Source organism: Lagenorhynchus albirostris, chromosome 1, assembly GCF_949774975.1.
Source record: "Lagenorhynchus albirostris chromosome 1, mLagAlb1.1, whole genome shotgun sequence".
Taxonomy (NCBI): Eukaryota; Metazoa; Chordata; class Mammalia; order Artiodactyla; family Delphinidae; genus Lagenorhynchus; species Lagenorhynchus albirostris.
In genome coordinates, this window is record NC_083095.1 from 180230148 (window position 1) to 180374326 (window position 144179).

The window sequence follows — 144179 nt, forward strand, 5'->3', positions numbered from 1 at the left end:
TTGGACTTGAAGCTGGGGTGCAGCAAACAAACAGGCCCAAATCTTGTTTTGTCTCCCTTGCTAAGCCTACTGGCAATTAAACCCAAGACCACTGCTTCCCCCCCTCCTGATCAGCCAATTAAATTTTATGTCTCCTAATTTTTCACATAGAAAAAAGTCTCCGTGCTGGCCCCTAAAGACATTGATTTTCTTGCTATCACCTGGCGCTCAGGCCTTAGTTCCATTTATCAAGAAGGGAAACGTCAGGCGTTACATAAAGTGACTCTGTTACCATAAGGCTCTCACCATCCTAGCCTATTGTTTTCCCTTGTTAATAACTCATTACCAGGATTTAACAAATCAACCATTACATATGTTTTGTGTCTCCATATTTTGATCCGTACGATTAAGCAGATGTTACGATTGAAAATTGAAAAGTCCAAGGCTACTCTAGTCTGAAAGAAAGAGGGCAGCCTCAAACAACGAGCTAACAATGAGATTCAGAAGATCTTCAGAAAAACATTTACCACCAATAAACAGACTCCAACCTGCTCCATTTCAACCATTGTGTGCTTTGGGGGAATAATTAAGTTTAATAGGAATAGGTCTGGAGGGTTTTCAATGCCAAGACCACAGGTGCGGGGTGGCATGATGAATGATTTGCCTGATTTTTGCCAAGCTCAAGGGCTCTTCTCTTGGACTTTCAAGCAGATAGAAAATATTGTCATTTCTTTTAATTCACAGCATTACTTTCAAGCCGAACAAAGGCCGGGGCCGTGGGGAGGCGGGGGAAGGGCTCGGCTGTAAGGAAGCGCCTCGGAGGCGGAGGTGCAGCCGAGGAGGCTGAAGCGGCGGCGGAGCGCGCTGCAGCGTTTGTGCGCAAGTGACTGTCCTGTGCCACACACAAAAGGCCTCCTTTTCCCCACCTTCTGCCGCCTTTCAGCCCTCGGGCCCAGGCCGAGACGGCTGCCGGGACTCCGGGGGCCTCCTGGCCGCATCCCCAGGGCAGCTCGGCCTTTGGGAGTTACGCCGCTGCCAAGGCAAACCTCGCCAAACTTTCCCCAAACTCGGCGGGCTGGGGAGGGACCCTGGCTGGAGGCGCGCATGCGCCCCGCCCGCTGCTCGGCGTTCCCAGGGTTCGGGAGAGCCGGGGTGGAGTCGGACCAGCATCCCCAGAGGCTCGCCTAACCCCTGCTCCCGGGGCAGTCGGGGTTCGGGGGCTGTCTGTCTTCCCTCGAGGCTGGAAGTGGCTGCCCGGCGCCGGGCTCTCCGCAGTCCTGCTATCTTTGCGCATGGAAGTCTCCAAGAGGGGCTTCAGTAAGCGGCGAGCAGAGAGGGGGCTGAACGGCCTGAAGGAGGGCAGGAGATGGGACCCAAAGCTTCCTTTGGGGAAACAGGGGGTAACAACGCCCCCTGGCCGGGCGGGGATCCCTCGGGCGGCCGCCTGCAGAGGGCTCCGTGGCCCGGGGCGCAGGCTGCGGCGAGCTGGTTTTGCCTCTGGGCAGAGGCGTCAGCGCCAGCGGCGGCAGTGGCGAGGGCGCAGGTTTCTAACCCGCTCCTGCTTTCTGAACCCTGGGCATCTACCCTTGCTCCGCCGGAGGGTGGTCTTGGCCCTTGGGAGATCCCCGCAGCTTCACGCCAACGCTTTCCCTGGGGGGTCGGCACCAGTTCCAAACAAGCTGTGGCGCTGACATCGCTTTGGAGAGGCGCCGGCGCTTTGCTTGATGGTGGCGGGCTGTGTGGAGGCCCCGAGGCCCCAGGGAAGAATTTAGGGTTCCCGGCTAGTGAGAGGCACCCCTTCCCTGCCTCTTGTGGCACGCAGTGTGCTTCACGCCTGCCTTTGTCCCGGGAAACCAAGGCATCCTGGGCACTCCTGCACTTGGCCACTCTGTGGACTTCTGTCTCTCTCTGCAGTTTGGGTGGAAGGACTAGACAAAGATCTGGATTAGGGACACACCACGGGCTCCTTAAATCCTCCCTTTCCACTCCTCGTTCCGCCCCCCCCCCACCGCAGCCAGATAGGAATCATTAGTCCTTAACCCCACCCCCAAGTGCTCCTAGAGAAAACTAGTTTCTTTTGCACTCGTCTTAGAGGAACTGGCACCTGGGACATTCTCACCCTTCAGGTGAAGTTTCCTCAATTATTTCTAGTTTTACGATTTATTTCCAGCGATTGCACGGGATCGCCTTTAGCTCCTTTCTTGTTTGGGCCACAGGTCCGTCCCCCAAACAGCTAGGTAATCACCTACCTTTAGAGTACAAGCCTTTGGAATGGGATTCCGGTGAGAAGGCTAGCTAGTGGATGTTTCTAGAAGGAGTTTTATTGTGAAATCCAGTTGGGCAAGTGTTTTGAAATGGATAGCAACAGTGTGTTGGCATTCGGATTTTCAAAAGAGACGTGGACTTGAATTGGGGCAATTCTGAAAAAAAAAATTATCTCCTGACCTTGGTCAGCGACGTGCGAACTACAAGTAAAAGTTGTAGAAGAACCACTTCTCAGTGAAGGACTGCGGGCTGCACACCCACCCACGTACACCTAACACTGGTGCAAAAATCTAAATATTGGGGTTCAACCGTTAGGACGTGTGGGAATAACAAATGTGAGACTCCTCTAAGCAACTATTGGGAAGTTTTTCTGTACCTTTGAAAACATCCTTGATGCCTCATTTCTTTGATGCCTGCTCAATAGACACCATGAGAGGCTGGCTGAGCCGTCCCTCCCCAGCCTTCCTCTTGCGTGCAGTGCTTTCATCCAGCGCTTGAATTGTGTTGTCAACGTTCAGTAGACGAAAGAGGAGGGGGCATGAGAACTGAGGGGGGGGGCGGGGTGTCCTTGAAAAGTCTTGGAAATCGGTATTTTTGCAGGTGTAGAATGTGCCTAATAACCATGGCTAGTGCGTGCTCCCCAATGGCGAGGGTATGACAGGGACAGCTGGCTCAGTTTTCAGCGTGAAAACACCCCCTCGGTGGACCAAACACAACGATACTGACCTTTCTGCGGGGGGAACGGAGATGTGCCTTTGACTGAACTAGACATAAAGACGTCTTGCTATGACTTTTGTTCCCCACGAAAGCGAAGAAATATTGCGTTTAATATGAGAAGTACTGTTCACAGCTTTTCTGTGCCCCCTTAAGAAATATTCCAGTGCGGATTTACTGGCCCTCTTCCACTGAGTTGGCCCCAAGGCCGGGGGTGGAGGGGGGGTACGGGGAGGCGAGGACAGAGGAGGGGGTGGCAGAGGGAGTGCGCTAAACCGCCTGTTGCCTGTTTCCAAAGTTCTCCCTCTGCAGCAGCAAATTTATCAATCTTTTCATCTGACAATACTTTGAAATATATCATTGGCATCCAGAGTTGTCTGATAGATTATCTGCAGGCACACAGCCTTTTTCAAGGTCAAGTTGAAGATTCTTGTTTGCTGTTTAACTGGGTTGTTTAAAAACTCAGAACAATGCCTGCCTGTTAAATTTTCACTTGTTCTCATGGGGCATTCCAAAGCAAGTTTTCCTATTGACCGGATGTCAGGTCATTTCATCCTCTTGAGCTTCTAAATTCAGCAACCAGGGCTTGGCAATGAAATCAACAGGAGAAGAAATGAGATTTAACCTTAGCATTTGCAGACACCGAGGAGACTGAGCCATCTTCCACATCTCCTCAAAGTGTGTACTAACGTTTCTCTGCATGTCACGGTGCTGGTTATAGCCACACACATCTCTTCAACTTTCTGCCTTTATTCTAGTGGGAAGCTAGAAATGCACTCTCCTAAAGTAGAAGTGCAAAGAAATTGTGGCCACTCTTGTCTCTGTCAGCGCATAACCTGTTGCTCTAAGGACATTTTATAATAAAGTCAGCCTCTAAGTCGTCATGCTTTATGGACATATTTATTTATGTTTTTAATGGAGATAGGCTTCACAGTTTCCACACTATCTGCGATGATTGATTTTTTTATTCAGCCAACTTTTATTTACCTTGCGAAAATGTTCTGGACCAATGTGATAAATTACAGATATGCAAATTTCTTTGAATGGTGTTGTAAGTGTGTCTAGCTCCAGCTGAATAACGCCTTGCAAGTCAGTCTGTGCGCGCTCAGGACCCCAGGGAGCTGATCAAAGCACCCATTCTCTTTCATCCCCGGTATTCTCCTCCAAACTATTTCGATACAATATGTTTCCATGATGCACTTAATGTGCTAGGGACATAGAACTCATTACAACCTAGCTAGTTCTGCCGACCTCTTTGTTCTGAGGCAGAAAGTCAAAGAAAAAAGGAAAAGCGCTGCCCGTTGCCAGCTTTCTGAAATGCTAAAGCATGCGTCATTTTTCACCAGGTCTCGTCGTGATATCCTCAAAAGACAAACTATGAAACCGGCCTCAGCCCTTTCTGGCATTAATTACACTGCTGTCCAGCCGATCTGTTTTTCCTATTATATGCATTTCTCAGCAGGGATTTTTTTTTTTTTTTGCAAGAGTAATGCAGCTGCAAGTTAAACTATGAATGCATTTTTTATCACTATGGAAAAAATAAGTGAAAAGGCTGCAAAACATACAGCTAAACTTTGTAAAGACTTCTGGTTGATGAGATCTAGGGTGGGACTTTGGAGGTTTGTGCAACATCTGTAAAACCTGAAATTGACTTAAAAGCCTCAGGCATTTCCAATGTGCCCTCAGTGTTCTGTGGAGACACTCATTGTGCCATGTGAAATTCCGCTTTGGTACCCAGATAAATCTTGAAGGTGAAACTTTTCAAGGTTTCTGTGAAAATTCTGAAATGAAACAGTCTATTCCACACCCAGGCAGAAGGCTGTCTCCAAGGGATTTCACTGTCCAGGATGATAGCACGGAGAATATAAGTTCTATTTCATTTCCTCCGTTTCTTGTAGGGTTGATTGGTTGGTGGAAATGGCTGGCAGCCAGTTCTGGGAAAGATTCCAGACCTGACTCCGATTAACCCTCTCTGGTGAAACTCTGCTGGAAACCAACTCACCAGCAATTGCCATTAATCTACTTACTAATTAAGCCAATTCATTTCTAAAGGAGAAAAATTCCTTTCTTTAGCCAAACTGATGGGAGGAAATTTGAAAGAAGCGCCAAACTGTGTAACTGTAATTCAGCCAAGGACTGCTAAAAAAAGGTGTTGATATATAGCCGCAGATTTAAAACAAGTTTCTAGGGCAACACTCCTCTGGGGACGGTGGCATACAGTGCATAGTAGATGAAGCTCGAATAATGCTCCACCGCGCTATGCCACCCCATGTCCTCGAGTTGAACACGTCTCTCTCCAATTAAATCCAGTGCCTTTTACGCACGAATAAATCGCCTCTGTAGCTTTCGTCTGCACCAGGGTACATCAGCTTTATGTGACAGCTACCACGAATATACTTCTTGAGATTTAATAAACAGCTTTAGAAATCTGCAATCCAGAGCCTACTATCTTGAAACTGGGCTGCAGACTGGGCCTGACTTGTAGTCAAGGGAACAGAAAGGACCGAATTGACCACTGCGCCGAGAAGAAAGCAAACCGGTCTTTCGGGAAATGGTACCTGACATTCCGGAAAGAATAGATATGTAAATCTTCATCTTGATCCTTACCTGGAAGCACTAGTCCAAAGAGTGTCCACACTTACTGAAGAATTGTTTACAGCGTTTAAGATACTCTGGGAGTCTCGTGCCCATGTCGGAGCGGACCTCCTTAGAGGAAATTTAAAATCCCCTTCGAGGTTTCCTGGTTCTCCTTTATGGGATCAGTTGGCAGCAAATCAGTTCGACTTCCTGTTACAGAGAGACGGAGTGGATTAGAGAGGGAATGACACTGGCTTAGTGCCTCAAACTTTTTAATTTTAATTGAAGTCCGTTCCTTCCCACCCTAAGGCGCTGGGGCACCCCGCTGAGCCCAGGAAGCGCCGGGATGGATTTGGCGGCGGCTCGGGGTCTGTGCGCCCCGCTCACCAAGCGCCAGCGAGCGGGGTTTCCTTCCGAGCTTGGAAAGGTGCGCACAGAGCGCGCACTTGGCCTTCTCTTCAAGCGCGGTGCTCCAGAGCGTGTGCGACATGTGGAGAGACGGAACAGTTATGTTAGAAACGCCTTGGAGATGCTGTCCCTTGTCAGGGAGGCAGTCCTTACGCCAGGATGGGGAGGGCCCTCTTCCTGGGGTCCCGCTCTGCGCAGCCCAGTGTCCGGTGCCTACTCAGGGGCATCCGTATTGTTGACTGGGGTGTTCTGGGGCATCGATGGCTTCTCCAAAGACTCTTCTTCCAGGGCTTCTGACAGCCTCACTAAACATAGGGAGAGACCAAGAGATGTGAAATTTGTTTTACTTCTGTACATAAACCACTCCTCACCCATAGCTCTTTCCCTCACTTTCAGTGGAGTCTCCCAGGCCTGGCTCCAGCTGGGGGGCCTCTTCAGTCACCTCGACGAGGGGGTGAGGGCAGGTCAGTCAGGCGGCCAGATCCTCCTTGGCCTTCAAAATAGCATGTGCCCGTCAAGTTTTCCCCTGAGGTAGTTTTCCTGCTGCCCCAGACTGGAGATATGGTCTGAGGTGCCTGTGACCAAGGCCGGTTCTGACTCAGGAGTTACGAGCCGTCGTAAGAGAATAAAACAAGGCAGGGGTTGTCTTGTGTTTGGGTCCTAGGATCTGACTAAGGTTTACATTTCCATATGCGTTTTCAATCTTTCCTCCTTATGAAATAGCAAATTATGAATGAGGAGGAAAGACAATCAACTTGGCGGGGTTCTGATGTTGGGGGGGTGGGGAGGTTTGCCCTCCCTGCTCCCCGCCCCTCCCGCCCCAGGCTGGGCTCTCTGCTCGGTAGGGAGGGACATTTACCTGGTGTGTAAATTGTGAGGAAAGCGTTGGGGGTCTGAGACAGCAAAGCCACAACATGGGATATGATGTTCCAGCTTTGAAGGGGAACAAAGGCCCTGAGCTAACCCCAGTGAAAGCCAGGAGCGTGGAGAAGGCAACAAAGACTTGCAGCCTGCGGTCACCGGTAGGTGTCAATGTGGACACTCACAGCCGGGGCAGTGGAAGAGGGGGACACAGAGCCAGGCTGTCATTCCAAGGCATAACATGAACAAAGATAAAAACGCGACAAGCTCAGCTTTCAATGGTTGGGAGGTTCAAAGTGGAGTGCTAGGGAGTGTATCTGGGTCAAGTATTCCCTGAAGCAGGGTCCCTCTTTCTCTCGTCCAGTATCAGCCAGGGAAGTTGTAAGGCCCCTTTCCCAAGGTAACTTTTCTTACTAAAAGAAGAATCTTCAAAATAATGTCCGGTTCTACCCACTGCCTAAGTTGAAGAAGATGGAACTTTCAGCACTTCCGGATCCCAGAGACCCAGGTGGCTGCATTAACTTATGAACTGGAACAGCCTACCTTAACTTTTGGGATAAAGTTCATGTACTCTTGAACGAATTTAATGAAAAGAAATAACATTCCTTTTATGAAACTGTGCATACATGTAGATGAATCAAAGGGTAACATACTTTAGAAAGTATTCATCCAACGAAGAAGTTTCAGTAGTAAACCACTGAAAGAATAACGGAGACCTAGTAGAATTAAATATACCTGTGGTTTCAGATTCCCTATTAGAAATCAGCAGACAAGGCATTTACCAGCAAAGGACTCCTCTAGAATCTGGGAAAGATAATTGGGAATCCTCCGCTAATGCAACGGATTAGCAAAGACCATCTTAGAGAACGAATAAGTGGAAATGATAACAAATTATGTTTAATCCTTAGAAGGCGGACACACTGTGTTCCTTAAATTCTGCTACTAGAACCAAAATACAAGTTTTAAAAATTATCATATAATAAAATTCTGATTTTCTTTAGCTGAAGTATGTCTCCTAAATAATAATTTAAAAAAAGGATGTAAATATCCTTAAAAGACTAATGACATTTCACAGGTAATGCAATTTGGAAAGAAACACTTCCATGTTTTCTTTTCCAACAATGTGCATTTTTGTAAACTGCTATAAATTGCAATTCAAAAGCACTGATCTCGCCATCCCCAATCATTTTTTATACTGATCAAATGAATGCAGATACTCCCATTTGGGAGGGGCGACATGACATTTCACTTGGCAGTTCTAAACAGGTCACAGACCTTTCACAGACCCTAAGGCAGTGGGAGGGAGCTCTTTACTAAACCGTGTAACCAAATCAAACCAATGGTTACCCCTTTTCAAAACCATTGGAATGGTTTGCACAATGCTATTCACATAGCAGCACAGAAACTGAAAGGATGGTCATCCAATGGAAATTTCTTTCCTTTTGTTTACACTTGCAGAGCTCAAAAAGTAATACTTGGAGGAAAATAATTACATTTGCTATGATAAAAGTCTTAAATACTTAACATGCATTTTGGTTGGCGTGACCCGGCATAGATATGGCCATCCATTGGTACATATATATATGCACATGTATGTATGTATATGCATGTATATTTATTGGAGATGTCTCTTTGTTTGAAACCTTAGGCACAAAGACACAACATGGCTGCCCTCAAGATGACCTATTGCTTTCAAGTTGCTTGAACACATCAGAATTTCCATTGTTAAGGTTGATTAATTGAAACTGATAAGTTACCATGAATAAAGATTGTTTTTCTGTTTAATGTGGTGGGCCTGATTTGGTAAATGCCTTATTCATGTAGCTTTGCAGTGCAGCATATGGGCAAGAGTCATTCAGTATCACAAACATATACAATTTATTATGCTTGTATGGGCACAACCAAAGGCCTTTCTATTTTAATGACAAAGTTTCAATGAAAAATTCCATTTAAAGAGTCACTAGGAACATGAGGTGTGATTTTGTAATTTATTCTTAAGAGTTTCCATCTCTGAGTTTCTGTGAGTAGTTTAAAAGATATCACATTTAAATACAGTTTAAAAAAAGATGCAAACATCCACATTACACCTTAGCGCTTGTCATTGGGAATACAGCAGAATTTATGTTAATGTTAGCAGACATAAGAAGAGAAAGCACCTTTTCATCTGATGCTACCTTGTGTGCTCTGCTAATGGTAAAGTTACCTTAAACGTTTCATTGAGATGCCAGCAATAAAAGCTCACACTGCCCAGTTTACAAGAAAATGCAAAGAATGCTGGTGAATAACAAGTTAACTTCCTGACATCTTTTTTCCTCCTTTACTTAAAAGCTGATGTCACTTTTCAGACTACATTAAAAAGTGTCATGAGTATTTACCGATAAAGGTAAGTTTTAAAATTTTTTTCTAATGAGGTACAGAAACGTTTTTCTCCCTTTTTCATTTTGGCTGCTCATGTAATCCCCAGAAGAAGAACAACAACAACAAAAATCTACGAGAGATTTGCTAATGAACTAAAGAAATGACTGTATCAAACCATCAAAGAGATAGCTACCATATTCAGCCCTTAATGTCTTATCAAATAAATTCTCTGGTCATTCATGTCCATGAAACAGTTCAAGTTCACCCAACATTTCTCAATTAAATTAGATGGGTAATCTCAGTTCAGCTCTTCGGGAGAGTAATAAACCACATTGGTCACAGTTGACCACAGCTAGTATGCGATTCATAAAGGACTGGGTGTCCATTGGAAAGCTAATCAGTGCACCGTCACTTGTAAAATCCCCTCCTGCATTTTGAAGCGATAATCTGTATCTAATTTTTAAAGAAAAATTTACTCTCCTTTCACTCTTCTGAGGCCAATTTCTTTTCTGGACCTGAATAGAGATCATTGGTGAAACAGTACCAAATAGCTCTGGTATGTGTATAACAAAAACCCACCTCTTTGTAGAACATAACAAATTATGCAATGTTCACAGATGCACTTCGCATTGTGCCTTTTGTGAGAAAATGAAGGCCCAAGTCAATTCCCCACCCCCCTCTTTATGAAAGCCTGGGCTCCCCATGCAATCTGTCCTAATCCTAGAGAAAAATCATTATACCTAATATGGAAGCTTCATAGTTCTTTGAAAAGGGATTTTTCATTTGCACTTCTGGTCTTTGTAATTTATTTGCACAAGTGTGAATCTGAAGTTGCAAGCAAATTTGTTCCTATAAACAAGCAAGGAGGATTAAAATGTTAACTGCTCCTCTAGCCCACATTTGATATTTAGAGGAAATGCTGTGTTCACACAATCCCGTGGCTTGAATTTATAGGCTACCAAAGAAATATAGTCATTTTTCAGTTACAATTTTAAAAAATTTACACACTGAAAATATTTTAAACATCGTTTCTGTATTTTGGCTTTTTATGATCTTTATGAGGGAAGGGGCTGCTAATAGCTAATCCTGATTTTCATGAGGTAGCAGTTTCTGCGGAAATGGTGACAAATGCAGAGAGGCATTTTCAGGTTCACCTTGCCTCGTGGGACCTCTGTAAATACTGGTATTACTTTTATTGAATGTGCTAACCTTTGAGTGTCAGTCTTAGAATAGAAATTTCAAGCACTGAGAAGACTCTCTGCATCCTCAGTGCCTCGCCTAAGTCTTTGTTTATAGGAGGTGCTCACAGTTACCATATGATGCAACAATCCCACTCCTGGGCATATATCCAGACAAAACGCTACTTCGAAAATATACATGCACCCCAGTGTTCATAGCAGCACTATTTCCAATAGCCAAGACATGGAAGCCACTTAACTGCCCATTGACAGATGAATGGATAAAGAAGCTGTGGTATATATACACAGTGGAATACTACTCAGCCATAAAAAAGAATGAAACACTGCCATTTGCAGCAACATGGATGGACCTAGAGATGATCACACTAAGTGAAGTAAGTCAGACAGAGAAAGACAAATACCATATGATATCACTTGTATGTGGAATCCAAAATATGATACAAGTGAACTTATTTACAAAACAGAAACAGACTCACAGACACAGAAAACAAATTTATGGTTACCAGAGGGGGATGGGGGTGGGGAAGGGATAAATCAGGAGTTTGGGATGAGCAGATACAAACTACTATATATAAAATAGATAAACAGCTAGGTCCTACTATAAAGCACAGGAGACTATATTCAATATCCTGTAATAAACCATAATGGAAAAGAATATGAAAAAGAATATACATATGTATAACTGAATCACTTTGCTGTACGCCAGAAACTAGCACAACGTTGTAAATTAACTGTACTTCAATTAAAAAAAGTAAAATCTAGTAGGTGCTCATAAAGTCTGTGGAATGAATGAATAAATAAATGAATGAATTCACAAAAAGAAGGTGAAACCTAGGAGGTTAAGAAGTGTGGGCCCCTCGGTATCCACAGCCTTTCCAGTTGCCTCCACGTTGACCGGTCTTGGTCATGAGACTCTCTGACTAATGGGACAGAAGCAAATGTGGTGTCAGCAAACTTCAACAGTCCCTGTGCACCGGCGCTTGCTCTTTTTTGCTGTTCTTGAGAACCCTGACACCACCATGAAAGCAAGATTGGGTTTGCGTGATCAATGATGAGAAATATAAGATGTGGTTGCGCCTGTCAGCCCAGCAGACGGCCAGCCTGAGGCCAGCGACAGCCAGCTAACTGTAGAATATGAGCGACCCCAGCAAGAGCAGGCACAAGACCTACCACCTAGGTGCAAGTGTGTATAAAGGCAGAGAAGCATGGAATAGCACGGAAGAGTGGGGAACAGCAAGTCATTTGTTATGACTAGATTAGAGAGCTCATGTAGGGGAGAGGCAGGGATTATGCATGCTCTTATATGCTAAACTGAAGAATTTGGTTTTATCCTGAAAGCCATAGACATCTATTGAAGGATACAGAGGAATAACAAAGTGTGTAAAAGTGAATCAAAGAATGAAATCCAGGGGCTTCCCTGGTGGCCCAGTGGTTGAGAGTCCGCCTGCCGATGCAAGGGACGCGGGTTCGTGCCCCAGTCCGGGAAGATCCCACATGCCGTGGGGCAGCTGGGCCCGTGAGCCATGGCCGCTGAGCCTGCGCGTCCGGAGCCTGTGCTCCGCAATGGGAGAGGCCACAACAGTGAGAGGCCCGTGTACCGCAAAAAAAAAAAAAAAAAAAAAAAAAAAAGAGAAGAGCATTTCAAGAGTTAAGGGACGCTCATTAGTAACAGAATGCAAGGGGTTTGGTCCAGTGCCAGGGGATACACTAACAACTGAAAACTATTTCACATTTGAAGGATTCCCTAGGGAGGGTGCCCTAGGGAAGAGCAGTGTCAGGGAGATGCAGAGCAGAAGGCAAGTGGAGTAATCTGGGGCTAGAGAAGGAGAGAGAGCAGGTTCCGATTTCTCTCTGGAGGGCTGACATTAAAGGTAAGGAGGACCAGAGGGCGCTTGCTTGAAGAGGAAGGGAGGGGATGAATAAGAAAAGAAGGCCTCGACAGCATTACAGGAGGAGAGCGCTGGGATGTGGTGGGACTCTTTAGCCAGAGGACAAATAGGGATGTTAGGCTGTTACCCAAGTTCATACAATTATGATGTGACGCAAACGTCAGACTCAATTTTATTAAACATTTATTGATCACTTACTGAATGCCTGGGAAGTGGCAGGCACATTTATACACAAGCCTTACCACATTTGATTCCTTAAAACGACAACATACCTTGAAGTTGGAGGAAGTAGCTTTCTAATCAATCCAAGGGAGATGTCTCCGTTACTTGAGAAGTCAATGGCAGAACTCCTTACCCTACGATGATGTAATGCCAACTGGAAACACAAGTCCCTGAACTCATTTGGGATGGTGGCTGTCTATCTATTGAATGTGGATGTCATGGAAATGATCAAATTGGCATCCTGCTTTTAGCTTCCTAGAGCTGCTGTAACAAAGTAATATAAACCATATAGCTTAGAACAACACATATTTATTCTCTCGCGGATCTGGAGGTTGGAAGTCTGAAATCCAGGTGTCGACAGGAACTTGCTCATGCTCAAACTCTGGGTGCAATCCTTCCTTGCCACTTCCTAGCTTCTGTAGTGGCTGTAGATCCTTGGGGTTCCTTGGTTTACAGCTGCACCTCTCCAATCTCTACCTCTTTCATCACGTGGCATTCTCCCTGTGTGTGTGTGTCCCAATTTCGCTCTTCTTTTTTTTTTGCGGTACACGGGCCTCTCACTGTTGTGGCCTCTCCCGTTGTGGAGCACAGGCTCCGGATGCGCAGACTCAGCGGCCATGGCTCACGGGCCCAGCCGCTCCGCGGCATGTGGGATCTTCCCGGACCGGGGCACGAACCCGTGTCCCCTGCATCGGCAGGTGGACTCTCAACCACTGCGCCACCAGGGAAGCCCCCAATTTCCCTCTTCTTATAAGGACACCAGTCATATTGGATTAGGGCCCACCCCAATCACCTCATCTTAACTTGATTAAATCTGCAAAGACCCTATTTTATAAATAAGGTTACATTCACAGGAACCGGGGTTAGGGTGTCAACATATCTTTTGGGAGAGGGGGGATATAATTCAACCCATAACACATCCTTTTCCAGAAAAGGTAACTTATTGCCTATTTCACAGACAGAACACCAGGGGAAAGGACTTTTACTAAGGTGCAACAGAGACTTTTAAAATGTTCTTTCAAGAAATGGTAGATATTTTTTTTTTTTTTTTTTTTTTTTTGTGGTACGCGGGCCTCTCACTGCTGCGGCCTCTCCCGTCGCGGAGCACAGGCTCCGGACGCGCAGGCCCAGCGGCCATGGCCCACGGGCCCAGCCGCTCCGCGGCATGCGGGATCCTCCCGGACCGGGGCACGAACCCGCGTCCCCCGCATCGGCAGGCGGACTCCCAACCACTGCGCCACCAGGGAAGCCCAAGAAATGGTAGATATTTAATACGTGCTTTTGATGTATAGGATAATAAGAAGTGGGGCCATTGTTTACAAAGGGGAAGTGTTCTTAGAACAGACTGTATACATAAGGTAGGCCTGAAATCAAATGAAGGGTCTTTGGTCTAGAAACGTGAAGAAAACTGGTTTGAACATATAGGAATTTTTTGGTGGGGGGAGAAGGAAGTACAATATAGCAAGTTCATGATTTATTATACTGTATGGACATGATAAATAACAATTTAAAAAGAAAATAATCCAAAGATATACTGCGGGTCTTCCCTAGAGGCGCAGTGGTTGAGAATCTGCCTGCCAACGCAAGGAACATGGGTTCGAGCCCTGGTCTGGGAAGATCCCACATGCCGCGGAGCAACTAAGCCTGTGAGCCACAACTACTGAGCCTGTGCTCTAGAGCCCACGTGCCACAACTACTGAAGCCCACGTGCCTAGAGCCCGTGCTCCACAACAAGAGAAGCCACAGCAATGAGAAGCCCACACACCACAACAAAGAGTAGACCCTGCTCCCTGCAACTAGAGAAAGCCTGTGCGTAGCAACGAAGACCCAACACAGCCAAAAATAAATAAATTAATAAAATAAATTTTAAAAAAACCCCAAAAAACAAAGACATACTGGGATAAAATAGATAAACATTTCTCAGGTAAAGAAATGTAAAACAATGAACAAGGCTGTTATGGACTGAATTGTGTCTCCCCCAAAAGACGCTGGAGTCCTAACTGCCAGGACCTGTGAATGTGACCTTACTTGGAAATAGGGTCTTTGCGGATGATTGAGTTAAGATGAGGTCATTAGGGTGGACCCTAATCCAGCATGTCTTCATCCTCATAAAAAGGTGAAATCTGGACACAGATACACACACACGGAGGGAAGACTGTGTGAAGACATGAGGAGACCACCATCTACAAGCAAAGGAACACGTGAGGTTCCTGAAGCTCTGAGAGCAGCATGGACAGGTTTCCCCCTCACAGACCTCAGAAGGAACCAACCCTGCTGGCATCTTGATTTCAAACTTCCAGCCTCCAGAGCTGTGAAACCACAAATTTCTGTGGTTTAGCCAACCAGCTGCTGTACTTGGTTACGGCGGCCCTAGCACTCATACACAGGCTGAAACCACAGACCTGTGTAATTCCAGCTGCAGAAATTCACAATGACAGCCAGGAATAAAGCTCCTTTTTGGTGACAGAGGCTGAATGTGCTCTGTGTTGGGTGAAAGAACAAACCACTCCTCAAAGACAGAAGCATGAATGAAAGGAAATTGGGAGAAAAAAGAAGTTTCTAACCTGGGGCTACTATGGCTTTTTAGAAAGCTCTGGGCTTAGGGAGGCTCAAAGGCAAAACTTACTTCACTCACAGGAACTGAGCCAAGCGACCTGATGGCTTAAAGGCTTCAAGACCCTATTGTCACAGCAGGACAGGCACCCCCAAACTTATAAGAACTGGCTGTAGACTGGGAGTGAGAGTGGCGGAAGTGGGTGCAGTTACCAAACCGTACTCAGGAAATACTGCATTCAGGTGGCAGGAGGGGAGAGAGGGAGAGAGGGAGAGAGGGAGAGAGGGAGAGAGGGAGAGAGGGAGAGAGGGAGAGAGGGAGAGAGGGAGAGAGGGAGAGAGAGAGAGAGAGAGAGAGAGAGAGAGAGAGAGAGAGAGAGAGACGGAATGAATATGAATGAGACAGAGAAACTGGACCCTGTAAACCAAAATTCCAAAATAAATAAAGGAAAGGAATGCTAGGAAAGACAACAGAAAGATAAGCTATCAGGATACGAATTCACTCCAGATAAATTTAAGTTGGTGAAATAGTTTGACAAAGATTTTAAAATGTGTGTTTAGTATGCTCACAGAAATAATTGATAGTGTCCACTAAACAAATAAATTATGATGCAAAACAGGCCAGGATAAAATAAGAACTGATGGCTCTGAAAATGAATCAATTTAAAGTCTTGGGAAATAAAAAAAGTCACTAAACTAAAACTAAAACATGGGATAAATTGGGCATAGATGAAGAGAGGATTGGAAAACTGGAAAAGGTGACATCAAGAAATCCATCCATATGCACAACAGAGAAATAAACACAAAAATTAGAAAATGTAGATTAGAGGCATGAGAAGAGACTGTGAGGTGCTTCAGAAGAAAATAATGTGTAGGATGTTACACAAGCAACATTTGAAAAGACAATGGCTGAGAAATTTCTAGAAGTAAAGAAAGATATGAATGATCCAAATTGTACTCTGAATATTAATCAAGATTAAATACATTTTATAGAATGAGTACATTACAGTAAAACTAAAGACCATCAAGAATAAAGACAAAACCTTAAAAGCTACATAAAGAAAACTCAAATGACCACAAATGGTTGACAAATCGACAACAAACTTCAAGAAGCCTGAGCAGAGGCTCAAAGGCAATGGTATAATAACAAAATGTGGAGGAAAAAATAACTGCCAACCCAGAATATCGTATCTTGCTAAACTACCCTCAAGAGGGAGATAAAATTAAGACAAACAGAATTTATCATCAATAGGTCATCACTAAACAAATTACTGAAGTAATGATACTTTTTAACATGCACATATACTAAAACATACACATATGCAATGGGTACTCAACATGTAATTCTGTGTTTTCTGAATATTTGAAATATTTCATAAAAAAACAAAAAAAGAGTTTCTAAATTAGTCAACAAGCCCTTCCTCAATTCATTCTCACTGATATGTAAACACAAATAATAAGATTATTTTATAGTTGTCACTCTAGCTTCCATTTGTGTAGCATGTAATAGTATACAACATACTTCTCCCTATGACCTACTTTTTTTCCATGTGATCATTTCATTCAAGATAAGGAACATGCATTAAAGAATCTGAACCAGCCGGGAACAGGAAAGGCTGAGGACTGAAGCCCAGTGACACTTCTCTACACTGACATAAATATCCGCTTTTCTGATCTCCATTTATTCCCTCAAATTCCAAACTCGGGGTTCCTCCCATTGAAAGGAATATTCACATGCAAAGATGTCACTCCCAGTTCACTTAAGGGTGCAACTTGATATGTCCATGAATTTGCATGAATCCATACCCAACATCTTGTAACATTTTGTCATTTCCCTAACAGAACCATTCCTAAATTTAAACATTAATACTCACTCAACACTAATTAAAACCTCTCTCAATATTCTGTTACCACCAAAAAAGGCTTATATGGTTTATAATGACTGGGCGGCAATGGGCAGCTGAGGTTTGGGATGAAATCAGTGGCCACAGGAGCCAGAGAGGCTGCTGGAATCCAACTCATGGCCCAATGACTGAATAATAACACACACCAGAAACCGTCTTTGCCGCATGCTACATGCTTTGGACACCTCTGAGTACCAATCTGGGGCATAATTAGGAATATGCTTAGTGGCATTTATTCAATGAAATGTTGTCTACAAATACTTAAAAAAAGCATCACTAGGCTGAATTAATACAAGATAGTCCATCAAATTAATAAAGTACACTTTTAATATGTATTAGTTGTGACCTTTTTTCCTACTAAGTTGTTATGATCTTACAAATACAGAGTACTTTGCCTGCCTACTTGTTTCAGCTATTAACATTATTTTCAAAGCATGTATTATCTGTTTTCATTTTTCACATTTTTCAATTCCCTATTTGACCAATGGACAAAGCTTCAGTTGGATAGAGAACTTCAGATTAATTCTCAAATCCAGTTGGTCATCCTGGCTCTTTACTATGCCATTGAGAACTCCCTGTATTTGGAAAGGTATGTTAAGAGACACACTGCTGATCTTCCAGGCTTTATTTGTCATTTAATAGCCTAAATCCCATGCCTTGAATAGAAAATATCTCTAGAACACAGGCATAAAGAGCAAGGCAAATTCTTAAGAAAAGGTAGTTGAGAATCAGCCCAAATCTCAAAGACAAGGATGACATATATAACTCAGCAATACGACATCTGAATTACAGGTAATTGGTGACAATAAGGGAAGTAGAAAAGTTGGTGGCAGTGACATCATGAACATTAACAGACCCCTTAATACATTATATTTAGTAAATCAGGTTAGTCCTATTTTAACATTTTTAATAGCCATCAATTACATGCTAAGTGATGTTATATATTATGTATGTATGTGGTATATGTGGTAATACTGTAAAATACGCATTTGAATATGAATACCTTAGTAAATTATATTAATTATAGCTGAAGTCTAGAAACAATATGTAAAACAATGCTAACACTTATGCCTAAAATGCTTTCCTTTTTATCTTTTAAATTCCAATTTCTTATGTGATTTTTAAAATTATTTTTGTGTTTAAAACAACAGCAGGGTCAACCGAACTCCACTTTCAATTAATATTTATTTTTATAAATTGGTGGATAATACACTTAGTGAAAAAAAAAACACTTTTCAGGTCCAAAGTTTCAAAGGGTGAAAAGAAAGGTTTTAAAATCCTATCCAGCGTATTGCGATTGTTTTACTATTCTTTAAAGCCTTTAAAATCACTTCTTCCATGTTTCTTCCCTAAAAGACTGAGAGAATTAACAATACAATGTAATCTAGGTTTAAATTTGGGTGTCTCCTGTGCTTCAGATATTTATGTTTGAGCTTTCTCTTACTGACAAGCCACTTAAAGGGTCACTGTTACTTTGAGGTTTTATCTATGAGATTTGTGTCTTTGGGGCTCATTAGGAACATTTTCAAAGATTACAATGTCAATAGCACCTAATTACTAGACTGTGAGAAAGGTCTTCTTAAGTACATAAAATCTGTGGCAGTGCACAGTGCACAATGGGCAGCTCAGATCCCAAATTTTATCACAGTTAAGCAGCAAACAAATTAATAATGTTACCTGGGATCTTTTGGGATAATTACTACTGTGTAAAAAAAACGGCTTTGAAATTCTGCAGATAGTACGGTACCTCATTTTTTTATTCCCTTATATTGATGAGGATTTATTTATCTCTTAAACTTCCTTTGTTGCAAGAATAACTCTGTTGTTCTTGCTAGAATTTTTTGGAGTAAAGCTTGCAACATAACAAGAAGTTAATTTCAATTTGCTTAGGAAAGATATATCACCTGATATAACATTGTTTTAAGTTATGTTTTGTTTTATTTTGCTCTTTTCAAAATATCTACCATATGATCTGATACCAGTGACAAATTTTATTCTTTCTTATGCTTGGTAGACAATTAGTTACTAAAGAATTAAAGGAGAGACCAGTTCTTTTAAATCACCAGCCTACTGCTGAGGACATCATAGCTCTCGTGTAGTAGATTAAAAAGCAGGTTTGCCTGACTTTATTTTGGGAACCCAGGGATTATATTATCCATAGCTCAGGAGGAAAGGCAGGGATGGGGTCAGCTAGGCACTTCATCTCATTTAATCCTCATAACAAAGCTAGGAGGTGGGGTCGCCATCTCCATTTTACACAGCAGAGGGAGCTGAATGAAGTTACCCAGGGAGTGACTGGAATGAGACAGGAATCGAAGTCTGTCCACCTCCAAAGCCTTTCTGCTACATCACGTTTTCCCATTGTGTGTTGTTGAAAATGGGACCACACATTGTCATGCGTGAGCCTTGGGGCAAGTCAATATAACTGAGTGGTGACAAGCCTGGGCTCTAGGGCCCCATTCTCTGGGTCTGAACCCAGCCTTATTTATAAATTAATAATCTATTTGTGGTCATAAACCTGGCAGCTTACTAAACCCCTCTGAATCCAACTGTCTCCTCTAAGGCTTGAGAAAGCAAGAGTGCTGACTTTATAGGGTTTTTGTAAGGATTAGAGTTAAAACTTAAAAGGCATTTGGAATAGTACCTACACCCACTAAATGGTAGTTATCCGTAATTTTCAAAAGTACCTTGTGGTATGAAAATACAACGTAAGAACCTCTATCTTTGATGCAACACCAAGGATGCTGTTAACAGGGAGGATAAATATTCGTAGGGTATTTAAAATATAATATTCTATTTACATAATTTAAAAAACAGAACTCAATACCACAGTGACTTTACAGGGTTGAATTTGGCTTCTGTCACCATATAGGTTACCCCTGTGTTATAGAAAGTAATTAAGATCTGTCTGTAAGTCAGGTACGTACAAACCATGTAGTTAAACACCTCTTTGAAAATGTATTTGTGAATTAGTGCTTGAAAACACTGATAACGTATTAAACTATTTCCTAGGGGCCTGAAGGGGGTTCTCCACCTTCTGAAGTACCTGAGAAGCTTGGAGTGATTTGTTTTGTGACGACAGTTTGGTCCTTTGACCGTCTAGTGTGAATACTGTTCAGTCTCCATAATTGTGAAAGGCTGATACTCATCTACTCCCCAATTAGTAAATTTGTAATTCAGTTTCCTTCTGGCATTTATGTATTGGTTTTCTTATCCATTAAAAATAGAAAATTTATTTCTAGTCAATTTTGGATGAACTGGAACCCAATTAACCAGAAACTTTTGTTAACTGGATGATTTCCCCACACTATCTTCAGAGGGGAAAACATGACATGTCAACGTTATATCAGAGGTTTTGTAGAAACATCAGGGTTATGCCCAGAGGCTTTCAGTATGACACTGTCGCCCAACGCCTCTTCTGCGGTGCAGTCATATTCAGAATGAGGCACTTTGTGGCATGCTGCAAAATTATGGATCATAAAATAGCATTTACTTTCAATTTTATTAGTAAGGCAAAAAAAGGGGGCTAATGAATTTTAGGAGGACTTTCCGTAGACAGGTTGGAAATAACTCTACACTTCACATTTTCAGGACAGAGGAAAGGGAGTGACAGTGTTTGTTTTGGCCAAAGCTGCCTTATGGCCCAGGTGGCCATCAAGGTCGGTTTGTATGACTACAAATGGACCTTTGAAAACTGTTTTGCTTGGCAGAGAAAAATCACTTTTGGATGTAAAATTCTCAACTGAATTTTTTGCTGTTAATTAAGCTCTCTAATTAAAATGTCAGGTGGAACACAGGTTCCAAATTTAACAATTTATATTTTTATGATAAATCATGAGTCTCTCTTCCCCTAATACATTGTGATATTTTAGAAATAACTTACTGTATGGGTTGGAATTTCCAACAATTCAACAGAGCTAGTCCCTTATTTAAATGCTGGTATCTTCGGGGACTTCCCTGGCACTCCAGTGGTTAGGACTCCGCACTTCCACTGCAGGGGGCCCCGGTTTGATCCCTGGTCAGGGAACTAAGATCCCCCAAGCCACGCAGTGTGGCCAAAAAAAAAAAAAAAGGTGATATCTTTAAATTGCATGCCCTAGGCTAGCAGCTGGTACAGAGTCCAGGCTGGGTGTTACTGTCACCTAAATGCCAGTCCAGGAGGCAGCCAGCACTGTGACTGCCGAAAGATTCCTCTGCACCCAGGCAGGCACCTCCGGCAAAGGTACTACCTATACCCGTAAGCACTACAGAAAAAGCCTCTCCACTGCATGGAGGCCCAGAAGAGAGGTTCCTTTCTCAATCTAGTTTTCAAAAAGTTGATTTTAAAATTAGGGTCCAACAGGAATAAAGATGCAGACATAGAAAATGGACTTGAGGACACGGGGAGGGGGAAGGGTAAGCTGGGACGAAGTGAGAGAGTAGCCCTGACATATATACACTACCAAATGTAAAATAGATAGCTAGTGGGAAGCAGCAGCATAGTACAGGGAGATCAGCTCGGTGCTTTGCAATGACCTAGAGACGTGGGATAGGGAGGGTGGGAGGGAGACGCAAGAGGGAGGAGATATGGGGATATATGTATACATATAGCTGATTCACTTTGTTATACAGCAGAAACTAACACACCATTGTAAAGCAATTATGCTCCAATAAAGATGTTAAAAAAAAAATTAGGGTCCAGGATTTAAACTCATATCACACACTTCCTCCTTGTATAAAGATTCATTATAAAAGTCTACTTTTAAAGATTCCCAGACATGAACAACAGAAATTACTGATACCCTTTGATTACCATCAATAATTCAAACAAATAACGTTGCATTTCATTAATCCAACTTGTTTATTAGAGAAAAGCAAGCATGGTTGTTTCCTAAAGACTTACAGAAACGTGTGGACAAAATATACTTCCACCTCCAAAAGAGTCCAATTTGAGGCCACACAAGGACTGATGGGAGATAAAGAATGCTATAAATAGTTGTCCTTTTCTTCTAAGCATTAAATTGGAAAAATAGGGATTTAACAGGAGCTTCGGGTTTGTTGGCAGTTTAATTAAAAAGAAACAGGGTTCCAACTGAGACAGTTCCTGGTTTTGAAATATGACTTAATTCATTTTTAGTTAGCAGAGATCAATATTCAGAAATACATATTAACATTCTTTTATTTATCATATCTATTAATTTAATAAATTGGCTGAAAAAAGTCATGCATTCATCCAGAAACCAAACATCTCAGGACAACAAAGAAAAGCATTATTAATCTTAATTACCCATCCTGCGTGAACCATTTCTCCAACAATAAAGATTCTTATCTCTTGGTGAAGGAGGGAGGGATATGTGATCCCTGTCTAGGTCGACATACCTGTTGTCTGTAGGTAAACCAAACCGTTTCGTTACTGAGGCTGAATAATACTGACTGATTAAATGTTAAATAGGGAAAAAATAATCTACCTACCGAAGATGCATGATAAACATTTGCAGAAGATGTCGACGCTGTTATCAATTTCACTTTGGATTGCACAAATAAAGGTTTAGCTTTCTGAAAGACACAAACAGTATGTACCGTGTTATCCAGGGGAAATAATGACCAGCCCAAATGGATGTAGAATGTTTTTCAGTCCTTAGTTAACTGAGATATGAAAATCATGCTCCTAACTTATTTGCTCAAATATCGCTGGGGAAATCCTTTCCTTTAAACCCAAGGAATAGACCCCTTCCTAATTCAGGCTACTTTGAGAGAACATTCAAGAAAAATGTTTTCCTTAATGTCTCTTCTGACTCTACTTCCTTTTGATTATCCCTATGCCATATGGGATTTACTGCTTGTAACTGGTCAGGTACTACGGGGTCATCCCCAGCACCACCCAGCTCCTGGAAGCTACACAGTGATGGTCGTGATTCCCAGGAACTGAAGAGTGAAAAAACAAAAGCATCTCTTCCAGGAGTTCAGAAGCAGTAGCACACAAGCAGAATTGCCACCAACATCATATACTGCAAAGTAAATCATGACATTAAAAATGCACAAGTGAAAAGGACCAGAAGTACACCAAGCATGATTATCAAAAAGAGGTCTGAGGTCCATGGATGCACCCTGGAAATTTATGTGACGTTCTCCCTACTCAAGGCTTCTCTCTTGCTGGTTTGTATGTGTGTATACACACATACATTAAGTGTGTTTGCACGCATTTTTCTATTTCCCCACAGCCTGCCCCCACTCTGTTTTTGTTCCTCTCACCAAATAAACAATTTAAATATTTATTTGTATTTTTTATTTGAACATGTTCTTGCAAAAATATGTAATTTTGTGCATGTATTTTAATTTGTGCTAGTATTATGTGATATCCTATTTTGTTGATTCTAAGGCATAGCCTTCTGATATTTTAACATCCCTAAAATCAGGATGCATCTGACAATAGATGGAGCGTCACAGTATGATTGGCAGCACTTTTTCTCTTTTAGAGTCTTATAAAATCTTGAACCGATGTTGAGCACATCTTAGATTCAGGGTGAAAAACAGCACATCTCGTGTGTTCCACTTCTTTCGCTGAGGACTATGTACAAAGTAATTTCACTAAGTACTATGCTTTTAAGGTCCATCCATTTTGCTACATATACATAAAATCCAGCACCGCATAGGACTACCTAGTACTCCAGGCATGTGTCGGCCCCGTTTTGCCCATCTGCTCTCCTAAGGTGGTCCAAGCCACACCATCTCTTACCAGCATCACTTCAATAGCTTCCTAATCTGTTTCTTTCCCTGCCCCCGGCCTCCATAGCTGCCAGAGTTGTCCCTTTAAAATGTTAAGTGAGACTGTCTTACTGCTCTGCTGAAAACTCTAAAAGGCTCCCAATTTTACTCAGAGTAATAGAAAAAAAATCAAAGTCCTAGTATCCCTTTAACCATATTTATTCCTGTTCTCTCTTGTTGCTCACTGCTCCAACCACACTGGATGTTTTGTTGTTTCTCAAACATGCCAGGTACACTTCTGTCTTAGAGTCTTCCGATGGTCCTTTCCCTGTCTAGAAAACTCTTTTAAATATACACATGGTTCTTTCCTCACTGCCTTCAAGTCTTTCATAAAGATGGTAAAAGAAGCCAGTGTTAAATGCCTGACTGCTGAGAATTTAAGTTCCAATGTACTCCATTGTTTCATACCGTGGGTGTAGAAGAAAATACAACCTCTCTGCCAGGGCTGAAAAAGGTAAAATCCTGCTGAAGTTGGGGTCAGAAATAGGGGCTGTGCCTATCAACCTGCCTTCCAGCTGAAATGTAAAAGGGAGATTTGAGCAACACACAAGAGAATGCAGTTGATAACACTGGGTTTCAACACACCTCACCCTGTCAAGGATGAGAGAGAAGAGTAAATAAAACAGGGACTATGAAAAAACTGTAGAGTCAGTTAAAGAAACAGTATCCTGAAATCAGAACTATACTCTTTAAAAAATGACCTATTATGAGATCTAGATGAAAACTTCATTAAACTTGCTGTCCCCAACAATAGAGTATAAGAATATACGACCTCTAGAAACTACTGACAAAAGTCTCTGGAAAAGAATCGGTGGAGATAAAATGCAAACTAACATAATATTGTCAAGAAAAGCTATGACTTGTTTATGGATTAGACGATTCAGCACCTAAAAGGTGCCAACTGTGCCCAAACTGATCTATAGACTTAATGCACTTCTAATCAAAATCCCAATAGAATTTTTAATTTGTTTCTTATGTTTTTTTTTATACTGTGAATACTGACAATCTGATTCTAAATTTTATATGGAAATGTAAAGATCCAATAAAGCCAAGGCATTCTTGAAGAACATCAGGGCAGGATTATTTGTTTTATCACAAAAAGATTTATAATAAAGGTATAGATACTAAATCAGTGTCACATTGATGCGAGAATAGACAAATAGAACAGTAGGACAGAATAGACAGAAACAGACTCATACATACATAAGCCCTTACTATAATATATAACGGGTGGAATTATGTACCAGGGGAGAAGATGGACTTTTTAATAAATGGTGCTAGATCTGCTGATTATATTAAAAGAAAATGAAATCAGATGTCTACCGTTCTGTACACTAATATCAATTCTAGGTGGATTAAACCTCTAAATACGAAAGGCAAAACAAGAAAAAAAATTTAAGTTTATAGAGAAGAAAATATTTTTTGTTTTTTAGGTTTTTTTAAATTATTGAAATATAGTTGACAAAATTATGTTAGTTTCAGGTGTACGACATAGTGATCTGACATTTGCATACATCAGAGAAGAATTTTTTTTTTTTTTGCGGTACGTGGGCCTCTCACTGTTGTGGCCTCTCCCGTTGCGGAGCACAGGCTCCGGATGTGCAGGCTCAGCGGCCATGGCTCACGGGCCCAGCCATTCCACGGCATGTGGGATCTTCCCGGACCGGGGCACGAACCCGTGTCCCCTGCATCGGCAGGCGGACTCTCAACCATTAAAGGTTAGGTAAGGTTTTCTTAAAGACAGAAAAAAATATAAAGGCAATAAGGAAAAGATTATTAAACTAACATTGAGATTAAGAACAATTTATTTATGAAAAGATACCAAAACCTTGTCCACAAACTGGGAGATGACATTTGCAACCCAAGCATGCTGCTTGGTACATATTTGTACTCAAATATCTGTGAATGGACAAGTGACTAGAGTATAGGAAACCAAGGGAAAATGTTAGTTTACCCAAAGTTCATTAACTCATTCACTCATCACTTTTTCCCCTTCCCTCTCTCTGTCTATTTTTCTTAAATATTCGCTGTCCACTTTGATGAGTGTCTTGAGTGCATATATACTGTGTAGCTATATAGATAAGGATTCATGAGCTTGAATCCCAAATAAGTAGTGGCACACAGATGTATTCTCAACTAGATAGAGTCCATCTCTCCTCCACAGGAAGACAGATTGCATGAACATCTGAGGCAGGGCCAAGATTTTTCTCAAGAAAATACTGGATCTATTACTATGCTTGGACTGGAATAATTTTGAGATTTTAGAAGTCTGTTTCATAAAGCCTGGACAATTCAAATTTGGACCAGAAAATTTTACCAGATAATCCTTAAAAAGCCTGCTTTTTGAGTAGCACAGCATTCTCCTGGGTCCTCCAATATTTTATTTTTCCAGCTGATTAAATATCTAAAATGAGGATTACTCCAATTAAAGTTGTAACCTTCAGTTGAGAAGAGAAAAAACCAAAAGGAGAAGAAAGAGACTTAATATATTCCCATCTACGTAGACCAGTTTTGGAACATTTCAGGGGAGTCAATTATTAAAATCCTCAGCAAGGTTCATATTACTATGTAAATTTAGTTAAAAATTAGAAATAATATTATCTTGCCAATGTTCTTAAGTTCTTTGATCTCTTGCAGCAACTTGGAGTTAGAAAACTGTCTTAAAGTGAAAATTGTGGAAAAAATTTTAGAAAGAAAGTGATTTTAGATTGTAAGCCTCTTGAAGCAGGAAACCAAAATTTATATTTCTTGTGACTTTTTCCACAAACCTGACTTGTCCTCAGAACACTTAGCTGTGTAGCAGTTTCTCAACAGCATTTACAGTATGTTAAGTTACTGATTGATTGCAATTTATTGATTATCTTTCTACACTGGTCATCATTTGCCTTTACAATTACAACTCCCAAGTGAAAACATTAAGTAAACAGTTTTAAAAATAGTCTATTTTATATCATATGATATCACTTATATGTGGAATCTAAAAAAATAATACAAATGAATGTATTTACAAAACAGAGATAGGCTCACAGACATAGAAAACAAATTTATGGTTACCAAAGGGGGAAAAGGAAAGGGATAAATTAGGAGTTTGGGACTAAACAGATACACACTAGTATATATAAAATAGATAAACAACAAGGACCTACTGTATAGCACAGGGAACTATATTCAATATCTTGTAAAAACCTATAATGGAAAAGAATCTGAAAAAGAACATATATATATTCAGTTATGTATATATATGTGTGTGTGTGTATATATATATATATATATATATATATATATATAAAAAACTGAATCACTTTGCTGTACACCAGAAACTAACACAACATTGTAAATCAACTATACTTCAGTTTCCAAAAAAAGTCTATTTTAGAATTGGGCTTTATCTACAGGTGACTTCTAGTGTGAAAACGAATGGCTTGGTACTAGGAATAGATTCTTTTACCTCCTTTCTCCATTTGGAAGTGACTGGATACTTGGATCTTGAGCTGTGATAGTTCCTACATTCCATCCACGCACACAAATGGTCAGGTTGATAAATGCCACCCGGGGGAATGAGTCCCCCTCCTCTGAAATTTTCACTTGCCTCCATTATAGCTCAACCATACTGCGTGGTAACAATTTGTTTACACATCTATGTCTCACACTGGATTGAGCTCTTTGGGTTCAGACACTCTGTCTTATGCCATCAGCATTCAGCAGAGTGACTCATGTACTATCTCCAGAGCCTCTAATGTCAGGGGTTCAAAAAATGTTAACTTCAGAAAGACACGTTACAGGTATCATCAAAGAGACAAAGAGTATCTAGCCAGTGTGTACTTACAACATAATTGAAGGATGTGTCAGTCAGCACTCCAAACTGACGGGACAATGTGTGTCTAGTAAACATCTCGTTCTTAAGGACGTGAAAGCTGAAACAAAAGAAGCAGTGGAATTAAAATGAACAGAAATTATAGGAAAGAGCAAATCGGTATTATGTTCTTGTGATTAGAAACTAGAATGTTCAGTGTAAGAGCAAGGAGATACAAGTAAAAATTTAAAAATATTAGTATGAACTTACCACTCTTTGATTTTTAAAATTATGTATTTTCCAGCCCTGAAAAGCAAATAGGAGGGAGTAGCCATACTAGATATTAACATATACCACAAAAATCATAGTATAAAAACAGTTTGGAAAGGAAAAATAAATGGAATAGAATAGGAACGCTGAAACAGATTCGGGAATGTACTAGAACATAGTATGTGACCAAAGTGGCACCACAACCCAATCCGGAAAGGACTGGAGTAAAGACCTAAATATGAGAGGTAAATCATATTTAGATTTAGGCTTAGATTTAGACAAGCCATAAAGAAGGCTTGTCTAAAACCGTGGGAGAATATTTTAGTGGAGATGGAGAAAGACTTTCTAAACACACCTAAGGCAAAAATATTGATGGATAAAAATTAAGAACTTTTGTACAATAAAAGTCAGCATACACAAAGTTCATAGACTAGGAAAAGGTATTTGTAACATCTAAAATTGATAAGGAATTAAAAATAAGAATACACAAATTTCACAAGCCAACAAGAAAGCAAAAGACGAAAAGAGTTCACAAGAGAGGGACGTCCTTTAGAGGGAAAACATCAGATCCAAAAAAAGCATCTGAAAGTCAGTTATTACCAAATATTAGAACTCAATCCTTGTATCTCTCTATTTTTCTCCAACACTCATTCTTAGCTGATCTCATTTAATCCCATGGCTTTAAATACCATCTATACTAATGCATCCCAAATGTATGCCCCCAGCCTAAACTTTCTTCTGAACTCCAGACTCATATACTCATCACTGCCACCAGACCTCTACCCTTAAGTGACTAAAGGCAACTTAAATCAAAATTGATTTCCCGCCAAAATGTGTTTGCTTGTTTCAGTTGAAGGTAACTCCATCCTTCCCGTTGTTTAGGTAAAATCCTTGACTTCTTTCTTTCCCACCTTATCTCCAATCTTTCAATACATCCTACTTTCAAAATATATCCCCAGGGCTTCCCTGGTGACGCAGTGGTTGAGAGTCCGCCTGCCGATGCAGGGGACACAGGTTCGCGTCCTGGTCTGGGAGGATCCCACATGCCGCGGAGCGGCTGGGCCCGTGGGCCATGGCCGCTGAGCCTGTGCATCCGGAGCCTGTGCTCCGCAACAGGAGAGGCCACAACAGTGAGAGGCCCGCGTACCGAAAAAAAAAAAAAAATCCCCAATGTAATCATTTCTCAACAGCTCCAGGTCTCCCATTCCAGTCAAATCACCATCATGTTTTGCCTAAGAGGGGTTTATTCTTTCTGGAGCTCTTAACTCTTCTCCCTGCTTTTCCTTTGGCTTCCCTATGGCTTTTTATCAACACAAGTCATAATTTTTTTAAGACATCAGATCATTGGGTCTTTCCTCAGTTCAAGACTCTCCAGTGAGGTTTTAGGGTACCAACTCATTATTCTGAATATTGATAAATAAAGGGGATCAAGCATTTATCTTGCCTTATCTTGTCTGAAACTATATTTCAGGGTAACCAGTGGGGAAAACTTTTTTTTTCTTTAATAGAATTTAGCTAAGAAATGCAGAAGGAAAGATAAAATTAAGGTATCACCAATTTGCAACCCTAATGAAATCTTGGATCATGGTTTGTGATCATTGATGGATGTTAAAATTATTTGGAGAAAGGTCAGTGATGAACCTTAAAATATATGAATTAGCCTGATAACACTTGATTAAAATAATATAGCCGGACACTATGTGCCCTATGATGTGATGCACAGGAATTACATAGTAGTTCGAGTGAAGTAGTCTTGCCTAAAATATTGAACCTGAGTCTAATCAACTCTCTGGATTTAAAGATCAGTTTGTAAGATATACAGATAGAAGAACATGTTAGATGACACCACACATACATACACACGTGCACATAAACAATTAGTCAAATCCAGAATGGGGGACATTCTACATAACAAATGAGCATATTTCTCTAGCAAATCAGGTCGCTGGAAAGAACGGGGACGTAAGTGGGACCATCATAGAAAGAAAAAAAAGATTTAAAGGATATAACACCCAAATGCAGTGGTCCACCTACCATGAATCCCGATTTAATCAAACAACTGTAAGAGATTCCCTTGAGATAATCAAGGAATTTGAATATGATTTGGTCAATACGTAGTACTAAAGGATTGATATTGCTAACTTTATTAGGTGTGGTAATGACCCAGTAGGCATGTAAAAGAGAAAATTTTCGTATCAATTGAAAACAAAGCTTCTAGTGATTTCCCATCTCAGAGTAAAACCCCAAATGTTCTACCTCACTGAGCTCTTATACCACTCCTCCCTGCTCATGTCTCTCCAGCCACCTGGCTTCCTCACTGTCCTTGAACACACAAGCAAACCCCCACCCCAGGACCTTTGCACGTGATGTTCCTTCACCTGGAAGTCTCTTCCAGGTAATCACATGGCGTGCTCCCTCACTCATTCAGGTCTCTGTATCTGGAGATAAATACTATCACGTGCAAATGAATGGAAATGTTTTAATAGCCCTACGGAGGAAGATGACTATGTAGGTCCAATTAAACCAGGTATCAAGAGAGTCTGTCCATCCTGTCTATGATTTAAATTTGAAACACTGAGATCAGGAATAAAACAGTTTTGAATTAGTTTTTCTTTGAAGTGACTTTGACTACTCTTCTTTTTTAGGTCAGTTATTTTGCATCTCTTGAAAGAGGTATTTGAGGGCATTTCATATTAGTTAATATATACAGAAAAATGCAAGGCTCCCAATTTCCTTAAAAGACGATTAGTCGCATTTTTATAAATAGAATTTGTATATATCACCACACTATACCTGTTCCTGAGAATGAAGAATTTCTTTTCCCAGTTTTTGTTGATCTGATCTGATTCCTTCTTAACCCTGTAATAAATTTATAGGTGGTTAAATACTGTATTAGCTGCAAATGAACAATTATGAATTACTATTACCAGTACCTCTCCGACTTCTTTTTCTCTTTCTCTAACTTAGCCTTTAACATTTGTATTTGCTCTTCCAAACCACGTTTCTCTTCTTCAATCTTTCAATAGAAAATACATCACAAAGTTAATTATACCCTATTTCCCCATAAATCTGAAAGGTTATTTCTATTAAATAGCATGCATATTCTAACTATCATCGAAAATTTGAGGGAACAATGAGTTACATTTACTTGCAAATTCCCATAAACTGGAAGAATTTAAGATCCCATGCCTCCATTTCCTGTAAATGATTCACTTCAAAGCAGCCAGTGTGAGACAATATTACCAAGTAGCCAAAATTTATCTTCATCACCCCTCCCCCCTACCAGGTATCACTTTTTCTAAATCTCTTCATCATAGCAGCAGCTGCCCCCAGTTACTCTATTTCCTCTTTCTATCAAAACCGTCCTCAGGAAAGGATCTGACCAACTCAATAACATTAGAACTGTATGCCATTTCTCAGTACTGTTTCTATTTTACAAGGGGACAAAGTTTTGGCAAAGGAATGAATCTGTAACAGTGGAACTGTAGGCATGTCATGAATGAGATTTCTTTGGGTGTGGCAGGGATGTAACCCAGAATCATACTATAGAGGCAACCAGGTCCTCTGTCTCTTCATTAGACTGATTCTTGGTGTAGCTTTCAAAGTCATTACTCCTCTCTAAGGATAGTCAGCATTGATATAAACAATATTTAAGTTAATAATAAGGGTCATATTAGTCATTATTATACCTTAGCCACTGGTAGTCTCGCTTTTTCTCTATGCATCGCAGCAGGTATTCCATGTCTAACCTGGAAAGAAAATAAACAAAAGCAAGTATAACATTTCAAGTCAATGCATAAAGATGTGGTTTTTCTGCAGCTTAGAGAAAGGCAAATGAGACTAAAAATATGCCAACCCTAGTCCCATAGGGGTCTTGACTGCCTCATTTAATTTACAAGACTCAGTGTTTATACATTGCATTTGCAATTGGACAATTATATCCCATTAAAACCAACGTTCCCACTACTGTTTGTTTTCTAAATGCATTACTTTGTAATTATATATGGGTCAAATTTTACCATTACACTTTTTTTTTTAATGAAGTGGGCAGTTATTACCCAGTGAAGTCACAAGCTTAAAAAAAACCTTTTATTTTATTTTTCTCAACTATCTTTTGGATTAAATCTAATGAATCCCAGTTATAGATATAAAAACACTGCGTTTCAAAATGGTTAAGTAAATTACATATTGCACTTTTTTGGTTTTTAGATTTTAATGCATTCGTTTGCTCATTTATTTAATAATAAATAAATAAACTTTTATTTTAAATGATAATTAAGACGGATTTTCACTACTATTCCTCTTGAATGATGCAGAGAGCAGATGGCAGTGAGAAAATATACTGAATATAAAAACCTGCTTGATTAGCTATTCTTTTGGTTGTTTTTTTTTTTTTTTTTTTTTTGCGGCACTCGGGCCTTTCACTGTTGTGGCCTCTCCCGTTGCAGAGCACAGGCTCCGGACGCGCAGGCTCAGTGGCCATGGCTCACGGGCCCAGCCGCTCCGCGGCATGTGGGATCTTCCCAGACTGGGGCATGAACCCGTGTCCCCTGCATCGACAGGCGGACTCTCAACCACTGCGCCACCAGGGAAGCCCTTTGATTAGCTATTCTTATATTCCTCCACAGAATGTAGACAGCAAAAGGTGCTTCTTATTACCACCACTACCTGCTCTAGTGGGTGACCCAAAAGCTTTTGATCTGTTGCCCATGTTGATGGGGTGGGGTCTGCCACGCAGGGCCTGGAGCCAGGTCTGCAGAATAAAGTAAAAGGAACCCAGAGCTCCCTGAAGCAATCAGAAGTGAGGGCTGAGAAGAGCTAGAAAAGAAGAGAATGGCCAGGCAGGACCCCAAGGCTGGAGCTGCTAGTGTGTGGTGAAGCCACAAGTGACCAGTGCCCAGGGGTGATGTCCAATATTCAATGTGAAACGGCATCTTGGTGATGCAGACTGTCCCTGTTACCTTCTTCAACCTCATTCAACTAAAGGTGTCCTGTGAGTGAGTGGTTTTAGTAGCAATCACAGAATTGGGTTGAATTCAGTGTATGATTCAACAAAGTGGGAGCTGGGATGACACAGAGTGCAATGGGACTCAGAAATTGACTCGTTTCAGTGGAAGAAGGAGCCCAGACATAACAACAACCACCAGAAGATGCCATGGGTGTCTGGAGAAACAAGTGGACACGTTTTCGGCTGCCACAAAGCACAGAATGTGGGTTTGAGCCAACTTTACTCGTATCTGAAGGGGCAGAGAGAACCCAGCTGACATTAGCTGCCACGTAACAAAATTTGTAATTAACAGCCATAAAAGTTACAAGTTTTTGAGTGCCTACTATGTGCCAGGCACATCACACATATTACCATTCACTTCTATACACTAACCTATTGATTTCATCATCCCTGTTACTTTAGATTTTTAGCGATAGAGAATGCACGCACATATTTTAAAAATAAACTGCAGATAGTATACGTGAACATAAAACTCTCACTTCCCAGAAGCCAAGGGTTTGGTTTTGTTTTAGTTTTTCTCGTCATTATCATTATAAATAAACAGTAGCCTTTATTTTTTGGGCTCCCCACAAATAAACATTAAGAATTTAGAGCATTCGAATTACCTTCCATCTTCTCTCTTCCCTCGCGTGCCTGATTTTTTATTTGCAAATGTTCAGCTCTTACTGTGGTTGCCTTTATTATGATGTCAATATATGTAAACTTCTATATGGTGATCTACGAACTCCCTGCTGATAATTCCTGATTATCCCCTGGCTGATAGGAGAATTTTCAGCATGGACTTAATCCTGAACTCGGACCCTAACCCATTGCTCTTACCTTAGTTCACTAAACTCTAACTCCTACTCCATCAGTCCCCTCAGTCCTGAGGAGCTTTCTGGTGGTCCTAGAACTACTAAGATTATAGTTCCCTTGGTTGTCTGCACACCTTCCTAGAGAAACCTACCACCTACAACCACCAGCATAGTGACTCAGTCTCCCCAAGGCCCATGTGGCAGGAAGTTAGCCAAAAACAAAGCCTGAGGCCTAGCAACACCTATTTAACAAAACAGTGAGAATCGTGGTTCTCATTAGCCTTCCTTGGCTTCGAATACGTTGGGGTCACCCAAGTCATGGGAGGCATGCACTTTTGGGGCTCCCTCTACCTGTTTGTTCTCAAAGAACACAATCCGCTTGAACTGCCTCTCTGACCAGGACATGAGGAGTACACAGTGAATTCACTGCCATTTGGTTAACAGTAGACCAAGGAAATCATGGGAGTAAGAGCCCCAAACTTGGGAGGGCACTTGCCCGTATGTTAATGGGAATAAACCAACCCAAATTTTAAAAACGAATCCACAGGAAGTTAGGAAAACAAACTGGCAAAACGAAATAAGTTTCCACTTAGAAAGGCATTTATATTTATTTCACTCTATCTGAAGTCATATCAGTAATTGAAAGTTTATTTAAAAAAAAAAGATTCTGGGACTTCCCTGGTGGCGCAGTGGTTAAGAATCCACCTGTCAATGCAGGGGACACGGGTTCGATCGCTGGTCTGGGAAGATCCTGCATGTCACGGAGCAACTAAGTCCATGTATCAAAACTACTGAGCCTGTGCTCTAGAGCCTGCGAGCCACAACTAGTGAACCCACGAGCCACAACTACTGAGCCTGTGTGCCACAACTACTGAAGCCTAGAGCCCGTGCTCCGCAACAAGAGAAGCCACCACAATGAGAAGCCCACGCACTGCAACGAAGAGTAGCCCCCACTCGCCATAACTAGAGAAAGCCCGCACACAGCAACGAAGACCCAACGCAGCCAAAAATAATAAATAAATTAAATTAAATTAAAAATTTTAGAAAGGAAAAAAAAGATTCTGTATTTAAATTTGCATACAGTAAAAATTAGTTCCAATTTTCAAGGCTCCTTTTTCCCAACTCTCATATAATGATCAACTCTGTAATAACTACAGATAAAACTGTGCTAAACCATATCTTCTGTAAAGCAAATAAATATTCAATCTCTCCCAAAGACAATACTCTGACAATGACAAAGATAGCTTCTCTTTTCATTAAAAAAAAAGCACCACATGTAGACTAGAGTGTTTGCTCTCCAGTTTGAGTTGAACTTTCAACTCCCGCTATAGCACGCTATATTCAATCCTGGCTCTGTCCACATTAAACTGTCATTTTGTTTTGCCAGCTGCTGGCGTTCCATTTTCTCTGGAATACATGTGCTGGTCTTTATGTGGCTACTTCATTGACAGGTGCAAACACTGGACTGCTAAACAGTAGATAGAGGTGAAAATGAGTGGTAATAGAAAAGGAGATAACTTCCTAAGTAGGAAAATGTAAATTAAATAATTACAAAGATAATCGAACATTGTGACTAGACATAATTCATTATAAATATTTCTCTTTTTTTGAATTTGTATATATATTTATAGCTAAAAGTCTATAAAATTAAGAAGTAAGTTTTATTTACAACAGAAATTTAAGAATTATGATTCTTAAATTTGTTTCCCAGTTTAAGCACTTAAAACATGTTAAAAAACACCCAACATTTAATAAATATAATCTAAATTTGGAATCAACAGCCAAGGTTTGTAATAACAGGAGTGCAATTATGTTTATTAACTGTCATATGATCAACCAGATTCCTTATCATATCCTCTTTCTCCTTTTCTTGTCAATCAAAGACTCATCACATTCTTTCATTTCTCCCAATTTCCACAAACATCCCTCTTCTGAAACTTGGGCCGTTCCTTCTGGGTTTAATGCCTCCTTGAGTCTCTCCTTTAAACCATCAAATATATTTCTATCAAAACAATGTTTCTAACTCATGAAGAAAGATGATATTCTGTCCCTAAAATTTCATTAATCTTGACTTCCATATTATCACTTTTTTTTCTGATTACCTTCTAAGCAAAGAACTAATTCTGAACACCAGTAATGTGCCAGCAGGTGCTAGCTACGGGGGTGGGTGGGGAGGGGAGAGTGATGCAACCACAGGAAGAGAGGAGAAGCAGCCTGTGTGCTTACAGTCTGGAAAGAAGAGACTTAAGAATTGAGAGCACTGAGGATAGACTAGGAGGCTGTGTGCAGGCAGGCACTGATCACTGCGTAAGCCAGAAGGCAAAACAGAACATTTACCTCCATATATCACTGGTGAATTTTCTTCTAACAAAATTACTAGAATTCAATTTCAAAATTCTTTCAAAAATAGACAAGAGCCACAGGCACACAGCACTTCCCAAAGAGTAAGTTTGCTTTAGAACAACAGAGAACTCTTTCTGCCCTCACCTGTGAAGTACCAAGCAATAGCAGTCTATTACCAAGGAAGGCATAAGAGCATAGAGAGAGACTTACTCGGTGGCACAGGTGGATAGTTCTGCTGAAAGCTAAAGGTGGAGCAGCACACAGAGAAAAGCACTCTGTTACCCTCATTCCCATTCTAAGCACACACCCACTGCAAGAACATCAAGGTTGTGGCCCACTAAAAGGAACCATAGCTACAACCAAACTCAATTCAACTTTTGGCTAGATTGGCTCTACCGCTTACAATAACCGTCTGTTACAGGAAGAGGCATGCCATTTCCACGTGTGAACACTGTTTATTTCAGTCTCTACTATTCTACACATGATGACTGATATTCAATCGAAAATTATGAGACAGACAAAAAGGAAAAGAACCTATTGTCAGGAGACAAAGCAATCAACAGAATCAGATTCAAAGATAACCCATGGATCATGGAACTATCAGATGAGGACTTTAACTATAATTAAAATGTTAAAGAACCTAGGAGAAAAAGTGAACAATATAGATGGTAAACAATAGATAATTTCAGCAGAGATTTGGAAAATGTAAAAAAAAAGTCAAATGTAAATATTAGAAATTTTTTAAAAAGATGAAGAAATTAATTTCTTTGATTAATCAATACAGCTGAGGAAAACAATTAGTAAATTTGAAGGTAGGTCAAAAAAATACCCCAAACTGAAACACAAAGAGGAAAAAGTCGTTTAAAATCAATGATCGGAATATCCAAGAATTTGGGGACAATATCAGATGGTCTAACATATGTGTAATCAGAATCTCAGAAGGAGAAGGGAGAGAGAATAGGGCAAGAGACATAATTAAAGATAATGGTAAGGAGTTAATGAAAGACACCAAACCCCAAATTCAAGAAAGTCCATTAGGACAGAGAGAAAGAAAGAGAGAGGAACAACAAACACTCCAAAACACATTATAGTCTAACTGTTGAAAAGCAAAGAGAAAGAAAAAGTTCTAAAGGCATTCCAAAGTAAAAGACACATTACAGACAGAGAAACAAAGTTAAAATATACAGTAGACTTTTTGTCTGAAACTATGCAAGACAAAAGATAAGGGAGTGACATCTTCAAAGTATTAAAGAAAAGAAACTGTCAACTCAGGCTTCCATACTCAGAAAAAAATCTGTCAAAAATACAGGCAAGGGCTTCCCTGGTGGCACAGTGGTTGAGGGTCCGCCTGCCGATGCAGGGGACACGAGTTCGTGCCCCGGTCCGGGAAGATCCCACATGCCGCGGAGTGGCTGGGCCCGTGAGCCATGGCCGCTGGGCCTGCGTGTCCGCCGCAATGGGAGAGGCCACAACAGTGAGAGGCTCGCGTACCACAAAAAATAAATAAATAAAATAAACAGGCAAAATAAAGTTTTTTTCAAACAAGCAAAAGCTGAGAGAATTTGTTGCCAGCAGACCTGCACTATAATCACTGCAAAAGGAAGTTCTTCAGGAAGAAAGAAGAGGATACCGGGCAGAAACTTAGATATATAAAAAAAATAAAAGCTCCAGAAATGGTATAAATGAAGGTGTCAAATGCAAACTTTGCCATGGCAAATCATATCCATTTTTGTTACATGAAAATATCTATATTAAATTATAATCTTCTGAAGAATATAACATGTTAGAAACTCCAAAGAACTGTACTTTTGAGGGACACATTGGAAAAGATCATCCAAAGGCATTTTGAGCAAGACGAATGGACAAATATGAGTTGCACAGTGACTTTCTGGAGAACTCTTAAACACTATCTTTACTGCTGAAGACTAAGCTATTTGGTGGGAGATTTCCAGGGGTTCCTACAAATTGCAATGACTTCCCACTGATCTCTTATCAACCAGCTGCTTGGGTGCTTCAGTCTGAAATCGTTTTTTTGTTGCTTTCCTAATAGATGTTCTCCTAGCTATTCCAGTGGTTGTATAAGAATCCCAAACGATTGAAATCTTTCTAATTTAAGTATAAAATTTACCTTTAAAATACACTTATGCCTTATTTAATGTAAACCAGACAGAAATGTTACGAATCTTAATCAGAATCCACTTGCATATATTCAACTAGAGAGAAAGACCACCAGAATTACTCTCTAGGACGTTCAGGCTCATGTCTATCAGTTCTGGTGGCATGAAACACAGTATGGGTCCACCATGTGCTTTCAGCCATTGGATTAACTGGACTCCATAACACTTCATGGCACTGGTTATAAGTAACTCCTTATTCTATTCTGGAGATATATATATATATTCATATAGTCGACAGAAGAATGTTTCCCACATAGAAATTAGTGAAGGAGATCCTCAGGCTATATTCAAGATTTTTTAAAAGCCTAAAAATCAGTATACCTGATTCCCTAATAAGGCTGCATAGGCTAACAAAACATAAGAACTCTTTGGATTTGGCTGGCATAAAATCAATTCAGTGAGCTATCCTTGGTTATCTAAAGTTGATCAGAAATGCAAGTTAGCAGTAATATGCAGTAGGTGAATAAGGGGAAACAAATAGCTTTCCTTTACTTAGTTTAGTTTTTTGATGAACGAATGGAGACTACAACTGAGGCATTACATGAAGAAAAGTCTAAGTACCACCCTCCACGAAAATACATTCCTAAAGAAAGGGGAATTGAAATATGTTGTAATTTATACAAACTAATCCCTAGGGTTTGAGGAGAAACCTGAAGAGGTCAGGGCTGGAGAAACTGACAAGTTGGAAGAGCTGGACCCGGAGAGGGTGGCTGATAGTCCAATGCCAGCATCCAGTGGGGTGTAGCTACCTCAGGTTGACGGTGGTGAACGTCCGTATTAAAGCTGTTCTATGACAGTGTTTGTAATAGAATTCACAGCAGAACTAGTACATGCAATGATGGCAGTTAGGATGGGTGGCAGCATGTCAAATGTTCAGGGGGTGAGACCCAAGTCCCGGCAGTGTCAGGACTCTGGCAAATGACCTGGTGTTCAAGACTGGCCCCAATTCCCAGGGAGAACTAGAAAGAAACCCACAGCTGAAACCCAGGTAAATGGAATAAAGCACACCATGCAGTGAGGGGTCAGGTGGCTGCCCTGTGGGCTCCTGAATGACATTTCCTCTGTTACCACCAAGGTGGTATACATGTGGTCAGGACCTAGCATCTGCCCTATGGCTCAGAGCGTCCAGGGAAGAATAGCAATTGATACTAATCTCTTCTTTTCCTGATTTCCACAACAATCTTAAGCCCTTAAAAGAAATTATACTTAAATATCGCAAACTCTACAAGTAAAATGTTATTATTCTTCCCCAGCAAAAATAAACAAGAAGAAGACAAAACATAAAACCTTTCAAGTGATTTTTTTTTTTTTTTTTGGTGCAGTATGCGGGCCTCTCACTGCTGTGGCCTCTCCTGTTGCAGAGCACAGGCTCCAGACGTGCAGGCTCAGCGGCCATGGCTCATGGGCCCAGCCGCTCCGTGGCATGTGGGATCCTCCCAGACCAGGGCATCATTTACTGGGTGCAGCCTTAAAACTCAAGTGATTTTTAACAAAAACCATTTTTCATTTGTGGAACAAATGTTGGATATTATTTTCACCAAAATATTTTCAGTCCCAAATATACTGAAAGTACTTATTTATCATCAAACTACTTAGAGTAGAATAATACAGAAAGTCAATGCCACCTTTCACTTGAAGTTTAAATATGGTATTACTCAGATTTTTCAATTTTGGTCTCTGACAACAGAATCTAAAGATGCATTCACTTTAGCGGCAAATGACAAATTTGATTTTAAAATAAAAAACAAGTAATTGTTGTGTATGATTTCAATTATCTCTACATTTTAAAGTTATTCCTATTCAGGAATTCCCTGGCGGTCCAGTGGTTAGGACTCAGTGCTTTCACCGCTGTGACCCCGGCAAGTCGCACGGCACAGCCAAAAAAAAAAAAAGCTACTCCCATTAGAAAACAAAGATCCAGTGCGATAAGGAAAATTCTTTTGTGTCAACATAATCTATCAAAATACAGTAAATATCCTTTGACAGTCCCTGAAGACCATACAACCGTACACGTGTCCGGGACTGTCCTAGCTCTGTATGACTCTACCACCCTGGGCTGCCAGGTCAACAATGAGCAAAATGCTGGCTTTTTCACACAGCTCTGCAGAACTATGAACTACCTTCTTTATGAAGGCAAGCCCAGGGGAAAAATAACGAAATAATGAAACAATGAACAGGTTATATGATTTTCTTCTCTGATGGAGTGTATTTTCAACTTCAGCAGCTCAATCAAATAAAAGGGATGTACAGGAGAGGAATGGGAAAGATCTTCCTTTCACCCACCTTGCCTATAATACTCTACACCCATAATGATTCCATATCCCATAGTAATAATAATTTTTTAAAAATTACTAGCTTGCAGGGTGACTATGGTCATACTTGCAAAACTATTGCAAAAGTACTTCACCTTGCAATTCTTGAATGTTTAAAGAACAACATTCTAGAGCTTTTATTAAAGTTTTTCCTTATGTCCAAATTGCTTTGTATTGAATGAACTTTAAGAATGGGAATACGACTGACTTTGTCCCCTGTCCCATTTCCCACATGGAAGGGTCCTGATGCTTTCTGCAGATCTAAGCGTGCACCATATGTTCCATCAGCGCAGACAGGTGACCCCATGGAAGCTCAGAAGTCTTCCAGGGAAGCATTTACTGGGTGCAGCCTTAATTAACTAATTACCCTGGAGCGGGGGCTGTGGGAGGGAAACCTGGGAATGTAAGTTAACCTTGCTTTGTGAAACCTCAGTATTTGAAATGTTTTACAGCTATCAAAAAATAAACTTTACACAAAAACGCTGTCCAAATACAAATTTCATGTTGTGAAATATTTCATAAATAGAAATCACACAGCAATGTTCCTATTGTGCTTTTCAGACTGGTTGAACACTCAGTTTATCACTGTGTGCGCCGCTGGGTGAAGCACGTGTGCTGTTCCCACCGAATGACACAGATTTCAAAAAATAAGTATGATTAATTAGATAAGGTAAATGACTGATGTAAAAACTTCCTGCAGCAAGCTCTCTGTTTGGTCATTTACACGTGGTCAAGATGACAAAACCCTTTAAAGACAATTTTTAAGAAGTCCAACTACCTCAATATAATAAAATATTTAAAGGAGAGAAACAGGAAAATGATAACCAGAGTGCATACAGAGAGAGCTAATCTACAATGAAGAATACACCACATGGGAGGTGATGGAAGGGAACACTCTTTATAATAGGATCATTTTAACAAAAGTGTATATGAGAGTAATAACGGTGAGCTAGAAAAATATATTTCCCTTTAAAATTGAGTCAATTCCTATGAAAATGTAAACTCCAGCTTATGTCATCTCTCCCCTCCCCCAGTCCAATTTTTACAATAAGTAAAAGTTACACATTAACTTCCGAGTCTCCCAGCTGACAAAATGTACTCTTAAGCTTCGGAAACATCTAGATAACAGTCATTACGGTCAGAAGGAGAGACTGTGACACTAGGAGAAAACCCTACTGAAATGACACCTTCTCAGAGACGCTGTCTGCCTTTGTCTCCCCTTCATGGTGTCTTTCCTGTAGGGGAGAACAGTGGTATTTCTGCCCCTTGTCGTTGGGACTTTGGAAGCTCAATTTTGATGGGTAAATTTGGGACTTTGGAGTTTCTAGTCTGCAATTCTAGGATTTAGTTAGGGCCCTGGGTTTGCTGTACGGAAGGGGTTGCCCTGTCCCCGTCTCCAACCCCACTCTGCAATGCTCCTGCCATCATTTCAGAGCCTCAGACCACAGACCCCTGGCACACACCCTGATCTCAAGGCAGCTGACAGAGGTTTATGGAACAGGACACTGCCTCGGCCACAGACTCCCTAAGTCCCAGGCTTGGACTACAGCCCCTCGCCCAGTAAGGCTGGGCCCCCCGCCCCAGGTCAGCAGGCAGCCCTGCATGCTCAGCCCCGGGGGCGGGGGGTTGCTTTTTGTTTTCTTGCTTTGTTGTGGGCCTCCTCCCCCCACCCACCCCCGCCAAATACTTCCCAGATCTGGATTCTAAAAATCTTACTTCTAGAACCCAGTCATTGGTCAGTCATGTGCCACATTCCCCAAATGTCCTTCTCCCCCTCAGGAAATTCCAGTTGTTGATACTTCCTAACTCTCTGCAAAGTGGAAGCGCTCTTAGAGGAGAATGCTTTTTCTCAAGTCCTGGGGTTTCCTTCCAAGTGGAGTGACTGCCACCAGTATTAACACCCCGGCCTCCCTCTACCTGCTGCTCTACTTCCCTCTTTCTCCTCCGAAAGGAGAGAAAGTGGTGGGTTCGAGTGGTGACCCATCTGCCTGGTGAGTGAGCGAGAGAGGGCTATACCTTTTCCTGCCTCCGTTTGGAGCAAGGATGCCACAGCGAGCATGATTCTGCTCTGTTCTCCTGCCCTGAGTGTTGGAGAGGTAGATTCCGCCCCCTGGGGGAGAAGGAGGGAGAACACGGGGACACGTAGAAAGAAGACAAAAGAGTCTGGGAAACCAAAAGATTCTAGTGGACAGACTCTTTCCAGGAAGTGCTGTACCTTGGCCATATGTGTCACCCATCAGCCTCTAAGCTTTCTAAACGTCAACATGGAAAAGGAGCTTTGACCGGTTGCACGATTCACAGGGCCCACAAGATAGATCGATTGTTCAGAGAAATGCAACTATTCCCATAACTAAGCTCAGAAGAAAGTTCGCCACAGGATCATTTTAAAGGGAGGTATTGGGTAATGCAGTGAGCAGTGTCTCTGCACAGTCCACACAATAAGCCAACACTGAGACGAACATCACAGACCTACTACTTCTTGATATGCCCTTTAATATAGACCAATGGCACCGCCGTAGGCCAGGTAGAAGCAACTCTGATTATCTGGGGGTAAGGAGGTTACTAGCATATAATTCATGGATGTATGTCTCTGATAGCATGAGCTAGTCCACGGTTGATTTAGAATAGTCCATGAGCAGGGCTTCCCTGGTGGCGCAGTGGTTAAGAATCTGCCTACCAATGCACGGGACATGGGTTCGAGCCCTGGGTTTGCTGTAGGGAAGGGGTTGCCCTGTCCCTGTCTCCAACCCCACTCTGCAATGCTTCCACATGCCGCGGAGCAACTAAGCCCGTGCGCCACAACTACTCAGCCTGCACTCTAGAGCCCATGTGCTACAACTACTGAAGCCCGTGTGCCACAACTACTGAAGCCCGTGCACCACAACTACTGAAGCCCATGCACCACAACTACTGAAGCCCATGCGCCTAGAGCCTGTGCTCCACAACAAGAGAACCCACCACAATGAGAAGCCCGCACACCGCAACAAAGAGTAGCCCCTGCTCGCCACAACTAGAGAAAGTCGGTGTGCAGCAATGAAGACCCAACACGGCCAAAAATTAATTAATTAATTAATTAAAAAAAAAAGAATAGTCCATGAGCAAATGGACTTTCCAACTGCACATCTTTCAGGGAGTCTCCAGGAAGCCTCTGATAGATACTGGGCAGTCATGAGTTAGAGATTATACACACTAGAAAGCACTTGGAATGTGGCTTCTCTGTGTTGCTAATTTAATAGAGATCCACGAAGCCATGGTGACTAAGCCAAATAAACCACCACGCTCAGGACAACGGTGGCATCCTCCTGGATAAGGTAAGGGGCCTGATGAGGACGCATCGGTGAGGGGAAGAGAAGCCAGAGCCCCCTGCCCAGATGCACGCAGAGGGAGTAGGGGGAATCGGGTGTCTGAGACTGTTTGCAGGTGAAGGTGTCCCGGGGTGTGGTCCTGTGGGTGGGTCTTACCGTAGGATGCTCTTCCTTTGAAGCCTTCTTTGGACTCTTGACTCTTTTGGCCTTAGAAGGCAATGAAACGGGGAAGGAAGAACGTGGCCTCGGAGCGCCTGCACTCCCGGGCTGTGAGGGCCACGGAGACAAGGTGGTTTCCTTCTCCTTGATGGCTCTGGGGCTCTGGCACAGAAAAAGAGCCAGCTCTGTGATTCCCACTATACATGCCTCCGATTCGCCTCCCTCTCTTTTCCTCCCTTGTCCTCCTCTCCTGAGCTAGAATCGCAGTCCCGAAGGGCCTGGATCTACTCTTGCTCCCTGTCCCACCATCCCCGGTCCCCCAGCGCCCCCGCTCCTGCCTGATTTCATTTGCAGGTGAGGCCCAATTTCCATTCCTCCCACAGATGCTCGTGTGCTAAGAAAAACATACCAAGAGATCAGTGTTTTCTGGAAGCACCTGGAAAGGTGGGGTCTTGGTGGAGTGGGGTGAGGTCGTAGCTTGAGGTGGGTGTCGTATTTGTACGGAGGTGGAGGTGGGCGTCGGGGGCCGCAGGCAGGAGCGACGGGACAGGAGTCTGAAGGGCCAGGGCATTGAGCCCGGGGGTTGGGACGCCAGTGACACCTTCCATTCTCACTCCCTCCTCACTGCTCTCACCCACCAGTCCCTCATCTCCCATGCACACGACTTGCCTCACTTTTAAGTGTTTTCTCCTTCAAACTTGGATGTGGGAAAGTGAAAAGCCTCGGGATGGTGTGTATAGGTTCTTCAAGCCAGATGCCCAAATAAGAAATTAACACAGTAAAAGAAAAAAAAAAAAAAAGAATTTAAATGCAAACCTTGGCGACTATGGCATCCAACTTTCTTGTCATTTCAAGGTCCGCTTTCTGTTTATTAACCTGTGAAATTAAAGACCCATGTCATTTGTTATCATTTGCAAAGATTAAGAAAGAGAATTTTTGGTAAACTTCTTAAGCAATGGAAGAGTGGCATTTTAAACCATTTCACTGTCCAAACTATTATAGGAATATAAATTATAATACTGAATGTAAATTAGAAGAGAAAATAAATTTGCACCCAGAAAAAAAAGTACTTTATAATAGAGATTATAGGAAAACATGCAATTGTTTGCTTATGTGTATTTATTTTATTAACATTATTGGGTACCAGGCACTGCACTAGACTCTTAGAATAAATAATACATAAACCTTGCCATCAAGCATTTAGGTTCTAGCAGAAAATGGGTTTCTAAAATGCTCCAATTAGGGAATTCCCTGGGCGTCTAGTGGTTAGGACTCTGAGCTTCCACTGTTGGGGGCAGGGGGTGGGTTCAATCCCTGGTGGGGGAACTAAGATTCCCACAAGCCATGAGGTTGGGAAAAAAATTAATTAAATGCTTCAATTAAAAAAAAATTTTTATATATACCAAAAAAGGAAGCAGTGCAAATGTTAGTTAGAAATAATAAAAATATGACCATCCGACTTGAGGAAGAGAACAATAGCTACAGTGTTGAATCTCCCTGTGTAATTGTAAGTGTCCCATGACCACCACCCTCCCAACCAGGTAATCACTATTCTGAATTTTGTGCTCGGGATTCCCTTTTATTTTTTTGATAATTTTTTGTCGCTTTTATAGGCTTATCTTTTTACCCCATTGGTATCCTTAAACAATATACAAATTTAGTTTTGCTTATTTTTAAACCTTGTTTAAAAATCATAATGTATGTGTTCTTCCTCCACTTGTTTGTTCCATAGTTTCTGAAATTAACCCATGTTGATACTGGAAACGGTTCATTCATATTGGCTGCTGTATTCAAGTGTATGAGTGGAGCATAATTTATTAATCCATTCGCTGTCAATGAACATTTGGGAAATTCTAATTTCTTTTATACATAATATGGCTTTGAATGTTCCTGTACCTGTTCCCCCAGGCACATGTGCTAGGGATCTTCTGTGTGACATTATATGCCTAGGAGCGGAAATCTGGGGCATATGTTAAGAGAATGATCAGCTTCAGAAGATAACCCAAATTTGTTTTCCAAAGTTTTGGTAACAATATACATAGTCCCCAGCAGTTTATGAGAATTCTCTACTCCACATTCTCACCAACACTTGGTACTTTTATATTATTAATGAAATCAAGCACATTTTCAATCAATGTTCATTGGCCATTGAGTTTCCTCTTTTGTGAAGGGCCTGTTAAAAACTTTTGCCCATTTTTCTATTGGGTGGTTTTTTTCTTATTGATTTGAAGGAGTTATTCACGGATTCCTGAAAACAGCTTTGTGAATACATAAATGGTGCGAATATCTTTGCCAAATTGGTGGCTAGATTTTAAACTTTCTTTGAGGGGGTCTTCTGATGAAAAGGGGCCCTTAATTTTTGTGGGGTTGAAATTTTTAACTTTCCTTTTATGCTTTATTTTGTGTCTTGTTTAGGCAATAATTTCTACTTGGAGTTCATATGATTTGTTCCCTAGAATTTTAAAAGACTGTTTTCCCTTTATATTTGAATGCTTAATCCATACAAAATGGGTATGCATCATGTGAGGTAGGGAGCCAGTTTCATTTTATGCAATTGTTGAATCAATTGTTAAGCATCTTTAGTGAAAATTCCACCCTATTTACATTGATCTGTGATACTGATATATATTATTTACGTATGTCTGGTTCTGCTCTGGGTTCTCTATTTTCTCCCAATGGTCTATCCCTGGCCCAGTATCATGATGTCCTAATTACCCTAAATTTATATTAATAGCTTACAGGAGAAATCGCTCCCTACTCCATCATGTCATTGTTTCACTTTGTTTCCTAGCTATTCTTGACCCTTGTTCTTCCATATTAATTTTAAAATAAGCTTGTCAATTCCATGAAAAACCTTGTAGTAATTCTGGTTGGAATTTTATTGAATATAGAGATCAGTTTGGTGAGAACTATTATCTCTAAGATAATCTAGTTTGCCTATGGCGACTAAGTTATAGCTCTCCATTTATTTAGTTTTTGTAATCCCCTTAAGTTTTTTTTAAAGTCTTTATTAATCCCAGTCAATAATTTTTTTTAAGTCTTTATTGAATTTGGTAATATTGCTTCTGTTTTATGTTTTGGTTTTTTGGCCGCGAGGCATGTGGGATCTTAGCTCCCCAGCCAGGGATCAATCCCGCACCCCTTGCATTGGAAGGCGAAGTCTTAACCACTGGACCGCCAGGGAAGTCCCAATAGGTTTTATAATTATTTTCCATGGAGATTTTTACAAATTTTTATGAGATTTATTTATGAGCCCTTTATAAACTTTGCTATTTAATTATAAATTTTTATAAATTATAATTTCTCCCAATTTTTGATTGAGAAATCCAATTGATTTTAGAATGCTGATCTTCTATCCAGCGATCTTGTTAATTTAAATAATTTGTCTTTAAGTGTTTTGCGAGGTTGGCTAAGTGGACAATTGCATCCTCTTTGAATAATAACAGTCTTGTTGTTTTCCATTCTACTCCTCACACCTCTTGCTGTCTTTTTTTCTTATTCTACTACACTGGCCAGAATTTCCAAAATAACTAAAAAAATGGTATTAGGCAACCTTACCTTGTACTGATTTTAAAGAGAATGCTTCCTGTGTTTCACCAAGAAGTCTGTTTGCTGTAGGTTTTACTCTTTAGCAAGGTAAAGAACTTCCTCCTACTTCTCATGGGACAGCGGTGTGTATGTGCACACCTGTGTGTGCATAAGATTGGATGTTATTTTTTCTCAAAGAATTTGCATCAACTCAGAATATCATATAATTTTTCTCCTGTAATCTGATTGTGTGGGGAATTACATTAATAGCTTTTGCCCAAATCCTTTTAAAACTTGTTGCATTATTTTGAATGTTATTTTTTCTCAAAGAATTTGCATCAACTCAGAATATCATATAATTTTTCTCCTGTAATCTGATTGTGTGGGGAATTACATCAATAGCTTTTGCCCAAATCCTTTTAAAACTTGTTGCATTCTTCTGAATGTTGCAGCTTGAGCCTAATATTGTTTGTGAGATTCATCCATATTGTTACCTGTCACTCTAAGTTATTCCACAACTAATTTAATTTACTCTAGTTTAGATGGACATTTGAATTGTTTCCAATTTGGGGCTATTACCGACAATGCTGCCCTGAACATTCTTGAAAATGTCTCTCTTTTGTGAGTCATTCTAAGGTATCCTCATCTTAAACAATAGTAGAAGATTTGCCAAACAATTGTCAAAATTAGTTCTACTACCTTTTGAGAGTTATGAAAGTTCCCCTTGCTTCACAACTTTGCCAACACTTAGTACTGTAAGCCTTTTATTTTTGTTCTTAAACAATCAATCTGGTGTGAGCAATACTGTTTCTTCATGGTTTTACTCTGTTTCACTTATTGTTGAGGAGACTGGATATATTTTTGTAGGTTCCTCATCTGAATTCCCACTTTTCAACTCTTTGCCTATGTTTCTAGTGGATAGTATGTCTTTTATTAAATTGATTTTAGGGCATATTTATATTTTGGGGGTACTCATACTTTGTCAACTCTATGACGTGTGAAATCATCACTACAGTCAAGATAATGAACATACCCACCACTCCCAAAAGTTTCCTTATGCCTCTTTGTCAGTCAGTCCTGCCTCATCACCAGGCAACCACTGATCTGCTTTCTGTCACTATACATTAGTTTGCATTTACGAGAATTTAAAGTAAGTTGAACCGTACAAAGGTATTCTTTATTTTGTCTGGCTTCTTTCACTCAACATAATATTTCTGAGATTCATCCTTGTTGCTGTGTATAAGAACGATCCATTTCTTTTTATCTCTGAGTAGTATTCCACTGGGTAGATAAGGTACAACTTATTTACCCATTCACCTATTAATAGACATCAGGGTTATTTCTCCTACGAACATTTACATACAAGTCTTTGTGTGAATATACATTTTTACTTACCTCAGATAAATACTTAGGAGTGGAATAGCCAGATCACATGATAAGTATAGATATAAATTTTTAAAAGTATTTAAATATTTTCTAAAGTGGTTGGATATTTTACATTCTCACCAGCAGTAAATGAGAGTTCTAGGTGTTCCTCGCTTTTGACAACACTTGATGCGGTCAGATTTTGACATTTTAGTCAGTGTAGTGAGTATATAGTGAGTGATAATATCTCCCTGAGATTTTAATTTGTATTTCCCTAAAGATTAATGATGCTGAGCATCTGTTCATGTCATAGTTCGCCACCCATACGTCTTCTTTGGTGAAGTGTCTGTTCAGATTGTTTGCCCATTTAAAAAATTGGGCTGTTGACAGTGTTACTGAATTGTAAGACCATTTTATGTATTCTAGATGCAAATCTTTTGTTAGGTATGTTTTGCAAATATTTTTTTCCAACTCTGTAGCTTGCCTTTTCAGTTTTCTTTTAACATTCTGAAGAGCAAAAGTTTTTAATTTTGATGAAATGCAGTTTACACTATTTAAAGAAATCTCTGCCAAACCTGATGTCACTAAGATCCTTTCTTGTGCCTTATTCTATTAATTTGTGGGTTTAGCTATTACATTTAGATTTATGATTCATCTCAAGTAAATTTTTATATGAGGTATGAGGCAAGGGTTGAGGATCATTCTTTGCCTATAGCTATCCAATTATTCCAGCATCACTTGTTGAAAGGATCATCCTTTCCTGCTTGAATTGCCTTGGCACCTTTGTCAGAAATCAATTCATCATATATGACCCAAAGGGTCTACTTCTTGGCTTTCTATTCTATTCCATCAATCTATACGTTTATCCATATGCCAATATCACTTTATCTTGACTACTGTGCCTTTAAAGTAAGTGCTGAATTCAGGTCGTGTGAGTGCTTTCTCCAGCTTGTTCTTTTTCAAAATTGTTTTAACTATTCAAGGTCCATGAATTTCCATATACATTGTAGAGGAGCTTGTTGATTAAAAAAAAAAAACCTGCTGGGATTTTGATTGGGATTGTATTGTATCTATAAATCAATTTAGAGATAACTGACAGATTAATAACATGCATCTTCTGAATCACGAACACAGTATGTTTCTCCATCTAGTTAAGTCTTCGGTTTCTCTCAGCAGTGTTTTGTATGGTTTTGTACATTTTCTGTCAAATTTATCCATAACCATTTCATATTTTTATGTTATCGCAACTGGAGTTTTTTAAAATTTCAATTTTTGATTGTTCATTGTTAGTACATAGAAATGCATTATTTTGATCTTTGTAACCTTGCTAAATTCACTTATTAATTCTAGTAGTTTTTTTGTAGATTCCTTAGAATTTCCTATATAAATGATCATGGTTATCTGGGAATAAAAACAGTTCTACTTTTTCCTTTCTAATCTGGATGCCATTTCTTTCTTTTTCTTGCATATTATATTGGCTAGGACCTAAAAAACAATGTCTAGTGGAAGTGATAAGAACAGAGAGTCTTGTCGCATTTTCTGATCCTAGACTTAAAACATTTAGGCTTTCACTATCAAATGTACTAATGGTTATGTTTTGTAGGTGCCCATTATAAGCTTTAGAAGGTTTCCTTCTATTCCCAGTTTGCTGAGAGCTTTTATCGTAAATGTATACTGGACTTGCTCAAATGCTTTTTCTACATCTATCTGCCCCCTGGCTCCAACGTTTTACATTTTTCCCACATGCAAAATACATTCATCCTCATCCAAGGGCTCAAAAAATCTCATTCTATAACGGCATATGCTTGAAGTCAGGATCTCATTACTTAAATCAGGTTTAGGTGCAGTTGAGGCTCCTTGAATAAGTCTATCTTGATTGGAAGACCCAGGAACTGAAGAGACAAGTTATCTGACCCCACAGCCAACATACCATGACGGAACATAGGATAACCACTAAAGACTCTCCCCTTGGGTCATGGATTTATCTATTCCCACTGGAAATGTGTGATGGTTCCTAGGCACAGAAATTCAGACATGTATTTTATTAGAGTAAATGTCTGGGTTACCAAAATATCAGTTTTCTAGCTGAATGGCCAAATGCTGGCATGTTACAGGTAATAGAACTGGACAGACTTGAAGCATGGCTCAGAGGGAACTCAGGCAACAAGGAAACCAGTAACGGAATCAAAGCCCACTGCAAAGATAACTCAATGCTGTGCCCTCAGAATGAGCGGCTAGAACAACCTTTGTAACTCCTTTCTATCTCAAGTCTGGATTGTTCCTAGAAATAAGGTGCACTGGGATGAAGTAGATAGAAAATTAGTTAAGGGTAAGAGTTCAATTATGGTAGTTTTCTGATAAGGACCCTCTTTTTTGTTAGCTTCACGATCAATGAAAGTTCAGGTTACAAAATCTACATATAAAAATCAGTAGCATTTCTGTACACTAACAACGAATTATCTGTGAGAGTAAAAAGAAAATGATGCCATTTACAATATCACTAAAAGCAATAAAATATTTAGGGATAAATGTAACCAGGGGGGTGAAAAATCTCTACACTGAAAACTACAAGACACTGATGAAATAAATCAAAGAACATACAAATAAATGGAAAGAAACTTCATGCTCATGGATTGGGAGAATTAATATTGTTAAAATGTCCATACTACTCAAAGCCATCTATAGAGTCAATATAATCCCTATCAAGATTCCAGCGGCACTTTTTACAGAAGTAGAAAAACAATCCTAAAAATTATATGGAGCCACAAAGTCCCCCAAAAACCAAAGCAATCCTGAGAAAGAAGAATAAAGCTGGAGGAATCATACTTCCTGATTTCAAACTATATTATAAACCTATAGAGTCAAAACAGTATGGTGCTAGCATTAAAAACAGAGACCTAGACCAATGGAACAGAATCAAGAATATGGTCAACTAATATTTGACATGGCAGCCAAGAATACTCAATGGAGAAAAGACAGTCTCTTCAATAAATGGTGATGGGAAAATTGAACAGTCACATATAAAAGAATGAAACTAGACCCCTATCTTACACCACTCATAAAATTAACCCAGAATGGATGAGGGACTTAAATGTAAGACAGGAAACCATAAAACTAGATGAAAACATAGGGAAAAAGCTTCTTGACATGGGTCTTGACAATGATTTTTTTTTTGGATATGACACCTAAAGCACAAGTAACAAAATAAAAAATAAACAATTTGGGACTGCATCAAACTAAAAAACTTCTGCACAGCAAAAGAAATAATCAACAAAATGAAAAGGCAACCTACAGAATGGGAGAAAATATATGGAAATCATATATGTGATAAGGGGTTAATATCCAAAATACATAATGATCTCATAAAACTCAATAGCAAAACCCCAAATAATCCAATTAAAAAATGGGCAGATGATATGAGTAGACATTTTTCCAAAGAAGATGTTCAAACGGCCAACAGGTACATGAAAAGGTGCTCAACATCATTAATCCCTGGGAAAATACAAATCAAAACCACAATGAGAGATCACCTCCCACTTGTTAGAATGGGTTGCCACTGAAAAGACAAGAGGTAACAAGTGTTGTCAAGGATGTGGAAAAAAAGGAACTCTTGTGCACTTGTTGGTGGGAATGTAAATTGGTGCAGCCGGTATGTAAAACAATACACAGGTTTCTCAAAAAATTAAAAATGGAACTACCGTATGATTCCACTTTTGGGTATTTATCCAAAGGAATCAAAACACTATCTTGAAAAGATATATGCATCCCATGTTCGTTGAAGCGTTATTTACAATAGCCAAGACATGAAAGCAACCTAAAAGTCCATTAATGGATGAATGGATAAAGAAGATGTGGTATATTTATCCAATGGAATATGATCCAGCCATAAAAAAGAAGGCAATCTTGCCATTTGAGACAACATGGATGGACCTGGAGGGCATTATGCTAAGTGAAACAAGTCAGATAGACAAAGACAAATACTGTATGATCTCATATATGTGGAATCTTAAAAAACAACAACAACAACAATAATAAAAAACTCATGGATACAGAAAACAGATTGGTGGTTGCCTGAGGCAGGGGGTAGAGGTGGGACCAAAATGGGTGAAGGTGATCAAAAGGTACAAACTTCCAGTTATAAGATAAGTAAGTCCTGGGGACGTAATGTACAGCACAGTGACTGTAGTTAACAACACTGTATTGTATATTTGAAAGCTGCTAAGAGACTAAATCTTAAAAGTTCCCATGATACGAAAAAAATTATGACGGGCATTCCCTGGAGGTCCAATGGTTAGGAATCCATGCTTTCACTGCCGCAAGCTGTGTTGCACAGCCAAAAGGAAAAAGAAAAAAACTGTGTAACTTCACGTGATGATGGGTATTAAGTAACTAGACATATTGTGGTGATGATTTTGCAATATACACATGTATCAAATCAATCATTATGCTGTATACCTGAAACTAATACAATGTTATATGGCAATTATATCTCAATTTGACCAAAAAAAAAAAAAAAAAAGGATAAAGGAAAGCCACCAAGCATAGGAATCACAGAAAGATTCAAAATTATTTCATATGCTTCTCCAAAAACTAACTAAGGGTACATCGTTCCATACTTTATTGCTTACCTATACTTACTGATCCTGCCTTTTTACTACAACCTCTTTGACTTTTTAAACTAGACTCTTAATAGTCCAGAAAATAAACTGTATTGAAAACAGTAATAGACAAGCATGGAACAAAAACCCTTCAGGGAGCACGTCTTTTAATTTTTACAAAGTGACTCTGGTCAACCCCACCTTCTTCCACTCCTCCATCTGGCCACAATCACAAATCTCCATTTCTGGAAAAAAGCACTGTAGCAACAAAGAAAGTCCTAATAGCCACAAAGCCAGCCTCCCTTCCAAGTGAATAACAGAATCCCTTGGTGGGGGGAAGGGGGTGCCAAATAGTGATCTTGTTGGGCCCAAAGTTATGCCATGGAAACCCAGTCCTAAGAAGAACCTTAAGTACACTCCTTCTACTGAAAATATGAGCCTCCAGACCAGCTCTGAACACGCTAAAGGCTCTTGTGCTGTCGTGAGGTTTGCGACGCAAGATCTTGCTGCTTGGCAACAAGCGTGGTGCTCAACTTCTAAACAGCAAAATAAAACATGATTGGTTCCCCATGGGCAATATAATAGCACCAGTTAACCGCTTACAGTTCAAATAGAGCGGCAAAGTAATTCACAAACTGTGTAGTCCGTTCCTAGCATAGGCACGAACTCATTGATGGAGTAGTTTAATTTCTTCTCTGATACTGCTAACAAACTGACAGTTTAACATCTGCTTCCCACTCTATAAAAACACTTTGTATTTTAATGACAATGTGCACATTTAGTTGTTTGTTTTCAGAAGCAACTCCTGGACTGGGGGGAATGACAGAAGAGGAAGGGTGTGGGGCAGAAATCGACCACGTATACTCAGTTCATGGAGATGACTTTTATACGCCAGGGGTTTAAAAGTAAAGAGTTCAAAATAACACATTTGTTAACACAATTTCTGTGGATAGCTAACCATAATTTTTTTCCTGGCCTGCATTCCCAAGTTGGTTTCATAGAAGGCTTTATTGTAGTCCCAGAGCATTGTTTTGCATTAATTTCTATGACAAGGCACCCAAAACACATGGTGCTGAGAGTAACAAAACAGAGTTAGGGAAACAGTCATGACTTGGCACAAAGTGTGACAAGCTGTAAAAAAGGGAATGTTTCAATATCTGAAGTGGTGTTGATTTCCTATGAACAACCTTTTCTCTTCTAAACAGTATCATATTCTTTTCAAGCACATTTAGAACGCAAGTCAAGCTGTGTTTTATTTTTGATTATAATAAACACAGTCAGTTTACTGTAACAAAGACATAGTAGTGGTGATCAGTTGAAAGCCAAAGTACGACACCATGAGCTGGACGGGGGGTGAAGTCGGGGAGCCTGGGGGGGGGCGGGCGGGTAGTCAACTGATAAAATAAAAGACCAGCCGTCTGGAAAGTTCGCTTAAAAGAACATAAAAAGGCAGTGTTTTCTTATGAGACTAACACAGAATGCCAAAATATCTGGCTGGGCTCTTTTTTGTTGTCACTTATGGCAATTTGTAACTAAAAATAGTAAATCCTTCAAAATACTGGGCTCTCATATTTGTTTTTTTAATCCCTATAATAAAATACAAAAATTTTGTACACTGCTTTAAATTGTAATACTCTTTCTTGTATAAGACTCTTCTACATTGTACGTATATTTATTAAAGAACTACTCAAATTGTTTTCTCCAAAACAATCATTAAAAAATGTTTATAATTACGCATGCATTTAGATTATGGATAAAGGTGAAATGAAGAGTTCACAGTAAACAGTTACAAATAAAGTTTATAAAACTTTCATGATTAAGTTCCTGGATTCAAATTTATTAAGAAATAATGTAAATCCCCTTACCATTTCTTGCACTAATGATTTTTCAAACTCAAGCTCACATAGTAATTTGTCTCTGCCATTGACTAGCTGAAAGAGAGGAATATTACATTTTGATTAAAGGTAAGAAAATACTCAAGAGTCCTCCTCAGTGAAATCTAGTGAAACATTTTGATTCTAAATGTGAGGAAAATGGATCCCAATATGATCAAAGCAAAAATTAAATGTCCATAGATTACCATGTAATAATGATATACTACTATATAATTATTTTTATTATATAAGCAAGCAAAACATACATAAAAATGCCAATTTATTTACAACCTTTCTCACCCTACCCCCCAAAAAATGTGACTCAATGTCTAATAAAGCAAGTCCTACTCTATTAAAAAGAGCAATTTTGCTTTACTCATTATATGAACCATTTCTCTTATTTTAGGTTTTGGTGCTATATTTATATGCATATCAAGCCATATTCATAACAATTGAAAACAGCCATCAAAGCATATACTGCAGGGCCTTTGTACCAACGTGACTTGCTTCAGTATTTTATTTTTTATAAATTTATTTTACTTTATTTATTTTTGGCTGCGTTGGGTCTTCACTGCTGCGCACGTGCTTTCTCTAGTTGCGGTGAGCGGGGGCTACTCTTCGTTGCAGTGCGTGGGCTTCTCACTGTGGTGGCTTCTCTTGTTGCGGAGAACAGGGTGCATGGGCTTCAGTAGTTGCAGTACGCAGGCTCAGTAGTTGTGGCTCACGGGCTCTAGAGCACAGGCTCAGTAGTTGTGGCGCACGGGCTTAGTTGCTCCGTGGCATGTGGGATCTTCCTGGACCAGGGCTCGAACCTGTGTCCTCTGCATTGGCAGGCGGATTCTCAAACACTGCGCCACCAGGGAAGCCCCACCTCAGTATTCTAAATGATCATTTGCAATTTGCATGTAGTATATACACTGACAAAATTCAACCCTTGGTTTTGACATCCATTCAATTCAATTAATTTATATATTCATTAATTTAATAAACATGTATGGAACACCTTTCAGATGCCAGACATTTTGTTCGGCTGTGGAGGTAGGGAAATGAAGTTAAACAGATCCCTTCCCTGGAGCACCTACAGTATGCTAGGAGAGCAATGTGAACAAAATAACTGTAACACATAAGAAAAAAGGTTAATAAGTCAAATCTTCAGGTAGTCGAAAAGCATAAAAATCCACATAACCTGGCAACCGTAATTATAACAAGTTCTGCTATACCCGGTGTCAATGGCACAGAAGGGCCATTTGACAAGGGTCTTGAAGGATCTGCAGAAGTTCAACAAGTTGGAGGAAGAGAAAATGGCAATAAAAACAGCAAAGTAACCACAGAGAAGCCTGGAGTAATGGAGGAACTGGAAAAAGTTTGGTGTTTGTGGACCCAGGGTGCATAGAGACAGGAACGGCAGGAAATGAAGGGAGACAGAGATTCAGGGTGATATTATGAGGGGGCTTGTTCACCTCAATTAGGGGTGGAGGGCAGACTGGTGTAAAGTGCAGGATAGGGGTTGGTTCAAATCACAGCTCTGCTGCTTACTAGCTGTGTGGGTAAATTAATTCTATGCTTCAGGTCTTCGTTGTCTCATCTATAAAACTAGGATAATAAAACCTACTTTGAAGAGTTCTTCTGAAAAGAATTTGAGACAGCAAATGTGAAAGTGCTTAGCTGCTCCCGGCACATAAAAATCACCCAGAACATTTTGAGGTAGCCTGATCTTACACTGAAGGTTTTAGCATGTAAGATTAGGGTATTAATAACCATAGCAGGGGTGTGGAAGCTAGATTTGAAGGGGATGAGAGTGGAGACAGGAAAATGAAGTAGGAATCTATGGAAATGATGGGGCCTCAACTAAGTCTGTGACAATGTTGTTGCAGAGAAAGGGGATGGGGGTAAATTTTGGAAGGAATGTCTACAGACCTAATGACCAGCTAGATATAAGGTATGAAGGAGAGAGTAGATAGGAATTCCCTGGACTCCATGCTTTCACTGCCGAGGGCCAGAGTTCAATCCCTGGTTGAGGAACTAAGATCCCACAAGCCATGCCATGCGGCGTGGCCAGAAAAAACAAAAAGGAGAAAGTAGAGGAGGACCCTAGATTTGTCACTTGGTCCTCTGGGATAGATGCCAATGTCATTCATTTAAGTGGGGAACACAGCCAAGTCCAGATTTGAGGAGTAATGAGTTCAAGATCTGACACTGAATTTGATGAAAATGTAAAGCATTTTTTTTTTTTAGCAAATATTTTTGAGAGCTAACATAAAGGTAATAAAGGATTGACACAGTTCTTGACCTCCAGGGAGCAAATAGTCCCAGGTATGCGGGGGCACAGAGGAAGCCCCTAATTACCATAGGGGACAGAAGGAGACTGTCAAAGAAGTCTTCCCAGTGCATGTAACATGGAAATTGAGGGTGAGGACAGAGTTAATATTACAGATGTGGTGTTCAGGGAAAACATGAAGCAGGGGGAAGGTTCAGAAGTCATTTGTAATCAGATGTGCCAGTTATGGGAGAGTCTGAAGTCAGCCAGAGAGAAAACAAAGACCAAGGATAAAGAGAATTCCCAAGAATGGCATTCAAGTGAAAGATGGAGGAGGAGGAACCATTGACAGATATTGCTTGGGAAGGTGTGAGGAAGTGAGCAAAACACCAGAAGCAAGCACTGCTGCAGAGGGCATCTCTGACATGGGGCATAGTCCTGCCACAGAGAGTAGAAGATTCAAGAAGGAATGAGACTGAAAAGGATTGAGGGCAAGATGAACCTCATGGTGACCTTACCAACAGGAAAAACTAGCAACAGGTGTGTGAAGAAGGGGCTAGTAGATACAGGTTTCTTTTAGTTGATATTTGAAGAAGAGTGAATGGTAATTACTTCAGGGGTGATCAGGGTCAAGGGACACCACCCAGAATGATGGCTTGGCTATATCTGTAGGCCAGAGGGAAATGCTTAAAGGCATGTGAGAGAGAGAGAGGGAGAGAGAGAGAGGCTGATGAAGAAAGGTCCCAGAAGAAGGAAGCTTGTGAAAATGACTATACTACCCAAAGCAATCTACAGATTTAATGCAATACCTATCAAATTACCAATGGCATTTTTCACAGAACTAGAACAAAAAATCTTAAAATTTGTATGGAGACACAAAAGACCCCAAATAGCCAAAGCAATCTTGAGAAAAAAAATGGAGCTGGAGGAATCAAACTCCCTGACTTCAGACTATACTACAAAGCTACAGTAATCAAGACAATATGGCACTGGCATAAAAACAGAAATATAGAACAATGGAACAGGACAGAAAGCCCAGAGATAAACCCATGCACCTATGGTCAACTAATCTATGACAAAGGAGGCAAGGACATACAATGGAGAAAAGACAGTTTCTTCAATAAGTGGTGCTGGGAAAATTGGACAGCTACATGTAAAAGAATGAAATTAGAACACTCCCTCACACCATACACAAAAATAAACTCAAAATGGATTAAAGACCTAAATGTAAGACCAGACACTATAAAACTCTTAGAGGAAAACATAGGAAGAACACTCTTTGAATAAATCACAGCAAGATCTTTTTTGACCCACCTCCTAGAGTAAGGGAAATAAAAACAAAAATAAACAAATGGGATCTAATGAAACTTCGAAGCTTTTGCACAGCAAAGGAAACCATAAACAAGACGAAAAGACAACCCTCAGAATGGGAGAAAATATTTGCAAATGAATCAATGGACAAAGGATTAATCTCCAAAATATACAAACAGATCATGCAGCTCAATATCAAAAAAACAAACAACTCAATCAAAAAATGGGCAGAAGACCTAAACAGACATTTCTCCAAAGAAGACATACAGATGGCCAAGAGGCACATGAAAAGCTACTCAACATCACTAACTATTAGAGAAATGCAAATCAAAACTACAATGAGCTATCACCTCACACTAGTTAGAATGGGCATCATCAGAAAATCTACAAACAATAAATGCTGGAGACGGTGTGGAAAAGGGAACACTCTTGCACTGCCGGTGGGAATGTAAATTGATACAGCCACTATGGAGACAGTATGGAGGTTCCTTAAAAAACAAAAAATAGAATTACCATATGACCCAGCAATCCCACTACTGGACATATACCCAGAGAAAACCATAATTCAAAAAGACACCTGCACCCCAATGTTCATTGCAGCACTATTTACAATAGCTAGGTTATGGAAGCAACCTGTCCATCCACAGACAAATGGATAAAGAAGTTGTGGTACATATTATATACAATGGAATATTACTCAGCCATAAAAAGGAACGGAATTGGGTCATTTGTAAAGATGTGGATGGACTTAGAGACTGCCATACAGGGTGAAGTAAGAAAGAGAAAAACAAATATTGTATGTTAATGCATATATGTGGAATCTAGAAAAATGGTACAGATGAACCAGTTTGCAAGGCAGAAATAGAGAACAGAAGTAGAGAACAAACGTATGGACACCAAGGGGGAGAAGGGGGGTGGTGGGATGAATTGGGAGATTGGGATTGACATATATACACTAATATGTATAAAACAGATAACTAATGAGAACCTGCTGTATAGCACATGGAACTCCACTTCGCTGTACAGTAGAAACTACTGTAAAACAATTATACCCCAATAAAAAATAAGTCAAAAAAAAAAGGAGGAGGAAGAGATGGAGTCAGGCAAATGGGTGGAAGGATGGGTCAAGGCAAAGAAGAATGTCCCCTCTTCTGATGAGGAGGAGTAAAGGTGAGGCTAGGTAAGCTAAGTGATAGGGTGAGCAAGAGAGTGGAGAGGGGAAAAAAAAATCCAGGAGTCCACTATGTTCTCTGTGAATTAGAGAACCGCGAGGAGGAATGGAATATGGAGTTGGGGAAAGTAATGATGGAAAGAGCGGCAGTGGGTGGTTAGAAAGGGTGCTAATTACAGATACAAATGACTACCTACAAAATAGATAAACTACAAGGTCCTACTGCAGAGCAAAGGGAACTATATTCAATATCCTGTGATAAACCATAATGGAAAAGAAAATGAAAAATAATATATATATATGTATATATATAACTGAATCACTTTGCTATACACCTGAAACTAATATAGCATTGTAAACCAACTGTACTTCAATCAATCAATCAATAAGTTTTTTTTTTTTTTAAGGATGCTAATTAGATCCAAGGGAAAGGATGGGTAGAGGGAGGGCATAGCACCTAAAGGCAAGGATCAGCTTGTCTCCAATGGCACAGCTCAATCCCTGAGCAAGGCCGGGGAACAGTGGGTACTGGTTACATGAGAGCCTCAGAAGGGGAGGTGGTGGTGTAGTTGAAGATGTGAAAGGCTGAACGGTAGGTTTAGAAAAGTAAAGGAATGAGAAGTGGAAGGAAAGGAAAAGATTTTGTGTTGAGTCTTATACCTTGGTCTGGAAAGAAGTGTCATTAAGTTTCCAATGGGCATCAATTACTGGCGAACACCAAGGCCCTTGGCCCCAACCCTTCCTGCCTCCGTAGATGTCTCTCAGCAATGATCTCTTCTCTCTGTTGTACTTTTACCCTCTCATTCTTCTTTCCATCGACGTCATTTAAAAATACTCTAGTTTCATCTTTTAAAAAATTCCTTCCTCAACCCCATGTCCCCCTCCAACTACTCCCCGACCTCTCCCTGGCCATTCGCAGCCAAACTTCTAGAAAGTTGCACAAACCCACTGTCTCCACGTCTGCATTCACCCCCCAATTCTCAACTGCTTCCACGTTCCAGTAAATGACCCTCATTAATTACCAGGGTCATTTTACTTGCCAAAGCTAATTGTCCAATCCTCCCTTTTTAGCCTTTTGCACACCTGGCCTCCGGGCAGCGCTGGGCACGCGGAACGAGTCCTTTCTCTTTGAAACTCTTGCCTGGCTTCTGTGATAGCCACTCTCTCTCCTGCTTTCCCCCTGCTCTACCTCTATTGTCATTTTCATTTGAATGTCAGTCTTCACTTCTCTCTGCTTAATCTCTCCGGCCTTCAACCTTCTTAAAGACCACAGCTTTTATTGCCTAACCATCTCTTGAATTCATCCATCCCCTTCATCCCCGTGTCACCGCCCTCCTTCTGTTTCGGGACTTTATATTTCCCCTAGTTACGGACGCGCAGGCTCAGCGGCCATGGCTCACGGCCCTAGCCGCTCCGCGGCATGTGGGATCTTCCCGGACCGAGGCACAAACCCATGTCCCCTGCATCGGCACGCGGACTCTCAACCACTGCGCCACCAGGGAAGCCCTATACAAGAAATCTTTTAACTGGCCTCTCTGGCTCTGGATTTTCCTCCCTCCCGTTCACCTTTTTTCTGAAACACGAATTCGATCCTGCCCCAACGTTCAAAGCTCCCCATCCATTCAGAAGGCAACTCAAACCCCTTGGAATAACACTCCTCCATGATGCGCCCTGCTTCTCACCACCCCTGTTCCCACACCTCCTTCCGGCCAAAGCAAGTCATGTGCCCTCTCCCTTCTTTTGTTCTGGCTCGTCCACCTCCCCTTCACCCTTTCCTGCTAACGCTGACCTTGCTTCCAGGAGTCACCTCGGTGCCCTCCCTCCAGCCTTCCCCGATCCTTTACAGTCCAGGCTGTCTGTGCGACCACCTGCCCCCACGGCGAGCAACGCTGCCCTGCTTCCTGACACTGATCACACCTGGGCTATAATCTCTGACGACTGTCCCCTCTCAGAAGGAAATTCATATTTACAAATTTATAAATTCATGTATTCAGCCACAGGTGGAACACAGACTCAGCTGTCATATGATTATTAAAATTTAAACATAAAAGCTACCGAATCCCATAATTGACAGCATTTAGCCCATGGAGACGGCAAGAGGTCAGCCTACCCAAATTCCATCCCATTTTCAACTTGTTTTTAATTGCATCCTGGACTGAAAAGGGGAATATGTGGCTTATCCAGAGGCTTCTGAGCTGCCCCTTTCCTCTCTTCCGGTTCTGTTTACTCCTCCCTCACACCCCAGACTCCCCCCTCTTCCTGCCCCAACACAAATTCTCACCACGTGGTCTCACCAGATCCCACCTCCTGCTCTAGCCATAGCAAATCAGAGTTTCACGGGAGTAGCTTACACTTTATGCATTCACACGCTGTATGCAGCTCTTCCGCCCTCCTACCCACCTGGAAAAATCACTTCAAGCGAAGGAGTGTGAGATAGGTGTGGAAGAATAGGTGAAGCCTTTTTCTAGAACCTTCCAGGTAAAGCCAGGCATCTCTTCTCTATGTACGTACTTCTATTACAGTCCCTATCACCCTGCCCTATGGTTTTTGTCTCTCCCTCCAGACTTGCTCTCCCCCACAGCAAGGCTGCATGTGTGTATATAACACTTTTGTATCTCAGCAGTGCCTGGCACTAAAAGGCATCTGATGAACATTGCTGAATTAATTGATTTAGTGGAGGACATTGGAAACAAACCGGTAAATGTCAGCTGTCATTTTGTTCAACAACTCCAGATCTGCTCTCCAACTGGCAAAGCACTTTGACGTACATTACCTCATTCTGTCCACACAGTAAGCCTGTGAGACTCAGGAAGGAGGATGAGGAACCAGCCCAAGTGGCCATAGTGTCAGAAATGGAACAGGAACCCTGATCAATACCAAATTATACCTACACTCATCTGGGTAGAGGCCCAGTGCATATAAAGAAAAAAAAAAAGAAAAGAAAAGATACAGGATAAAAAAAGATGATCAAACAAACTACGGATTTGCTATATTTGTCTAGAACAGAGCTGTTGAATAGAAATATAATGTGAGTCTTATATATAATTTTAAACTTTACAGTTTATAGTTGAACTTATAGCCTTGTTAAAAAGGTAAAAGAGGGCTTCCCTGGTGGCGCAGTGGTTGAGAGTCCGCCTGCCGATGCAGGGGACACGGGTTCGTGTCCCGGTCCGGGAAGATCCCACATGCCACGGAGCAGCTGGGCCCGTGAGCCATGGCCGCTGAGCCTGCGCGTCTGGAGCCTGTGCTCCGCAACGGGAGAGGCCACAACAGTGAGAAGCCCGTGTACCGCAAAAAAAAAAAAAAAAAAAAAAAAAAAGGTAAAAGAAACAGGTGAAATTAATTTTAATAATATTTTAATAATATATTTTGTTTATCCCAATAGCTATTCAAAATAGTATCATTTAAATGGGTAATAATCCACATTAAAAATCATTAGTGAGATATTTCACATTTCTTACGGTACCTAAGTCTTTGAAACCCAGCGTGTATTTTTCGCTTAGAGCACATCTCAATTCGGGGGCTAAAATTTCATGGGAGATACTTGATCTGCATTTAGATTTCATAAAATTTACAAATAAAAAGGTAGATTCACATATTCAAGTTATTCAAAATATACATAAAAGTTTTTCAGTAACTGAAACAAATATCAGTATTTTTATACTGAAATTTAAAAATTAAAATTAAACAATTTAAAATTCAGCTTCTCGGTTGCACGAGACACAAGTGTTCAGCAGCCACCCATGGCTGGTGGCTACCATGGGGCACTGCGGCTCTAGAAAGCTGAGGCAGCATTTAATCGAAATACTTAAACCCACAGAGGGTATAACCAGCCACTCAGGGGCTAATGGCTTAACGGTGAGAGTTTCTGCTTTAATTTCCTTGAACTGCCCCCAGAGAAGAGTAGGCTCATCTGACTCATCTTTCCCAGAGACAGTACTGACTGAGTAGTTTAAGAAACATTTACATAAACGGAGATGGTTCCCTTGCAGGTTATTAAGCGAAACTAGAAAGCTGAGATTTCTTTTTTAACCTTAGAATTTGATGCCAAGAAAGTTAAACTTGTCAGTTCTGTAGACTCTTGTTATCTCTGTAAGAATGGCATTTGCACCCTCATCACTGAAAATAGGATGAAGCACAAGAAAATGACATCATGTTGTGAAAACCTGTGATGGATTCAGTGATCACAGAAGACATCTCCCAGCTCTGACCGATCATGGCATACATTTGTTTACAAAACAGTTCTTGGAAGTCATTTTATCTAAAACCTAAGAATACCCAGAACTGCAAAATCAGGTTGAAACCTGAATCTAAGTCACCTGAGCTCTGGATATGAGGCTAGTGTGACTGAGGAACTGAATTTTTAATCTTATCTAATTTTACTTAATTTTTATTTAAAAATTAATACTCGATTCAGTTCACGGCAACCTTTATGTTTATTTGGAATAATCGAGGATGTAAATCCACGTTTCGTCTATAAATTTTATGAACTCTAACTACATTCTCATTCTCTGAGTCACTCAAAGAGTATTTTTATTTTTAAGTGCGCCGGCACGGTGCTGAGCGCTGGGACGAGATCAGAGACCGAAAGATAGTACTGTCTCTGGGTTCTGGGGTCTTCGGCAAGGCAGACTGACCAGCACAGAAAAGGGTTTTGAGAGCTAAGAAAGCACAAAGCAGGAGCCCCTGACCTGGGTGTGGAGGGCAGGAACTGCCGCGGTCCTGCGGCATTTGATGCCCCAGGAAATCTTGATCTTCATGATATCAAAAGAATTTCCTGCTCTAAATACAGATTTCCTGGATATACAAACCCAGTTCATTCATATACAGAAAAATGAACATAAACCAACATCTGATCTGAAAATAAGGCTGCTCATTTTTAATAATATCATTTTTCCACAAGTACATCTTCGGACTCCCTGTGTCATATGCTTTTTCAGTTCTTACAGTCAACAAGGTAGATACTCAGTTATCCCAAATAAAAGAAAACATGAATTTGTTTTCAAGATGGAATCCTTTTTCATTACTAAAGAAATAGTCCTGAGTAACCGACTTTTCTCTACATCATAAGGCAAGGGGGACACAGGGTTATTTCACCAATTATGCTGATATTTCCATTGAAAAGAGTCATTCATCAATGCAAAAAAGTTACAGTACCTTTTGAATGGTTTTATGATCCTTTTCTGCCATCTCTTTCAGACTTATAATTTCATCTTCTGTAAACAAAAGGAGAGAGAGGCCAAGCATGAAATTACAAGCTTATGGCCCTGTATTCAATCTGCCTGCTGCAGGGCAGGCTGTACACTGCTGGCAGGCATGGTGGACGCAAGTCCTAGCAGGACTGTGACCTTCACAACTGCCCTTGACATTCACAGCCTTCTTCCTGCTGTTCAGATGGCTGGTCAGATAGGGATTAAGAACTAAGTTCAAGATCCAAGTGTGGCTCAGGGTTGAAAGCTTTTCATCGATACTAGCAAGAGATATTTCTGCTGTTAGTCACAGCCAATACAAACGGCTTTAGCAGGTGGTACTTTATGACTCAGTAAGAACTACCGAAACCTGAAAAAGCATTACTATACCACATCAGAAGAGAAACGAAACTACACTGACGTGGTATAATTTTACATTCAAGGAATGTTGTCCTATATCTGATTGTATCAATGTTTTGCTGTAAATTTTGAATTGCCTACTCATAGCTTTTCATACCGCAGATTAAGGATATCATTGTGTGACTAACATAAATACAAAGATAGCAGTACATGTAAAGACTTTAAAGCAATCTAACTTGGTGATTTAAATGCAATATTTACCAATGTTTATAGATATAAAAAAGAGGGTATAAAGTCTACAAATGGAAATTTGTACTTAAAATTTGTACCAAAAATTGAAGATAATGTAGTAAGTAGTAGCATATTTTTCTGAAGGGCCAACTCTGTTTCTCCACAAAGCACACCCCAATATATATGCTTAAATATTAAAATGTTATAAATTTTAGATAATTAAGCACATGAAACAGAAATCAGCACAAGTTTCTATTTGTTTATAATATTTCTAAGTGATATAGAATACTGATTAGCACAATGCTTGGCTTAGAAAACAACCACCCTGAGTTAAAAAGGCATGGCTAGGGGAGTATGACCAATTTCTGTCTCAAGAAAAGAATGAAAATGAAAAGTGGCTAACGAACTGATGTTTTAAATGTAGGTAACCAAACAAACATATGTTTGGAAAAGACAAGCATGGCTATGAATTTTATAAAGTGCCCAATGTAGAGTTTTCTCAAAAATGACTTTAAAATGTTACCTAATAATGAATTTTCTTTTAGATTGAGTCGGATGTCTTCTTCGAGTTCTGAAATGACTTGAAGCAGTCTCTCATTTTCCACTTTGTACTCCAAATTTTCCTTTTCCAGAGCTGTTCTTAGAGGGCTGTCGTCTTTGATAAAAGAGTCCTAAAAGATGGAGAATTCCATATTTCTAAGCAGGGAGCCAAGGATTTAAATATGCAACACAAGACAATACAGATACAGAAGAGCTATCATATAATTTTCTGAATTCTATTACACACTTATAATATGAATAGTAAAAAGGAAGGAGACTAAATAGAGCTTGCTGGGAGAAAGGCTGCAGTACATTCTGTACAAAGACCACAGCACATGGGGACAGTTTATTGACAGGAATAATGCATATCATACTGTTTGTGTGCCCTCATCATTCAGGTCAATTCATTATGGAGGCAGCTGGGGCCCCTCCACCCACACTTCCCTCTGTGTGTGTCTGAAGTGCTGTCCGCCCGTAACCAGGCAGGCTGGGGAGACCGCGGATGGGCAGCAGCCGGGGGGGTGGGGGGGTGGGGGGGGTGGGAGGATGGGGGGGAGGGCAGCAGCGCTGGGGGGGCGGGGCAAAGCGCACGGCTAAGGAGGGGGGCTTGTCGCCTTTGTGGCATTCCCCAGTGTCAGTGCTGCCAGTGTCATGAGGAGCACATCACATGTCAAAGTGGTGACGTTTTCAGGCTGGGAGCCGCATGGAGTCCATCAGGCACACGGATAACCACACAGTTGGTTTTCTGCTTGGTGAAGGAGCCACCCAGAGGCAATTCATATTCTGAACATTAACGTGGCTTTGCATGCCTGTCACACTGGGACTGTGCAGGCGTTTAATGCTATTGAGGACTTCGGTTTAAATCTCTATGCAAACAGTGATTACCTTGTAAGAAGGTTTCAGGATAACTTACAACAAAAGACTTTAAAGTTATAGTTTTAGTAAAGCAAACTCATTTACATTTTTATTATGTGCGTCTTTTGTTTAAATCTTGCCATGTCCATTATGGGAGAAGCTTTTTCTTACGCAGTAGAAGCTTATGGGGACAGCTAGTCTTCTTTTCTTCTTCTTCTTCTTGTTTGTTTCAAAGCTTTTGAAAACATCTGAATATGCTTGCTTATGGCTGTCTAGATTTTATTGCCGTGCTTTTTTTTTTGAATTAAGATGTAATGAATTGGAGAAGCTGGTGCAGAACTTTATACTTCATGATGATACAATATTAAACTGATTATGCAATCTCAAAATATTAAACAGCATGTTTGAAAGTCATTGTATTGTTACACTAAAAGAGAGAAGCGTCTACATGCCTTCCTTCAAAATTAATATAGACACTAGAAATACTTTTGAACTTTAATCTTCAGGTGAATTATAAGCTATTCTTTTTGTAGCAATGCCATGATTGCAAATACACAAGAATAAATTCTCCTCTCAAAAACAAAACCATTCCTCCCAATATAACTGGTGTCCCTTTGAAACTATACTTTGATTTAACTTTAGAGATATCTGAAAGTAAATTATTAAAAATGTTTTCCTCTGTGGTTATAATGGGTAAAAAGAAAAATAAGTGGGTACAATGTTTTATAGTACATGAATAAACCCTTGAAAAACAACAAGTGACTTACTAATGAAGTTAGTTATATCAGAGTTAACATTTAAAATAATGTTAAATTTTGCACTAAGCCCAATTATGAATCTTCATGATTTTGAGTCACCATTCCATTTAAATTATTTAACCCCAATTCATTCTTAACTAACAAATCTAATAGCTAAGAAACAACACTGTTTTCTTAATAAAGAATCCCAGTCATTAATTTCTTGTCCCACATGGTTCAACTTGAGAACATCACAGAATGTATTTATAGACTAAAAAAGCTTTCTTAAAGACAAACAACATTTGCCTTAATAGGCTTAAGCATACATTTCCTAACAGTGGCAGAAAATGAACATCCACTGTGGATTACGTGAGCGCTCATTATTATAAACTAAGCGAGAACTATTTGAATTAATCAGATGAAGTGTAAAATTTACCAGTGGTAGCAGCTAACACCTAAGTGCGTTTTCTAAAAATCTGGTAGAAAAGCAGGAAACAAGGAAACACGTCCAACTCGAGGGGTTTTTTCCTCCACAAATCCATCGACAGCCCCTCTTCCTGAAAGGTTAACCTTTAGCTCTGTCCCCACCATCTGTCAGCTGCAGGAACTGCAAGTAATTAACTATTCAGATTCTCACAGCAATGAGGACACTCATTAGCAAAATGAACAAAGGGATAGTTCTGGGCGGCTATGGTCATCTGTTACACTCTGAGTGGCAGGTTTTGTGGTGGTGTTCCTTCTACCATCTGCCCACACCACTAGCTTTGGCTCACTTAAACCATGAGACTTCTTTAAAACAAACTGCATTAACAAACCGAAGTTAAGAAGGATGGAGATCATTAAAAGGTGGTTAACTGGGCTTCCCTGGTGGCGCAGTGGTTGAGAGTCCGCCTGCCGATGCAGGGGTCACGGGTTCGTGCCCCTGTCCGGGAGGATCCCACATGCCGCGGAGCGGCTGGGCCCGTGAGCCATGGCCGCTGAGCCTGTGCGTCCGGAGCCTGTGCTCCGCAACGGGAGAGGCCACACAGTGACAGGCCCGCGTACCGCAAAAAAAAAAAAAGGTGGTTAACTAGTTAAAGCTATTAAAAGCCACATTATAGCCTAAGACAGGCTGTGTGTGATCCACAGTCACTCTGGAAATTTAAATTTATAAAGTAACTTGCCAGTTTAGAGTTTTTCTATCGTGTAGTGAGCGCCAGGACTTCAAGTGGTGGCTTACATTGGTCTACTTCTCTTGTGAGCCAAGATGTGCAGTATCACTGTTCCCAGGTTTCAGAATCCCAAACTGAGTCATGAAAGAATCGTTTCTGAAAACAGGTGTGCTCCAGAGCCTTGACACTCAAAATGTGGTCCGAGGACCAGGAGCCTCAGCATCACCTGGGAGCTTTTTGAAAATGCAGAATCTCCAGCCCCAGCCCAGAATCTGTATCTTAACAAGAGCTGCAGGTGACCCATACACACAATAACACAATAAAGGCCGAGAAGCACTGTTTGGAGCACCGCAGGTGCCTTCCCAGCAGTCTCCCTTCTGCCATTTTGGCGTCTCAATCCTGCAGGCTCCACGTACAGTACTTGGACATCTCAATTTGAGGCTGCGGGTGGAGTGGGCTTCTGCTGCATGCCCATGCTGCATGACAGTCACGGAGACGAGCAGGTGCTTTCCCAGTGAGTGACAACCAGGAAAGCGGCACACTGGGGCAGTGTAGCCCTGCAGAGCTGCCACTTTTGAATGACAGCTCTGTTTCAGAACTGTCAGCAACAAATAGTTACATTCACCTGTTGGTGGGGGTGAGGGGATGTGGGTGTGATAGTTGCATAGATCATCCACGTTGGGTAAGAAAGAAAAATGAAAAATCTTTTCAAAACAACTCCAATTGCACTGAAAGCACATATGCATGTGCCTGGGCACACAGACACACAAGCACACATACCTCGACAGGCTAGTTTCTTTAGCAATTCTCCAGTGGATTTATCAGCGTACTGCATGGCAACCTGATAACTACAGCAGTGTGCCATTAAGTCATTGCAGGTTTTTACAGAACGTGAAAAGACACTCAGCCCTTGAATGTAGTTGGTCTGGGGTCGGGGTGGGAGTGGGGGCGGGAATTCAACATTAAGGGTGTTCTGACCTGGAGAGATGAGGCTTCTGGAACTTGAAGAGATTCTTTTTTCTGATTTCCATTTTGTCATAAATATAAGTTAAACTAGCTGTTTATTAAACCTTCCCTTTCCTATCATATTCTTAGATTTCATTCTACAACAGTCCTAGAGAGGGATTATGACTATTAACTATAGAGCGATTTATATAATTGGACTATGAGAAAGAACTAGAGCGTTTCCTTACTGTTTATTCAGTTTGCTTATTTCAAGCTTTTTACAAGTTTTTTCCATTGCTGCATTGAAATTTTCTAAATTGTTTCTCCAAATTCGGTTTTCCAAATCTAGTTTCAGATACTTGCTGTCGCAAGTTTTTTTACACCACTAGAGGGAGCAGTCGTATTAGATGAAATTTCAAATTTAAAAGGTAATTCACCTAGAACTTGAGTGGCATGGAGTTCTAGGAAAGCTAGTTCTTAGAGGATCTTTAAAAAGAAATTTTCAGACGTTTATTTTATATAACCCGTGATCTGCTTTTGCAGTGTTCATGTCCGTCCTCCCAAATGTACACTAGCCCTGCTCTGCGCTGTCCTCAGTCAGCCTGGCGCTTTGCTGGGGTCCTAAGAAGCTGGGAAAAATGTATATACCCAGTTCATCAGAAGTCTCACTTTCCTCAAATCTTAAGGTGTTTACAGAAAGACTGATGTGGTGTCCTTGGGGACAAACTACAGTGAAACAGCCAAGGTCTTCAGGATGCCACCCGAGCCAGAGAACGTCTTCTTATACAAGAGCGGGGTGCAGGCCTGCCACTTTCTGTGGTCCTCACCAAGCCCCATCCACCCTCATCCCCTATACTCAGGCCATCCAGACAGACCAGTTAACGGGCTGAGGACACTCAGAGGTGTAAACACGCCAAGAAAGACCTCGTGTTTTACTGGAAGAAGCTCAATTACCGAATTGGGATGTTCTCAGCAGTGCATTTCATGGAATGTAAACCAGATGGTCATGAGGACTTGTGTATTTCCTCATAATGATAACTAGAATTTATATGCACGTCTTTCTTCAAAGAACTCACAGCATTTCATATCCACTACAACGGGTATCCTCCTCATAACTCTGTTGGCTAGGCAGGTATCACCTCCCATTTCACAAATGGGAAACAAATGGATCAAAATTGCCTTGCTAACTGATGCTGGACATTGGTAGCCAAGTCAGGATTAAAAGCCAAAACTGTTAGTCTTATTTTAACCTTTTCTATTAAATTATTTTCTCCAAAAAATAAGAGTAAATGTAGATCTAAGACAAGAAAAGTAAATGCAAAAATTGGATGTGCCTCTCCCTCCAAGGCAACCAGAACATATACAAAGAAATAATATTCAATTTTATTAGGTCTATGATAATAATCCTTAATACCACATTGCTTAGAAGATGCTCTGGTTTTTTTAGAACACAGAGAATTCTAATAGATTAAACAAAGCACTCCTTCCCCCGTTCGTAAATAAAGTCCTTTAGAATGGCGCAAGTTCAATTTCTTATCTTTTCTAACTTTGGGGTTTTAAGTAAGAATACTAGTGTGGGACTTAGATAAACCAAGGACTGCACTTAAAGGGCCCAGCAACCCACAAGTGTTTCTTCCTAGTGTTAACACTTTGATGTATAACTTCTCAGGCTTCTTCCATACATATATATGCATGTGTCGATATTTATGCGTATCTATACACAGGTATTAATATACACTATATATTAATTATAACATACATTATAATGATATACCTATAGACCATAATACCATAATCTATTATAATAATATAATGTGTATATATATATATATAATATATATAGCAACTTTAATTCTTCCTCTATACAGAGCTCCTCCCTCCTCATGCGGGCCTTTGGGTTCAGCTGGACCTCGGTTCTCATGTCACGTCAGCATTTACCAGCTGTGCCCGGGGTGTAAGTCAGCTTCCTTATCGGTAAACTGCGCTGTGATGTGAGGAGGTAACCCTGCCAGTTGACACTCAACAGGTTGTGATTCTCTGGCCTCCCTGCTTGCCTCTCCTACTCAAACAATCCACTTCGTGCTCCTAGAACCTAATACGAAAACCCCTCTATGGCTCTGCGCTGTGGTTGGGCAGTACAGCCGGCAGCTCAGAGCTGATCTGAGATGAAAATAAACTCTCCTCTAGGGTCCACACTTTCCGGATCCTTCACATTCACCTCCTTGACAGGCAGCTAAGCTCTCCTTTCTGCTTTCTCTCTCTTTGCATTTTTTGTTCTGTCAGTGCTCTGAGCAGTAAAGCAGCTTCTGGCTCCTACTGCAAAGGGGAGAAGAGGGCAAAAACCCTCTGAGAATTTTCCTTCTTGACATTTCCACTTAAGGTCATCCTGTTCCAAGTTGGTTTCTTGGAAGCCTCTGACTTGAGATTGTTTTGTGTCTGTCAAATTATCTGGACTGCAAAAAAGGTGGGACTCTTCCAAATTAAAACAAAAATCTCTTTACATTTCTTCTAGGGTGGGGAAATTTCTGTAGTGGGAGGTAGGTTATTTTATTTCTATTACAAATAAAAATTGAGAACAATTATATTGCTCCTATTTATAATTATTATGGGTTTTCTAGAATATGGTGTCGAGCACAAAAGGGTTGGACTGGCTTATGTTGTGGAGAGATACCCAAGATACATGCATTGTAATCCCTTTATTCCGACCCCAAGCTTTTAGACAGTTGTAACTTCATTTATATGTATTAAAATGAATTACTCTTTGCTGTGAAACTTACAACTTTTTGAGATCCAAATTCTTCACACTGGTCCAGTTCTTCTCTTAATTCCTTAATGAGTTCTTCTTTCTCCTTCAGTTTTTTTAACAAAATATTCATTTTGACAGTCATCGCGTCATGCACAGGTGTCTTCTCTTCTTCCACCTCAAAGAATTTCTGGGGGGGAAAAAGCAGCATTAAAAGTCAGACACTGTGCTAGCACCAGCAGAAACCATTTCGTGTTTTATTCAAGCTCCTGTCTTGTATCCTGTCTTGTAAAGTTATTTTATTTTTGCAACTGGCACACAAGTTTTAGTAAACAACTGTGCTTATATTGAACAATACACTGAAGTGTCATGGTATACGGCACAGTATTATTCTATGAGACAAAGCATGAGTCTGACTGCGTCAGCCATGCCAGTAATAATAATAACAATAGTAAACCTTAATAGGAAATCCACATCATGATTGTGAATGTGCTACCTCAATCTTCTTCTACAAAGGAAGCCAGCAAACATTTTGACGATGTAAGAAAGGAAATGCACTTCAGCGGTGCAACTAATTCCCTCAGTGGTTTGGAATGGAGATGTGAACAAAAGAAGAACCATTTCTTGACAGCCTATTTTAAGCATTGAGGTGCTAACCTATTTGCAGCCATTGCTCTGAAGAATTGTATCACAAGACCAAAACAAGGAAAAATGCTTTAAAAATGATGCCGTGCTTTACTGCCGACATATAAAAATCTCATTTTCAACACAGACATGCAAAAGCATTTTGTCCATTTTGGACTCTGTGAATTACAGAGTGAATTACAGCATCTGTGAATTACAGAAGAATTATTTTATTTTTATCATTTGTTTGTTACTAATACGTTTGGACACATGGACATACAGGAAATATAGTAAAACCTAACCATATCTGCTAATATATTATATTTCAAAGAATTAGATTTACAAACTAAAATTGTTCTAATGTTATACGACGAACACCGGCAGACTGAGAAGAATAATAATACATCGAGGTAGCATTAAGAGTCAAGCTAAGGGCATAACACTGACACAGTCTACACCACACTGATGAAAAACATCAGTAAGTGAATATGCAGTAGAGTTAAAAAGAGTGAAAACAGAACAATCCATATGACAATATAGCTTTCTAATTGGGAGATTTTAAAGAACAGCACTGAGTATGTAGATCTATTTTTCACATCTACTCTGTTTATGTCTACAGTTCAAACGCTCTGCAGAGACTAAGTTACCCCACTGGTGCTCTGGGTGTAAGTGACAGGGCAGCTCAAATCCAACAGGTCTGAGCGGAGGTTGCCCATCTTCACTCTCCTCCTTTCTACCTTCCCCATTTATAACAGCAGCCCAAGCCAGAAACCGATTTTCTGTCATTTTAAGGACCCCCTCCCCCCTCACCTCACCAAATCCGTTCAACCCACCCCTAAATCACTCCCGAGCCCACCCTCCCCTTCCCTGTTCCCCCGCCTTCACGTTACCACCAAATCCGGGGTCCGCTCGCCCGCACACAGCAAAGCCGATCTACTGACACCGGGTTGCGCTGCCGTGTGTTTATTGTAAGGCGCCGAGCCGGGAGTCCGGGACAGCTAATGCTCAAAAAACCCGAGCTCCCTGATGGGATTCAGCAAAATATTTTTAAAGGCCAGGTGAGGGAAGGGAGCCCAGGATGTGCGATCAGCTCGTGCACCATTCTCAGAGTGGCTGACGGTGAGGTAGTGGGGGTGGGGTGGGGGGGGTGGTGTCACAGGGGTTAATATTATCAGTCCTTAGGCTCCAGGAGGCCTGGGGGCTGGGTGCTCATGGTCATCAAGTGGTTAACATCTTCCATTTGGTGTAGGTTTTAGCATCTGTGAAACAACTCAGGAAATGTGCATCAGATAATGTTATCTGGGTACTTCAGAGAGGAGCTATAGCAAGGGACCTGGGGGAGGGCTCTGTCCCGGGAATGCCCCCTAGGGTCCTGCTCAGTTACAGTCGGAGTCCTTGTCTTCACCTGGACTATTGTACTAGCCCTTAACTCACCTCCCTGACTCTTCTTTTGTCCTCTCCAACCAATCTCCACCCTGTGGCCAAACGGATCTTTCTAAAATGCAACTCTCCCCGTCCCCATAGGCTGAAGTCCAGGTCTGTTAGCACAATGGACAAAATGGTACCCCTGTTGCTCTGCTGCTGGCTGACCTGGCCCCTGACTCGTGCCAGCCTGCTGTCCCCTTGCCCCGCCAGACTGGGCATTTAATCAGTGCTGATACTCAGCCAGCGATTTCTCAGAAGCACTGTGGGACCACAGGTCTCCATGTACGTGGAATTTCTAGGCCACCTAATAAGCTCTTACTTGTCAATCTCCTGAATGGCATTAGAATAGGTTAGCCTGCGCCTGAGGACCAGCTCTGTCACTTAGTAGCTTTGTGAGCTTGAACAAGTTTCTCAAATCCCCTGTGTCTCAGTTTTATCATCTGTAAAATGGGACAAACAATAACACTATCTGAATTGTTGTGAGAATTAAATAAGATAGTGCATGTAAACAATTTTGGACAGTGTTTACAGCACCGTCAGCTCCCAGTATTACATCTTAGCGTTTATTATTGTTGTTACTGTTTGTCATCCAAACCCAGATGTCACCTGCTCTGGGAAGCCTTAGCATCCCTCCCCTGCCCACCTGCCTTCCACTGCTCTGTTCTTTCTATATCTTATAGACATTCTTCTTGGGTCCATTTGTTTATTACTTGTTTTTTGCTCATTAATCTTTATGTTCTGAATAGGATGGATTTATTTGTCCTCCTAAAAAAATAGCAAAACAAAGATGCTCCTGACAAGCTGGCCAAGTCACCTCCTTTATAACACAGCACAAACGACCTCTGGGAGCTCATTTAAAATCCCACCAGGAGGGCTTCCCTGGTGGCGCAGTGGTTGAGAGTCCGCCTGCCGATGCAGGGTACGCGGGTTCGTGCCCCGGTCCGGGAAGATCCCACATGCCGCAGAGCGGCTGGGCCCATGAGCCATGGCCGCTGAGCCTGCGCGTCCGGAGCCTGTGCTCCGCAACGGGAGAGGCCACAACAGTGAGAGGCCCGCGTACCAAAAAAAAAAAAAAAAATCCCACCAGGAACTGGGCTGAGATGTTGCACACACATGGCATTGCTGGGGTCAACCTGCCTTCAGGATGCACTCGTCCCCTCTGGACTTCAGGGCAGCGGAGGCCACAGTTCGTTGGAAGAAAAAGAGTTTCACTTTTGACATTTCATAAAGTAATCGTAAGGCCCAAACACATTGGATTCATTTCTCTTCATCTCCAGGAATGTTTCTGATGTTTTACTAGTGTTTATTGAATGAGCTAGGCTCAAGAGGAGGTGAGCAGAAAGCAGGGTTTTGTTTTCACCACCCCTTCAAATCTGATATTCTGTCTCATGTTTCAGTCTCTTAGAAGAGCTCTTGGGAAAGTGCCATGACTTTTTTTTTTAACTCTTAGATAGCAGCGAAAACACAGAAAGAAAGAGAGAGACAGAGAGAGAGAGAGAGAGAGAGAGAGAGAAAGGAAGGAAGGAAGGAAGGAAAGAAAGGAAGGAACGAAGGAACGAAGGAAGGAAAGGAAGGAAGGAATGAAGGAACGAAGGAAGGAAGGAAGAAAGAAAGAGAAAGAGAAAGGAAGGAAGGAAGGAAGAAAGAAAGAAGAAAGAGGGAAAGAAAGAAAGAAAGGAAGGAAGGAAGGAAGAAGGAAGGAAGGAAGGAAGGAAGGAAGGAAGGAAAGGAAGGAAGGAAGGAAGGAAGGAAGGAAGGAAGGAAGAAAGAAAGAAGAAAGAGGGAAAGGAGAGGAAGGGAGGAAGGAAGGAAAGAAAGAAGGAAGGGCCAAAAAACTTAAAAACCCCAAAACTCAACCCCCCAAATTCCAATCCAGCTGACTCTTACCCATCAAAGCTCCTGACCTTTCCCAGTCCCAGCCTCCCGTACACTAGCAGCCTGCAGGGGAGGAGAGGGCTTGAGCCTGGCTTCCTTTTCTAGTATCCAGAGATTTGGTCAAACACCAGCCTAGATGTTGCTGTGAACGTATTTCCTATGTGAGGTTAACATTTAAATGAAGAGACTTTGAGGAAAGCAGATTATCCTCCACACTGTGGGTGGGCCTCATCCAATCAGCTTGAAGGCCTTCAGAGAAAGACTGAGATTCCCAGAGGAAGAGGGAATTCTAACTGCAGAGTGTCTTCAGACTCGAGCTGTAACATCAGTTCTTCCCTGGGTCTCCAGCCTGCCAGCCTACTTTTCAGATTTCAGAATTGCCAGCCTCTGGGACCACAGAAGCCAATTCCTTAAATCTCCATCTCTCTCTCCCCCTCTCTCTCCCCACACACCCTACTGGTTCTCCTTCTCTGGAGAATCCTAATATCTACAACGAAAGAACAGACATTCACACAATGCCTCCCACTCCAGCCCAGCACCACAGCGTTTACTACGTATGGCTCGTCTCCTTTCCATAGTACAGTGCCTTCTCTGGCAGTTAAGAACTGGTGCCCATGGTGCTTGAGGCACTGACATCTGCTCCGTCCTCCCTCCCTTCATGTAACCGATCTTCTGACCACACTGCACCCTGAGAGCTTGGCTCTGATGCAGGGCACAGGGAGGGGAAGGAGGCAGGAGTGTGTCTCTGGTCTTTTAATTCACGAGGGCAAGAACATTTTATTTTGGACTTTAATTCTTTTCTTACAAGAAAATTTAATATTTAATTTTTCCTTTGGCAGTCGAAAGTAGGGGGTTAATATTCAAATCTGTTGATTTGATGTAACTGTTGGCTTTTTATTATTAGAATAATTTTATGATGCTATTTGACCTCATGGGCAAAACCTCTTGACAGACAATATTGGTCAACACAGCTGGATGTAATCTGGGGTGAGAAACAGACTAGGAAGTAAATTCTCAGTAGGGGATACAAAGTGACCTTGGAGTTTAATGCAAATGATGCACTCTTCTAACCCGATGCTGAGTCTTCTGGGTCACCAGCAGTCTCGGGATCCCCAGAGGAGCGGTGGTTGGTATTGGGGGGGCTGCATCATGAAGGTGGGAGCAGGGCTTTCCTCTCCCCCAAGGCTCAGACCCACGCCTAGTTGATCACAGGCTAAACAGTTAAGTTTAATGTATTAAGAGAAGAAGAAAAACCCAGGGAATGTTGTTTCCTTCCATGTGGAGTGACATCCTCCATCGATTATCTGATTAAGACCTTGGAAGAAGGAACTTGGTCACATCTTGGCCATCCCCTCCCCTTTGCCCTTCTCTTTGGGGAGCAGATGCTCTGCTCTGGCAGGAAGAGACCTCCTCAGCCCACGGCTGCCTGTGATGGGAGTTAATCTGCCAAATTCGGGGGTTCAGCACTGAATAGCCTGTGTTATCAGTAAGATGGACGATCTCCATCTGCTGGCTCCCTGACTTTATTTTAACTGGTCCAGAACCTCAGTAGGGAAGACAAGTATTATTTATCAAGTCTCATAAATACTCCAGTAATATTTATCTCTCAAGTTTGCAAATCTAAGCAGGTCACGAAAGCTGCTTAGAATTCTACCATGATTCTTTGATGTCTTTGAGATAAAATATAAATTCTGTAGGTTCCTTTTCCTGTATCCCCTCTCACCACTTTCTCAGCCTTCTTGTCTTCCAGTCATACCAAAGCACTGGCAGTTCCCTGGCGGTGCCTTGAAACTTAAACGCCTCTATGATGTCAAGTGGGCCACCTCCCTGACTTTCTCCCATTTTCCTTAAGCTTGCCAAAATTCATCATCGTTTGCTGGGGCCCAGCGTAGGCCGCCCTAAAGTGGGCCTCAATGGCATATTGATTATTTTGAATTAAAGTTTCTTAAGAAATGGGACACTCAGACCCTCCTTTCTGTCTCCGTGAAAGCAGGAAATCAATCTCCCATAAGAAAGGTGCCCTCCCTACATCTAGAGGTGGAAGGACACCCTTATCACATCCTGCCGCACTAGAGAAGGCAAGGGGGTGATCACACAGGAGAAAGGGCAGAGTTAAAGGGGAAGATGCTTCATACAGCTTGTGTCTCGGTGAGTACGGGATGATTTATTTTGTAACTCTTCTTTATAGTCTTTAGTTTCTTGCCATTTCATCTAAGCAGTTTTCTCTCTCACTCTCTTTTCAACAAAAAGCCTCATTCAGGCCATTGCTCCAGGCAAAGGAATTGGTCACAATCCAAAAGCACGCGTCCTGCCCTTAGCAGAAGCCCATCATGGTTTCATAAGTCAGAGTACAGAAAATTCAGTCCCCTCCAAATACTGAAATGTTGGTGTTTTATTGCACAGTACTGTTATTAGGACTTTAAAAAAAAATTTGAAGTAAAAATCATTTAACACCTGGACAGTATTTGCTGCATTAAAATTTGGAATCTGAAGTTGTTAGAAAGGGATCTGCTATATCTCTGCAACCCTCCAGAGGTGGAAGACAATGACAATCAACACAGCAAGGCTTCTATTTTAAGAATAAATACTTTCCCTGTTCAGAGACTATTTTTTTTAATAAGGTTTCCTTTTTCTTAAATATAAATTTATTTATTTATATTTGGCTGCATTGGGTCTTCATTGCTGCACACGGGCTTCCTCTAGTTGTGGAGAGCAGGGGCTACTCTTCGTTGTGGTGCGCGGTTTCTAGGCACACGGGCTTCAGTAGCTGTGGTTCGCGGGCTGTAGGGCGCAGGCTCAGTAGTTGTGGCGCACGGGCTTAGCTGCTCCGCGGCATGTGGGATCTTCCCGGACCAGGGCTCGAACCCGTGCCCCCTGTATTGGCAGGCAGACTCTTAACCACTGCACCAACAGGGAAGCCCACCGTTCAGAGACTTTTGAAAATTTTAGGGCTTCCCTGGCGGCAGAGTGGTTAAGAATCTGCCTGTCAATGCAGGGGACACAGGTTCGAGCCCTGGTCCAGGAAGATCCCACATGCCGTGGAGCAACTAAGCCCGTGCGCCACAACTACTGAGCCTGCGCCCTAGAGCCCGCGAGCCACAACTACTGAGCCCATGTGCCACAACTACTGAAGGCCGCACACCTAGAGTCCAAGCTCCGCAACAAGAGAACCCACCACAATGAGAAGCCCGCGCACCACAATGAAGAGTAGCCCCCGCTGGCCGCAACTAGAGAAAAGCCCGCTCGCAGCATCAAAGACCCAATGCAGCTAAAAATAAATAAAATAAACAAAAACAATTTTATTATTTTACCATTTTAACAAACTCATTTTTTAACATGACAGCCTTGAAACAGATTTGGGTAATTCTGAATTGAATCTTCGTCTACATTTGAGAAAGTAAAGAAGAGGACAAACCTGAAATGCTTTCCTTGAAACAAGCACTGCTACTTGCTATCCATAAAAAGGTTGCAGTTCTGCAAAATGAACTATGAGTTGTTTGCAAGATCTCTTCAAAGTTACCAAAAAAGACACGTGAGTATTTGATGGGGAAGACATCATGGGAGAATATTTGAAGTCAACTTATAACAATTTTCCATTCCAGTAGATGATGGCTTAGCCAGAGGGGAGAAGACATGAATATAAGGCTTTTCTCCAAATATCTGAGTGAGGACACTCAGAAGAGGAGATAGTTCCATTTACCTTTCCTTCTGAACACCGATTACAGTCTCACCGAAAAGGAAGGCATTGAGATAAAAATTCAGATATTAAAATTTGCATTTTTCTGCAATCCATTTGAGTTTAACTCTAGTCATTTTTTGTATTTTTATAGAAATATAATCAATATGATGCTACACATGAAGCATTTTGCAGAGTGCCTGGGCCATAGTAAATACGTCCATAAGTGATAACTGCTTTCACTGTCATTAATTATCTGCCTAGGGAAAAGGAGGAAGTTTCCCCAAGCACTGTTACTCACAGATCTTTAACCAATGCCCTGTCACCAACGCCACCTAAGACAAAAGAACTGGAGCCCCAGACTATGTCAGATTCCAGGAGATCAGGTCTGCGCAGAACGATGGAGGTACAGCTTATGCAGGGCTCTCTCTACTCCTCTGTATCCTTTTCTCAGGGTAAACATGCCTCCCCATCCCCCTCTTCTCCTCCAAAGTGCCCCCAACAGTCAGTTCCCTAAGGCCCTCTGGCCCAGATTTTACTCACAGAAGAAAGAATACCCACTAAGAAGGTAATGACTTCATTCATTAGCCCCCAGTTAGTAAAGGAGAGGGAGGCGATTCGATTTGAGGAAATGAAATTCTGATGGTTCTGTTTCAAGCACTCTGGGCGTGCGGATGTGCCTAAGGCTTTTGAACAATAGGACGTATTCTCCTGTTACGCCGGCACCCTAAGAGAGCTCTTCTACACAGAGTCCTGCAAGAACACATCAGCATCCATTCTGTACATATTCATAGGACCTACTATGCACAGTTCTGGGCTAGTCACAAATTATTCTATGTATAAGAAAAGCCTCATCATTCAGTGTAGACAGAGAACAGAATAAAGCTAAGTCTCTCTAAAATTCTCTTTAAAAGACCTGGGAGACCGTCATCTAAAGAAGCATCTAAGTACATGCAGTACGTAAGACACAGGAAGTGAGCGTATTCCAAACTTGAAAGCAAAATTAAACCATGTTCCATGCCAAAGGGTCTGAACTGAGAATCACCTCCACCAGGCTGCCAGCCTTCATCTGCACTTCACCTTGATGCCTCTGCAAAGACACATGTCTTAGTCTAATTCAGACTCTTCAGTTCTATAAAAGTCACAGGACTCTCTTCTCTGCCAGGAGCTACATGCATCACATGGGGTGTGAGGCTGGTTATAGGTTTTCCCAATGCATTAGTGCCAAAGAACTGTGGTCCCTACCCCAATTCTGCTCCCTCCTTACACATTTGATTCCCCACCTTGACAAGGCGAGGAAGCGCCCAGTCCTTCCCCATTCAGGAATGAGGGAGGGGCAGAGTCTGAACCACTTGGGCCTCTGTAAAGGGACTTGATTCATCTCAGCAACGCTTTTCTGGGAGCATTTAAGAACCCAACCTCAGGAGTTAGATCACCTCTGTGTCATCCATTCTAGCCTGATTTTTCTTAATCTTCTCTGGTTCCCTGATCCCCATTTGGCTCTGTACACCTAACATCCATCTCAAGTCCCTCTGACTGTAACTCTTTTTTGACCTACTTTTCTGGTGAAGTTTTGGCCTCCCCCCATAAATATATATTCTATTTTTACTTTATTGCCCAATGCACCAAGGCTGTAGGTTAATGACATCTCCACAATCAGCCCATCTCAAAGGACTAATTAGTCTGACCCTCCTTCCATCCAGCTGCTCCAACAAGGAATGGATTCAATGAACTATTCCAAACAAAAAGCCATTCTTATGTTTAATGATGAATTACAGGTAGGACTCCCTTCAAATTCAGTGGAAATGATCACTCTCTTGAGCACTATTTAATATTATTTTGCAACTTCTGTCTAGTGTAAAAAAGTGATATACATTTGAGAATTTAAGGCATGTTATCATTTTCAGTTAGTAGATGTCAACAGTTAGAAAATACAAATGGGACTTCCCTGGTGGCACAGTGGTTAAGGCTCCGCACTCCCAATGCAGGGGGCCCGGGGTTCGATCCCTGGTCAAGGAACTGGATCCCACATGCAAGTCGCGACTAAGGGTTCGCACGCCAAAACTAAGGAGCTGGTCAGCCACAACTAAGGAGCCCGCCGGCCCCAACTAAGACCCGGCGCAACCAAATTAATTAATTAATTAATTAATTAATTTTAAAAAAAGAAAATACAAATAAATTGAGAACTGTTAAAATGAGATCTGATAATCCCACATTTGGAAATCTATCAACAAAGTGGTTGGAAACAGTAGTTATAAAAATGAGTGGTTTCACATCAAAAACATTATGCTGAAGTAAAAGAAGTCAATTGAAAGAGCATATTGTACAATTCCACTTATATGAAATAGTCAGAACAGGTAAATCCACAGCGACAGGAGTTTAGCAGTTGCCAGAGATTTGAAACAGGAGAGGAAAAGGGAGAGGGGAGAATAGGGAATGACTGCTCATGGGTACAAGCTTTCTTTGGGGGGTGATGAAACTCTTTTAAAATTAGCTTAGGGTGGTAATTCCCTATCAGTCCAGTGGTTAGGACTCGACGCTTTCACTGCCGGGGCCCAGGTTTGATCCCTGGTCAGGGAACTAAGATCCCAGAAGCCATGCGGCCAAAAAAAAAAAAATCCATTACGGTGATGGCTGCACAATTCTGTAAATATACTATAAGCCATTGAACTGTACACTTTAAATGAATGAATTTTATGCTGTGTAAATTATATCTCAATAAAGCTGCTAAAAATCAAGTTTCCATGTATATCAAAATATGAAAAAAATTATCTCATCTTCTAAAAACGTAAGATATTTAGGAATAATTTAGTTGTATGAAAAAGATATACAACCCACATAAATAAAATTATAAAACTGCACTGAGATACATGAAATAAGACATAAGTGAATCAAGAAATATTCTTGGATAGGAAGACTGATTATTGTAAATGATACAGATTTCTTCCAAAATTCATGAATAAATTTCCAAACAGTTCCATTTTAATAAAAATGCCAAGGGAGGCCGTTTTGGAATGGAAGTAAACACAATTATTTTAAAATTTATCTGGAAAAATAAGAGATCAAAGACATTTTTGAGAAAGAGAACTAATGAAAAAAGACCCAAACTTACCAGATATTAACATATTATAATGCTAAAAACATTAAATACCAAAACAGCAATGGAGAGCTATAACACTGCATAGATAATCTTATATAGCCACAAAATAGCAGAGATAACCTTGAGATAAACCTTATTGTTGGTGTATGATGAGTGTTAATTAAACAAGGAGGCCGTCAGACTGAGGTGGCTCTAATACCTTAGCAGCCTATGTAAGCAAACCCCAACCTGAACCTGTAAATGCCTCAAGGTTAAGAAATCAATACCTAAGCACAACCAGTCACAAACAGACAATGAGGCTTTTCCATAGAAGGCAAACACTTAAGCTACAGCCAATAACCTCCTTGCTTTGCTTCTGCCTTTTCTCTATAAAGTTTTTCCCCTGACTCCTGTGCTGGAGTGCTCCTAACTACTTCTGATTTAGTGCTGCCTGACTCGAATCAATTTTCGCTCAAATAAACTTAAAAAAAAAATTTTGTTCTTTTTACTCATCCCTCCCCCCTTTTACTGAAATATAATTGACATACAATATTATATTAGTTTCAGGTGTACAACATAGTGGTTCAATATTTGTGTACATTACCAAGTGATCATCACACAGTAAGTCTAAGTTACCATGTCACCATACAAAATTATTACAATTTTATTGACTATATTCCTTATTTCGTACAATACCTCCCCATGACTTATTTATTTTTGCTCAAATAAACCCTTAAAAATGTAACATGCCTCAATTTATCATTTAACATGAGGGAAACATTGTAAATCAATGAAAAAGGAAAAGATATTCAACAAATGACGCTGGGAAAATTGCTTATTAATTTGAAAGCTAGTGACAGTCTCCCAAACTTTTATTCCTCCAGTCTCTCTAAGGGATTTTTTTTTTTTTTTTGGCTGTATTGGGTCTTCATTGCAGTGTGCAGGCTTCTCATTGTGGTGGCTTCTCTTGTTGTGGCGCTCAGGCTTCAGTAGTTGTGGCACGCAGGCTCTAGAGTGCAGGCTCAGTAGTTGTGGTGTACAAGCTTAGTTGCTCCGTGGCACGTGGGATCTTCCCGGACCAGGGCTCGAACCCGTGTCCCCTGCACTGGCAGGTGGATTCTTAAGCACTGCACCACCAGGGAAGTCCTCTCTAAGGATTTTATATGCTCCTAAATCCCTCTGTGTCTGAGGGACCTAGAGTAGTGTGTTTTCTTATCTGAATCAGAGCTGATACATTTCCAAGACCACAAGAAGCTAAATAAAGTGTAATTTTTATCAAAACTTTTTCTTTTATCTGAAAATAAAGTACTATAATATCACACAAGAAATTGTTTTAATAGTTAAATAAATTTAAAACCTTGCTCCATAGCTGAAAAAGCACTTGTACCTGTATCCTGAACTGGCCTCCAGAGGGCAGCAGAGAGTCATTTACACTTAACCAAAAGTTACCTCTTAACCAAAAGTGTGTACTTTGGTTGTTTTTTCAACTCTTCTGTTCTTTCTTGTGACTAGGCCTTAACAAACTGGGCGGCCAGGATTTGGAAGGCTGTCTGAGGTCATGGATCAAAGCGATGCCAACAAGCCAAAGCAAAGATTCAAAGAATCACTTTTATATCTTTAAAATAATTCTTTAATTAGATAAACCAATGAACCACAGTTAATACACTGTTGGCTAAGCATATTTAACCAGCACATGTTTACGCAACACCGATGCATATAAAGCATTTAATCCTTTCAGGGCTTTCTATTCCTAGACATACAAAAAGTATATAGAAAGGGTGATAGTCACTTATTCTGTCATATTTTTTGAGCATTTGATACACACTAAAAGTTTATCAGTGACCCAGAAATTGTCGAAGACACAAAGGATTACAAAAGCATGTTTCAAAAAAAAAAATCATGTTATTCTGACTTACTTCGTAAACAACAAAGATTCTGGATAAATAGGCGAAATGCTTCTATAAACTGACAAAGTGAGGAATAGTTCAGCCAAAATTAAGTGAGTGCAGACATCCAGAGACTTGTGCAGGACACTGAAGCTGGCCTGTACTCCAGGGCATTGCGAAACCAGGTAAATTTGAACTTTGGTTTTCACCTCTTAACAGGGCACAGAGAAAAGGCATCACACAGGTCTTCCTCAAAGTGGTGATTCCAAATAATAGGAGACTACCCCATTAAGGTTGAGACACCAAAGGGCCATCTCTTCAGCGTGAGAAGGAACTAGAAGTAACCACCTTGAACCCTGTACCTCCTCCCATCCCAGTAAAAGTGAAATTGCCTCCTGTCTGGAAACTTGGCTCAAAGTATAGAGGTGGAGAAAAGTCTCTTCTGAGTTTTATACGCATGAGATGGCCCACATTCATACATCTGGGTGGTCTAAAATGCCTCAAGCTGAGAATTAGGTTAAAGCTGTCACAGACCCAGGAGTCTCACAGAAGCAAACAGAAATCTTCTCTACAGAGACTCACCTCTATTCCAGGCCTCAAAGAGTTTCTGCAGAAATATGAGTTCACAGTCAAAAATCATGAAACCCGAAAGTAAAGGACATATCATGAGCGACAGCCAGTACTTATTAGACCCTCAAAGATGAAAGACATGGAAATTATGAAACATGGAAGATGAATCAAGTACACCGAAATATATTTATAGAAATAACAGGACAAGTTACGGGCAAAGAGCCAGAGCCATTAAAAAATAACCAAACCAACCAAGCACAGAACTCCTAGTCATAAAAAAGGTGATAAGTGATATTTTAAAACTCAATGAAAATTGATAAAATAGTAATAAAAATATGCAGTGGGGTTTTAAAATATAGGATTAAAATATACGAGAGTAATGAGATATATATTAAGCCTTTATTCCAACACATTTTTTAGTTTAAAGGAAATAAAGGCCCCAGACAAATATTTCACTATATCTGACTCAAAAGGAATACAAACCCGAAATAGTCTCATAATCAGTAAGGAAATTGGGAGTTCAAAATATGTCAATCAATCAACTCCTCTAGGCCCAGGTGGCTTCCCTGGCTGTTCTAAATATTTAAGGAAGAAAAAGTTCTAATTTTACACAAATGCTCCTAGGAAACAAAATGCAGATAACATTTCCCAGCTCATTTTGTGAAGCTACCATAATCCTGATTCCCAAACCCAAAAAGAATAGTATAAAAAAGGAAAAGTAGGTGCTTCCCTGGTGGCGCAGTGGTTGAGAGTCCGCCTGCTGATGCAGGGGTCACGGGTTCGTGTCCCGGTCCGGGAGGATCCCACATGGCGCCAAGCGGCTGGGCCCGTGAGCCATGGCCGCTGAGCCTGCGCATCCGGAGCCTGTGCTCCGCAACGGGAGAGGCCACAACGCTGAGAGGCCCGCGTACCGCAAAAAAAGGAGAAGTATAGCTCACCACACTGATGTTCACAGGTTTAAAATATCCTAAGCAAAAGATTAACACACTAAGTTCAGGAACAAATTTTAAAAAGAAACAAACAAAAAAACACACCATGACCAAGTTGAGCTTATACAAAGAAAGTAAGGTTGATTTCACATTTTTAAAAATCAGCTAATTAATTTCACCACACTAATAGATTAAGGGGGAAAAAATCATATGGCCTCTCAATAGATGCAAAACCCCCACATTTTACAAAATTAAAATTCATTCATGATTTTTTCAGAAGTCTCTTTGCAAAAGAAATATCTACAGCAAGTATTATGTGTAATGTTGAAATACTGTATTCAGTATTGATATAAAATAAGGATGCTTGCTGTCATCACTTTTACTTAACAATTTGCTAGATGCCCCAACAGTGCAGCTGGCAGAGATGAATGAAGAAATGGTGTAAAATTGTAGGACAGCAAAACTTGCCATCCCCAAATGTGTCTCTTTGGCATGAGGATTAATTGGGCTGATTATTTTTAAGAAACAGAAAACTCAGAAAGCTTTTCTTGTTACCTCCCCCTTAGCTGCTCAAAGAATTTAGATAAAGGGCCTGTCTCCAGAATGGAGCTATCACTAGAGATATCTGTAAAGAATATGGACTAGGTGTGCTGGGAGAAACTTGGCAGGGCCTATAGATTAGGGTCCACTCTGTATCCCATTGTCTCTGCAGGACCCAGCAAACATTTGTTTACCAAACATTTGCTTTTCCATCTCTATTTCCTTCCTCCCCCTTGAGGTCCCAAACCATACCCCCAACATGCTCTTTTGTCTCTAGCAGAAGATGGTATTTAAGGTGAGGGTTTCAGCCATTTTGGCAAGTTACTCAGTTTTCCTGGGCCTCTCCCACGTGTACATGTTATTAAACTTTTGTTTTCTCTTGTTAATCTGTCTCATGTCAACTGAATTCTCAGAGCAGCCAGAAGAACCTAGAATGGTAGAAGAAAATATCTCCCCCCCACATAGATTTATTTTAAAATGTATATGGAAGAACAAAGAAAGAGCCATGAATATTTAAGCCATCCTGAAAAAAGAAAATGAGACAATTTATCCTACCAAACACCTACAATTAAGTATTAATGTAAGCAGATGGGGTAGGGGGTCCCGGGAGAAAGAGACCCAGGCATGGCTTAAGCCACTTTGTGATCTAAGCCTGGCCACAATGCTTGCCCAGTAATTAAGGATCTAAAGGGAAGTGAGGGAAATGAAGGAACAAAGGAAGAGCAGTAAAGAAACAATAGTTCAGCGAGAAAACAGAGTCCTAGTTCCTCCTCAAGGGATATACATAACCATCTGACACCTGTCTTCAGTTCTGCAGGAACTAAGGCCCCCACCCAGGTGGAGGACAGAATGATGTTGACCCTCTTGACTTCAATCAACCAAAGCCAGGACTCTGTCAACCTCTGCCCCAATTCTGTGCTGAATTCTCCTCTGCCCAAGTCCCTTTATGAATATGCATGAACCCTTAGTTTAAACGTCCCCAATTTTGCTGTTTGGGGAGACATTGCTCTGTGAGAGATCCCCAGTGTTCCCCTTACTTGCTGCAAGTAATAAGTCCTTCCTTCTCCCAGTCTTCAGCTTGGTTGTGTCTTTTGGCTCAACACCCACCAAGAGGTGAACCCAGTTTTGGGGTAACATTAATTTTAGTGGGACTTCCCACAAGGACAGATAATCTAACGAATGGAACAGAACAAAATACCCCAAATCTAACCTACACACATACATGGGAGTTCTGACATGACACATTATCTTCTGTTATTAACTTGAGAACCTGGGGGATCATTATGGGGAAAAAATTAATCCCTCCTTCACATCAATACTAAAAATCAGTCCCAGTGGATTAAAGACCTGTATGTATGTAAAAGACAATAATATAAAAATCTTAGAAGACTTTAAGATATAGCTGCATTTTTAAAACAAAACACAGAACGTGGAAACCATGAGGAAAATATAGGAGTTTGACTACATTAATGTAAAAAAACCACTTTGGTTTATTAAAGAACACTGTAAGAAGAGTAAACAGGGGACTTCCCTGGTGGCACAGTGGTTAAGAATCCGCCTGCCAATGCAGGGGACACGGGTTCAAGCCCTGGGCCGGGAAGATCCCACATGCCGCAGAGCAACTAAGCCCGTGCACCACAACTACTGAGCCCACATGCAGCAACTACTGAATCCCACGTGCTCTAGGGCCCGTGCTCTGCAAGAAGAGAAGCCACAACTACAGAAAGCCTGTGCGCAGCAACGAAGACCCAATGCAGCCAAAAAATTAAAAAATTTAAAAAAAAGAGTGAACAAAAAACCAAGAGAAGACATGTGCAACACATAAAACAAACAAAAGATGAGTATCCAAAATATGTTTTTTAAAATACTCTTATTAACCAAAAAGAAAACAAATAACACAATAAACAATGAATTTGAACAGGCATGTCACAGAACACGAAAACTGAATGGCCGATACACATTTTTTTTTTTTTTGTGGTACACGGGCCTCTCACTGTCGTGGCCTCTCCCGTTGCGGCACACAGGCTCCAGATGCTCAGGCTCAGCGGCCATGGCTCACGGGCCCAGCCTCTCCGCAGCATGTGGGATCTTCCCAGACCGGGGCACAAACCCGTGTCCCCTGCATCGGCAGGCGGACTCTCAACCAATGCGCCACCAGGGAAGCCCCAATACACATATTTCTAAAAGGGTTAACCGTATTAATAACAAGGGAAACACAAATCAGACAAAATAAAATAGTTTCATGTCCATGAGATCAACAAACATTTAAACATCTGACAATATCAAGTCTCGACGAAGAAGAGTAACAAATATTTTCATATTATGATCAGTTTGGAAGGCTCTTGGCCTTAGATAATAAATATGAAAATCCACATACTCTCCATTCCACTCTTACAAACATACTTTAAAAGCACTCTTGCACATGTGTACCTGAGACAGTACAAGAATGTTCAGAACAGAACTGTAAGAGCAAATGGCAATTTCATATGCCTCAACATAATAAAAATTGATAAGGATTACAGATATCTTCAGGGCACTTTACTATATCTGAAATCTGTGGTTAGTGGACAGAAAACTGTAAGCCTAAACACTAACACGGGATAATAAAGGGCCAGAAAAAGACACCAACACCAAGGAGTGTCATGAATTTGTATAAGAGCTTATTTGTTTCACAAACATTTAGACTGCACTTATCATGTGCCCAACACTGTTGTAAGTGCTTCACCAGCATCAGTTCATTTCATCCTCAAAACAGGCCTATGAGCTGGGTACTAATATGATCCTCATCGGACAGATGCAGAAACTGAGGCAGAGAGGGTGAGTATTTTGCCCAAGGTCACACGCAATTAAGTGGCAGAGCCAGGATTCGAAAGCAGTAGTTTGACTCCCAAGTCCTTGTATTAAAACATACACTATGCTAACTCCTAACCATGATGCTATATTGTGCTGGCAGAACCACTAGGGAAGTAATTTATCCAACAAATGCAGTTAAATCCCTTATTGATGTGAGCATAAGGATACCGTTCCAGCTATCTAGTCATTGCTGCATAACCCTGCTCCCCAAACTTAGTGGCATAAAACAACTATTTCTCATGGTCACTCACTAAGGAATTAGGACAGGAGTAGCAGGATGGCACACTCCTGCTCCTTGCCAGGACCCCAGATGGCAAGACTAAATGCCTGGGGGCTGGATGACTTGAAGGCTGGGCTCAGTTGGGCCAATGGCCCCAGTACCCACATGCAGACTCTCCAAATGGCTTGGGCTCCTAACAGCATGGCAGCTGGATTCGGAAGGCGAGAATCCAGAGAGCAAACATCCCGAGAGCATAGGATGTAGTTGCAAGGCTTCTTTTGTCCCTGCCTTCGAAGTCATGCAGCGTCACATTCTGTCTTTATGACCAAGTCACGGAGGCCCCTCAGATCCAGGGATGGGGAATTAGGCTGCACCTCTGGGTGAGGAAGAAGCAAGGTAACCTTGCGGAAGAGCAGGTGAGTGGGAGACAGTGTCAGGGTCACCTTTGGAAACACAACTTGGCCCAGAGTCACAGAGGCTGTTGACAGGGCAATAGGTTCTGGGATATTTTTAGCCACAGGTAACTGAACAGGCAATTAACAGTGGCTTAAATTCTAAGGGGGTTTTTGTCTCATGACATAAAAGGGCCAGAGGCAGGGCAAGTCCAGAGTTAGTTAGTTGCTCAGTGATGTCATGAAGGACCCCAGTGCTTTCTGTTTTTCTAGTCTGCTACCCTTAGCACATCCTAAGTATCCCACTCCTTGCTTTTAGGTTGGTTGCAGCAATTCCAAGCATCAGAAGGAGACATAATAATGTCAAACAAAGAAAAAGAGGGGTATATTTTCCCTTGAGTCTCTTTTAACTAAAAAAAAAAAAAAAGAATAGGGACTTCCCCAGCGGTCCAGTGGTTAAGACTCTGAGCTTCCACTGCAGGGGGCAGGGGTTCGATCCCTGGTAGGGGAAGTAAGATCCCACATGCTGCAAGGCACAGCCAAAAAGAAGAAGAACCTCCTTTCTAAACCTCACAGTTAACTTACTTTCAGGTCACATTGGACCTGAACTTGCCCTTGTTCATGCCATAGCTGGAAAAGAAGCTGAGAAAGGATCTAGCATTTTGGCTTCATAGTAAGAAGTGCTTCTGCTAATAAAAAAAGGAAGGGGAAGAATGACAGTGGAACCACCAGTATCTGCCACAAGTTCAGGCAACCTCCATTCACTTAGCAATTTTTAGCTGATTGCTAATTGTGTACCAGGCACAGCACTAAGAGGCAGGGCATGGCGGTGCGCAAGACAAGCGTCCCTACCCTTGTAAGGCTTACAGTCCAGCACAAAACAGAGACACGTAACAAGCAATCACATAATTAAATCAAAGGTGTTCAGTACCATGAAAAAGAGGTATGCAATCAAAGCACGATTTGCTGTAAAGAAAGCAATATTGCTTTATGGAAATATACTGCAATGAAAGACAAGATTATAGTTATAAATACTAAAAGAATCACAAGGTCCTCGCTAAGATGAAAAAATAATGACTGGAAATGATCAAGAGAAGGAAGCATGGTGTCTGGAAGATAGATCGCGTCCCCATCATTAGAAAAGTTACTCCATTGAGGATCTGAGACTGTTCCCTGGGATTTACTACAGACCTGAAGAAGCTTCTCTTGAGACTCCCTGACCTCCTTCTATGGAACCGCATGCTCACCAAACAAACTCTGGAATACTGCATCGCTTGCCCAGGTGGACTAGATACCAGACTGGAATTTTTCAGTTTCTGAAAAGTTCTATCTGTCACCATAAAGTGTTATTTTGGTCAGTTTAAAGTAAGCATGAACAATCTTAGACCTTCAAAGCTATAATCGCTGACTGGGAACCCATGGCGAGCCCCACCCTGGGCACTCACAAGATATCAAGCCGGTTTCACCCACAATGGCACTCAAAACTCACCTGGTACATTCCTTTGATAGTAGCTATGGCATCGGCCAGCTGCTGATTGTAGCATTTTCTTAAGGTATCCTCATTCTGCAAATGAAAAATAAATACAACAAGCACCACAATGGATTTCCAAATGCAACTCTCACACCTACAAGGGAGGGGCTCAGTATAAAACCATCATTCAAATCATATGCTCTCTCAAAAACTTCACTTTATAATGATTTCCCCTATGTTTACAGCTAATACAACACATTCCATTTTCACTTACACTGAACCAAAAGCAACAGAGAGCTCATATGGATAAAATAAATAGATGATGTGAACGTTTTCTCTCATCTTCCATATCATAGTCTTTCTAATGTCTTAGAACTGCTTATAAAATAGTGAAATCGGGGGATGGGATAAGTTGGGAGATTGGGATTGACATATATACACTACTATGTATAAAATAGATAACTAATGAGAACCTAATGTATAGCACAGGGAACTCTACTCAGTGCTCTGTGGTGACCTAAATGGGAAGGAACTCTTTAAGAGTGGATATATGTATACGTATAACTGATTCACTTTGCTGCACAGCAGAAACTAATACAACATTATAAAGCAACTATACTCCAATAAAAATTAATTAAAAATAAAATAAAATAGTGAAATCTATTTGGAGTTCACATCCTCTTCTGGTCCTGGTATTTTTGGATGAATTATGCTCATGGAAAGAAATCTAGGGCCACTAATCCACAAACTAGAGTCACTTTCTGATTAATCAAATTATTTGATCCTATCTGTTATGGATAACAATGAAAGATAGTACATTAAAAAAATACTCTTGTATGGAATCTAAAAAAAAGAAAAAGAGTTCTGAAGAACCTAGGGGCTGGACAGGAATAAAGACGCAGATGTAGAGAATGGACTTGAGGACACAGGGGAAGGGTAAGCTGGGACGAAGGGAGAGAGTGGCATGGACATGTATACACTACCAAACGTAAAATAGATAGCTAGTGGGAAGGAGCCGCATAGCACAGGGAGATCAGCTCGGTGCTTTGTGACCACCTAGAGGGGTGGGATAGAGAGGGTGGGAAGGAGACACAAGACGGAGGAGATATGGAGATATATGTATATGTATAGCTGATTCACTGTTATACAGCAGAAACTAACACAACATTGTAAAGCAATTATACTCCAATAAAGATGTTAAAAAATACTCTTGATTCTGATATGAATTTTGATTCTAGCATGGAGTGTAAACCACCAATGGGCTTTAGAGTCAGGCAGAATTGGATTTCAATGTTACTGTGCCACTTACTATCTGTCTGACTTTAAGCAAGTGACTTAACCTTGGTGGCTCAGTTTCCTTATCTGCAGAGCAGGGATGAGAGGATTTCCACTTAGGGATTGTTGAGGGATTTAAAGAGGAAATGCATTAAAAGGTACTTTGAATGGTGGGGTCAACAACACGTGGGTGTTTTGTTTTATAACAGAAAAATAACACTGATGCCTGTTCTTAATGACAGATAAATATGCTAACCTGATCAAAGATTTTAGGAAATTCCTCAGAGCAGCAGAGTTTTCATGTCTTTGGCTCCTACGGAGCCATTAAAACACAAGTCATATAAAACTGTAGTTAAGGGCTGAAATTCAAGCATTAAACTCTCTGGTCTGGAACCTAAACCCTGATGGTTTTTTAAATGGTGACCTTGAGCAAGTGAATTAACCTTTCTGTGCCTTGGTTTCCTCATCTGTAAAAGGGGTATAATAATTGTACCTACTTTGTACCTAGGTTAGTCATGAGCCTTAAATGAGTTCATACACAGGGTACTCACAAAAGTTTCTGCACATAGTAAAGCTATAGGTACCATACAGCTTTATGTAGTCATCACATACAAATTAAATTGCCCTCATAAGTTGCTAAGCTAAAAACTGTAGTATCTACACATCTAAACATAAAATTAATCCACATACGAAACAGAGGAAATGAGAGAACTTCTACCTGTTGGTAACGTTTTTCGATTGTCAGGATCCTGTCATGTAGAGAAGTGAAAAGTCTGCAAGATTCCTCTCTAAGACGGTCCTCAAACTTCAGTGGAATCAATTGTTTGAGGAACCCAAAATCCACCTGAAGAGATTTAATAATCTAAAAATGGAAAAACATACGTTATTGTAGAGAGTTAAGGGCCCTCTGTGTAAAGATTCTAGCACCTGGCCTGGTCTGGACAGATCACTTGGGCACCTGGTCAGGGGCTTGTCCTGAATTGAAGATTACCTCTCCAAAGTCATGTACACTGGGGGTTCCAGTTAATCTGCTAAACTAATACATGCTGATGGACGAAGGGAGAGGAGGTTCCCAGCAGTTTCCTCCCATACAGAGTAAGTTATCCTTTGCCATGAATCAAAAAACGTTTGAAAAAATAATTTTCAATATGTGATTTTCAGATCAGGAAAAATGGGCAAGAATCAACATTTGTTGTGAATTTACTAGCCAAGTACTTAAATATATAACCAATGTGTTGACTAAGAACTGGTTGGTATCATCCAAACTCAATGTATTTTTGTCTCCCACTGTCTATTTAAAATGTATTCACTAGGACTTCCCTGGTGGTCCAATGGTTAAGAATCCGCCTTACAATGCAGGTGACGTGAGTTCCATCCCTGGTCGGGGAACTAAGGTCCCACATGCCACGGGGCAGCTAGGCCCGTGCACCACAACTACAGAACCCATGCACTCTGGAGCCCGAGCCACAACTAGAGAGAAGCCCACACACCGCAACTAAGACCCAATGCAGCCCAAAATAAATAAACATTTAATTCAAAAAATAAAATAAAAAATAAAATGTATTCACTAGGTAATCTTCCCTCGCCCTGAATGGAAACTGTAAGCAATTCCTACTCATTCTTGGGAACAGAAAGTCCCATCACCACTCAAAACACAGCCCGAAAGTAGCATTTAGAATGTGACACTTCCAACTTCATTCATAGCTAAGGCTGCTCCCTGCACTCCAGGCCAAGGGCAGTAGCTGGCACCTGCACATCTTTAAGGAAAAGAGTGGGATTCACTCTTGAGCTCTCTCCCCTCTTACCTCCTCCCCACACACCCCAGCTGCTTCTCCACCACAGACAAGGCAGAAGGGATAAAGGGACACGGCTGTTCCTACCTGGCGGGGGGCTTCACCCTGGTCTGGTAGGACAGGAGAACGACCCTTCTTCCCTCGGGCACCAACACAGCTTCTCTAGAGGTTCCCGCTGCAGGTACCCTCTCTCCTGTGGATGCACAGGGACAAGCAGCTGCTTCTCTACTCCAGGTGGTCACTGCTACTCCGCCCTCGGGCCCTATGAATCTGGAGTTTTACCCTTTCTTCTCCCTTCTGTTGGGGGCCCTCTGTCCTTCTCAATCCGTCAACTGGAGAGGACCCAGAATGGCCCCAAGCTGGCGCTCTCTCTCTTCTTCTCAGAGGCCACATGTGGTCCACAAGAAACAATCACACAACCCTCACCCCGGCAACTCTGGCAGTGCAGACTGATCCCAGCTCAGCCGCTCCCCCTTCTTGCCCCAGCCCACGTTAGCTTCCTTGCACATGAATCGGCGCCGGTCCTCTGAGTCTTCCAATAGCAGCAAACACATTTCAAGTTCCACAGAAGCCTGCCTTACCGGCTTTGAGCTGAGGAAGAGCCCTTCCGCTACCCCTCCCCCAGAAAGAGCACGGCAACAGTGTTTCCTAAAGAAATTGCTTCGGCAATTTTTCCCCTTCACCTCCTGATCCCCGTTTTTATTATCCTTGGTCTGATTAAAGAGCTAAGAGTCATTGATCTGATGTGTAACATTCTCTTCGTAAATTCTGCAAATGGGATCTTACACTCACTTTGGAATTTGATACCTGGCTACTAGCACCCTGGGAAGAAGCTCGGTTTTAGCATCCTGATACTATGTGGGAGGTTTTATTTTGCAGTTGAGGATATCAAGACTTTGAGAGGTTAAGTGACTAACTAGTCCAACATTACGTGGCCGGTAAGCGGAAGGTCCAGATTTGAACAGAGTAGTGACTGACTCAGACTCCTTCTTTATACCATGTTGTCAACTTATGAAGGTTACTATTTTGAGAAATACGAAAAAAAATTCTAGAGCAAGTGAAAGCTTAAAGAATTCCTTAAATTCCAGGGACAAGATGAAATGACTTTGCCTTTAGGAGATCCAGCCCCATATGGACGGCTTGTTCTGAAGAAGGGAGGGACAGGAATCCTGGTATGGTCAAAAAAACTTCTACTGGCCCAAGACTCCCATGGATCAGTTTACAAGAGACATACCTAAGACACAATGACACAGAACTGAGGTCAGTGTAGAAATAAGAAAGTTTTACCAGGCAAACAATGTCCCGAAGAATGTTAATATAGGTATATTAATATTGAACAAAATGGACAATATGTGTATGTGCATATATGTATATATACGCACATGTACATGTGTGTGTGAATATATATACATATATGTATATACACACACTCAACAAATACAGGTTATTTTTAATTTCTCATTTCCATGGCACAATAATGAAGACTGACCTCACACAAAGCCTCAGGACAGGTCGCAACATAGACCAAATAATTCATCTCACAAAGACTGTCCGCTGACAACAAAGCACTGAAGTTAAAACTCAGCAACGTAACAGTAACTAAAGAGCACACGTGGAGATCTAACCAACTTCTTATTAAACAATGGGCCAACAAAATAAATGGGAAATTGGAGCACTTGAATCTAAATACTAATAAAAAAACTACATCTCAAAATTTGTGGGATGACGTTAAAGAAGTAATTAGTAGGACTATATTGCCTTAAATATTGTCATTTATACTGTCTTTAAATGCTTGTGAAAGGAAAGAAGGGAGCCTCAAAATGAATGACCTGTAGGCATGGATAGCTAAGAGCCCCGTGTCCATCACACAGGTCCTTCCTTACTGAGAGAAGCATGACTTTGTCGGGGCAGTAATGTGCCTCGCCAATATACTCACTCCTTCAGAACCCTTTGCAGTTAAAGGGGTCATGTGATGTAGTTAAGGCTAACGATAAATACGCTGGGGTTTTCGATGGAAAGTTTTTGCTTTTTTAGTAGAGCTACCACCACTCCATTCCACTTCTCCCCTATTCTCCTTCCTCTGTGAAATGCAGATGGAGGCTGGAAATGGAGCAGCCATCTTGTTACTGTGAAGTCAGAAATATGATAGCAAAATCCATGCACTAATGATGGACCTGTGAAAAGATAAAATGAATCTGGTACACAGATGACATCAGGGAGCTACTGCCCTAACTTGTAACTCCAGATATTCTAACCCAAGACTTCCTGTTAAGTCAATATAGTTGCACTGTCTGTACATGGAGCTATATGACATCCCATCTAATACCCAGATCCAATTCACGGAATTAGAAAAAGAAAAACAGAGTAAACCCAAAGATAGTAGGAGGAATTAAATAATAAAGATAAGAGGGACTTCCCTGGTGGCGCAGTGGATAAGACTCCGAGCTCCCAATGCAGGGGGCCTGGGTTTGATCCCTGGCCAGGGAACTAGGTCCCAACATGCATGCCACAACTAAGAGTTTGCATGCCACAACTAAGAAGCCCACATGCTACAACTAAGCAGCTGGTGAGCTGCAGCTAAGGAGCCCGCCTGCCGCAACTAAGACCCAATGCAACCAAATAAAATAAACAAATAAATATTTTAAAAACACATAAATAAATAACTAATAAAGATAAGAAAAGACATTTATGAACTAGAAAATAAAGATATGATAGAAAGGATTAATAAATCCAGAAGTAGGGTCTCTGAAAAAAATTAATGAAATAGATAACACTGTCAGGATTCATCAAGAAAAAAGAGGAGGTATGAAGACCATATTAAGAATTTTAAAAGAAATATAACTACGGATACAATAAAGACCTAAAAACGATATGCAAAGACAATAATCAACACCATAACCAACAATTTGAATATTTTGTAGAAAAATATAACATCAAAACGACCCAAGAAGATTTAAGAAAACCTTAATATAACCATAACAAAACAACAGCAGTAAAAATAAGCACAGACTGTTTTACATGCAAGTTTACACTGAAGAAATAGATACTTCCAATCTCAAGCCAGTAATTCCAGAGAACAGACTAGGGAACACTTCCCAACTCACTTTATGACAATACTATGACTTTGCTACCAAGACTGAACAACAGCATAAGGAGAAAAGAAAATTATAGGACAACCTCACTTACGAACATAGATGGAAAACAATCCTTAGTAAATTAACAGCAAATAATGCAATGCAAAAGGAAATATTATAGTCCAGTTGGGTTCGTTCCAGGTTTACTATCAAAAACTCGAATTTCTTCACATCATCAGATAAAGGAGAAAAACCATATGACTGTATGACCATCTCAACAGATCCATGAAAAGCATTCAAATCCAGCCATTCATGATTTTTTTTAAAAAAATGTCTCTCACTAATTTGAAATAAACATCCTTAATCTGATTTAAGCATATTGCATCAGATTTTGGTTCAACTATATTAAAAAATCCAAATAACAGAAGCATAAAAGAGAGGTAGGTTTACTTCTCTTTCACTAGGTGGTGAAAATGACCAAAGATCCTTCTATCTCCTTAGTCTTCTGTATACCTCAAAATCATGGTGTAACTGGTAGCATCCCTGGTCTAGGCACTGAAGTAAAAAGAGGAGGGCAAGAAAGAAAGAGAGGAAGGAAAGAGGGACAGGATGAGGAAGAGGTAAAGTGGCAGACAGTGCATCGGAACTGTGCCTTAAAGGTTGCCCAAAGCGGCCACCCAATATTTCCACCTAAATTCTACTGACCGGAACTTACTCATTTAGACGCTAGTTGCAAAGGAATAAAGTTATAACACTTTTCTGAAGGCATAAAAGAAGACAATAAATTGGGACGTAAGTGGGAAAAGAGACATCCTCAAAAGTGGGAGTGTAAATTGGTATAATTTCTATGCAGAGCAACTTGGCAACATCCTTCACAATGACTACTGCATGCATCCTCTGACTCAGACACTTCACTTTTAAGAATTTACATCCCAGTTTTACTGGCATGTGAGTATGTACAGAATTATTCATTGCAGTAAAAGATGTGAAACAACCAAAATGATGTCCATCAGTAGGAGGATAGCTAAATAAATGATGCCAGTTTGTGATACAATGTACTTGTAAAATAGATGAGGAATCTCTTTATGTACCAACGTACATAAATGATTTCCAAGTTATGTTGTTAAGTGAAAAAACAGAAGCAAAGCAACCTGAAGTATTTGTAGTAGTATGCCACCCTATGTCACAGTTTTATTGATTAGGACTTTTAATAATAACTCTTGATATCTAATGTGTATGAAATGTTCTGTTTCTTTACAATCGAGAAGGCCCCAAAGCTTTGCTGTACAGAGAAATAAACACAACATTGTAAATCAATTATACTTCAATAAAATTTAAAAAAATTTTTTTTAAAGCCCCAAAGGAAATATGATAGAATACGGAGATCTGAAAAAGCTGTATGGTAGTACAGGGGAGCAAAATCTGCCACCTCAAATTGTGTCTCTTTGGCATGAGGATTTATTTAGGCTGATTATTTTTAAGGCCCCAAAGACTCAGGAAGAAACTTTGACCTTCCCCATAACTTCCTAGAAGAATGCAGATAGAGGACCTGTTCCAGGAAGGGAGCTAGCACCATAGATAACTATAGTATAATACGCACTAGCTGTGTAGACTGGGAGGAACCTAGCAAAGTCAGTTAAAATTCGTCTCTGTGTCCCACTGTCTCTGCATGGCCCTGCAAACATTTGTTTACCAAATATTTGCTTTTCCTTCTTCATGTGAATTGCCTTCCTCTCCTACGAAGTCCCAAACCACTATCCTCAACATCCTCTTTTGTCTTTGGCTGAAGGTGAGAGCTTTGGCTATTTTGGCAAGTTACTCAGTTTTCCTGGGTCTCTCCCACATATATGCTATTAAATTTTTGTTGGATTTTCTCCTGTTAATCTGTCTCATGTCAATTTAATTCTTAGACCAGCCAGAAGAACCTAGAGGGACAGAGGAAAATTTCTTCCTCCCTGACCATGGGTGACACAGTTATTCACTACTGTATATTATTCTTGACATTTTTCTATATGCCAAAAATATTTTGTAATTTTTTAAAATATCGTAACTAGTAAATGTTCACAGATGTCAAAAGAATTCCAAAGAGAGTAAGAAAACATTTCACTAAACAAGTTAACATATATGAGCATGACATAAATATGACAAAAATGAAGTAGTAGTTTATACTAATAATTTTATTTTATTTTACTTTGCGGTACGCGGGCCTCTCACTGCTGTAGCCTCTCCCGCTGCGGAGCACAGGCTCCGGACGCACAGGCTCAGCAGCCACGGCTCACAGGCCCAGCCGCTCCGCGGCATGTGGGATCCTCCCAGACCGGGGCACGAACTCGCGTCCCCTGCATCGGCAGTCGGACTCTCAACCACTGCGCCACCAGGGAAGCCCCTATACTAATAATTTTAAAAACACACCTGTCATCCAACTCAGTGTGTAAAAGATATTAATATTTTTAAAATGCTAATCATTTCACTTCTGTCAAGGAAAGACATAAAGGCAAACAGTACCCACAAATTATCTCAGAAGTTTCAAAATAAATCCAGATTTACCTGCACTAGCTTTTGTGTAGATGAACTCAACTCTTTTAATGGCAAAATCTCACTGGAATCCGTTTGAGTAGCATGGTCTGTGCTGAAAAAGCCAACCTTCAAATCATCTGAAATGTTAAATCTGAAAAAGAAAAAAAAAGGGAGGAAAGAGAGATTAACTGTGGTTTATATAGTAGATATTTCCTTAAAAATATATTTAGGGGGCTTCCCTGGTGGCGCAGGGGTTGAGAGTCCGCCTGCCGATGCAGGGGACACGGGTTCATGCCCCGGTCCGGGGGGGTCCCGCGTGCCGCGGAGCGGCTGGGCCCGTGAGCCGTGGCCGCTGAGCCTGCGCATCTGGAGCCTGTGCTCCGCAGCGGGAGAGGCCACAACAGTGAGAGGCCCGCGTACAGAAAAAAAATATATATATATATTTAGGGAGCATATTTCATGCAAATCATATTTTACAGATTCAGAGGACTGGTGAAGTGAGGAAACCACTGAATTATCTGCTCATGACTAGGGGTTTTCCCCAGGACTCTGCTGGATTATCAGATTCTCTGGACACGAGCACATGGCTCCACTGATACTCATCTTATTTCCATTTTCTGAGACATGACCAATTTATGAGCCTACTTTTAATATCTTATTTGCGTTTTATGTGTGCTTCTGCTTGAAGCCATTATAAATTATGCACGGGCATAGCAAGCAAAATTACTTTTAGATAGAGGTTCTCAAAGTGTGGTCTGAGGAACCCCTGGAGGTTCCAGGACACTCTTTCAGGGAATCCACAGGTCAAAATTATTTTCCTAACAATATTAAAATTCTATTTGCCTTTTCCATTATCATTCTCTCACAAGTGTTCAGTGGAGTTTTCCAGAGGCTACAGGTTATGTGACTGGATGACAGATTGAATGCAGAAGCCGACAGGAGAATTCAGCTATGTTCCATTAAGCCAGGCATTGAGAGGGCTTGCAAAAATGTAAAACAATGACACTATTCTCATTAAAGTTTTTGTTTTGAAAAACAGAGTTCGTTTTTCTTCAAAATACATTATTTATACTAACACAGAATTGGTTTATCATTATTTTAAACGTCTCTCCTTTAAAATTTCTAATGTGGTAACTCTGAATAAATATAACATAAACTAAAGCTCTTTGAGGGACCCTATAATTTTTAAGACTGTAAAGAGGTCCTGAAACCAAAACATTTGAGAACTTCTTCTTTAAGGTAATCACACCACTGTACTGTATTTGATTTTAAACAGAATTCCCCCCAAAAAATCTAACTAGGAGCAAGTATTTGTAATGTCCTCCTACAGACTTTTAACTACGGGCATCTCAAACTGTAACAAGGCGGCCAGTTTTCTGGATGTACTCTCTCTGTCAATTTGACCAAACTTACCACAGCTATTGGTTTCTAAAATGTCAAGTGAAAAAAGAGAGCCGTGAAAGCTCAAGTAGAATTCCCAGACTTTTCAGCGCAGGCTCTGTAGACAGAGTGTCTGTGTTTCTACCCCTCACTTTCTGCTGACCAGGTGGGGCAGACCGTGATGGGGGGCACCCCATGGCAAGCCCTCTCTTTTTACCGCTGGCAGAGCCTCAGATTTATCTCCCATGGAACTCAGGGGAGGGTGATCATATTCCCAGTATCAAGGGTAACCCTTGTCTGGTCTCAGCCCACCACAGTGATCCCATTCTTCTGGTCAGATATTTTAGGGGTGGGTGTGGGACTCAGTGCTGGTGAGTGTGACGGGAGAAAAGATCTGTCGGGGGCTTGTGGGAAAGCTCTTGACACAGAAGCACCAGGGAGAGGCTTCCTCTATGACTCTGGACATTGCCACGTGTGGAAATGAGGCCAGGAACTAGCACAGTCATCTGGTGACCACAAGAGAGGCCAGCCAGAGGGCAGAGCCAGCGCACAGATGACGAGCTTTTAAAAAGATGGAAATAGGGCTTCCCTGGTGGCGCAGTGGTTGAGAGTCCGCCTGCCGATGCAGGGGACGCGGGTTCGTGCCCCGGTCTGGGGGGATCCCACATGCCGCGGAGCGGCTGGGCCTGTGAGCCATGGCCGCTGAGCCTGCGCGTCCTAGCCTGTGCTCCGCAACGGGAGAGGCCACAGCAGTGCGAGGCCTGCGTACCGCAAAAAAAAAAAAAAAGATGGAAATAATTTCGACTGCTGACTTTGTTGAGCCATTGACTCAACTCTGAAACCCATCACACTTCTGGTCTTCCTGGAATGTCATATAATAAATCAACAATTTGTCAGAGTTTCTGTCAACTGTAGCTGAAAGCATCCTAACTGATATTCGATGTGACGTTATGTAAATTACTTACCCTTTCTGCGCCTTAGTTTCCTCTTATGCAAAATAAATAGTACCTATTTCATAGAGTTATTGTCAGGATAGTGAGTTGAGAAGTACTTTGAATGGTGTATGTCACACAGTAAGCCTTCACGAAATGTTATCCATTTTTGGTGCTGTGACAGTGGTTGTTGCTATCACCACTATGCTTTGAAAATATCACAGTTTTTAAAATCATATACAGAGAAAACTATAAAAGCATAGCAATATTCAACCAAGAAAGGCTAAATTTAAATTTTTTTAGATTTTGATATTCACTACACTGTAATGATTTTCAACTAATCCCACTACATTTTCAACTAAACTTCCACACACCCATCAATATTATACTGATGACAGACCTAGTCAGCAGCATTATTCAAAGCAGAGGGAGCATCCGTAATGCTGTACATCTCAATTTCAATTAAAATTTCTAGTGTTTTCCCACAAAAAACTGTAGTCTAGATTTGGCCTACTTCATTTTAGGAGGCTATTTTTTTCTCACTAACACAGTACCTTTGGGAGAGGCAATCTCCATTGGCCCAAGCGTCCCTGCATGTTCCTTCTGGGCATGCCAAGAATACAAAGGCTCTGATCACTCTTTCCTTGGGCCATTCCCGAGTTGCGTTTGCAGTGAGCAACCTTGAAGGATAAGGCAATGTCTTTCCCCTGCCAAGAAGCAGGCTTGCTACTCCTTACTGCAGAAGTGGTGAACCCCCCAAGCTCAGGGATCCTCTCCTTGAATACAACTCACTACTGTATAGGCATCCATGGTAGGTCTTTTGTGACACCCTCATGGAACTTAGGGGGCATGGGGAATCAATGCAAATAAACATGAATCACTAATACTGCTTTTGCCATGATGAAGCCCTTTGCCTCTGACCCAAGAGTCATGTCGTCCGCCAACAGCCATGAAACAGTAACAAGCAAACATATTAGCTTGTAAGGAGGGTAAGATCTCACACACTGCAGAGTCCTTGACAAGTACCTGACCCATAAAATCCTCTTGATAAATGCTTGTTGTATTCAATTCCTTAAAAAAAACAAAAAAACTATGATATAGCAATTAACTGAAAAGATCAACAATATTTAAGGCTTTGTCTATCTAAAATCTATAACCATTTTTGAAAATAACTTGTGAAAACCACTACTAAATTATAATCACTATGTTAAAATTAAATATGTATACTATTGTACTGAACTATAGAAATGGATGAATCATATGATCAATTATGATAAAAAATTTTTAATGTACTTTTTAAAGCAATTTATAACAAATAGGAGAAACCAACTTTTAAGTGGTGATGACATAAAATTTCAGGGAAAATGTTCTTGGTACTTTTCAAAGCTGACAAATGTTGATGACAAACTGTCCATGTGGTAAATTTTTTTCTAGAATATGTGTTTTAGAAATTTTAACGAAATTCCTTTATGATACATTTGGGAATCTTTTAAAACATGAAATAAAAATAAAATCATTATACTTCTGAACAAGCGTCCCACAAAATACAAATAAACATTTCCTAAAATGACTGCGTCTCCAAATCTTTTGTCATTTTCATCTATCATTCCCATTGTTCCTAGAGGTATCTTACTAAAACTCAGGTTGTACCACTACCCCACTATGGAGGACTTTGATAGCCTTCCCCTGCTTAAGAAAATTAAACTCAATCTTCTTATTCTGACCTCCAGAATATCCAGGCAAACTACTTTTCGGAGCTTCACGCGTTTAACCAAGAATAATTGAGTACCTACTATTTGCCAGGCACTATTTTTGGCAGCAAGGATAACAGCAGTGGACAATGCAAAGTTTTTGTTCTCGTGGAACTTACATTCTAACGGGAGAGACAACCAGTAAACAAGTAAACAAAAACATGTTACATATTCTGAGGCAGAGGTAAGCCTCATCTCTCATTAAGTATACCCCATGTACCATACTCACCTGTCACACATCTTCCTGTTAAAAGTTCCCAAAATACATCTGTACCTCGGCAGTACCTCAGCCTAGGACCAAGTTTCCCTACAGTTCTACCTATCAAAACCATACGTAGTCACTTTCTTTTCCATGTTCCTTTTCCTTCCCTTCCCTTCCCAGAGGACAGGAATCAACATGGTGGCCAATGAGATGGGTCAATTGTTCAATGATGAAAAAGGTTGGGAGCCATGCAGAGGAGAAGGCCAACAGCTCCAGTAGCCAAGGATGGAGAGTAGTTGGGAGAACAGGGGCAGCAGCACAGAGGCAGCAGGCAGAGGAGAGAGCCCAAATGGTTGGGAGATTGGATACACTGAACAAACTGAAGATGTAATGAAGATGACAGAAGTCAAGTTCTTTAGTCCCCGAAACGATATTTACAAACTTAAAAAAAGAGTAGGCTAGAATATACCTTGTGACAATGTAATGGAATTGGAAGTTCTGGCATGAGGGCATGGTTTTATAATTATGTACATAGATAGATAAATAGTTATAGGTACCTATATGTGCATATGAACGTGTGCATATATCATACATATGTACATATATTTATATACCTTTGTTTCTATTTCTGTCCAATATGAGAGCCTAGAAGCAATGACACCCCAGTAACAATGAACACACTGAACACTCAGACGTTGGTTTTTAAATACCATTCTGCACTAAAAGGAACCAGGGCTTCTTGGAAAAATGGCTGGATCCAAAACTGGGATAACAAAAGTAGAAAATGAGGCTGGAACATCTTGTTATTCCAGAAAGCAAGGAAATACTCAAAAAATGATGGGGGCACCTGAGAATGACACAGAAACTAGATTGAAGAGATTCCCACTGGCCATATCTGGGACAATTTGAGCATCAAAATAAATGATGAGGGACTTCCCTGGTGGTGCAGTGGTTAGGAATCCGCCTGCCAATGCAGGGGACATGGGTTCGAGCCCTGGTCCGGGAAGATCCCACATGCCTTGAAGCAACTAAGCCCATGTGCCACAACTACTGAGCCTGCGCTCTAGAGCCTGCAAACCACAGCTACTGAGCCCACATACCACAGCTACGGAAGCCCACACGCCTAGAGCCCGTGCTCTGCAACAAGAGAAGCCACCGCAATGAGAAGCCCACACACCGCGGCTTCCATTGTGAGTAGCCACCACTCGCCGCAACTAGAGAAAGCCTGCGCACAGCAATGAAGACCCAATGCAGCCAAAAATAAATAAATAAAATAAATAATTTAAATAAATGATTAAAATATCAGCTTACAAACTATTTAATGAAATATGAATCCAGCAGTCCACACTGACATAAATGAATGAATAAACAGATAAATGAGAATGGGAAGCTCTAGTAAATGTATTAGAAAAGAATGATGAAAACAGAATCACCATCTGGCAACCACCATAAAGGTGACTGATTAAGGTGGGAGTTATCAATGGTAGCTAGGGCTAAGCTTAGCTTAAAGGCTAAGGCTGGCCAGTGGAAGTGTTTGATTAGGAAAAGGATATTTTGTTGAAAAATTAAGAACAGGACTACTAGGACTTCCCTGGCGGTCCAGTGGTTAAGTCTCCATTTCTCCAGCATTCCTGCCAAGAATGCATGACCTGAGTCTAGTTATAAGGAAACAGTAGATGGACCCAGGTAGAGCTGGTCATGCTACAGAATGTCTGTACTTTTTGAAAAAGTGTCAAGGACATGAACAACAGGGAGAGGCTGAGGAACTCTTCCTGCTGAATACGTCTGAGGGGACAGGATAGCTAAAGACAACACACACTCCTAGATAGGATCCTGGACCAGAAAGGAAAGAGTCATCGCTGGTACACTTGGCACAGCTTGAAAGGGGCTTGTTATAGGGCTGTGCAATGTCAATCTGCTGATTTGAGAGCTGTGTTGGTCGCGTAGGAAAGTATCCCTTTTAGGAAAAACACACTTGAATGCTTAGGAGTGATGGGAACCATGTCTATAGCTTGCTCTCAAAAGCTTCTAAAAAGACTGATAATAATGAATGTCTGAGTGTTTGTATGTGTGTGTGAATGTGTACAGGGGGAGAGGAGGAAGAGGAGAGAGAAAACAAATATGGTAAAATGTTAAGAATTGAAGAATCTAGGTGAAGGGGTTGTGGGAGTTCTTAGTTCTGTTCTGACACCTTTTCTGGAGATTTGAAATTATTTCAAAATAAACTATTTTTTAAAAGTCATCTGCATCCTTCAAGCAAGCTCAAATGTTACCAATTTCACCCAGTAAGAACTGTCAGTATTTTAGGCCTTAATGAACAATGAAATGGGAATTTGGAAGCAACATATACCACATTTGTGTGTGCTACTTCAACCCGTTTTCCAAGTCACAAGTAAGGAGCCTACTTTTATTGGAGCCTACAGTAAGAGAAATCTAGATTGCAGTGCAAGCTGCTCTTCCACTTGGATGGCACGAACCAGCAGATACAGTGGGACTCTCAAGAGTGTCTGGAACAACCAGGTATGATCTGGTTGACCCTTTGGCAAGTACCCATCACAAAATCGCGGCATAGACCTCTAGGATTTTGAAGTAAATCTTACGCCGTCTTGTGTAGACGACTATCATCCTTTTGAGAAAAGAGCCTCTAGCTTGCTTCTGAGCCTTGGAAGAGACTGAATGCCTATCCATGAGTCACCAGGTGAACTTACGGCCTGGGTTTCCCAGGACAAACTGGGTTTTACCTGAACCGCCAAACCATGAAGTTGGGCAAGTGCAGCTTCAATCTCTCATCAGGTGGGAGTGGCGTATAAGACACCAGACTCAGGCAGAAGGAAAGCAATTTATAGGAGTAAGTGGCCCTGTGCCTCTTCCCCCTCAATCCACAGCTATGGCCTCATGGGAAGTTCTGGATGACGAGCTGAGGAAGAAAAAACTCAAGGCTGGTTAACGATGAAGCTGCCACCAGAAGGTGGATACCTGCCATCTTACAGGCTCACTCGGAGGTGACCCTGAAGAATAGTCATGAAGAAAAATCCTCCCACTGAACAGAACCTGAAGTAGTACATTTAGTTTACTACTTTTTCTGGATGAGAAATGGCCAGAACCACACATTTGTATTAATTTATGGGTAGTTGCTAAAGGCTTAACTGGATGGTCAGGAACTTGGAAGGAACAAGGTGACAAGCAAGTCTAAACGAGAGGATGAGGCTTTAAGAATGGGTACGGGCTGTAAAAATGTTGTGCCCCATGTGAATGCTCGCATATGATCCACGGCAGAAAAAGTGCTCAGTAATCAGGTAGGCAACAAGACACACCCTGTGGATATCAGTCAGTTTCCACAGCCACCCCAGTTCTCACTCAATCGCCCTTCAACAAAATGGCCATGGTGGCAGGGATGGAGTTCAAAAAAATGGACTTTTCCTTACCAAGGCTGGCCTGACTGCTGCAAGCCCTGAGGGCCTAATCAGCCCACGTAGAGAGCCCCTAATATGGCCATATTTACTAGTGAGGATAGCCAGCCACCTGGTGGCAGGTTGATAACATTGAACCTCTCCCATCATCCTCATTGGGATAGACATATACTGGATATGGATTTGCATTCCCTGACCATGACGCCATCTACCAGAACTGAGGCAGGAGACAGATGGGCCCCAGGCTGAGCAGCTGGGGTTTGTCCCCTGTGGACAGATACTCCAAGTTGACGAGGAGGAACTGAGCCCTGCCCAGATAAGAGGCCATATATTTCTCATTCTTGAGGTCAAGGAGACCCTCCTGACTATACAAGAGCAGAAAGGCTCCTTGGAGGTCAAAAGGGAGTGACGTCAACCTACCCACAGGCCTCTTCACTAGAATCCATCTTGGCTAAGAGATGCGCGCACACAGGGGAGGACTCGGAGATAAAACAAATACGGACTCAGAACCACGCAAAGCAAGTTGATTGGCCAAAGGAAACCCGGAAGAAATGCCCCATATAAGTGATTCAAACTACCACGAGGGCACGACTCTCTCTCTCTCAGGCCGCCTATGTGTCTATCCACATGTACTCTTTTTCCTCCTAATAAACACTTTGTTTCACTACTTCCCATTTCTTTGTGGAAATTCACTTTCTGCAAAGCCGTACAGGCCAGGGCCTTGTCACTGGCCACTGTTCTCTGGTGGTCTAGTGGCTAGGATTTGGGGCTCTCACTTCAGAGGCCTGACTTCAATCTTTGGCCGGGAACCAAAATCCTGCTTCATGCCACTGCAGGCCGAGGCCACCTGAGATCAGAACCATCATCCACTGATTCACAGAAGGCCTCACCCACCATCATGACACTGGGCATGGCATCACTTCTAATCAACGTACTCTACTTCACAGCAAAAGAAGTAAGCAACGGACTCATGCCCATGGAACTTACTGGTCTTATAAGCAGATAAGGTAGGAGGGTTCATGAAGAAAGAGAGCCAGGCATGGCTTTCTTGACATAAGAGAAGCCTTTTTTGGCCTAAGCCATTTTGTGATCTAAGCCTGGCTACATTGCTGTCCCTTGAACAGGTCTCCATAATTAATGACCTTACCGGAAGTGATGGAAATGCAGGAACAAAGGAAATGCAGTAACAAAGGAAATGCAGTCAAGAAACAATAGGTCAGGATCGTAGGGAAGATGGCGGAAGATTAAGATGCGGAGATCACCTTCCTCCCCACAGATACACCAGAAATACATCTCACGTGGAACAACTCCTACAGAACACCTACTGACGCTGGCAGAAGACCTCAGACCTCCCAAAAGGCAAGAAACTCCCCACGTACCTGGGTAGGGCAAAAGAAAAAAGAAAAAACAGAGACAAAAGAATAGGGATGGCACCTGCACCAGTGGGAGGGAGCTGTGAAGGAGGAAAGCTTTCCACACACTAGGAGCCCCTTCGCGGGCGGAGACTGCGGGTGGCGGAGGGGGGAAGCTACGGCGCCGCGGAGGAGAGCACAGCAACAGGGGTGCGGAGGGAAAAGCGGAGAGATTCCCGCACAGAGGGTCAGGGCCGACCGGCACTCACCAGGCCGAGAGGCTTGTCTGCTAACCCGCCGCGGCGGGCGGGGCTGCGAGCTGAGGCTCGGGCTTCAGTCGGAGCGCAGGGAGAGGCCTGGGGTTGGCGGCGTGAACACAGCCTGAAGGGGCTAGTGCGCCACAGCTGGCCGGGAGGGAGTCCGGGGAAAAGTCTGGACCTGCCGTAGAGGCAAGAGACTTTTTCTTCCCTCTTTGTTTCCTGGTGCACGAGGAGAGGGGATTAAGAACGCTGCTTAAAGGAGCTCCAGAGACGGGTGCGAGCCGCGGCTAAAAGCGCGGACCCCAGAGACGGGCATGAGACGCTAAGGCTGCTGTTGCCGCCACCAAGAAGCCTGTGTGCGAGCACAAGTTACTCTCCACACCCCCCCTTCCGGGGAGCCTGTGCAGCCCGCCACTGCCAGGGTCCCGGGATCCAGGGACAACTCACCCGGGAGAACGCACGGCGCGCCTCAGGCTGGTGCAACGTCATGGCGGCCTCTGCCGCCGCAGGCCCGCCCCGCACTCCGCGTCCCTCCCTCCCCACCCCCATCCCCCGCCAGCCTGAGTGAGCCAGAGCCCCCGAAGCAGCTGCTCCTTTAACCCCGTCCTGCCTGAGTGAAGAACAGACGCCCTCCAGCGACCTACACGCAGAGGCGGGGCCCAATCCAAAGCTGAGCCCCGGGAGCTGTGAGAACAAAGAAGAGAAAGGGAAATCTCTCCCAGCAGCCTCAGAAGCAGCGGATTAAAGCTCCACAATCAATTTGATGTACCTGCATCTGTGGAATACATGAACAGAAAACGAATCATCCCAAATTGAGGAGGTGGACTCTGAGAGCAAGATTTATGATTTTTTTTTCCCCATTTCCTCTTTTTGTGAGTGTGTATGTGTATGCTTCTGTGTGAGATTTTGTCTGTATAGCTTTGCTTCCACCATGTGTCCTAGGGTTCTATCCGTCCGTTTTTTTTCTTAAAAAATTTTTTTTCTTAATTATTTTTATTTTAATAACTTTATTTTACTTTAGTTTCTTTCCTTCCTTCCCTCCTCCCTCCCTTCCTCCGTTCCTTCCTTCCTTCCTCCCTCCTTTCTTTCGTTCCTTCCTTCCTTCCTTCCTTTCTTTCTTTCTTTCTTTCTTTCTTTCTTCTTTCTCCCTTTTATTCTGAGCCGTGTGGATGAAAGGCTCTTGGTGCTGCAGCCAGGAGTCAGTGCTGTGCCTCTGAGGTGGGAGAGCCAACTTCAGGACACTGGTCAACAAGAGACCTCCCAGCTCCACATAATATCAAATGGCGAAAATCTCCCAGAGATCTCCATCTCAGCACCAGCACCCAGCTTCACTCAACAACCAGCAAGCTACAGTGCTGGACACCCTATGCCAAACAACTAGCAAGGCAGGAACACAACACCGCCCATTAGCAGAGAGGCTGCCTAAAATCATAATAAGTCCACAGGCACCCCAAAACACACTACCAGACGTGGACCTGCCCACCAGAAAGACAAGATCCAGCCTCATCCACCAAAACACAGGCACTAGTCCCCTCCACCAGGAAGCCTACACAACCCACTGAACCAACTTTAGCCACTGGGGACAGACACCAAAAACAATGGGAACTATGAACCTGCAGCCTGCAAAATGGAGACCCCAAACACAGTAAGATAAGCAAAATGAGAAGACAGAAAAACACACAGCAGATGAAGGAGCAAGATAAAACCCCACCAGACCTAACAAATGAAGAGGAAATAGGCAATCTACCTGAAAAAGAATTCAGAATAGTGATAGTAAAGATGACCCAAAATCTTGGAAATAGAATAGACAAAATCCAAGAAATATTTAACAAGGACCTAGAAGAACTAAAGATGAAACAAACAATGATGAACAACACAATAAATGAAATTAAAAATACTCTAGATGGGATCAATAGCAGAATAACTGAGGCAGAAGAACGGATAAGTGACCTGGAAGATAAAATAGTGGAAATAACTACTGCAGAGCAGAATAAAGAAAAAAGAATGAAAAGAACTGAGGACAGTCTCAGAGACCTCTGGGACAACATTAAATGCACTAACATTCGAATTATAGGGGTTCCAGAAGAAGAAGAGAAAAAGAAAGGGACTGAGAAAATATTTGAAGAGATTATAGTTGAAAACTTCCCTAATATGGGAAAGGAAATAGTTAATCAAGTCCAGGAAGCACAGAGAGTCCTATACAGGATAAATCCAAGGAGAAATATGCCAAGACACATATTAATCAAACTGTCAAAAATTAAATACAAAGAAAGCATATTAAAAGCAGCAAGGGAAAAACAACAACACACAAGGGAATCCCCATAAGGTTAACAGCTGATCTTTCAGCAGAAACTCTGCAAGCCAGAAGGGACTGGCAGGACATATTTAAAGTGATGAAGGAGAAAAACCTGCAACCAAGATTACTCTACCCAGCAAGGATCTCATTCAGAATTGATGGAGAAATTAAAACCTTTACTGACAAGCAAAAGCTGAGAGAGTTCAGCACCACCAAACCAGCTTTACAACAAATGCTAAAGGAACTTCTCTAGGCAAGAAACACAAGAGAAGGAAAAAACCTACAATAACGAACCCAAAACAATTAAGAAAATGGGAATAGGAACATACATATCGATAATTACCTTAAATGTAAATAGACTAAATGCTCCCACCAAAAGACACAGGCTCGCCGAATGGATACACAAACAAGACCCGTATATATGCTGTCTACAAGAGACCCATTTCAGACCTAGAGACACATACAGACTGAAAGTAAGGGGATGGAAAAAGATATTCCATGCAAATGGAAACCAAAAGAAAGCTGGAGTAGCAATTCTCATATCAGACAAAATAGACTTTAAAATAAAGACTATCAGAAGAGACAAAGAAGGACATTACATAATGATCAAGGGATTGATCCAAGAAGAAAATATAACAATTGTAAATATTTATGCACCCAACATAGGAGCACCTCAATACATAAGGCAAATACTAACAGGCATAAAAGGGAAAATCGACAGTAACACAGTCATCGTAGGGGACTTCAACACACCACTTTCACCAATGGACAGATCATCCAAAATGAAAATAAATAAGGAAACACATGCTTTAAATGATACATTAAACAAGATGGACTTAATTGATATTTATACGACATTCCATCCAAAAACAACACAATACACATTTTTCTCAAGTGCTCATGGAACATTCTCCAGGATAGATCATATCTTGGGTCACAAATCCAACCTTGGTAAATTTAAGAAAATTGAAATAGTATCAAGTATCTTTTCCAACCACAATGCTATGAGACTAGATATCAATTACAGGAAAAGATCTGTAAAAAATACAAACACATGGAGGCTAAACAATACACTACTTAATAACAAAGTGATCACTGAAGAAATCAAAGAGGAAATCAAAAAATACCTAGAAACAAATGACAATGGAGACACGACGACCCAAAACCTATGGGATGCAGCAAAAGCAGTTCTAAGAGGGAAGTTTATAAGAACACAATACTACCTTAAGAAACAGGAAACATCTCGAATAAACAACCTAACCTTGCACCTAAAGCAATTAGAGAAAGAAGAACAGAATACCCCAAAGTTAGCAGAAGGAAAAAAATCATAAAACTCAAATCAGAAATAAATGAAAAAGAAATGAAGGAAACGATAGCAAAGATCAATAAAACTAAAAGCTGGTTCTTTGAGAAGATAAACAAAATTGATAAACCATTAGCCAGACTCATCAAGAAAAAAAGGGAGAAGACTCAAATCAATAGAATTAGAAATGAAAAAGGAGAACTAACAACTGACACTGCAGAAATACCAAAGATCATGAGAGATTACTACAAGCAACTCTATGCCAATTAAATGGACAACGTGGAAGAAATGGACAAATTCTTAGAAATGCACAGCCTGCCAAGACTGAATCAGGAAGAAATAGAAAATATGAACAGACCAATCACAAGCACTGAAATTGAAACTGTGATTAAAAATCTTCCAACAAACAAAAGCTCAGGAGCAGATGGCTTCACAGGCGAATTCTATCAAACATTTAGAGAAGAGCTAACACCTATCCTTCTCAAACTCTTTCTAAATATAGCAGAGGGAGGAACACTCCCAAACTCATTCTACAAGGCCACCATCACCCTGATACCAAAACCAGACAAGGATGTGACAAAGAAAGAAAACTACAGGCCCATATCACTGATGAACATAGATGCAAAAACCTCAACAAAATACTAGCAAACAATCCAACAGCACATTAAACGGATCATACACCATGATCAAGTGGGGTTTATTCCAGGAATGCAAGGATTCTTCAATATACGCAAATCAATCAACGTGATACACCATATTAACAAATTGAAGGAGAAAAACCATATGATCATCTCAATAGATACAGAGAAAGCTTTCGACAAAATTCAACACCCATTTATAATAAAAACCCTGCAGAAAGTAGGCATAGAGGGAACTTTCCTCAACATAATAAAGGCCATATATGACAAACCCACAGCCAACATCGTCCTCAATGGTGAAAAGCTGAAAGCATTTTCACTAAGATCAGGAACAAGATAAGGTTGCCCACTCTCACCACTCTTATTCAACATAGTTTTGGAAGTTTTAGCCACAGCAATCAGAGAAGAAAAGGAAATAAAAGGAATCCAAATCGGAAAAGAAGTAAAGCTGTCACTGTTTTGCAGATGACATGATACTATACATAGAGAATCCTAAAGATTCTGATTCACTTTGTTATATAGCAGAAACTAACACACCATTGTAAAGCAATTATACTCCAATAAAGATGTAAAAAAAAAAAGAAAGAAACAACAGGTCAGTGATAAAACAGGGTCCTAGTTCCTCCTCAAGAGACATACATAATAATATATCTTTGAGTTCTGCAGGAACTAAGGCCTCCACCCAGGTGGAGGATGGAATGATGACGTTGACCCTCTTGACTTCAATCAACTAAAGCTTGGACTCTGTCAACTTCTGCCCTAATTCTATGCTGAATTCTCCTCTACTCACGTCCCTTCATGAATATGCATGTACCCTTACCTTAAAACTTCCCCAATCTTGCTGTTTGGGGAGACATTGCTTTGGGAAAGATCCCTGGTGTTCTCCTTACTTGCTGCAAGTAATAAATCATTCCTTCTCCCAATCTTTGGCTTGGTGGTGTCTTTTGGCTCAACACCCACCAGGAGGTGAACCCAGTTTTGGGATAACAGTCTTATCATATATCCCATACCCAGTAGAGCTGACCTAGTGGAAAGGTAGAATGGCTTATTGAAGACTCAGTCATGGCATTTGAGAGACAAATCCACGAAAGGATGTGGTTCTGTCTTAAGAGGATGTAGTACATGCTTTCAAAGGGGAGCAGAATTTGCCACCCCAAAATATGCCTCTTTGACATAAGGATTATCTTGAGCTAGTTATTTTAAAGAAACTACAGGACTTCCCTGGTGTCGCAGTTGTTAAGAATCCTCCTGCCAATGCAGGGGACATGCGTTCTAGCCCTGGTCCGGGAAGATCCCACAAGCCGCAGAGCAACTACTACTGTGTTGCCACAACTACTGAGCCTGCACTCTAGAGCCTGTGAGCCACAACTACTGAGCCCACGTGCCACAATTACTGAAGCCCACGTGCCTAGAGCCTGTGCTCCGCAGCAAGAGAAGCCACTGCAATGAGAAGCCCGGGCACCGCAACAAATAGTAGCGCCTGCTCACCACAACTAGAGAAAGCCCGTGCGCAGCAACGAGGACCCAACGCAGCCATAAATAAATAAATAAATAAATTTATTAAATAAATAAAATGGTAAAATATTAAAAAGAAACTACACACACGGGAGAAGCTCTGAAAACAGAATAAAAGTTACCCTTTCGTAAGAGACATTTACATTTGTAAGGAAAATCTCTGTTGTAAGCTTGTCTTCCTGGCTGTACCGGGAAGAAGAGAATGACTAAACCTCTAGAAACTCTTATCAATGTAGAAGAACATGGACTTAAAGCTGCATAACAACCATCCCCTTGTTTGCCGTGCTTTTCCTCGGAACCTCCCATAACTGGCTCCATCCTCACCCTCAACATCTTCTTTTGTGTTTAGCTGGAGATGATATTTAAGGTGGTGGCATGGGCCATTTCAGGGAGTTATTCAGTTTTCCTAGGTATCTCTCTTGTACACAGGAGGTATACATGTTATTAAACTTCTGTTGGTGGTATTTTTTTTTCTCCAGTTAATCTGTCTTTTTTTACAGGGTGGGGCCGGGGGGGGCTCTCAGCCAATAACATAGAAAGGGTAGAAGGAAAATTGTTAGGGGAACCACTGACTGAAACCGCCTACCCTGGCCAGACAAGATAGTAGCCACTTTCATGAGTTTCTTGACAACGGGAGGTCCTGGTAAGGAACGTGGAACTAACAAGCTACCACAACTCGGAAGAATTCGGGAAAGGTCAAAAGGAGAGAGGAGATGCTAAGCCCATATGTCCTACCAACCTCCCAGAATCCTTCTCGCTGGAATCCGTCTTGGCTGAGCAATGAGTGCACCACCAGGAAGGACCCTGAGTCAGAATGACTGGCCAGAGACAACCCGGAAACTAACCCCATTACCGTAGAACCCGATACTGCAAGCCACATGGCAGAGCAGCTCTCCTGTGTTCCCTCACCCTGCTGCTCTCCACCCAGTCACCCCTTCCCAATAAAGTCTCTTGCTTTGCCAACACGTGTGTCTCCTCAGACAATTCATTTCTTAGTGTTAGACAAGAGCCCACTCTCGGGCCCTGGAAGGGGTCCCCCTTCCTGCAACAAAATTACTTTTCTTCCTCTACACTTTGAATCAGTACAAGACACCATCTCTCCCACAGCCACAGGTCCAGAAATTGAGGGGTAAAAGGGGAAGAGGATCCTCTCACTCTTACACCTAATAATCCACCCCTAAAATCACTGCTTTCCTGTCCCAGCAACTTCATGATCTGCTGGCTTGGAGGTCTTAGTTCCCAAGGGGAGAATGTTTCTACCAGGAAGCACAACAATGTTTCCACTGAATTAGATGAGAGTGAATTGAACTGGTACCTGGCCACACTGTGTGATCCTTACGCCACTAAACCAAAGGCAGAGAAAGGGGGCACTCTACTGGTTGAAATGATTAATTCGGATTATCAAGAGGAAAACAGGTTGTTGGTACACAGTGGAGTCAAGAACTATGTCTGGAACCCAGGAGTTTCTCTGGAGTAACTCTCAGCATTTCCATGTCCAACAGCAAAGATGAATGGAAAAATACAGCAACCCCCCAAAATCAGACAGGACTTTTGAGGACTCAGGACCTTCAAGAATGACGATATGGATCTCCCAGCTATGTATAGAACCTTGGCTTGCCTGTATCTTTCACCAAGTTCCTTGGCCACTCAACAAGCCATGCCCATGTGAAACGGAGAAGGACCCTGTGGTGTTTGCCCCTCATGTCCTCAGGCTGCATTTTGTCTGTGGAAAAACTTTAGCCAAAGAATAAGTTTAATCAGAGAAGTGAGAAAATGCAGAAACAGAGGAAAACAGTCAAAGGAGACCAAATAATGATAGTTTAGTCAGTAAGCAAAGTCAAGGACCTTTAGTTCCTCCTTAAGGGCTATAGGTAATATTCTGAGCCATATCCTGTGAGCTGTCTTATACTGAAACTGTGGGACTCGAGAGACATTGTTCCAGCTAATGATTAAGAACTCTCCAGACAATAGGGGCTTCTTAGACAATGGGTGAATTTCCAGGATGTCCGGCCCCCTTCCGAGAAGGAGGGAGATAACAAAATGTAAAAAAGGTGTCTGTCAAAGACCAATCAGGCAGCTGGGGAGAAGGAGGGAGATAACAAAATGTAAAAAAGGTGTCTGTCAAAGACCAATCAGGCAGCTGGGGACAAGTTCCCTCTCTGGTCCGAGCCTAAGCCGGGACCAATCAGCAGGAGAACACAACCAAATCTATAATTTACATACGGGGAAGTGGGAACCTATAAAACTGACATATTCGCGCCCAAAAGGGTTCCTTCTTCGACCTCCTGCGTGAGGACCAAGGAACCCCGGTGCACCGGCCTTCAATAAACCTCTTGCGTTTTGCATCGACTTCCGACTCTTGTTGTTTCCTGGGCGAGTCGAAACTCCTAGGAGACCGTGCAGGTCTAACATTTGGGGGCTCGTCCGGGATTCCACTCGCCCCGGACCACAAGAACATCGGGAGTTGGAGGTACCAGGTAAGCTCGAGCTTGATTGTCTGTTTGTCCCTTGTTCTTTGTGGGCCATTATCGGAGGAAAGCCGTAAGAATCGGCTTATTATGGAATCTGTATCGGACCTCTGGCTAGGCAGACGTGCTAATAGCCGGCGTCCATGAGCCCTAGGGGACGCCCTGGTGGCTCATCTGGAAGGAGAGGCAAACTCTGTCTCCCCTTCACTCGGTTTCGGCAGTTCCCTTGGTGATAACTGCCATCTGAAGAAGTTTCGGTTTTGAAGCGAGCTCGCGGTGGCCCATGCGTATATGTGTTTCATGGAGTTTTAACTGTTTCTGTATTGTGGTCTATTCTTTTTCTCTGACGGACGACAATGGGACAAACTGTGACGACTCCTCTTTCCCTTACCCTAAGCCATTGGACCGAAGTTCGGGCCAGAGCCCATAATTTTTCGGTAGAGGTGAAGAAAGGAAAGTGGCAGACTTTGTGTGCCTCTGAATGGCCAACATTTCAGATAGGATGGCCCCCCGAAGGATCCTTTTTATTAGACAAGATTAAGCTGCTGAAGTCTAAGATATTTAATATAGATCCCCACGGACATCCAGACCAAGTACCATATGTCTTGGTCTGGGAATATTTAATTCTCTCCCCACCTCCGTGGGTCCGGCCCTTTGTTTCCTCAACAGGTACGTCCGCGCACACATCAGCAGCGTCGGAGATATTAGCCTTAAAGAAAAACCCCAACACGGAAAAGCTACCTGACGCCCTGGATCCACCGAAGGCGATTTATCCTGACCCGCAGTCCGATTTGCTTCTTTTGGATTCCCCACCCCCTTATCCTCCGGCCCCAAATCCCCTACCACCTAGAGGACCCCCAGCTCCACTGCCCTCGGCACCAAGGGAACCATCCATGATGGAAGAAGAAAGGGGTCCCTCAGCGGGCACTAGGAGCCGGAGGGCTATCTCCCCGGACTCCACTGCCCTACCTCTTAGAGAGTATGGCCCCCCCGACGGCCAAGGGAATAGACCTCTCCAATATTGGCCCTTTTCCTCTGCAGATCTTTATAATTGGAAAATGCATAACCCAACTTTTTCCGAAAATCCACAGGCCCTTACCGCTTTAATAGAATCTCTTGTTTTCTCCCACCAGCCCACATGGGATGATTGTCAGCAGCTGCTTCAGACTCTCCTAACGACTGAGGAGAGGCAACGGGTTCTTTTAGAAGCCAGAAAAAATGTATTAGGCGCCAATGGGCAACCTACCCAGCTGCCTAACGAGATTGATGTTGGTTTCCCACTCGTCAGGCCAAACTGGGATTTCAATGCCCCGGAAGGTAGGGAGCGCCTGAAAATGTATCGCCAGGCTCTGGTGGCGGGTCTCCATGGAGTGGCCAGACGGCCCACTAATTTGGCTAAGGTAAGGGAAGTAACTCAGGGGCCCCAGGAATCGCCAACTGTGTTCCTGGAACGTTTAATGGAAGCCTTTAGACGCTTTACCCCTTATGATCCAACTTCGGAGGAACATAGGGCTACTATAGCAATGGCTTTCATTGATCAAGCGGCCCCTGATATTAGGAAGAAATTACAGAGGCTAGATGGCTTGCAGGGATTTTCGCTTCAGGAGTTAGTAAAAGAGGCAGATAAAGTATATAACAAAAGAGAAACAGAGGAAGAGAAGGAAGAAAGAAAGCAGAAAGAGCAGGCAGCCCGTGAAAGAAGACGAGATAAGAGACAAGAGAGGAATTTAAGTAAGATACTGGCCACTGTGGTTGGAGGAAGAAATATAGGGGATAGAAATGGGCAGGAAGGGCGAACGGCAGACAGAAGGCGACCATTAGACAAGGACCAATGTGCCTACTGTAAAGAAAAAGGACATTGGGCGAGAGAATGCCCTAAGAAAAAGAATGGAGGAAGGCCAACCAGAAACAAAATCTTAACATTGGAAGAAGACGACTAGGAAAGTCAGGGCTCGAACCCTCTCCCCGAGCCCCGGGTAACTCTTAAAGTGGAGGGGGAACCTGTTCAATTTTTGGTAGATACCGGAGCCCAGCACTCCGTCCTTCTCCACTCAAAAGGTCCTATCTCAGCTAAAAGGTCATGGGTACAAGGAGCCACTGGGAATAAACAATATTCATGGACCACACGAAGGACAGTAGATCTTGGGATTGGACGAATAACCCATTCATTTTTGATTATTCCGGAATGCCCCTATCCTTTGCTGGGAAGAGATTTACTCTCCAAAGTAGGGGCTCAAATCCACTTTCAGCCAGAAGGTTCCACCATAACTGATAATAAAGGAAGGTTACTTCAAATATTGACTATGAAATTAGAAGATGAATATAAATTATACGAGCAGCCTTCATCCTCACGAGTTAATGTTACAGATTGGGTAACTCGGTTCCCTCAAGCCTGGGCAGAAACTGCCGGAATGGGGATGGCCAAAAATCGGCCCCCGGTGCTAGTGTAACTCAAGGCAACTGTCACCCCAATAATGGTCCGTCAATACCCCATGAGTAGAGAAGCCAAAGACGGTATCCGTCCCCATATACAGAGGCTACTAGACTTGGGCATCTTAATAAGATGTCAATCAGCATGGAACACCCCTCTCCTGCCGGTAAAGAAACCAGGAACAAATGATTATCGGCCGGTGCAGGATCTACGAGAGGTAAACAAACGGGTGGCAGATCTCCACCCCACAGTTCCAAACCCTTACAACCTCCTGAGCACTCTTCCACCTCAGCATACGTGGTATACTGTTTTGGACCTTAAAGATGCTTTTTTCTGTTTAAGACTCTCTCCCCTGAGCCAACCCTACTTTGCCTTCGAATGGAAAGATCCAACATCGGGAATGTCTGGTCAGCTGACATGGACACGGCTACCTCAGGGATTCAAGAACTCCCCGACCATCTTTGATGAAGCCCTCCATCAGGATTTGGCATTATATAGAGAATCAAATCCCCAGGTAACATTACTCCAATACGTTGATGATATTTTATTAGCTGCTGAGACCCAAGAAGATTGTATCAAGGGTACTGAAAAACTGTTAACGGAACTTGGAACCCTGGGATATAGAGCCTCAGCCAAGAAAGCACAAATATGCCAACAACAGGTCAGTTACCTGGGGTATCTATTAAAAGGGGGGCAAAGATGGCTCACGGAGAGCAGAAAGGATACGGTGGCCCAAATTCCGGCTCCCAAAAACGCCAGGCAGGTTAGAGAATTTTTGGGGACGGCCGGATTCTGTAGACTATGGATTCCAGGGTTTGCTGAGCTGGCAGCCCCATTGTACCCCCTAACCAAAAACAGCACTCCTTTCGTTTGGGGCGATAAGGAACAACGGGCTTTTGACCAAATCAAACGAGCTTTACTTTCAGCTCCAGCCCTAGGACTGCCAGATGTAACCAAACCTTTTCATTTATATGTGGCCGAAAATAAGGGCATTGCAAAAGGAGTATTGACTCAGAAATTGGGTCCCTGGAATCGCCCAGTTGCTTATTTGTCAAAAAAATTGGACCCTGTGGCATCAGGATGGCCCACCTGTTTAAAGATAATCGCTGCAGTGGCCGTTCTAGTCAAAGATGCTGACAAACTAACTTTAGGACAAAATCTAACGATAACAGCTCCTCATGCCCTGGAAAATGTAGTCCGTCAACCACCGGATAGGTGGCTAACTAATGCCAGGATGACCCATTACCAAACCCTGTTGCTAAACTCAGATCGCATCAAGTTTGCTCCAGCCACAGGACTCAATCCAGCCACCTTGCTACCTGATCCTGACTTGGAAGGCTCCACCATCATACATGATTGTCAGGAAGTACTGGCCGCAGCACACGGCAGTAGGCCAGATCTGATGGACCTGCCCCTCCCTGATGCTGATTTCACCTGGTTCACGGATGGGAGCAGTTTCCTGGAGGAAGGTAAGCGTCGAACTGGGGCAGCCGTGGTAGACGGAAAACAAGTCATATGGGCAGCGGCGCTACCACAAGGGACCTCAGCCCAACGAGCTGAATTAATTGCCCTGACGAGGGCATTAGAGATGGCAGAGAATAAAAAAGTAAACATCTACACAGACAGTAGATATGCGTTTGCTACCGCTCATATCCACGGTGCCATTTACCAACAGAGAGGGCTACTAACTTCAGGTGGCAAAGAAATTAAAAACAAAGACGAAATCATGGCTTTGTTGACTGCACTCATGCTTCCTACTAAAGTCAGTATCATCCACTGCCCTGGACATCAAAAAGGAAATACCCCAATAATTAGGGGAAATAATATGGCTGACCAAGTGGCCCGAGAAATAGCATCGGGAGAAGTCATTCTAGGACTGTCAGATAAAGTTCCTGAAAAACCAGGCCGTGATGAAGAAATCATCCCGGCCACAACAAAAGGAACTTTGTCCCCTCAGCAAGCAGAATCCATGTTACAACAGATGCACAGATGGACACATTTGGGGACTAAAAAGATGGTAGCCTTGTTACAAAAAGCCGGGTACGAAACCCCTGGAATGACAAAATTAGCTGAACAAATTGTGCAGGAATGCGTCCCATGTCAACAGGTAAATGCTCAAAAAGGGAAACTTGAAACTGGAAAGAGACTCAGGGGGGACCGCCCAGGAACTTACTGGGAGGTGGACTTTACTGAAGTGCGTCCTGGAAGGTACGGTAATAAATACCTTTTAGTTTTTGTAGACACTTTTTCAGGATGGATAGAGGCTTTCCCAACAAAGAAAGAAACAGCTGCTGTAGTAGCCAAGAAGATTTTAGAAGAAATTTTTCCTCGATTTGGAGCACCAAAGGTAATAGGGTCTGATAATGGTCCAGCCTTCGTCGCCCAGGTAAGTCAGGATGTGGCCAGATATTTGGGGACTGATTGGAAATTACATTGTGCATATAGACCCCAGAGTTCAGGTCAGGTAGAAAGAATGAATAGAACTCTAAAAGAGACCCTAACCAAATTGTCCTTGGAGACTGGCGGTACAGATTGGACGGTGCTCCTTCCTTTAGCCCTGTTCCGGGTTAGGAATACACCTTCCCGGTACCATCTTACTCCTTTTGAGGTGCTATACGGGGCCCCACCTCCCCTTCTCACCTTAGGAGAAGAAATAAAACCAGACTGTCAAAATAACACTGACTTGTATGCTAGGCTATTGGGACTCCAACTGGTCCAAAAGGAGATATGGTCCCAACTCGCCGAGGCCTACCAACCGGGAACACCGGGAGAAACTCATCCTTTCCAAGTCGGGGACTCCGTATACGTCCGTCGGCATCGAACCCAGACGTTGGAACCTCGATGGAAAGGACCATACACCGTCCTCCTAACCACCCCAACGGCCATAAAAGTGGACGGCATCGCTGCCTGGATCCATGCTTCACACGTGAAAGCTGCACCAGCGGCGGCATCATCAGGATGGCAGGCCCAAAGAACCGACAACCCGCTCAAACTCAAGCTTCTACGAACCTAAGACTTATAATTTTGGTTTTACTGCCTTTACTGACTGTAAGTGATTTTAGCCCTCACCTGCCCCAACGTCTAACTTGGCAGGTAATTTCTCAAACTGGAGATATAACCTGGTCCATTAGCCATACTGCCCCTCCCTGGACCTGGTGGCCAGACCTTTTTCCTGATGTCTGTAAACTGGCCATAGGAGCTCCCTTTTGGGATCTAGAGAGTTATTATGATCAGCATAATGCTCCGTCCCAACTTCTAACTAAAGCTGATTACTCCGGAGAGGGTTGTAAAAACCAGGTCCGAAGAAGTTGGCTCAGAACCCTCTCCTTCTATGTATGCCCCGGGTTCCATCGCCCCCGATCCCTGAATTATAAATCCCTGAAAATTTATATTGCCAAAACTGGGGATGTGAAACCACAGGAGATACTTATTGGAGACCCACCTCAACTTGGGATTTTATTACAGTAACAGCCAACTACACTCATACTTCTTATAGGGGTCCCCGACCCATCGCCCCCGAATGTTCAGGATGGTGCCACCCCCTCAAAATTTCCTTTAGTAATCCTGGAAAAAGAGATAAAAAAATGGGTAAATGGCCACTCATGGGGCATTAGATTTTACAAGAATGGATATGATTTGGGAATATTAATGACCCTTAAGCTAAAGATTGAGACTCCTGCTCCTATATCAATAGGCCCAAATCCCGTACTTGGCCCCCCTTTGCTTCCCCCGGCCCCTTCAGCTACGTCAACAAAGAATGAGACTAATGAAACCTCTGGATCCAAAGAACCCACAGTTAAGCCTGGGACTCCACAGGATAGGATGCTTTCTTTGGTGCAGGCAGCCTTTACGGTCCTTAATGCTACAAACCCGGAGGCTACAAAATCATGTTGGCTCTGTTATGCTGCCCCTCCCCCTTATTATGATGCTATAGGATATAGTTCTAATTATACTAATGTCAGCTCCCCGGACCATTGTCGATGGAAACAGAAAGGGAACAGTAAATTAACTCTGTCTTCGGTTTCTGGAAATGGTACTTGTATAGGAACACCTCCCCAGTCCCATCGACACCTTTGTCATGATTTCAGCCTCCCTTCAGGCTCGGGATATCTTGTACCTCCCCAAGATGGATGGTGGGCATGTAACACGGGGCTCACCCCTTGTGTCTCTCTAGAGGTTCTCAACAATTCAGCTGATTTTTGTGTGCTAGTGCAATTAGTTCCTAGACTTAGCTATCATTCAGATTCGTCCTTCTTAGATGAATACGAGGGAAAAACAAGAAGGAAGAGAGAACCTGTAACCCTCACATTGGCTGTCCTTCTAGGACTAGGAATATCTGCCGGGATAGGAACAGGAACCACAGCCCTCATACAACAACCCCAGTATTATGCAAGTTTAAGACAGGCTGTAGACATCGACCTTCGAGCATTAGAAAGTTCCATAACTCAACTAAAGGAATCACTCACCTCACTTTCAGAAATGGTGTTGCAGAATAGAAGAGGCCTAGATTTGCTGTTTCTTAAAGAAGGGGGATTATGCGCCGCTCTAAAAGAAGAATGTTGCTTTTATATTGATCATTCAGGAACCATTACCAAAACCATGGATAAACTAAGGGAACGCTTAGATAAAAGGCAAAGGGAGAGAGAAAACGAAAAAGGATGGTTTCAATCATGGTTTGATAAGTCCCCCTGGTTTACCACCTTAATCTCTACTCTGTTGGGACCTCTTATTGTTTTATTGTTGATTTTAACTTTTGGACCATGTGTTCTAAATCGCTTGATAGCATTTATTAGAGAACGTATCAGTACTGTACAAGTTCTAATGTTAAGACAACAGTACCAAAGTTTACGAACAGAAGGTTGAGATTCCATGATTGGAATCAATAGTCACAAGAAAAAGGGGGGAATGTGGGACTCGAGAGACATTGTTCCAGCTAATGATTAAGAACTCTCCAGACAATAGGGGCTTCTTAGACAATGGGTGAATTTCCAGGATGTCCGGCCCCCTTCCGAGAAGGAGGGAGATAACAAAATGTAAAAAAGGTGTCTGTCAAAGACCAATCAGGCAGCTGGGGAGAAGGAGGGAGATAACAAAATGTAAAAAAGGTGTCTGTCAAAGACCAATCAGGCAGCTGGGGACAAGTTCCCTCTCTGGTCCGAGCCTAAGCCGGGACCAATCAGCAGGAGAACACAACCAAATCTATAATTTACATACGGGGAAGTGGGAACCTATAAAACTGACATATTCGCGCCCAAAAGGGTTCCTTCTTCGACCTCCTGCGTGAGGACCAAGGAACCCCGGTGCACCGGCCTTCAATAAACCTCTTGCGTTTTGCATCGACTTCCGACTCTTGTTGTTTCCTGGGCGAGTCGAAACTCCTAGGAGACCGTGCAGGTCTAACATTACCCTCACCAGGTGGAAGAAGTTAACTACGTGAGGACCAGGCTGTAGCCATGACATACGCTGCCACAATTCCAAGAATTGGCCTCAAAGAAATGGAAACAAACCGACCCTGGAACTGAAGATTAACTGTACCTAAAACAATCGAGATGACGCAGGTCAGACCACTGATGACCAATTTCAAGATGACTGTCAGAGCTGACTGCGCTGTTTCTGCAGGTAGCCGCCTTGCTCTGTCTATAAAGGCTCTTGCTTCCTGATTGTCGGAGTTGGATGCGAGTCGGCCTTTGAACAGGTGTCCGCCCTCCCTGCCTCCAGTTGCAGGCCTCCGAAATAAAGCAACCTTTCCTTTCCTACTGACCCTTGTCTCTCGACAACTGGCTTTCCAGCGGCGAGCAGCCGGACCTTGGTAACACATGGACCAGCTCTTGTTACCAGGAAGAGCTAAATCAGACTCCATGTTGGATCTGTTTCTTTTATTTTAACCTTTGCTTCCCGTTGCTTTTGTTCACTAAAAGGATACTCTCTATACATAATGGCCTGCCTTGGGGAACCCTGCCCCTCTGCCTGAATGTTAAACAAAAGTGCCTTTGTTCAGGGAAACATCCTGACCCTGTCCACTTGTGAATGGCTGCAAGAAAGAAGAAATTAACACATCCCCTCCCTGAGGCTGGCCATTCCAGGAGATATTTGCAAGACTTATGGCCTTTTTACTTTACTTCCTCACCCCCTCCCCCTCTCTGTTCCATCAAAGAAACTGGCATCCAAACCCCGATAAAATGGGTTTTTTTGGAGATATTAGTCTCCCATCTTTTCCGTCTGCGGCTTTCCGAATAAAGTCATGTTCCTTGCCTCAACACCTTGTCTCCCGATTTACTTGCCTGTGGTACGGCGAGCAGAGTGAACTTGGACTCCGTAACACTCTGGGCAGCACCCTCTGGCAGGTGTCTCTACCACCAGCCGCATCCTCTCCCAAGAGGTCTTAATCTCAGCATTTGGTGGGGTGGGAGCCTGCTAAATCTTAGTCCCTTCTGTGCTCACGCCTCCTGTGCCCTTGGGGTCACAGCTGCATTTGCATTCACTACGACAATGCTGCTTAGGGTCTTTTATCACCTTTACCACCTTTTACTAGTTAAAAATCCTCTTTAATATTTAATAAGAAACGGGAAATGTTTGTTCCCTGTTCAAATATTGGTGAGGTTTCTGCCTCCTGTTTGGACTCTGCGTGCTACATCAATACAATAAATACAAACAACAACCTAAACTTAACCTGTTTCTTTATATTCTGCAACGCCTCCCATTTAACAGAACTCAGTGACTCACCCTTACAGCCTGGAAATGCAATCCTTTACCCTTTCCAACACCAGGCGGCTCCTTTTTACTACTCAGCTGCATTGTTCAATAAGCTTGACCACATATGTTCTTTCCTTTCTTCCCACTTTAAGCAAAAGATCTGTGGTAGGTGGTAAATTATGAATGTGAGTAGGTTTTATGATAAATATATAATGTTACATGTCAATTATATCTCCAAACTAGAAAAAAAAATAGAGGTGCAAAAAAAAACCCACCCCAAATACATATATCTTCAGGATATGATTTAGAAACTTGGAATAATGTTTTCAGCTATTCCATCTGATGCCATAATATTATAGTAATACAGTATGATATTTTAAAACCAGGTTCAAGAATTTTATAGATACCTCCTCCAGGGTGTCTAGAAATAATATTAGTGCCTATTTACTGTGTTAAAGAGAAAACCACAGGCTCAAAATGGCATTACTCGTTCTAAAGCCCATGATACCAAATCTAGACTTAATACTTGACGTAATTGCAGTTTCAACCTTCCCCAGAAATGTACTGTTAATCAACCAGTCTGGAATTTTCTGGTCAGCACCAAGAAGATAATCTGTCATGGGGGTGTGGGGGGCTCTCCATTCTGCCCCCAGAGGAAGAAGAGGCAATCTGCATGATAAAACCCCTGCCTTTCCCTTTCCCCCAAAAAGATAAGCCCTAGCCTAAAAGCAATGCATTCTTCTCCTTCACGAATAGCTCTTTTTCCTATAGAAACCTCCCATTTTGTACAACCCCTTTGGAGCACCCTTCTAATTGCTAGACAGAATGCTGCCCAATTCATGAATCACCTAATTAAAGATTTAAAGTAGATCTTTAAATCTACTGGGTTGCATTTTGTTTTTTAACAATTGAATGCGGACTTCCCTGGTGGTGCAGTGGTTAAGAATCCACCTGCCAATGCAGGGGACACGGGTTCGAGCCCTGGTCCCAGAAGATCCCCCACGTGCTGCGGAGCAACTAAGCCTGCGAGCCACAACTACTGAGCCCGCGTGCTGCAACTACTGAAGCCGCACGCCTAGAGCCCGTGCTCTGCAACAAGAGAAGCCACCGCAATGAGAAGCCCGGGCACCGCAACGAAGAGTAGCCCCTGCTGGCCGCAGCTAGAGAAAGCCCGCACGCAGCAACGAAGACCCAACGCAGCTAAAAAAAAAAACAAAACAAAACAATTGAACGCTTAACTTGTCCCATGTGCTTAGTCAAGATATACGTCTTAATACACACACACTTTCTTCTCAGGTTATCTACCTTTCTTGTTCTGAAGATATGGAAGCTGAGGCTCAAAGATTGTAAGTACAGTAAGTCTCCTAATACGAACCTTCAAATTGCGAAGGTTAATCTAAAAATCACAAGCCTGGGAATTCCCTGGTGGTCCAGTGGTTAGGACCCCACGCTCTCACTGCCGAGGGTGCTGGTTCAATCCCCGGTTGGGGAACTATGATCCCGCAAGCCACATGGCATGGCCAACAAAAACCAAAAAAAACCAAAAAGCCACAAGCCTTAAGTGACAGAGTCTTACCCTCCATCCCTGGTGAGAACAGGCCTATGGCTCTACTATCCCTAACTGGTCCTAACTTTTTGAATGACTGATTTAGAAAGTTCTGGCTCATTCAGAATCTAAGTGCAACATGGAAGTTCATTCTTCAGCTTCCCATCAAATTCCAAATGTGTCTAATTTTAGATAACAACCCCTCTGCCTAGAATGGAAACCAACATCACAACAAACTAAGTGGTTCCTACACAGTCCTTATTTACAGGTTTAACAATTTGATTTCTGAATAATAGCTTAGTTATTATGCATAAAATACAGTCTTGGAAAAATAGCAATTACAGGGGTTTTTTCAAACAAATTAGATACAAAATTAACATGTTAACTTATAGAAAACAGATCCATGAATATTTATTAATAGAATGCAATGACGCGTCTCACTAAATCCTAGAATAATCTATCCTAACAAATGCTCATTAACGAATTAGTCAAAGAAAGTGGCATTAAAGTGCACCAAACTTTCACTATGGTGTACTGCTCAATTTTAACTAAGGAAAATATTGCTTCCACCTTTTTCCTCTTCAAAGGGCACACAACTTTGATGTGCCCCAAGGCTCACACACTTGTTTTCACTCACTGCCTGGGTGATCTGACCAAGTTTCCCAACTCTAGATCCATCTTTGTGCCAATTACCCCCACAATGGTACAGCCATCCTGGGCCTCTCTTCTGAACTTTAGGCTTTAAAGGTAGCAGAATATGGTACCCCGAAATATGCCCCTTTAGCATAAGGATTATTTTGAGCTAATTATTTTTGAGGAACTGCAGACACAGGTGAAGCCCTGGAAACAGAGTAGAAGTTACCCCTTTGTAAGAGAAATTTACATTTATAGAGGAACTCTCCATTTGTAAGTGTCTTCCTCTCCTACCAGAAAGATGACTCTAACTCACAAAAGAATCTTATTAAAGGAGAAGACACCCCTTTAAATTTGCATAACAGACCTTACCCTTTTTTGCTGGACTTCTTGGTAACCTCCCATAACTGGCCTCCCTCCACCCTACATCTTTCTTTTGTATTCAGCTGAAGATGGTATTTAAAGCCCTGGCTTGGGCCATCTTGGAGTTTTACTCATTCTTCCTGGGTAACTCCTAGGTATACATGAGACATGCATGTTAATAAACTTGTTTGTTTTTCCTCTTGTTAATCTTTTATAACTGGGACTGTCTCAGCCAAGAACTCAGAAGAGTACAGGGTAAATTACTGTCCCTTCTCTAAAGACTCACATAACCAACTACCAACTTAACAGCCTAGATGGATGGCTAAGAGTTACATCTGAGATATTATGTCCAAAAGGAAGCTTATGATATTCCCCCCAAAGCTATTCGTGTCCTAGTTTTCTCCATCCCAGTTCATGGCAACTCCATCCTTCCAGTTAGCCAGCTCCCACTCTGTGCCTATCAGTCCTACCTTCAACATAGATCTAGAACCTGACTAGTCTCACCACCTCCAACTCCTGCTACCACCACAGTCATTTTTCACCAAGCATATTGTCCTAGTCCCTTAACTGGTTTCCCTGTTTCTACCCCTGTCCTCACTATAGTCTAATATCAAAGCAATTGCCAGGATAATTCTGTTGAAAGATAAACCAGATTATGTCATTCCTCTCCTCCAATCCCCTCATGTCTTCCCATCTGTGACAGTGTGATTTATAATAAACATATATATATTTTGGTCTTCATCCGTGCTTCCTGCCTCACAGCAGCCCAAACCCTTGGAATTTCCTAAGCGACAAGCACCATGAGAGAACTTTTCGTTATACTGATAATATTTGGTCTTCTGTCCTCAGTTTCTGAAATAGTGGAAAAAGGTGAACGGGGTGTCTTTGGCTATTCGTGAGAAGCCCCTTTCAACCACACCTGATTTTATGTGAATGAGGTGACTTTTGAAAAGCCCCTAAGGATGGGGGGGGTGGTTGCCAGGGGAACCAACAATGATGAGAGGGTTAGAACTTTCCATCCCAACCCCCAATTCCTCTGGAGAGGGCTGGAGGTTGAATCAATCACAAAAAGTCAATGATTGCATCAATTCTGCCCAGGCAGTGAAGCCTTCATAAACATCCCTGAATTACAGGGTTCAGAGAGCTTCCAGGTTGGTGAACAAGAATGAACTCATGTGCCAGGAGGGTGGCGCACCCCAAACTCCACAGGGACAGAAGCTCTCGTGCTCCAGACCCTTCCAGACCTCGCCCTATGTATCTCTTCCTCTGGCTCTTCATTCATATCCTTTAATATTCTCTGTAATAAACCAGTAACCGAGTAGGTAAACTGGATTCTTGAGTCCTGTGAGCCACTCTAGCAAATCAACTGAACTTGAGGAACCTCTGAGTTATAGCTGGTTGTCAGAAGCACAGGTGACAACCTGGACTTGCAATTGGCCTCTGAAGAGGGAGGACAGGGGCAGTCTTGTGGGACTGAGCCCTTAACCTATGGAATCTGACACTATCTCCAGTTAAACTACAGGACACAAGGACAAAATAGTGGCTACCAGTAGGGAGAGGGAAAGAGGGAGGGGCAACACAGGCGTAGGGGATTAAGAGGTACAAACTATTAAGTAAGCTACAGGATATAATGTACAACATGGGGAATATAGCCAATATTTTATAAGAACTGTAAGAAGAGTAACATTTAAAAATTGTGAATCACTATATTGTACACCTGTAACTTACATAATATTGTACAGCAACTATACTTCAATTAAAAATAAATAAATAAGCAAACTACAGGACACACCCAGTCAGTGTCTGCTGAGAATTGGAGAATTGCTTGGCGGTGTTGAAAAAACACATCTGACCACCTCATTCAAGGTCAATGCTGAAGTCCTTACAAGGATCTAGGTCCCAGGCCATCCGGCACCATCCCCTTACCTCTGACCTCATCTCCACTGCTCTCTCCTCCCCCCACTGCTCCAGCCTCCTGGTGACACCCACGCCCACTCTCTTCTGCTTCCTGTCTTGCCTGGAACACTTTGTTCCCTGAGAGGGTTCCCCCTCCAGCCTGCAGGTCTTCCCCCCAAAGTCATCTCCAAGAAGCCTTCCTTGACCACAGTATCTAAAATTACAACCTCCTTCCCCACTCCACACACTATTTCTTCGGCTCTGTTTCCCCCTTAGCACTCACCACCACTTAACTTATTTATTATAGAGTCTGCTTGTCTATCGCTGGTTTCCTGACTAGAACTAAACTTCACAAAGGACACGCTTATGTTGGTTTGTGGACTGCTGCTTCCTCATGGGCTGATTCTTCCCTCATTCCGGGACTGCAGTCAGTACTGAGCCTCTCCCACTCACACCAGACACCTGAGAACCAGCACAGTCTCCCCCCCCCCACCCCACCCCCCAGCACCGCAGGTGAAGAGAAACTCACACGCGCATCAGTGGTTCCTTTGTTCACGCAACAAGCACTAACTGAGGCCCTGGCACTGTCAGTCTGGCCGCTGAGCACCGCCAGTGCGTTTTGCTGGAGAAGCTCCCCACCACGGAATGCTCGGGAACCCAGGGCAGGAAGTCATTCCTCTCAGTCAACCACTAGAACAGGTGAGACACTGTGCCCACCGAGCTTACCATCCGCTGCTGCCAATATGTATTTTCACAACCACCAATCAACCAGGTTCTGATCCCTTTTAACAAACGCACCCACTTAATACAGTTGAGCGGGGGCAGCTGGTCTGGCGGCACCATTTCACTGCGTCGGTTCCCACCACTGGGCTTTGGTCCCTTCTTCCCATTCGGGAGCGGCCTCAGTGGGCGGGGTTTGCCTCTCAGCCAGCCCACCGGGCACCACGAGGCCCTTGTCTTAGGGCCTCCACAGCAGCTAACCTAGTGCAGGCCACTTACGGATTTCAAAAGGTTTTTAGAAAGAAAAGTACCTTTTTTTTTTTTCCCAAGAAACGTCAGCTCTACATTATCCAAATAAAACTGGAGCAGAGGGGGCAAAGAAGGATTATGAGATGGAAAAACTATAGAAAAAGGTCAGTAACAGTTATATTGGCAAACACTTCTGTGGTACTATGTACGCTATATACATGACATTCTTCCAAACACTCAGATTAACTCACTGGATGCTCGCTATGAACTATTAAGGAGGCACTATGCGCCATCATCACCATCGCGGCTGTTTCCCCTTTGAGATAACGAGGCACAGAGAAGTTAGCTAACTCGCCCAACTCTTGGGGCCTGTAGCGTGTCATTAGGATTCGAACCCAGGCAGTCTGGCTCCAGAGTCCGTGCTTAGTGTACAGTAGTACATTTTAGAAATCAAAACAGCAGCCCTGTGGCCTGGAGCCAAGAGCCCGGGGAGCGGTGGAGCGCGGGAAGGAGCGCGGGGAGCCGTGTTGACCTGAGGGAGGGGCAGGCAGCGCGGGCCGGGGCGCCGCAGCTCGCGCCGGTCACCTGGGGCTGAACTGGAATTGTTCAATAGTGGACTCGAGGTTCTCGATGATCCTCCAGCACTCCTCGGTCTCAGGCGCGTCGGCACAGCTCTCCATCGAAGCCGCGGTGGTGGCAGCTGGGCCGGGCGCCTCCCGCCTAGTCCAGGACCCGTCGTCCGTTGCCATGGCGACTCCCGGGGAACCGGCAGAGCGCCGGAATCCTGGGGGCGCGGGCGCGATGGGCGGCCTGGAGACTGCCCGGGAGTCGACCCGCTGCCGCTTCCACTGCCCGCCTGGCTCACGGCTTCCTGTTCTCGGTGCGCACGGGCCAGGCCGCCGCTGACATGTCCCCAGGGGAGCTGGACTCCTGTAGATAACCCTGCGGCAGCCAACCACGCCCCGAACTCTTCCGCGCCTTCTCCTGTGCTAAAGCTCTGAGCTCAGCCTCCTGCGAGGCCCGCGCACTTGGGGGGAGTGGATGCCTGAACTCCTTTCCTACGTCAGCACCCCTCTCCTCGCGACATTAGATGGAAGCTCGACGGCCCTCGCTTTCCTGACCTTCCTCCCTATGCTAAAGGTCATCTTCCGGGAGGATGAAAAATAGTGCACCCATCTAATAACGATGCCCTTTGCATAATGAGCCTTGGGCTCTCAGAGCAATCCCATGATAAGAGGGAAGCAGGCAGCCTGATGAATTGCCTATACCTGCCAGTTGGCCACAAACGTAAGGTGTTCGTGGACAAAAAATTTTTTTGCAGAGATTAATCAGGTTTACATTCCTATTTAATATAAAAGGTCAGAACTAACGCATCGTTTTAAGCTATACCGTGTTGTGTGGAATTCATTTTTACTGCTTCTACAATAATAAGTTCCTTATAGTGAAACTGTTGCTAATCCTTTATTTTAAATTAGGTACCACTCATTGACAATGATAGCAAACATCTATTCTGATATCATCAATATGTCATTGCCTGGTTTTTGAAGTAAGTAATTTCAGTTTAGAACTAAGCATTTCAATCTGTTGTCTACAGGAAAAGAAAATATTTTCTTCTCTCTCATAATAATTATGTAAAAAGAAGTTAGTTTGGTATTGGATGCTCCAAATACAAAGAATAAATCACTGTAAATCACTGTAGCATTATCACTACTCTAATATTAAAGACAAAGATGAAAAGTCCCAAATGCCAAACAAAATTCATAACCAGTGTCAACACAGTCTTCCATGACTGTGTACATGTACAATAGTACATTTTAGAAATCAAAACAGTAGTACATTTTTCCTTCGGGAAGTTGAAGAAAGGAGAAAAAGAGCTATTTTTACTCTACGGTGGTTGTTATTTTCAAAATCTAACTTCTAAGTCTACATAGGAAAATTTTACTATATAATGAAAAGAGTATTTAAAAAAATGTGTATATGTAAGTGTAATATATGTATAAATTAAATTGTCTTAAGTGAATTTTTATTTTACCACAATGCATATGAAATTTTTAAAATGAGTAAAATTCCAAGTTAAAAAGCCTGATCCAGGGCTTCCCTTGTGGCGCAGTGGTTGAGAGTCCGCCTGCCGATGCAGGGGACGTGGGTTCGTGCCCCGGTCTGGAGGATCCCACATGCCGCGGAGCGGCTGGGCCCGTGAGCCATGGCCGCTGAGCCTGCGCGTCCGGAGCCTGTGCTCTGCAACGGGAGAGGCCACGACAGTGAGAGGCCCGCGTGCCGCAAAAAAAAAAAAAAAAAAAAAGCCTGATCCATTTTGAACGAGGCCAAGATAGTGAAAAGACTGACAAGCTGTTGACTGTTTCACTAATGCAATGCTAAATGAATATTTTGAAACTGAGGAGGGAGATCTCACAATAGATTTCATGAGTCATTGGTCGGCTCTGTGCAGTGTTTGTTGACCTATAGGGATTGCGTAGTTACACCATCCCACAAAAACATGTACTGAACAAAACCTCTTTGTTTGCCCATGCTATATAGCATAGCAAGGAGCTTCAGATTTCAGTGTCTAGGAGACCAAGTTATGATGATGATTGTTTTTTGAAACTATGAACTACATAACACTTCTTATCAGTTACCTACATTTATCTCTCAGGTGTTCTGCCTTATAAAATTGTTCATTTCAGATCATATTCCCGCCTCCAATACTGTCACTGTCAGATAATTTATTATACTAAATGCAGGCCTTTTGTATCACATGTTGAGTTCATTGATGGTTGTTAACGGAAAGCTTGTGAGCTCTGGATTAAACATTTAAAAAAAAAATAGCTCTGAAACTTGTTTTAGTACATGGGCAAGGTTTTTGTTTTTGTTTTAACATCTCTGAGCCTCTCTTTTCTCACCAGTATAAACTAGATAATCAACCTGTCTCGGGGTGGTTGGAGATAATCCATAAAGCAAGAAAAGCAGGCAACACATAAAACGCACTGCAAGTCGAATGCTAACCAGGCCTTCAAAGAGTGTGTTCCTTCCTTCTAAACCACAGCCGAGGAAGGTACTATTTTAAGTTTTCCATTTTAAAAATGTTGGATATTTCATAAGCGAAAATAATTTTTACTTGCTAAATTAATAGGACTAAGGCCCCAATTTTAAATTTTCAAGTGCTTCTCTGAAACATGTATAAATATAATGTGTCCTTATATGAAAATATCACCTACCAGTTATTAAAAGTGTGAACATCTCAGATGAAATAGCATGAGGATTTGATTGAGTCAAGTGCTGGTTCTAAACATAGAAATTTATATATTGCAATTGGATATTATCTGTTCTAGAGTCTAGCAAAAGTAAAAGCCAGAGGGTTTCAGTGTAGGTTTGTAATTTAAATTCTTTCTAGAGCATCATTCTGCATAAAGTGCTTATTTTTCTCTTATTATCAGCTGTAATCTAAGATTATGTGGTACAGGCTCTGTTATGTAAACTTGTTTTATGTCGTGCTTCATCCAGAACCAAAGTTCTTTTTTTGTTTGTTTGTTTGTTTTTTGCAATACGCGGGCCTGTCACTGTTGTGGCCTCTCCCGTTGCAGAGCACAGGCTCCGGACGCAAGGCTCAGCAGCCATGGCTCATGGCCCAGCCGCTCCGCGGCATGTGGGATCTTCCCGGACCGGGGCACGAACCCGTGCCCCCTGCATCAGCAGGCGGACTCTCAACCACTGCGCCACCAGGGAAGCCCAGAACCAAAGTTCTTAAATAAAGAGTTGTAACAAGAAATAGCAAGGCCCTTAGCCAGGACAATATTATGCTACTAAATCCTTCATGGAAAAACTCCTGAGACTAGATCTTTCTTTTTTTTTTTTTGGCGGTACGCAGGCCTCTCACTGCTGTGGCCTCTCCCCTTGCGGAGCACAGGCTCCGGACGCACAGGCTCAGCAGCCATGGCTCACGGGCCCAGCTGCTCCGCGGCATGTGGGATCTTCCCGGACCGGGGCACGAACCCGTGTCCCCTGCATCAGCAGGCAGACTCTCAACCACTGTGCCACCAGGGAAGCCCGAGACTAGATCATTTTAATGTCTTAAATTTTGCTGCCATGAGGTAACATGTCCACTCTTACAAAAATCCATCAGTAAGTGTTTGTTGTCTGGCTAAAGCTGAAAACCAAGATGAGAAGCTTGATCGAGAGTTTGGACAGGAGTCATTTTGATACAGAACTTACTGCCAAATGCCCTTGACTGCTGTAGTAAAGGGTATCCTCTATTTAAATCGAAGTTTACAAGGGAAATCAATAAAAATGTGAAAAAAACGTTAGAGGTTAGCCATCTGCAGAAGTCAGTCTATCTGAGATGGGGATTCCCTGGTGGTCCAGTGGTTAAGACTCCCCACTTCCACTGCAGAGGGTACGGGTTCCATCCTTGGTCAGGGAACTAAGATTCCCCCAAGCCAGATGGCACGGGCAAAAAAAAAAAGTGAGTCCAGGGGCTTCCCTGGTGGCTCAGTGGTTAAGAATCCACCTGCCAGTGCAGGGGACACGGGTTCGATCCCTGGTCCGGGAAGATCCCACATGCTGTGGAGCAGCTAAGCCCGTGCACCACAACTACTGAGCCTGCGCTCTAGAGCCCGCAAGCCACAACTACTGAGCCTGCGTGCCACAACTACTGAAGCCCGGGCGCCTAGAGCCCGTGCTCTGCAGCAAGAGAAGTCACCGCAATGAGAAGCCCGGCACCGCAACGAAACCAAATGCAGTCAAAAATAAATTAAAAAAAAAAAAAAGAAGTGAGTTCATTTGAGAGAAGATTTATGAACCTGGGGCTGAAGGGAATTTGGGAAATCTCCAAGTCTGGTCATGTGACCAGAGTGGATCTTCATGCCTGGGACATAGGGCATCTGTAACATGTCCACTGTAATATATAATGAGGTCGTTCAGGAAAGGTAGAAGTCTGAATGGAGAGCAATAAAAAGGCAGTTACCATATTTCATGCAATCTATCCAAAGGTGTTAAAAATGTGAATCTTAGAATCAGTGAAAGAAGGTATAGTAAGAATTTATCAGACAGAGATCTGTTCAGGGTGCTCCATTTCATCACATCATAGAGGGATCTAGTCTCATGAGATGTGGAACACTCATCAGGCTTTTCCATAACTTGGATAAAGTACCCGCATAGTACCATCTAGTTCTCTGTTCTTTCTCCAGTGTCACAAGGCAGCTTGCCAATAACTAATCCAGACTCACAGGTACATAGATTTCCAAGAAAGACTTGGTGTAAACAGCAAACATGTGATTTTGGTTAGTGTGAGTATTCCTCTGTAGCCTGACCTAACGAACTGATAAAATACAGGATTTAGACCCGCCTTCACGAGGGCTAGACTCAGAGGCAAAAAACCTGCAAGTCAGCCTTTGCCTGGGCAGTCAGCCCAACTCATTAACATCCTGTAACTGCAATTTTAGGCATCCGTCATTGTCCTTCAGCTTCAAACCCTATCTTGGAAAAGTGGTAGAAAAAAAATACAAATTTAGCAATTTCGAGAACTAGCAAAGCACAGGGACATAGGAGAATACAGTAGCATGAAACCCAGGTTGTTATTGTTATAATATATGTTTATTTACCTGGAAATACTTTAGTGTACACTGAGAGGTACTATGTACATGTGACATGGGTTATGCTATAACCAAGCATGTAACCAAGGTGCTGATCAGGGGCACACAGTCCAGGGATGGCCCACCCACCGTGGCTTATCAGGACGCCCACACGACAGAAGGGACTACTTCAAGCTCTGCTGTAAACTGTTCTAAAGCAACAAGCCACACTGTGCCCGTTAATATGTGGCACGTCAGCAGTGGGTTTTTATTGAATGTAGTGGTCTATTGACTATCATGGTAGATGTTAGAAGCAGGCTTGAACTGGTGAATTTTAAGATCTTCAGGCTATGTAAATCAGCTAACGTAGTTCATAAATCCTCCCACCCTTGCAGGAACAGTATGCAAGAACCTCAGGAAGGCTGTAACTTAAACCCTGAGGGATGGGGCTTGACCCCTTGCCTTCTGTCCAGCCTTTGCTGTATAGTTGCCTGACGCCCACTGAAAGAGCCTAGGAGCTTGCTTCTGGAAAGTTATCACATCTGCTTCAAGGGAACCATCCACACCTGGCAGTAGTCAGAACACCTGAAAGAACAAACTTTGTGGACCTCTCTGAACAGGCTGCATAAACTGTTTGGGCCCTGCTCGCTAATGAGTGTTTTTTAATTTCTCTTTTGTTTGTTTGTTTTTGATTTTGATTTTGAATGTTTTTTTAAATAAATGTCTGAGACTTGCTTTCATTATAAGCTGAGAGCAAGGGGAAATAGCTAACCTTGACCTTCATCAAACTCCTTTAAAGGATACAGCATTTATCTAAAGAAACCTAAGAATTGCATGTGACCAAATTAGGTCAGTTTTTTGGGAAGCCAGAGAAATCATAAAAACTTCCTTAATATGACTGATTTTGATGTATAAAATCTGTTTCTTATTCATCCTTGTATCCCCAGGACAACCCATGCCATCCACATAGTAGGTGCTCATTAAGTATTTATCAAGTGAATCAATGACTAACTCCGAATAAGTTCTTTAAAAAGGCCATTCCTAAAGAGTTGTGTACCTAGTAGTTGACACCAAGAGAACTAGGCAGGCAAATCCTGTTGGCTGCTTTCTAAAGGGTAGGCTGAGAGATTAATCCAAGATGCCAGTGCCTGATGGTTGCAGGAATTCATGTGCAACCAAGGGAGAAACAAGATGTTTCAGGCTAGAGAGATCTTCATGTTTGCTGCCTCCTTCACGAAAAAGGAAACCCCTTCTTTCTTCAGTGTATAAGTGAGGAGAGGGAGAAGATTGCAAATGAGAACTTCCCATCGGGAAATTCTAGGACTAGATTCAAGCCACCAGTTGAAGAGACTGGCCCAGTAAGGAGACATGATATGTGTCTGTGATTGTTAGTTGTTGTTTTCTTTTTTGTGTGTGGTACGCGGGCCTCTCACTGTTGTGGCCTCTCCCGTTGCAGAGCACAGGCTCCAGACACTCAGGCTCAGCGGCCATGGCTCACGGGCCCAGCCGCTCCGCGGCATGTGCGATCCTCCCAGACCGGGGCACAAACCCGTGTCCCCTGCATCGGCAGGCGGACTCCCAACCACTGCACCACCAGGGAAGCCCTGTGATTGTTAGTTTTATGTGTCAATTTGGCTGGGCCATGGTGCCCAGATCTGTGGTCAGACATTATTCCAGATATTTCTGTGGCGGGGGGGGGGGCGGGGGTGTGGTTTGGATGAGATTAACATTTAAATCGGTGGATTCTGAATAAAGCCTATTATCCTCTGTAATGTGGGTGGGCCTCACCCAATCAGTTGAAGGCCCAGCTAGAACAAAAGACTGTCCTCTACCTGAACAAGAGGGAATTCTGCAGCAGATGATCTTTGGACTTGAACTCGGACATTGGCTCTTTCTTGAGTCTTCAGCCTGATGATCTTCAAATCAGAACAGCAGCATCAGCTCTCCTCTGGGTCGATAGCCTGCTTGTCCACACTGCAGATTTTGGATTTGCCAGTCTCCATAATCACGAGTCAATTTCCTAAAATAAATCTATCTATATACTATATTATATACAATCATGCTATTTGTTCTATTTCTCTGGAGAACCCTAACAGAGTGACCAATGAAAAATTAACAGATTAATCAGAGGATACCATTATATTCTTTGTAGCACTTAATGTTGATAATTGTAAATATGATGGTTAATTTAATATCACCTTGACTGGGCTAAGGGATGCCCAGAGAGCTGGTAAAACATTATTTCTGGGTGTTTCTGTTTCCAGAAGAGATTAGCACTTGAATGGGTAGACTGAGTAAAGATTCCCCTCGCCAAGGTGGGCAGGCATTATCCAATCTGTTGAGGAACTGTCTAGAACAAGAAGGTGGAGGAAGGGCGAATTTGCTCTCTGCTTGAGCTTGGACATCTATCTTCTCTTGTCCTCAGACATGGATGCTCTTGGCTCTCAGGCCCCCGGACTTAGGCTGGCACTTAACTCCATCGGCTTGCAGTTCTCGGGCCTCCAGGTTTGGTACAGAACTATATCACCAGCCTTCTTGGTCCTCCAGTTTGGTCCTCCTCAATCTACAGTGGATTGTGGGACTTCTCAGCTTCCATAGTCACATGAGCCAATCCTTCATAATAAATCTTTCTCTATATCACTTATATCCCATTGTTTCTGTTTCTCTGGAGAACCCTGACCAATACAGTAAGTATACTAAAAGGACCGAGAAAAATAATTATTACAAGTCTAACATTTACTGAGTGCTGACAATGCCAGGAACTTTTCTAAGCACTCAACACACTACTCATTTAGTTGATTACTCACAATTTAAAAAGGAGAAATGGAGACACCAAGAGGTGGATTTTCCTGCCCAAGTTCACAGAGCTTGCAAGGGTAAGCTCTGTGCACTTGGGCTCTGAGCACTGACAGTCTCACTCCAGAGCCTACACACTTAATTGTTATGCTATATTGCTTCACCAAATTGTCATGAGAAACAAATTATTTAGTTCTTCCCATGATGTTAGTTTTGGCAAATGGCCTGAGAATTCTCTCTAAAGCTGTCAGGCCCATATCAGCAACTTAATTATGAATCTATGTTGCTAGGGCTGCTGTAGAGAATCAAACACATTAGCACACTGTCTACCAGACCCCAGTTACTGGGAAAATTCACCTTTGTGCAATATTAGTGAGAATAAGAAATGAAGCAAAAAGATGTGTATCGTTAGAAGCTACAAAGTTCATGTTGAGGACCTATTTGCTTTACTCCTAGGAAAGCTTCTTAACCTCTTACTCAGACCCTATATATCCTAACCACCATGTACAATTCTAACAGTCTGATATCTGCTTTCTACCTCTACAGCCAATAAAGGTTGGGGGACGAGCTGCCGAAAATGCTCAGGACATTGACAGCAATGAAAGGTAATGGCTGGCACAAAAGAGACTGTAAAAAATTCATAACAAAAATTCAGATCACATGGGAGTCTTAGGCCACTGTGAGTAACAAGGAGACTTATACTCGTCACTGGCCCTGAGGCCATCACTGTAAAATAACTAAGGTTCATAATAATGACCACGAGTCACTGATTCTCCTTAATGCAACTATTTTAACACACTCTCTTTAAAAGGCTGGTGTGTGTATAAAACAGTTAAAAAATATTGTCTCAATTCTACAAGTTATTCTAGCTTGATTCATTCTCTGAGATGATTTTCTATAAGCTGAAATTTCATTTTATTCCTTAAATAATAGGTAACATTTCTCTGTCATTGGCATGGGATTGCTTTGCCATGTTGAAATGTCAGAGATCTCAGAGCTGAAGGGACCTTAGAGCTGGTATACGTTAGTCCACTCAGTCAAGGACATACAGGTAGTTAGGCCACAGCTACATCCAGGATTTCTTTATCCGTTGGTCTGTCACAGTGTATTAGGCTGTTGTATGCTACAGCAACAACCAATCCTAAATCTCAGTGACTCAATACAACAAAAGTTAATTCCTTATTCACAGTACAAGTCCCACATTGTTGGCAGGAAGTTCTGCTGCACACAGCCACTTAGGGATCCAGCTGCTAGAAGCTCTGTCTATCTGGAACACAAGGCCTCTTGAGTCACTTTACCCAGAAAAAGAAGGAGAAAATGTCAGGCACCAGTTATTAAATACTTTGGCCCCTTCCACCCACTCCATTGATCAGAGAGAGTCACGGGGCTCCACCAATTGCAAAGGCAACTGAAAAGTCTTTTCTTCCAAGTGCTCAGGAGGTAGAGGGGAGCTGATGCTGGGGAGCAGTAGTAATATCTACCAGGATTCCTTCCATCCCATCACCCTTCTTAAGTAACTTTGCAAACAAGGTAGTGATGGAGATAATAATAATGATAAGGATGATGATGGTGATGATGGTAACATCTGATGTTTGCACAGGTCCTGAAGGTCCAGAAAATGCTTCTCTCATTTACCTTATTATTATTATTCTTTTTTTTTTAAAAAAAAAAAAACAAGCTTTGGCCAGTTTTATTAAAGAAAAATTGTGCATGATTTACTTTTCACCCGTCTGTTTTGGCATGCTTCTAATGATAACAGAATCACCTGGATCAACGATAGCCAGTGTGCGTACTCTGTGGTATTTTCCACACGCTGTGCCCAATTCAATATTATTGCTAGTGTGGTGTGGACACCAGTGTTGGCCAACATGGCATAATACTCTATTTCAGATTTCCTCAAGGCTGGGCAGTCGCTGGCAAGGCTGACCAGTTTCACTTTGCCTTGTCTGATCATTTTCAGAGTCTGCTTGTACCCCAGTGCATACTTTCCACTTTTCATAACGAGTTGGAGCCTAGAGTTGAGCAACTCCAGTGACTTTTTCGAGCGGCTGCCAAGATGGCTGGGGAGCAAGAAAGCTCTCATTTACATTACTTTTTTTTTTTTTGAAGATTTATTATTTACTTATTTATTTATTTAATTTACTTTTGGCTGCGTTGGTTCTTAGCTGCGGCTTGCCAGATCTTCGTTGAGGCACGCAGGATCTTTCGCTGCAGCGCACCAGCTTCTCTCTAGTTGTGGCGCGTGTGTTCCAGAGTGCGTGGGTTCTGTAGTTTGTGGCACCGTGGGCTCTCTAAGTTGAGGTGCCCGAGCTCAGTGGTTGTGTCACCCGGGCTTAGTTGCCCTGCAGCCTCTGGGACCTTAGTTCCCCAACCAGGGATCGAACCTGCGTCTCCTGCCTTGGAAGGCAGATCCTTTACCACTGGACCACCAGGGAAGTCCCTCATTTACATTATTAATTCAACGGTGTGCAATAACATTCCTTTTTCATATGAGAGAATTGAGCGCAGAGAATGTTCAACTGAATGGAGTGATTGGCTTAGGATCACATCAATGAGTATCTAGGAGATGAAATACTGAACGTTTAGTCACAGCTGAAGAGGAGGCCCTGAGGGGAAAGTGGGATAGGAGTTTAACCCAGGAAACGGCCCGACATGAGAAACCCAGTCCCAGAATTCACTGCAAAGGAGCTTTGAAGCATAAGGGTTGAAAGAAATAAAGACAATAGTGGAGCTCGTTTCTAGTTGTGACTCCTTTACTTCTGACCACATACACCCTTTTCTTTCACAACAAAACATGCCTGGCCTATAAGCAGAGACACTTAATATTTATCACACTAATAAAAAAGAAAGTAAAAAACTGCACGTCCCGAATAGCATGTATTAGGTGTTA

General features: G+C 42.1%; 2 protein-coding genes and 1 pseudogene across 2 annotated transcripts; 1 reads left to right on the forward strand and 2 right to left on the reverse strand.

Annotated features, from left to right (window-relative positions):
* Positions 1-5790: 5790 nt before the first annotated feature.
* On the reverse strand, positions 5791-97266 carry C1H10orf67 (chromosome 1 C10orf67 homolog). The gene is made up of 15 exons (XM_060161633.1): positions 97234-97266; positions 94223-94366; positions 92248-92322; positions 72724-72879; positions 66242-66389; positions 65096-65154; positions 55191-55256; positions 44651-44710; positions 43832-43996; positions 31426-31485; positions 30670-30752; positions 30530-30595; positions 27500-27587; positions 22381-22464; positions 5791-6248 (listed from the first exon to the last, which is right to left on the reverse strand). Exons 1-15 carry the CDS (start codon positions 97264-97266, stop codon positions 6246-6248), a joined length of 1290 nt encoding a protein of 429 aa, XP_060017616.1. The 3' UTR covers positions 5791-6245.
* Positions 97267-118751: 21485 nt separating this feature from the next.
* On the forward strand, positions 118752-123839 carry LOC132528809 (uncharacterized). The gene is given in 1 exon segment (XM_060164910.1): positions 118752-123839. A coding segment is annotated over 1 exon segment (5088 nt).
* Positions 123840-142976: 19137 nt separating this feature from the next.
* On the reverse strand, positions 142977-143372 carry LOC132528814 (large ribosomal subunit protein eL30-like; annotated as a pseudogene).
* Positions 143373-144179: the final 807 nt, after the last annotated feature.

What these genes read in the sequence shown, in the direction of transcription:
- C1H10orf67 (XM_060161633.1), bottom strand. Translation starts at nt 97,266, where the DNA reads ATGACCCCTTTAACTGCAAAGGGTTCTGAAGGA. An exon ending in ATCATAAAACCATTCAAAAG is followed by an intron (nt 55,257 to 65,095) that starts GTACTGTAACTT and finishes CCTCTCTTTCAG; the next exon opens with CTAGTCAATGGCAGAGACAA. An exon ending in CAAAGGAAGAGCATCCTACG is followed by an intron (nt 31,486 to 43,831) that starts GTAAGACCCACC and finishes TTTTCTTTCCAG; the next exon opens with GTTAGACATGGAATACCTGC.